General features: G+C 35.8%; 7 protein-coding genes across 9 annotated transcripts; 3 read left to right on the top strand and 4 right to left on the bottom strand.

Moving 5' to 3' along the window:
- The first annotated feature begins 5,453 nt into the window (after positions 1-5,453).
- On the top strand, positions 5,454-7,932 carry LOC146158995 (uncharacterized). Its single transcript, XM_083384818.1, has 5 exons — positions 5,454-5,472; positions 6,080-6,108; positions 6,483-6,625; positions 7,442-7,620; positions 7,880-7,932. The coding sequence occupies exons 1-5, from the start codon at positions 5,454-5,456 to the stop codon at positions 7,930-7,932; spliced, it is 423 nt and encodes a 140-aa protein (XP_083240944.1).
- Positions 7,933-8,058: 126 nt separating this feature from the next.
- LOC146158996 (sialate:O-sulfotransferase 2-like) lies at positions 8,059-11,486 on the top strand. Its single transcript, XM_083385503.1, has 3 exons — positions 8,059-8,325; positions 9,656-9,894; positions 11,253-11,486. Exons 1-3 carry the CDS (start codon positions 8,315-8,317, stop codon positions 11,456-11,458), a joined length of 456 nt encoding a protein of 151 aa, XP_083241629.1. The 5' UTR covers positions 8,059-8,314; the 3' UTR covers positions 11,459-11,486.
- Positions 11,487-20,276: 8,790 nt separating this feature from the next.
- Positions 20,277-23,288, top strand: LOC146158997 (uncharacterized). Its single transcript, XM_083386127.1, has 5 exons — positions 20,277-20,645; positions 20,988-21,120; positions 22,003-22,307; positions 22,531-22,669; positions 23,006-23,288. The coding sequence occupies exons 1-5, from the start codon at positions 20,480-20,482 to the stop codon at positions 23,163-23,165; spliced, it is 903 nt and encodes a 300-aa protein (XP_083242253.1). The 5' UTR covers positions 20,277-20,479; the 3' UTR covers positions 23,166-23,288.
- A 971-nt stretch (positions 23,289-24,259) lies between these two features.
- LOC146158998 (death-associated protein kinase 2-like) lies at positions 24,260-34,929 on the bottom strand. 3 transcript variants are annotated; one of them, XM_083386123.1, is made up of 10 exons: positions 34,716-34,929; positions 33,965-34,067; positions 32,709-32,827; positions 31,616-31,754; positions 30,599-30,728; positions 30,115-30,190; positions 29,724-29,876; positions 29,042-29,087; positions 26,017-26,587; positions 24,260-24,710 (listed from the first exon to the last, which is right to left on the bottom strand). In XM_083386123.1, exons 1-10 carry the CDS (start codon positions 34,775-34,777, stop codon positions 24,634-24,636), a joined length of 1,476 nt encoding a protein of 491 aa, XP_083242249.1. In that variant the 5' UTR covers positions 34,778-34,929; the 3' UTR covers positions 24,260-24,633. The 3 variants fall into 3 exon arrangements, with proteins under 3 accessions (XP_083242249.1, XP_083242252.1, XP_083242250.1); XM_083386126.1 differs by having other exon boundaries at positions 25,975-26,587; XM_083386124.1 differs by having other exon boundaries at positions 25,961-26,587.
- Positions 34,930-39,035: 4,106 nt separating this feature from the next.
- On the bottom strand, positions 39,036-44,047 carry LOC146158999 (solute carrier family 22 member 16-like). Its single transcript, XM_083384820.1, has 5 exons — positions 43,958-44,047; positions 43,793-43,893; positions 43,390-43,604; positions 41,450-41,632; positions 39,036-39,184 (listed from the first exon to the last, which is right to left on the bottom strand). Exons 1-5 carry the CDS (start codon positions 44,045-44,047, stop codon positions 39,036-39,038), a joined length of 738 nt encoding a protein of 245 aa, XP_083240946.1.
- A 7,968-nt stretch (positions 44,048-52,015) lies between these two features.
- On the bottom strand, positions 52,016-92,245 carry LOC146159000 (oxidation resistance protein 1-like). Its single transcript, XM_083383378.1, has 16 exons — positions 91,244-92,245; positions 90,770-90,877; positions 90,226-90,348; positions 89,816-89,875; positions 88,696-88,801; positions 88,022-88,137; positions 84,890-85,062; positions 83,949-84,163; positions 82,252-82,321; positions 63,663-63,827; positions 62,559-62,683; positions 59,861-59,964; positions 55,305-55,433; positions 54,152-54,313; positions 53,630-53,799; positions 52,016-53,241 (listed from the first exon to the last, which is right to left on the bottom strand). The coding sequence occupies exons 1-16, from the start codon at positions 91,334-91,336 to the stop codon at positions 53,100-53,102; spliced, it is 2,061 nt and encodes a 686-aa protein (XP_083239504.1). The 5' UTR covers positions 91,337-92,245; the 3' UTR covers positions 52,016-53,099.
- A 6,291-nt stretch (positions 92,246-98,536) lies between these two features.
- LOC146159001 (store-operated calcium entry regulator STIMATE-like) lies at positions 98,537-103,666 on the bottom strand. The gene is made up of 5 exons (XM_083384482.1): positions 103,426-103,666; positions 103,225-103,332; positions 101,991-102,131; positions 100,786-100,914; positions 98,537-99,198 (listed from the first exon to the last, which is right to left on the bottom strand). Exons 1-5 carry the CDS (start codon positions 103,507-103,509, stop codon positions 98,752-98,754), a joined length of 909 nt encoding a protein of 302 aa, XP_083240608.1. The 5' UTR covers positions 103,510-103,666; the 3' UTR covers positions 98,537-98,751.
- Between the last annotated feature and the right edge of the window lie 40,513 nt (positions 103,667-144,179).

The raw sequence follows: 144,179 nt of genomic DNA on the forward strand, positions 1-144,179 counted from the left end.
ATTTGTGTATAGAAAAATTAAACGACAAAAAATGTACCAACACGTACAAAAATAAGTGCAAAAAGTAGAGATAGCAACTAGGTTTGATATGCGGTCTTTCACAGGAGTGTGACGTGTTATGCATAGCGTTAAACTTTCAAACAAAAAACTGGGTTTATTCATGAAATGCAAATATAGTAATCCTTAATGATGTCAAAATTTAACTGACATCATGCTGTTATATATAGTGTCCCTCAAGTGTTCTGGCTTCTTTTTCAGATAAAGTTGAACCACAAGTTTTGAGCACACTTATTTATATGTAACCATTGCCTATACAATAAATGTTAACAATTGTTTACATCATTTTGACATATACCAGGGAGTTGGGCAAACTGCGGCACGCTTCCAGTCAAATCTTAAAACTCCCAAAGGCTTGTAAAGGCTACAAGTCCAAGAGGCAAGAGTACCGTTTATGAACGCACGTAACACTAGACATAGGTCCGAAGAGTTAGTTAACGAAAAAAAGACTTATATTCATAAATATTGTGCGTGCTATTTTGCTTTTACCGGTATTATTATTGTGGTAAATATTGCCGTTTTGTTAAATTACAATTCTGTTATTATTGCTGAACTTGCATTATTTACCGTTTTTGTATTGAAATAATTTTGAGGCCCTTTGGGTACCTGTATTTTCTGCAAATGGCTCTTTCATTGAATACATTTGCCACCCCCCCTGACATATACAGTAAAAAGTCATATGTAAATGGATGTATAAATCAGGAAGTCGAACCGAACCCTAACCGGAACTTTATGAATACGTCCTACTAAAATTCCCCCATGCTCCATGCCCCACGCCCCACACCCCATGTCCCACGTCAGGGATGGCCAACCAATCAGATACCAAAAGCCGTATTTTTTGTTACTTGGTTAATCTCTAAGAGCCACACCTTATGCTCATAGGCGGATTATAACCATTAGGCTAATAAGTCTATAGACTTAAGGCCTGGAAATATTCGGCCCTCAGTTAGTTTTATTTCATTCAATAGTTGGAATTCAATACAGTTGCTGCATGATTGGGGATCATGCGGGTGGAATCTAAGCTTTTGGAAACGTCATAAAATAAATAAAAACTTGAAAGCACCTATTTTTGTATGCAAAAAAGCGCGAAAAACAATGCGTTTATTTGATCGAAAATGGTAAAACCATTTAAGAGCTGTTTTGTTTTTTGCATAGCCTCCATAGGTCAGTGTTCCCCAAAGTGAGCAGTACCGCCCCTTTGGACGTTAAAGAGTTACAGGGGGGCGTTGCTATGTTGGTCTTAAATCACGCTACAGCGTTTTACTTCACAAAACTCGTTAGCCTACAAATATTATTATAGAATGTACTGTTTAAGCTTGTATATCGTGGTTGTCTACTAGAAACAAACAGAGTGCGTTGTCTCCTCCTTAATGTACTTTGTTAACTTTCATGAGCCACACATAACAAATTGACAACAACTTAGTTGTACTGTGCAGTGACCACTGGACCTACATAAAAGCAGCATGTGACTCGTGACCCATGCTTTTCTAAGCCTGTAGCTCTGCACAATATCGCCTTACGAACCCGTAAAATTGCTTGCTGCAGCTTATTATACGGTCACAATCCATTGTTATTATGTAACATAATGCATTGTTTTATAATCTGGGAAGAACTTGGTAAATATAATTAAATGAAGTTACTCCCCCGTAAAAGTGAACTATTTGATAAAAAAAACATTTTAAGAAACTAAACTAAGACAAACTAAGCACACAACTCTAAAATAAGCATGTTTCTTAGAAATAAGCACATTTGTGTTTTGTAAGACACTTCCCCCCAAAATAAGCACAAATCTTAGAAATAAACTCGGTATGGCAACCCTGCAACAGATTTCTGCGAAAAAGGTTTGGCGACGTGGCACATTGTTGCATTATCATTGAATTGACAATCGTATTTGGGACATTTGTGTATTAATTGCCAGGTTAGTTAGAGCAGTGGTTATCAACCTTTTTAGCTTACCGTCCGGTAAAATTTCAAAACAAGTAAATAATTGAAAACTTTAAAACAAATAATTGAAACTTAAGTTTGATGAGCGATTTGCTGTTGTCTTTTTGATATTATACGTGTTATACGTGGTTCTATTAAGTTTATCACATAAAACTGGTGTTAAAGTTTAAGACTGAAACGAGTTGTAGCCTATTTTTAAACAGTTCGCGTGCATCATGTTGGACACTCCTGATTTAAACGCTAAGAAATAGAAAGGCAGGTTTAATCATTGCCAAAAAACAATTGGTAGACCGAAAATTCGCAGACAGTGTGCATAAATTTTTGGCAAATGGTATTTTGTCTGGGTGAATGCTGAGCTCGCCTGTATGTTGATTTAGTTGCACTTAGATTTAGATCAGCTAAGACAGGAATACATTTACGATTTTCTGTAAACTCGGTTTAAATATACAAATGTTTTTTGTGCAATGTGCAAAAAAATGTGTTTTTTTTTAAATGTGCGCATATTTTTTATTTAAAAAGTGCGCACATTTTGAGGTAAGGAGGTAAGGCGGGCACAATCCCCGAGGTAAGGCGGGCACAATTTCATGAATCTTCTTCAAACTGTTTTTCCTTTTACTCTTCATCCTTTAAGTCTGACTCTTCTCCGCTACTCTGCTACTCTGCTACTCTACTTGTTGTTTCCCTTAGTCCCTACATTACGGAACGACCCTACAGGGAAAAAATCGTAAAATAATTTAGTGTTGACGTATAAGCCAGTGTTTCTTAACCTTTTTTATTTGGTGGGCACCTGGAGACGTATGAAAACGTGGCGGCGCACTTTACGAGCAAAGCGAGCGCGAAATTTTTGAGGTGTACCGATATTTCACTTAAATTTCCTGCATTTTTTATTAGATGGCTTTTATAGTTGCATATCTATGAAGGGACTTCAATCCTTGGAGACTAAAAACGTTATTTTGTCCATTAAGGTCTTATTACGATTAATTTTGGACTTATTCCGACATGTTTGTTTCTTTCGCTCGCGGCGCACCTATAGCAGCCTTCGATGACGTACCGGTTGAGAAAAGCTGGCATAAGCGCTTTACGCTTATTTCCGTATCAAGCGGTATCAATATCTCATAAGCAGGCATTGTTCTGGTATATTGTAGTAGTGAAGTGGGTTTGCATTCCAATAAGCTCTGAAAATAATAGTTAGAAGAGGAGCTTTTTAGGGGGGTGGTTGGTAAGACTTGAACAAAGGATTTTTGCACAGTGTTTACAAAAAAACCATAACATAAAATGTACCTTTTCATAGTAACAGTGAGTTATGTTCATGAAACAGGTTTGTTTAATACCGAACCGTAATTATATCTGTTATCATTTTTTGCGGCTAAAGTATTAAATGTTTGTCCCAAGAAATAGCATACTGTTCATATGTGGGTATTGACCACAATAAGAGAATATTTAGTGCGACAACGGTAAAACAATACTTACATTACCTACAATAATTTAGTTCCGTAACGTACTCGATCTGACTCCAGAAGGGAACAGTGAGACTGCTGCTTTTGTCATAAATGAAAATCACTTATACAACATATTACAGCTGGCGATAATTAGTTTTCGTGGCATTACGTTTTAAGCACAACACACAGAACAGGAAATTTCGGACAATTGGCGAAACGCTTCCAGTAATCTGCTGACAGTTTTGTATAACAAGCACAGGCAGGCGTTGGTTAACGTCACACCGGCCAGACCGTTTTAATTGAATGGCCGGGGTTTCATCCCGGTAACAATATGAAGCAAGATGCTACACGTGCTACTAAAATATAGCAATGATACCAATCACAAAGATAAAGTATAAACATAGTCATATATAACTTTATTAGTAAACAAAAATTAACAAATATTAACGTTGGAAGGTACATGGGTTTAGAAAAATATCTACACAAGCCGATCAAGAAAAAGTGAAGCAAGCAAAAGTTCAGTTTAAAAAATTACTTATTAGTTATAACAAAACGACATTTTTGACAATGTTAATCAATTTACGAAATTTAGCCTCTTTGTTCTGGTCGCGCCAGTGTATTTGTTAACCATCCCTCCATGCTTTAATATTTTAATTTATCACTTTATAAAAAAGGGGTCGGTTAACTATCCCTCCATGCTTTAATATTTCAATTTACCACTTTATAAAAAAGTGGGGTTGGTTAACTGTCCCTCCATGCTTTAATATTTCAATTTACCACTTTATAAAAAAGTGGGGTTGGTTAACTATCCAACCAGGTATAACAAATAAAATTCTTTTTTGTTCTCATTATACCTAAAATAGACAAATTTACGAAAAATGGCGTAGAAATTCAAAATCAGTTTGATTTTTGTTGTTTTTGCAACATATAAAAGAACTTAAGTGCTATAATATGATGAACCAAGCCATCAAACAAAATTCTTGGTGAACTCGTTTATCACCCAAAAATAGTTAATTAGTATTTTAAATGTGGTAACAATCGCTCATCTATAGCTAAGATTTCATTCCTGTTGTCAGTTATTGGTCAAAGGTGCTTTTTTCGGCATTCCGTGTTTGTTTTATTGGTCGCGCTTCGTCCAATAGGGTTTTCGCTTTGTCGATTTATGCCTTAAGTGGCACTGTAAAACAAGGTACTACACTTACGTGACGCGTGAACACGACTTAGACTTCAATTGTGATCCGTTGGTTCCCGGTTATCCGCATTGCAATTATGTTTAGAAGCTTTGCAACTAGCGATTAAGCAGAACTGTTTGCTCGAGCTGTTTTTTTTACTTTTTACATTTTGGATTTGTTTTGGGAGCGCAGGGAAAATTATAGTTATGCAATATCTACTCTAAGCCTATTTTTTTACAAAGGTATCCTTTATTTTTATTTAAATTATCAACTCAACGGTTTCCATAAACATTCTATGGTAAAAGTTTGTTAAACTAATAACATTATAAAATAATGTATAGTTCTATTTTACTAACTATACCATCCTTCGAATAATACTGGCATGCTTCTTCCAAAGAATACCTTTTCATTTTCATAGTTGCCGACGGTCGTCTGTATTTCATTTACTTTGGTCACAACAGACTGTCGTATAAAAGTGACCACTAATTGGATGATCAAAAAAAGTCGTGAACCCATTTACTGGCGTCAAGTTAAAAGGTATCACTTCCAACTTCCAAGTATTTTTTGTAGTTTAACAGTCAGCGAAAATATGGGATCAAAAAAAAGTCTATTTTTTGTTTTAACAGAGATAATACGTGCGGAAACGGGTTCTAAAATACCGCCCGAGACGGTTTATGATCTTTATACCAATACTTAACACAATTGGAATTTGTTTATCAGTCGACAATGAGGTCTTCTATCTTTGCATCATTCATCCTAGTCGTTTTGGCAGGTGTAACCTTCATCATCTATTCGAACAGCAGATGTCGCTACTTGTTGTTGGATGTACAACCTCAAAAGAATGCAATCGCGTTTTCTAGGTGAGAAACCTAATCTCTATGCAGTTTTTGAAACTTTCATTGTCAAACAACCATTTCTAACATCGGTTTTAAAGTATCAGATGTTACACAGCTATATGCATACACAGTTGGTAAGGTATCGATTTAAAAATCTCTTGCTGATGCCGTGGTTAGTTAAACTACTTTGTCGATCATTCTAAAAATCAGTTTATCCATTGTCCTACATCTTGAGTACTAGCATGCATTACTTGTGTGCACAAAGAGGTGTTATATTTATATATAATCCAAAATAAGTGATCAAAATATTCGCATAGACCGCGACAAAATTGTACTCCACAGACGCAAAACACAATGAAATACTGTATATAAATTGAAGCGAACTGAAACATGTTGAACATGAAGTCGAACTATTTGATTCATCCGGTTAAACTTTGGTTCGGGTTAGATCGAATTAAAAACTTGAATTACGGTTTGGCTTGTTTGCCTTTCACGTTTTTGTTAGTTACCTACGATATTGTTGAATTTAGCGATTGTATGGCGTGTACAGTTCATTTTTCTGTAGAGTAAAAATAATTTGGAGAGGATAGAGCATTGCTTAAATAATCGTACAATTTTTGTTTTGTTGCAGGAACTATTCCCAGCACACGTTTTGTGAAGGTAAGAGTTGATTTGTTTTCCTGAAAAAACATCTTTAAAAAAAGCAGCTTTAAAAAAATACTTTTTTTTAAATCAAGTTGGTGTTTAAAATGTTAAGCCGTACAGCTAATTTATGAAGCGGTAAAATAACCATTACCACCTTATCTTGGCCAATGGCCAGTTTGTCTAAACCTCGTTCTACTTTGTGGATAAAATGTATACACACAAGTGCATTATTTGTCACAAAACTAAAAAAAATATATATATATATATATTTTTTTTTTTGGAAAACATTTGTTTTATGCAAATCTGTAGAAACCTTATTTTTTGCCACAAAAGTTGTTGGCGATGTATCCATGTAGCGTAACCAATCTGTGACCTTTATGTTTTGTCAGGATTCTTGTTTAACGTGTTTTTTTACAGCGATTGACGTCGGATGTTTCAAGAAAATTGATGTTGAAAAGCTACCGGCACATGAAAGTGACTTTTCCAACAAATCCATGAGCCCGAACATGTGCATAAAGTCCTGCTATTTCAAGTAAATATAACATTAAGTTTGGTAAGCCCGTATGATTGAAGTCCCAGTCCAGTAGACCAAATACCTCAACTATCAGTACAAGTCATGGCTGACCCATATCAAGATCTTTCTAACTTCAGTAACATGGCTATATAGTCCATGTCAAGCAGTTAGTTTTGCAAATTTATGTTTAAAACTGTGTAAAAATAAGACCTTTTCCACTCCGAGCATAAATTTACTTACTAATCATTAAAACAAATGCAAGCAACTATTTATTGAGAAAATATCCTATCTAAACATTAAAGTAAATAACCTATATGTACAGTATACATAAAATAGCCTATTAGCATACGCTTTTGATCAAAACTAAATTTTAAGTTTTGTATTGAAAACATTATAACATTAAAGTCTTCTACAAATTATCATTGCTTTCATTTTATGTATTATGTCGCAATGTCATGTAATTGCGTACACGTCTGTGTTCACCGCCAAAATTGTGATCGTTTCGGGGTACAAAAACGTTACTTAGAATTAAACTACTTGCCATATGATTTTCTAAGGCCAAACGGGTAAATCAATGTCCGCTAACTTAACGAAAAGCCATATACACGGCAAGTGTTTTAAAGCGTTTTGGACGAATAAAATGTTTCCTTATATTTCTAAAAATATAGCCAATAAACGTATGTAATTTCTGCAAAAAATTAGCAGTTAGTATAAAGTTAGTGGAAGTCTTTTAAAACGACCTAATTGTCACCAATGCTAAGCTTTAAGATACAACTTTACAAGGCATCAAGAATTTCAACTCCTTTTTTCTCTCTTTTTTTGTGAATCGTTTAGACAAAGAAAGTATGCTTTTCTGACCAACGGCAGCAGGTGCTTGTGCGCCGCTTTGGTCTCCGTCGTGGCCTCGATTCGTCAGCCCGGAACCTGTGACGTCACGTGTTCGTCGGGGGAGGAAAACTGCGGCGGCCAAGACAGCGTTCGGGCCTTCTTCGTCAAAGGCCTGTGCACCCGTTGTACGTCTTATTAAAATAAAAAATATATAGAACTTTTATCTCGGCAGACTTCGAAGTATTTTGAGAATTCGCATAAAAGTATTTGTCTAAAAAACAAGTCACGAATACCGATGAAAAGCGCAAAAATATATACAATAAAAAGTTACTAGTATATAGCGAAGTTTATTGCGATGGATTCACCCTCTTTGCTTTATTTCATTTACCTATTTTTGGGGGGTTTATCGAACTGGATTCTTTAACCTCTAAATCTGCCTCACAGGCTCCAATGATCTCACTTTGAGGAAGGCCTTCTATAGCCTTCTAAAATGCTAGATTTGGCATACCACGGTTACCTTTTAAATAATGATCATATATACATAACTGAATTCCTTTCGCTAAATTGAAATAGAGTATCAAACTTCTGACAATACTATAACTTAGCATCCGGTATCGGATCCAATACAACGATATCCGTATGGTTAACTACCCTTCATGCCTAGCTGTAAACTGGTAAACCACTTTTGCAGCGCCGTTCGACGACGCTTTTGTCGCGACGCGGCTTCTCGGCTGCTTCCTTTACGACCGGCGGCTGAACAACTTTCCCAGCTACGACGCCGATACGCCGAACCTCTGCTTGCGAGCGTGCGAAGAAGACCGTCGGCCGCTCGCCATTTTCCGCTCGAGCAAGGGCGGCCAACTCTGCATTTGCGGCGCGATGAACCCTCGGTAAGACGAACGTCAGCCAAGGTCTATACAAGGGGTGCCGAACAATTGGTGTACCTTGCTTTGTTAACCGCAAACAATCACACCTTACACATGGACAATAGATTCCACTTTTGTCTTAACTTACATACCTTTGCTTAACGAGTTTTTTCATGTTAGACACCAACAACACGGAGTATATAGGCTACAAAAATGCGATTTGGTATTAATACTGGAATAAATGCCATCACGCAGTCGAAGCATATCAAATCTTTTGGACTGACTCTGCAAAATGTAAAATATCTTAGTCAAAAACGGAAAAATCGGTAACTTTAGCAAATCAAATCAACAATGAACAATCCAAAGTGGTTCTCAACCTTTCATGGCTTACGGCACCCCTCAGAAATAATAAAAAGATTGCGGCACCCCTACAAGATTTTTTCCTAGGCACATCACCAGAATGTTACAATAAATGGAACTGGAACAACACACGTCAACTCTACAAAACCTAAGAAGTTATAATTGGATTTATTTCACTACAATCTTAGACAAAAAATTTTTGTAAAGAGTTGAGCAATAATCAGATTCTTAAAATTACTCAAGTATTTGCGGCACCCTTGAGCATTAGAAACGGCACACAAGTGTACGGCGGCACTTCGGTTGAGGAACACTGATCTAAAAGATATAGACGCCAAGTTCTAGAAACGCTTGCTTTAACTAAATGCAAATAATTTTTTAATGCAGGACTACGAGCGCTCCAAGACCAAAATAAGGACGACTGAAAAAATAGTAGTGCTTTTAGCAAGCAATCCCTCGAAATTTAGAATAATATGAACTGCTTTGCATTTACAACTATTGCTTTGTTTATAGTTAGAAAATACGAACTTAAATCATACATAAGGACATTACGTAGAAATAAAGACGGTATGGCAGGCCTGCCCATATGCAGTGTTGTGATGACTTAGTGCACCTAGTGACTTGACTTAAGTTTTTGGCCAAAGACATAAGGGTTTTCATTTATCATTAATTTACGAAATTGAGCTATTTATTCCAAGTTTTGCAGTTGAAAAAAATAGATTGTTACCTATTGTTTTTTGTTATTTTTTGGTTGGCCTATTGATCATATTCGGGCGAGTCTACCAATTTTAATGGTTTATCGTTTTATTTTAAAATTATAGATTTGTCTTGGAGATGGCTTACTTTAATAATGGCTTGACCACCATAGGACTTGACGTAAGCAACGGATAACTTGGACTTGTAGTTGACTTGTCATTCTTTAAAAAGGCTTGACTTGGACTTAAGTTATTTCGCACACAACTTTAACTGACAATATTGCGGTTTCCCTAATTTGCAGATTTAATCTCACGCACAAGCTAAAGAGTTGTAGTTGGAACGATGCCTTTCACGTTTACCGAACCACGGCGGAAGACAAGCGCTGCGGCAACATACGTTTGCTTCAGCCGAGGGATCGCAATCGAACCATGCTTAACAGCTATCCGGGATCCGGTAACACATGGATTCGATACCTGATCGAAAAGGCCTCTGGAGTCTATACTGGCAGCGTATATGACGATGTGACACTTTTCGGCTCGGGTATGTATGTTTTGTTGTGAACAAAGGAATATATTTTGTGACAAATACTGTCGACATGTTATTTGTTTGCTGTTTTGGTCTTACTTAATACGATGTCCCGGTTGAAAATTATGAACGTCAGCAGTAAATAAATTCCATTTAAAAAGATAATTCGTCTGTTGTTATGTCCACCTCGTGAAGTACATCTTTGATACTGATCTTCAAAAGTTATTAAAAATGTAAAGTTTTGCTTCATACTCCTGAAGCGTATTGGGTTTGTAGGGAGCTATAAGAGGGCTGCTGACCCTGTAGACGAGGGCCGACGGCTGCCTAAGTCTCTTACAAATTCTTAATCCGACTCCAAAGGAGCAGGCCGCTAGAATACCTGTCCTTAACTTCTTGTACTCTAAGCAAAGACAATCCACTCAGTAGATAATTGCTCGTTGAGTATATTCACAAATCTCAGGAATACAGCGATAAACAGAGCGGTGATTCAAGCCGCTATTAGTAAGACGAGTATAGTAGAATGAATGCGAAACGATCAAAGCGCACGATTCGGCGTTAGGTCACGCGTTAGTGAACAACGGTCACGTGTTTAGTGACGTAAAAGTAGGCTAACTGCTACACTCCTGTTACGTCTCCAGTAGATCATCACGAAGTGAATAGGAGTTGCTTATATTTGGTTCCAAACATAACACTAACTCGCTGCTCAGCAAAAAATGTACAAAAGTACACACGAAAGCCTATTACCCCTTCCTCCTAGTGGCAAATTCCTGTTTGAGCCAAATATAAAAACCACTGAGTGTAAAGCATGTTGTTTTTAGGGTTGAACGCGCTTCTTACCTCAAGTTGCAGTAGTTGAAGGGTGGCCACATGGCCCTTAGCTTTAAGTTTTTTCATATTTCGAAGCCATTAGCGATTATTATCCCAAATTATAATTTGATTTTCGAGGCCACAAATGGCAAATGCAATGGTAGGCATAAAGGGTAAAAGTTTGCAGACCTATTTTTCGACTTCGTTTATTTAGCTAAATGACTTTGAGTTCAATTTGAAGAATTGTCTGAAACGTTTTCTCACTCCCTTAGATTTGTTCGCGTCAAATAGTTTTCCCGCTTCATGCTTATATTTTAGGGAAAAAAAGATTATTGGGTTTATGTAAAGTTAAACACTTGCAGATAATTTTTTGTTGTAATTCGTAACGTGATTGGATTGACTGGAATGACAATAATTCAGACTGGAACTTGACTTGGGTATGTGTATAAATCGAATTGACTTGGCCCCAATGTATCTTTGCAAATAACTTGACTTAGACTAAAGTAAATCGAAAGTGTGTGGTTTCCTAACATTATCGCAAACTTTAATGCCACAACTTCTTTCAGGTTACCTCGGCCAACTCATGTCAGTGGGGGAGCAAAGAACGGATTTCATAAAAGATCATTTGGTCAGAAAACTGCAGCAGAGCCAAAGCATTCTGGTGCTTCGCAACCCTTACCGGGCCTTTATTGCTTTCGCGAATTGGGAAGTGAAAGGGCACACTGGCATCGCAACCAAGCAAGAACTATTAGAAAGTATGGATCAGGTTTAGCGTTTTGCGTTAAACAAAATACGGTAGTATCTTATATTTACGAAGTATTTATCACAAAAACCGTTTATTAGTTAGAGCCTTGGTAAGTTTTCCAGGGGGTGTGTTGGAGTTTTAGCGTAAATCTGTCTACGGCGAAAGGTTGAGATCGTTGAAAAGTTGGAATACTTTCTGACAGTTAACCTGTTTTATATTCAGGCGTGATTTTTACAGCCGTTTCAGTTGGTTAACTAACAAAACTGAAAACTCATGAGACCAACTTCTGTCCAACTTGTAACACCCCTGCTCAGCGGTAACACCCCTGCACACCTTTTTAAACGCTACTTACAAAAATGAGAACAAGATATATGAAAAAACATCGCATAAAAATCAAGCATTTTTGACTTATATATTGGCTGATGGAGTATTAAAAAACAACGATGAATTTGGCTGTCATGTTGCCGAACCAAGTAATTGACTTAACAAAAGTTTTTAAATCCTTTACATTGTCTTCGGTTTTTGTTTTTAAATGACCTTTTCAAGTTAGATATATGTTAAATCTTGGTTCTTAACTTCAAAGCACATCTTTTCTCTAAAATTTTGAGCATGTGTTATGTCAAAGTTTTGATTTTGCATTTCCTAACTTTTAATTTCCATGCAAACAACGTATTTAGAACATTTACTTGACGTATACCATGACATTGTATCTGAAAAGCCTCGTTTACATTACTGACAATATCGCCTGACACATCTGCTTGAAATCTCCACGTTTCGTTGCAGGGTTCTCCCGTCAACCACCCAAGGTTCGCATAAATGAATGGAAGAGCATGCCGGTTACGCTAATAGCACAGGGCAAGCCGCTGCTGGTCATTTACTTTGAAGACGTTGTTGCTGATCCGATCGAGAGTGTGCGGAAAATGGTGACGTTCGCCGCCAAGGCCAACCCAGAACTTCTGCCAGCCGATTTAGACGAAAGGCTTGCTTGTCTCAGCCAGGAGACGACCGGACTTCAGAAAAGAGCTTCGCACAAGGTGATCCAGAACCTATACTCAAAAGAGTCGGTTTCGTTGATAAACAAAGCCGTGGTCGAACTACGAGCTATATTAGCGAAGGCCGGCGTCGAAAAACCTCTTCCGCCTTATGAGCTGGACCCGGATTACGCTGTTGTTCGAACATGAGGAGGCGAAACGCTGCTGCTTTAGCACGATTTATGACCGATTTCAGCCTTTCTCATCCTTTTCTGTGAAGACCAAATTACAAGCGTAAGTATAACAGACAAGATAACCAAATCGAAGCGACATACCTCAATCAAGCAGCGAGCCAGCTTTGGGTTGGCAAACACTGTTTTATTATATTAATACCTGGAATGATGTCATGCTTGTTTATGTCACACCCACAGTAACCTTGTCATACCACAGGCATAAAGCAAACGTCTTGTCCTGTGTGTTAATTATTTTTTATGTTTTATTTTTGTTAGCGAGCAGTCATGTAAAAAAAAGTTTTGTTTGCGGTATGTCTCGATTCTATTACCACTCATCACCGGACGTTTAGACAAACTGCGATGGTTTTATAGCTGGTTTTAAAACTCTAATTTTTGGCCTTTGCTTAAGAACAAATAAAATGCAAAATGAGCGTATTAAATGCAATAAAAGTAGCCCTGATCCATACCAACTTTAACAATAACCCTAATCCTAAATCTATGTGACGTTCAAAACATTCCATGTGTGCTACGAAAAACAACTGTTTTAATGACAAAATAGAAACAACCTATTTCTTATATTTTTTTCTCAAAAAAGGAAGATTTTAACTGAGCTTGATTTTTTATTAAATATGTTGTTTTCTCCTTATTTAATTATCATTGCGTCTCACTCACCTAAGTTTTCTTACCTCGTTTGACTTCGCTGCAGCTGATCCTTTCACCTACGATCTATTTCTTATCTTTACACCATTCGTATCATTAGTTACGTTTTACAATTGTACATATTGATGCTGTTAAATCGAGAAATGTTTGAAAATTAAGGGAGTTTGAAAGACAGGTTTGAGTAAAGCAAGAATAATCATTAAATTATGGCTACTTTCGTCTGAGCCCCCTTTTAGATATCGGTTGCTAATGATTTTACACTATTTGGTGTTAAATTTGTGTTTGCCGTATGCAAATTGCCAAAAAAGAAATCGCCAACGTAATATAATTGAAGATGCTTCTTGTAGCGATTAGGCAACCATAGGCCGTCTATGGGAACTAATATTTATATATAGCAAAACCACTCAAGCACGGCTTGGATTACACAGGCTTATTCTCGCTGTGAGCGTGTCATATGAAGCACGATTGTGCGAAAGCTTGTCAAGAATCAAACCAATTGGTCGTTATATGGTGTCACCTTGGTCCTTGATTACCATATTTTGGATTAGACAAATACAGCCATTTACGAGGAATAGATTTAGTTGCATATCGAAGGCTTGCGAGTTGGAGCAATTTAATAGACCAAGTTGGAAATCATAAAACGGCGCATTCCCTTGTCCGTCTGTGCGGTAATGTGCACGCCAACTTAGTAGGGGTAGTATATTACATTGGCTTGACATTTGCTAACGCCAAAACATGAAAATGACCAGTTACATAAATGTAATAGGCATAATGTATTCAATCTAAGACTCTAAGTCAGTGGTTCTCAACCTGTGGTACGCATACCACTAGCGGTACGCGAAGTCATTTTGGATGATACGCTGTACGCAGTATGTTTTTAAGTAAAATTACAGTTTTACAAAAAGGATAAGCATTTTTTTTATTGTAATAAACTATACATTTATCGTAATGATTGTATAGTTTAATACTTTATGCTTCTTAAACTTTTCGGAACATCTACTCGAGGTGGTACGCAGTGAAAAAAAGGTTGAGAACCACTGCTCTAAGTGGATAATTTTTTCCAAGTCCAACAAAGTTTCAGTCTATTTAAAAGTTTAAAATATTAAACAAATACCATCGCAGTCGATGACTCTTTTGGTGCTATAAACCGAATTTTGGGCATGGATAAATATATGGTGCTCACAAAAATGGAAGTAAAAAAGGTAACTTGGTAGAACATCTAATCGTGGTATGTGTGTTCGGTTTAAGAACAGCTATAAGATGATACATATCTACGAAAGCATCTTACATAATCAACCACTCGGCATTAATTAGCTACAATTTTCTCTAGTTTCAGATTTTGTTAGGGCAAATAGTTTTCTGGTATATAGCGGGCAGTGACATTAGCATCAAATAAAGATTACGGGAATATTTAAATTGCTGTGGCAAGGTTAAACTTTCAAAAGCGTATACGACCGAGAGAGGTCGGGGTTTAAATTTATTGATTTTATAGTAGTAATGAAAGTTTTAACTAAAAAGTAGCCATATGGTACATTTAAATCTCTCTTCTGTTTTTTTTTTGAACACTAAACATAAAAAAAGTGTAAACAACCTAAAATAAAAGCTGGCAAATAGGAGAAATTTGATTAATGAAAGAAAAATATGTAAAATTTAAACATTTCAGTTAAAACATTAACTTAAGTTTAAGTCAAGTATTTTCGAATAAATAACAATTCAAGTCCCAGTCCATGTCATCAGTTGCACAAGTCAAGTTCCAGTCAAGTCATAATTAGAGCAAGTCAACTTAAAGTCACGTCCTTATCGTAAAAGTAAAACGTCAAACAAATGGAAGTATAAAACTTTTGTGTGCAAAAATTTGGATAAGTAGCTCAATTTTATTGAAAAAAGACTTAAAACACTACATTTGAACCCAAGTCATTTGTCCGAAAGACTTAAGTCAAGAAAAGTCATTTAAGTCAAGTTACTGACTTGAGTTATTACAACATCGAAAAATGCTAATTGAGCGAGGAAACAACACGCGGTCGTTCGGGGTGACCGAACAGCGGAATGCCTTGCATCCTTTTGTCATCTTTCCTTTTGTAAAGGTTGTCCACGTTGATGCCGTGCAAGATCCTGCAAAGCTGGCACCATCCGCTCTTGCACTCTGCGTTCGGCATTTCGCCTTTAGCCATCGTCACCCAATCCATGTAGACGATTTGAATGTGAAACTATTCCTTATTTTGTTGAAGGTCGATCAGTTTTTTTCGACATGACAACCATTGCTTGTGCTCGGTATCTCGATAACTGCAATAGCACTGTTTTTTGCAAAAGTTTGGAAAACGGCATTTCAGACCTCAACATACCATCAGCTTGTGTGGATCTTAACGTAGAGTTAGTGAAAGTCGTTTGGTAATGGTTGGTCACTAAATGCTTTAGACTGTAGCATTTACAGTAATTTTATCATTTCGGCCAATATTTTTGTTATGCCATTATCTCGACTTAGGCCTAGCGTGAATTGCTAGGTATTTGGTTTAAAAAATTTCTGGAAATATTATAAAAAGTCTGAAGTTATGCTCCAACATACATCTAAAGATACTTTTCAAATTAGTTCGCCGCGATAAAATAATAATTTGCCTGTTGGTTTTTATGGGTTATCACGTAAGCCAGTGGTTCCCAACCTTTTTGTTGTCGCGACCCCTTTTCCAGTTTTCGAAACTTACGCGACCCTTCAAATTTGAATTGATACATTGACTGAAGTAAATTAGAGTCACATTTGAATTGGTAAAACGATCACATTTCTCAACCGAGTGTTGTAAATTTGGTTAAACTATACGGATTAACGAAAAAAGTATACTAGCTTATAAAGGTACGATTTAAGCCTGCAATCGCCGCATTAAGATTTTTATTCGATAACACTATTTGACTAAACTTTAGTTTAATCGTTAATGTGATGTAATAATCGTTATTGTGATGTAATAAATATGGTTCTTGTCACAACGGTTAATAGTTTTTGCTTGTGATTTCTGTCTTTAATGAGTCTGAAGATAAACATCGTACAATATAAACAATTGCAACTTGAATTATAGGTTTAAGTTTTCACTTAAAGTTCTTTAGTAAACTTAAGTGTGTACTGTTCCAAAAAAGGTTGACAAGCACTGCCGTAGGCTACCTATGATTGATACCGGGAACTCAATAGCAAGCCTACATTGTTAAAATAATATTCTCGCACTTTCTTCCTGGCAGCTCACTGTTTGAACATTCACTATCATTACAAGTTAATTTTTTAAGCTAATTAATTCGCATTCTAGCACTAGTGATTTGTATTTTTGATCGTCGTCTTCGCGACCCCCAGAGAACATGCAAACCCCCACCCGGGGGTCGCGACCTCCAGGTTGAAAACCACTGACGTAAGCAATATAACAAAAAAAAACTAATTTTTTTCTGTAAAAAATAAAAAAAAAGTTACTTTTGCTTATTTCAAAACTTTATCCTAAAATCTTTGTAAAAGCAAATAAACATAACTAGCTACTAACATAACGTGTACCATTTTTAAATGAGCTGACAAAGCTGTCTGACAAACATCCTTACTTCCTTGTCACCAACGCACTTAAAATTCTCCTGTAACAGCCGAAAACCAATTTTTTGCAGAAATTGTGAAACAAAATGTTGCTACTCATCGGTTTGTAACACTCCGGATTTCTCGAGAATCCACAAAAAAAAACGTGGAGCGGAGCTGAACGAACTGCTTCACAGTGGGTTGGCTTATGTGCGATTTCTATTGGAACTGCATTCAAGTTGTATTTTTGGTCATAAATTAAGGCCCAGTGGTGTCCAGTGTATGTTTTGCTCCGCGTTTAATATAAACCATGTATGTATGTAAATGTCAAGAACACCTTTTCGCTTTGAGATTGTTTCTGGTAAAATAAAAAATTAAACGACTCACCCAGGATTATCGTGTTGTCGTCAGGAAAAGATAACGTCTAACTCTAATACAAGGTAATACGTACATTCGACAAAACAGAAAAATATCGCTTTTTACGCAAAGAATTACACAACGACGCAATATAATTTCATTAAGTCCGCAAAGTGTTTACGAGATAAAACTATACCAACGCGTTATGTGCATTGTAAGATGGAATTTGAAATACACGACAAAAAATGTAAAATCAAGTCGTCAGTATTAAAAGATACATGAATCTAAGGGGCAAACTCATTAACATTGAAATAATTTTTAAATTAGCTGAAGTGGAACATTAATTGTTATCACTGACCTCGCCTAATTAACAAATTATTCCCTAAAAGCATTTACAATGATATACAGTAGGCCTCTATTAAAGAATTACAAAATAACATGTAACATTATGAAACAGCCTTTTCCTTATACCGATCATGTTGCTTATTATAACTCAGAAGGAAACCATTCTCATTTTATGTTTATTTTAACGAAATAGCAAATAACAATAATAAAGTGGGCTAAAGGCTACAGGCCAAAGTGCTTTAAAAGTGTGGAAAAGCCACGTTGAAAATGCAAAAGTGCATTAAATAATCCTATATCTATACAGCCAGCGTACGCTAATAATCTGACCAAGGTCGGGTTGTATGTCAGCAGGGCTGCGGAGTCGGACTCGGGACTCGGGACTCGGGACTCAAGTATGACCACGTAAAACTACTCTGGAGTACCGAGTCTGACGTGCGCATGCGCAGTATGAAATTTCGAAACTGATTGTGCCGCAATGTGTAAATTATAAAGGTGGAATAGCACATGGTCGAATATTTTCCAACAATGTATTGTGAGTGAATAAATTTTACGACACCTTTAAACTTGTATGAGTGTTTTGTGTATTTCAATTTCAATAACTATTGATTTTCGGCTGTTCACACGAATTGTTGGTGTGCTTAGTGAACGTATATGCCACCCACTATTACAAACTAAAACATTCAAACGCTGTTTTAATATTTGGGTTAGTCTGATAAAAGCTCTCAAGGCATGAAAGCCTCCTGGTTTACATATGTCTAATAAAGATAACCAAGAAAGACTTCATGTATGAGATACAAGACTTTAGGCCAAAATATTAAAACTGAGTGAACTGGCAGATTTTGTGATTGGGCAATATACCTGCGAATTCGGTCTTGTATCTCACACATGTCTTGCTTCTGTAGAGGCCACACACCGGTAATTTTGATAAAAAAAGAATGTTTTCGCGTCAGGTTCAATGTTTGGGAACTTTTGGAACGGTTATGTTTACGTTAGAAATGTCGTATCAAAATTTAATGGCTTGCAACAGATTTGAATTTTTGCATAGTTTTAGTTTGCCTAGCGTCAAGAAATAAAAAAGATTAAACGATCTGCTTTTATTACTATTTAACACTTCTGTTCCTCGAGAGACTGTCAAGTATACGGCGAAACTTTTTATAATTTCGTAAATGAGAGTATTTGTATTAATAGGCATACACCCAGCTTTTTAGACTCAAATAAACACTATTCAATACAAATTATAATATTGAGACATTTACATACAGTTTGTTGTGTTAAGGGTGATTGTAAATTTACTATATTGTTGTTCTGTTAAAAGAGTGCCGCAAAATATTTAAGATTTTTTTAGTGTGCCACGGGCCAAAAAGTTTGGGAATCACTGCTTTAAACCATACATAGCAAGAAAAAAATCTCATCAATTGGTAAAATGTCGCACCGCCCAATAGGTTTCATGTTGCATATTACAATTAAGGTAGGTTGACATTAAGAATGAATGGATTACGAGTAACATTTGTATCAATCGCCCAAAAAGGGTCATTATATAATGTGCAGTATTTTCGATATTTTCACATTTGCCTTTTACACTATTTTTTAATAAATGGACCAACTGAAATCCAAAATTCACTATGAACAATAGAACACAATTCTTATCATTGTAAACTCCTCAGCACATTTAGAGTATTAACTAGCACTTTTTGGTGGTAAGCGTGTACAAAGGAAGTCGATACAGTCTCAACGGTCAAACGTCTTTACCAAGATGATGTCGATTTACTCGATCTGTGGTGATTTAATATATGTCATCAAACAGGTAGAGAAACGTATTTATCAAGATGGGATCCGGTATAGCTTATTCACATCCGTATTATATTCGGGATATAACTAATATGATTTTACTCGTTTGGTAATTTTTTGAACCGTGATGTTCAGGTGCGCTCTTCTTGTATCTCTGCCAGCATTGCTAAACTGTATTATGACCTTGTGGTGGGACATATTGTTTTAATAGTACTATGTTGTATTCCAGGTGTGATTAGCAATAGGTTTTATCATTTGTTACAGTCGCCAGGTTTAACAATGGATTACATCGCATAATCAAACATTTTTTGTTTAGGCTTTTAGAAATAAACGTGAAAACCACACTTATAACTGCGAACGACAGCTCACCGTCGGAGATGCAGTAGGCTAATTCGCATTGCAACTACACAGCCTAAAGGCCGACCTTGGCAATATAGTAAAAGGTTAAACTTTGGCATGGGGAGAAGTTCAAGATAAGAATTGGCACGTCGGCATGGTCGAGTTGGACACCCCTGTGATAAAGTAATTCGCAATTATAGTTTTATATAAAATTTCTTGAAAACAGCAATTTTGGAATAAAACTAAAAGATAACAAAAAGATATCGTTTGATTTTTGTGTTTCAAACGTTTTGTTTTTGACTTGTTTCCGTTGTAATCATTATTTTTTTCTCAATTTTTATTTTCTAAACTACATGTAAAAATATTTGCAATAAACCAGTCGTTTTCTTATAACCGGACTGACAAGAGCTGTAGATACCATAACAAGATGAAAAGGAAAAGTACAGAAAATAAAACTTCAACACGGAATTTTACAAGTAGCGCGATTTGAAAGTTCAATTTGCATCGTGATGTGCAAGCGTCACGCGCATTGAGGTAATTTTGCGTAATCAGAGAAAAGAACGAGACGCATAAAACGTGTCACGCTGAAAAGTTATTATTGTTGCAGCAGTAAGAGTCAATAGCAGAGTCAATAGCAAGAGTTTAAATCATGCATTACGGAGTCCGCAGATTTTTTAGGATATTTCTCAACACTGTTGACTAAATCGTTGTTGATTCACAGTTCATTGTTTGTTGCATTCCAGAATCTATAGACAACTCATCACTTTGTTTGACATACTGGAAAGATTAAACTTGAAAACCTAAAAAATAAAGTTGAACAATGAAGGTTTGGTTGAGTTTTTTCTGCTTGTTCTCATTGCTCGCCTGCGCAATGGCTGTTATTTGCAATTTGGGCAAAAAAAACTACCTTAGGCAGAGTGTTGTACTTTTTTGGTGCCCAGACTCATGCTTGAGAGCCGACTACATGATGCACAGCACAATGCTCGGTAAGGCTTTGACTTACCGTATGTAGATGGCGCTATTTTGCTGTTCTTTCGCAGTGTTATAAGTGCAAAGAGGGAACTTTTGCTACTAAAGCGTTAAAATGTTTACATCTTATAACTCTAAAAAAAATTAAGTGGGATAGTCTCGAGCCTTGTTAAGACAAGCCTATTTCTTCCTTTAGGGGAAATAAATCCTGTTTCTTATGTTCACAATCAAGCTACCTTATTTCGTTACAAATTACGTTCCAACTTAGTTTGCTTTCAATGTTATAAAATTAGGAAAAATCCATTACAAACTTCGACCTGAAACAATTATAATACCAATCGTGTCAATGTTTATTTCAGGTAAATCTACATATTTTCGACAATCCGATTTTAGGTGCGGCAGTCGTAGTTCATGCATTGATAAGGTGGCCGCATGCAGCAAAATCATCAACAACATCGTAAGTTTGTCATCATTCATCAGAACGACAGCAAGGTAAGCTGTTTACAAAAAACTAGATGTTGCTTCCCTAGCCCCCGCTGAAAACATTAGACAACAAAACAACTATTACAATTACCTTCAGAAAAAGGTCACATCTCCAAATATAGAAAGAATTTAAAAAAATAAATACGTTATTTTTTTTAAGAGACTGGACACTGGCCTACGAAATTTGATAACAATGGAGACTCTGAAACCATGTGTTACGTAGCTTAGTGCATTGACATAAAATGACCCTGACGCCCAGTTTGAACATCAAACAATGGTGGCTAATTTCCCCTGGTCAGATAAGATGAAAATTTTTTGGATTATATATCGACCCTATATGACACAACTAAGTTGAGAAACATTTAAACGTTTTAGATATTTCACTTTTTTGCTTAAAAAAGGGATACTATGATGAAAAATATCTTTTGTAAGCAAATCAGATGCCGATGAAATCACTTTTGAAAGCAATAATGACTCGTTTGTCATTGATTCTAGCTAGTCCATTTGTAGACAGGGTCATCTATGGTAAAATCCGGGGCAAAGTTTTCTTTGGCATGTTGTTGTTATTCAATAATGATTTCTATGCAATCAAATTCTTCCATAGGTCGATTTGTAAGTCTCTTAATACAACTCTTAGTGTAAGATTACTACGATCAATGAAATTACTCTTTCCTATTACCTAAAGTTGGTTTATGTTATTTCAGTTCCGTTTGTTGTGTCATTACAGTACCGTTACACACTGAACGAAAATCCTGGAAGGACTATCGTAATCTATATATTAATTCCGGGTGGGGTGCCGTAAGCCATAAAGTTTCGGCACCACTACAGTATAAAATCGGAGCGAAAACGCTCAACCGCTTTTCTCTTTGCTAAACGCTCAACCGCTTTCAGTGACTGTATTGCGACCTGTTGCTCAACAAACGGTTGTAATTTACCCGAGGGAGAATACACGGTCAGCAGCAACCCATCAAGAACCACCGTCCATTATTGGCTTATAAATCCGCCCACCGTCCAGTCCACCACCCAGTCCACCTCCAGCACCAGCATAGCAGTAACCAGCAACGAAACGCCGGTAATAGGCCGACTCTCGAGATGCCACAAAGGCACGCTAAGCGTCCACCAGCAGTCGTTTACGACCATTCCTTGCACGACCGCTTGCCTGACCAACGAGGTCAACGTCACCGGGAAAGTTGAAGGTAATCATTCGCATGGCTGCGGACGACATTTAAAACAGTGGTTAAAGTTAGACGACACGGTTCGAAAAATATTTTTTATCGTTCTAGTGAGAAAATTATTCTGTTTTCACCCCTGGTTTAAAACAACCCGATCAAATCAAGTTCGTTTTGTAAATTAAAGATGTTGCTCAATTATTGGTATTTTTGCGATTCGAATGTGAAACGTTTCCTTATTTTGTTTAAGGGCGGTCAGTGGTTTTCGACATGACAACATTTGCCTGTGCTCGGTCTCTCGATTACTGCAATAGCACTCTTTCTTGCAAAACTTTGGAAAACGGCATTTCAGACCTCAACATACCATCAGCTTCGGACCTTAATGTAAAGTAAGTGAAAGGGCTTTATGCTGTAGTATCTACAGTAATGTTGGTAATCCGGCCAATATTTTTTTATTCCTGTCTCGACTTAGGCCTAACGCGAAAGGAAAACTTGTAAAAGTCTAAAGTTATGCTTCAAACATAGCCTACATCTAAAGATAGGCTACTTTTCAAATTAATTTGCCGCGATAAAACAATAATTTGCCGGTTGGTATTTATGGGTTATTACCTGAGCAATATAACAAACTAAAACTAAATTTTTCACATAAAAAAATAAATATTTTTGTTCAAAACTTTAGCACTCACTCATACACGCCGAATATAACAGCCCAATTTTTTCTACAGAAATTGCGAAACAAAATGTTGCCTCTCATCGGATTGTAACACTCGGGATCTGTCGAGAACTTACAATATGGAGAGCGGAGCTGAACGAAGTGCTTCACAGTGGGTTGGCTTATGTGCGATTTCTATTCTAACTGCATTCAAGTTGTATTTTCAGTCATAAATTAAGGTCGAATGGACTGTCAAGTGTATATTTTGCTCCACGTTTATATAAACCATGTATGTATGTAAATGTCAAGAACACCTTTTCGCTTTGAGATTGTTTCTGGTAAAATAAAATGTTATACTATACTTACTTACGTGTATCGTGTTTTCTCCAGGAAAAGAGATCGTTAATGCAATACAAGTTAATAGGCCTACATGTTTTAGGTGCAAACGGAAATTGTCGCTTTTAACACAAAAAAATCCACAACCCAATATAATTTCATTAAATCGGCAAAGTGCTTTTGATAAAACACTATACCAACGGGCTGTGTGAAAAGCAAAATGCGTTTTAAATTAAAACACACAAAAAAATTGAAATATATTCTCTTCCATTTGATTCAAAAAAATTTGGATGTCGTATGCTTGCTGTGTGTTTAAAGGTTCTCTATTTCAAATAGTTGAACTATATTCTAAAATTTTACGTCACTACTTAAAAAAACGTCGGGGCGTTTTTATCTTAAGGGTATGATTATAATAATATATACGATATCTTTTGATTAAAAAAAATGGTTTGGTTTACTATGTCAGCTGCTTGTTTAAAAAGGTTTTTTTTACTTCAAAAAGTTCAACAATTTTCTGACGTCTTTTCACTAATTAAAAAAACAGCACGCTAGGGAATGAAAAACGTTGCGGCGTTTCAGTGTTCTAATGAATTTAGTCATTTGGGAAAAATATCTTATCTGAAGTCTTTTGGGGAAATACTTCCACTGAAGTCTGTCGGGCAAATGACTTTGGTTAAAATAAGGTGCTTTCATTACGCATATTTTAAATACGGTTATGTATCTTTGTTTTATAATTTGTTTAGTTGTTGCCTGTTTTGTTATATTTTAGTTGCGGTATGGATCGTAATCGAGCTAGTTCACCAATTTAAGTAGTTTAAATTAACGTTTACTTTTATGGAATGGAGTTGACTTGCATTGTAACTTGACTGGGACTTGACTCGCGGCCTATTGAAAAAGACTTGACTTGAAGTTATTTTACTCATGACTTGACTGAGTATTAGTTATTTTAAGGTTGTAGACGTCCACTTCGGAAATTTAGAGAAAAAAGAAGAAAGATCAGACACGGGTTTATTTTAGTTGGAAGAAGACGGTGAAAGTCGCACAGCGGCGAACAAAAAAACAAAACAAGATTTTGAAGGCAGCAGGAAAAGGGGGCCGAGTCGTAGAAAAAATACAAAACAACACGTTGTCAGGGGGGGAGAAAGTACAAAAATGGTGGGGCGGGGGGCAAGCGTTGAGCCTTCACAGTTGTCGATGACGGAGCCGTTAAAAAAGTGAGATTCCAACAAACGAAAGAGCGAGAAATCCTCAGAAGTTTTTTTGGCAAAATTTTGTCGTACAGCACTCTTCCGTGTGCTATGAGGAGAGGGCATTTCGCGCGGGCGAATCGCACAAAAATGAAAGGGGGTGTGTTGATGTGCGTTTTTAAAAGTCTCCGTTAAACAGGTTGTGGAAGCGAGCCTTGCTTTGCTGAAACCTTTTCTGGAGCATGTCCATTCGACCTGCAGAATAAAGGACATTGAATATTTAAAATATACAAATAACGTATTTTCTACAACTAAAAAGAAAACCTGCGGTCTAGACTAAATTTTGGGTATTGAAAAAAAAACTTGTTCCTCTTTAGTCTAATTAGAAATATATGTTTTTCATATTTTGCCAATTAGGCAACCATTCAGTGTCAATCAACCATCTACTACCGAATTTCTTTTGCGAATTACATACTGTTTCAGATGACGAAATTTTTACTAAGCAAAATATAACTAACTTAATATAGACTGAAACCAAATTAATACCAACTTAAACCAGACCCGCCTTACAGTTCAAACTAAAAATATACTCAGGGGGTAGTTAAGCTATTTCTTCTAGAGTGCCAGACCTGTGTCTGTTTTTGCATCGTTACCTTCATGGCGTGTGAAGCACCAATCAAAATATAGTGTGGGTACTTACAATTACAATTACACATTGAGCAAGGGGTAAACAAACTAAAAAGGTTGATAAAATAACTTAAAGTTAAATGGAAGAAAAAAATGTTATAACGCAGGACATGAGGTATTTCCTTGACAATTGACATGCATATCGACCCTTGAGACAAGATATGTGCACAAATCTCTATTGAACCATTCACTAATGAATGCATCTGTGAATTGCCTTCGGGAGGGCTTGCCGAAACTAACGTGCCCAATACAAAGGTATCCTTGTTGGCAAAAAAATAAGACCCATTAGTCTGTAAAACATTCATATTAAGGCTGATGCATTTCCACACAACCGGGTATTTTGCTATGTCACAAAAATGTTATTACTAAAGCACGGTTTTGTTTATCAAAAATAAATTGTAACCTTTTTTACAGGTTCACCTGTTGTTAAGGGTATATAATCTATGTCCTAGCGACATCCGACACAACCCGACACAGCAAACTCAAAATTAAGCGGAAAAATCAAATAAACAAACAAATCTAGATGGGGGTAGAGAGTCGCAAGAAACTTGTACGATGAGGTCAAATTATTTTTCGGTTCCCCCTCAATTAGAGACCCTTATGGAGGCAGACTTCTAAACCCCTAAAATCGCATTAAAATACCACTTTCGCCATGCCTAAAAAATTGAAATCTCTTTGATTTCTCCGTTTTTTCTAAGTCTTTGGACCAAAATGTGTCTTAAACATACCAAAGCAAAGCAAAGCAAAAGAGAACAGCGACAAACGCAAGACATGTCGCGAAAAGAAATTTTCATCCCATTAATCAATTTAAAATATACCGTTTATTTCCTGCCTTAAAACACGGGCCAACAACAATAGAAACTCGGCCACCGACCGTCGCCGAACATGGAGCTCATCTGTCGGCGGGCGCGCGACCTTCCCTCGCTGAACAGGTTGAAGCTATTCTCGATCTCGGAGATGCGACGTGACATTCGCTGCCGAAGGTTGGCCACCGACTCGTCCGACATAAGCGATACGCTCTCGCCCAACACTCTAAGGTCGCGTTCCAAGGCACCGCGCTCCTGCCGCAAGTCCTTGATGAGGTCGCGCGACTTGGTCAGGTCGCTCTCGTTGTCCTGGTTACGGCCGCCTAGCAACGACTTGGGAGGGACCCATTGTTCCTCGGTTGAAGATCTGGAAGATCCGGCGCTCCCTGTTTCCACGTGGACCACAGGGATGGGGATGCTGCCTCCCTTCGCCACTCCGATCTTCACGATGCGTTCCTCGGGAGGCGCCGCTATTACGTCATCATCCTCCTGCTGCCCGTCAGCGCTCGTGACGTCATCTGCGTCGTTGTCCGGTTTGATGACGTCACTCAGCGGCGCGATGTCGTTGTCGTTGGGGTCGAGCTGCGGCGGGCAGAGAGGCTCGCGCGTTGTCCATGCTGGGATGTAGTTGGACGCTCCCTGGATTGGAAATCGTTACGTCATCGATATGAATAGTATTACGTCATGAAATCAACAATAGCAATGGTTGTATGACGTATGCTTTGAACGGTTATTTTCGCACTAAAAATGCTTCGATTTTCGTAGCAGGCTTTTAAACGCAGCTGTTACTGAATTCTGAAGAACTTACCAAGGTTGTTTACAACAAAAATAACTTAATTTTAATTCAAAGAAAATAAATGACAAAATATTGTTGCTAGATTGGTAATATAAGTATAATAATGCTTGTAAATAACAAGTAACAAGACGAGATTCGACTGCGATAAGGTAGTTGCATTAAATACGAAAGGGCAAGAACATTCTTAAGCAGGCCTGTCCAGCTCAAATACTATGAGACTCGAATCAATGAAAATTTTTAATGGGCCGCAGATCAACGTTTATGCAGCCGTTGTATTTAGGCTGGCAACATTTGTAATTTGATAAGATCGCCTATATTTGTTAATGTTTAAGAGATTTGGAAACAAGTTGACAAAGGTTTTACAATAGAGTGCCAATATACGAACGGCACAGGCCAAGTGCTTTGATTCCAAATTATTGATTAGGAGTTGTTTTTATAAAATACAACTGTTTTTATGAAAATATTTTTATAAAAACAACTCTTTTTAAAGAAAAATCCTTGAAACAAGTTCAAGCGAAAAAAATGGAAAGCAATCACTTCGCGGGCCACAAAGGTTAAACGGGCTGCACGCATATTTCGTAACGGAAATTCAGCTTTAGTATTTGAATTTGCTGCTCTCGTGTTGTGTTTTAACGTAATTGACGCGTCATATTGGTAAACGATATGCGTTTCCGTGACAGTTAACCACTACACACATGTGTACAAATGCTCGTCTTGGACAAAACTGTAATATTTCTTTGTAAATTAAACAAAACGCGTCATTCACACAACAATATATAATACAGGAGCCTTATATAAAATAGGTAAGTCGGTCATTGGGTGTGTGCACAGTATTGTCCATTTGGCGCGATTTTTGTTTCGGTTTTGAAATAAATTTGCGCTAGAATTAAATTCGATGAAACCAAATTCGGTTGCTCTCTTGGGATGAACACAGTAGTTAAAGTCGCATGAGTCATCGACTGGCAATTCTTTACTATCAATTGACCTTAAACGTTTACTTTTGCCTAAATGTGCAAAAAATTATAAATAATAATTTTGTAGTAGTTTCCTCGAGAAAAAAGAACAATCTTAGTATAGTTGCGCAATCATAGGCCCCTTATAGACACCAGAGAACCCACAGTGATGTAAATATTGGCAATGTTTATAGGTACATATGTGTTCATACAGTGTCAACGTTCAAACGTCTGTGATGTCCAAGTGCACTCTTCCAGTATATCTGCCAGTACTGGTATACTATATTATGATTTTAGTGGTGGGACTCATTTTTAAAGAATTTCATTGTTATGTCTAGTGTAATTAACAACAGGTTTTATCACTTGTTATAGTCGCCAGAGTCTTTATAGTCGCAATCAAACATTTTATACAGAACAAGTTTATACATATAAAATCAATTTTAAACCTAAAGCTATCACACATTTCAACGAAACAATGCCTTTCTGGTGACCCTGGAAACTATGACGTCACATACAGTAAAAAAATTCGAATGCCCGGAAAAAGTGTGACGTCACCAAAGTGGAAGTGCTGGCAGGGTGGGACGAATGCCACGCAAAGGGGTTTCCCCGTAGTTCTATGGTTAACGACATTTCCTATTTTGTGACAAATATCCGGCTAATTGTTCGGACGAAAGCGTTGAATGACTAGCTCCTTAAAACGGTAAAGGATGCTTCGGCTAGCAATGCTTTGTCGAATTAATTTAAGCAGAATATTTTTTTAAAGGAAGTGCAACTTTTCCGTTTTAAAAGGTTACACATTTGTTTTTATGCCTTAGCATTTTTCAACAGATATGACATAATAAAAATGTTTTGTTATAATTATAAAGCATTAAATAATTGTCCTTGCAGTTGAAAATTTACACAAAACTACCTTAGTTTAATGGCTTTAAAATTCCATTACCAATATGAATTAAAAAAAAGTTTTAACCCTAAAAAGGGGCAGAGATTTATCAAACCAGCAATTAAACGTTAACTCAGAGCTTTTCAAATTTAGGCCGAAACCTTACTTTGCGTCAGTAAGTTGTTGATATTAACATTACTTCGCAATGGACCTTGTTTACTTTATTAGTTAAGTCATATAGAATTGGTGCAATTGTAACTCGTCGGACAAATCATTGAACTGATGTTTACTACGTGTGACACACAGTATGACTTATCTTTACGTAGTGACAATCAAATTTGCTGCAGACAATTGCGTGGGCAATAATACGTCACAATTGCAATAGCAGATCGTAACAAGTGGGTTTTCAGCAACCGCTTATGACAAAACAGTAGGAAAAAAAACTTTACAGTGATGTCACTAACCTTTATCCATGGATGGCCAAGGCAATCTTTGATGGTGAACCGTTTTCTGTTCAACAAAAAACGCATTATGAAAAAAAATAATTTTAAAATATTACTAGTAAGTGATTTTGGTTTGGTTACTTATAACAACTAAATAAAATCTTTGGTTATATTAAGGCCATGTAAGGTAAAGCACAATTTTTTCTAAAGCACAAAAACCTGAATGAGCAAACCTAACACTATTTTTAAACTTTTTAATTAATGGACAATTGGTATCAATGGTGTTAATAAATGAATTAGGATGTAACATTATTAGAACTTTAAACAGGGGTAATCCTTTAGCATAGAGTATAAAGTAATGATCACCAAACTGTTATATTGTTTAATTGTTCAAGTGCAAATAAGTGAGTATACCAAGTTGGCTATAAAAGTTTTCACAATCCAGGTTAAATATTTGCTAAACCTATCCTTGTACAATTAAAGTATCCTGTAATTATTATTTGAAGATCACTTATTGGGAGTTTAATTAAGAACATGTAACACCACGGAGTGAAAAAATAAGCAAAATGCCTTAAAGAGACTATAATTATAATATGCAATTTAAAATAAATGACTTCCAATTACAATAAACACTTAAACATACAAAATAATAATTTTAATGGTGAAATTCTATTGGGGTAAACTATTCAAATCCTTTATTTACCTTTGGTCTTTGACTAGCAGATTCCTAATGAAATCTTTTGCAAGGTCACTTGTTTCTATGAAATACTCCTCGTCAAATTCGTAATCAACTTTTGTAATGTTCTCGAATGTTTCAGATTTGTCATCTCCAAGAAATGGGGAACAACCGCTTAATCTAAAAAAATAATAGCAAAATGACGAGAACTACAGTTATCAAAAACCCTTGATAACGTTCATATAAGTAGAGATAAATCCTTAAAATGACAGATGGACAATGACAATAGTACTATCCCGGGGTAATAAGTTTTAGAACCAAGAGAAAGCATTTGCAGAAAAAAAAATGACTTAGTGACAGCTTTTAATAAACAAACAAAACGACAAATCTACTTTGTAGGTTGCAAAAACATACTTACAATATAAAAGTAATAACTCCGACACTCCAACAATCCGCCGGCAAACCGATGGGTTCATAGGCAATTATCTCTGGAGCTAGACAAAAATAAAAATTCGCCAATTAAAACAGTTTCACATGATGGCTGTTTTATTATCAACAACTTTAAATGAAAGCAACTGGTTATTTCCTTAAAAACAAACAAGATTTTGGTATATAGAAATCGCTCTATTGGGTAAACGAAGTATATACCGATGTTTCAACAGCAGATACCTGCTTGTCACATCAGGGTTAATAATTACAATGAAAATGCGCTAGCCAGCTTCTATATTAAAAAAAAAAATTAAAATATAGACTATAGATTAAAATTAATGAATATAGATGTGGCAGATGTATGGGATAAGCTGTGACAAAAAAAAAAAAGTTGCCTGGTGAACGTAATTCTAAGGTTCTAGTATGTTCTATAGGGGCATATTGCGCCAAATTCTTTTAAACTTTAGACATACCAACAAACTCTGGCGTTCCGTGCATATTCTTGTACTCCATCCCTGGGGCAATGTGCTGCGCCAGACCAAAGTCAATCAGCTTAATGCTGTGAGGGTTGCTGTCACGGTTCAATAGCATGATGTTCTCGGGCTGAAAATACACATTGATTAAATAGAGTGCATTTTAATAATGATTCTGAACCTGGGTGAGGTTTGCATAGCTTTGGGCTGTAAGTTTGTAACCATAAATTATTCCCTTGATATAGGTTTGCACTTAACCAGTGTTAAATGTGTTTACACAGATTTCTAGTTTAAAACTAGATAGCCTCATTTAATTTCTGGAGTGTTACAAATACGCTTTTAAGGGGTAAGGTAACTCACTCATAATCCTAGCCTTAATGACAAAATAGTTAATTTGTTTTCAGAGACTGTTTAAGTCCACCAAATATGTTTTTTATATTTAAAAACATGCATGACAAAATAGTATAAGACAAAAAATACCATTAGACTTACAATGGAATATAAGGCAAAACAATTCAGAGTGAGAGAAAAAAGAACATTACCTTATGTCACTCAGTGCGACTTTAACTCCAGGTCACAAATATATATATAGATTTAATTTGATTACAGCACAAGCAGGGTGACATTAAAGCATTGTATTGGGAGTTCTACAAGTCAAAACCAAAAGGTATTTTAAACAATGCACAACTTTGGCAATCAGTAAAAAGCCCCTGTTTTTTTTTTCAAATTAAATTTATTTTATTTATTTTTATGAAAACTCTAAATCAAGCTCTGGTTTGTGAATCAAATTTTATCAGTTTATTTCAATGCTGCATTTTTCTAATTTACGATTTTACCAAAAGGTTTAATGGACTAGTTTAATACCATTTTGGGGTGGACGTTTCTTTGTTTAGCTGCACAGAAATTTAATGAACACAGTATAAACATCTATAAACATCTTTCTTTTACATTTATTGTCTGCGGGAGAGTCCTTACTTCCTAAAGTGTTCCAGTATAAACACGAAGAAAATCACAAACCTTGAGATCAAAGTGAGCAATGTTTCGCTCGTGCAGATATTCCATCCCGTTTAAAATTTGTGTCATAAATAAGATGGCTTCTGGCTCTGATAAACATTCCTTCTCAGAAAGAAAATCGAACAATTCACCACCAGCTACCCTGTAATTTGTACAATAAAATCTTATTTTAGGTTTTAATATTTTATATTGAATTGCATGAGCAAATTGAAATAAAAAACTGACAAACTCACAAAAATTGTGAATTATCCTGCAAATAACTGCAGTAAATATGCATAATCCACTTTCCTGTTAGTAAGACAGTTTATTTAAATGATAGTATATTATTCCGTTTGAAAAATATATATTCCACTTTTAGTTTTGTTAAGCACATAATGTTAATACACCTCATACTTACAGCTATGAGCTATCATGAATAAACAAAACCTTCATTCCTGCAGTCAAATACAGAAACTTTTTTCGATATATGTATCTTACAAATACTCAGCTTATTTTGTAACTTGAAGAGTTAGCTAAAGGCATATTTATGACGTATATACTAAAGCAATATAGCTGGTAATGTGTTTTTTTGTGTGATTTTATAAACTCCCTACCGGTAATAAGTACGACCCCCCAATCTGTTAAATGTAAGTTGTTGTTGTTGAACAAAATTAGCTATATATATACTTGTTTAAATACCATGATTAAGTTGTGACTTGTGAACATATTTTTTTTCAAAATGTGTCTAAATAAAACTATTATAGATTATTAAAACTAGTAATGCAACTTTTTAATTTTATCTTGTAGGCAAGTTTCAACCGGCTAATTCCCCTAAACACGGTATATATAGAACTTATACAACTAAACAGCAATCATTGCAATTCCACACTTTGTAACAAAACTATAAGTATAAACCAATGCTGTATCAGACCAATCGTAGTTGGTTTAGTATGAAAAGGACTAGTAAAATGCGGTTATCTATTTTTATAGCGATATTCGCCTGGAAGACAAAAAAGTTATGGAATGATTAAAATGCTTGTGGGCTTGTGCTCAACAATGTTACTTCACCCGTCTCACAATCAAACAATGAAACAAACTAATTTAAAAAAATGCTTACATTTCAAGAATAAGAACAACTTCACTGTTGCTTTCGAAAACTTCATAAAGTGAGATAATATGTCGGTGAGAAATGTTACTGAGGATGTCCACTTCCCGTTGTATGTCTTCCTTTGTAACCTGCAACAGACAGAACAGAAATCCCTCCGATTCACGACATGTTGGCAACAAACAATCCATCACTATTAGTTTCATGCAAAATGCTGCTCCATGCACAAACTGTACTATCTAAATTAGGGGTCAACAAAATTCATGAAGTTGCACATAACTACAACAATTGTTAATTGAGGGCTGGATAACTGTATATATCACAGATCGTGGACCGAATACAAACATTTGTGTTGACTTTATTTGACTTGAATATTATTCAATGGAAAAACTACTAATTAAAATATAATATAGTAAGCTTTAAGAAATTGTCAGTGAGTTTAAAATGTCATTAAAATTTAGGTTAGTTTTGTATATTCAATACTTCTGTTTGCAAACTACATGAATAACCTTGTTTTGGGAAATATTCTGTGGACCAAACAAATTTAATTGGAGGGCCAGATTTGAACCTTGGGCCGTAGATTTGTGACCCCTGATTTAACTTCATAGAATACAAAATATAACTAAATAACAGTGTGCAGACTTACATCAATGTTATTAGATTAAACAAAATGGGACTCAAAAATTGTTTTTTTGTGAAAACCTGGTTCTTAAAATATGTTCTGGTTGTGTAACACTTAGTGTTTTTTAAAAAATCACTGAATCAAACACTGAATTTTTATCTGTATTAAACTTTCATCATAACGCATATAATTTAATTTAACTGTACCAAAACCTGCTACAGCATAAGGTGTAGAAATGCTGTATTCACTTGGATACATTAATGTAAACCTCACATAAGAATGCTGCTTGCATTTAACAGTTAAAAAACACGGAACAAACCACTCAGACAAGCATTTCTTAACAGTGATGCTTTGCAGCCCTGGAATGACATTAGGCAATTTTCTGAAGTGTACAAGCATTATATATACTGTTTAGTTATTAGCATGTTTAACTAAAACAGGTTGTTATCATATTGACATTTCTTGTGATGTTTGGCGGCACTTTTTCAAATTCATGAGTAGGTGGGCCACACTTTTTAATATTACATGAGAGGTCAGCACTGGTTTGAAGGTGCTTGGAAACCACCGAGATAGTTGCACCTGCGTTTCTAGTTAAAAACTACTGGTGTACACTATACAGACAAGCCTAAAATACAGATAAACTTACCCCGCGCCGGCTTGCTTTGGCACGCTTCTTTTTGATAAACTTTGCAGCAAACACTTTGTCGGAGGATTTTTCTGAACATTTTCGAACCACAGCAAATTGTCCACTGCAAGTAGTTCAATTCAGTACATTTAACATAATGTTTGCAAAACATGTAAATGAGGTTCAGAAGAGCAACTTTCGCGTAAATCTAATTCTGTTGAACCAGCATCTTTATTTAAACTGTTTGCTGCTAAACCTTCAATTTATTTCATTTTTTTTTATAAATATTTGAGTTTACTTTGAAATACTTTTAAATTGAGGTTATAATTGACTGCTAGGGTACAATATATTAAGTTTATTGGAGTTAAAAAATAGATTAAAATGACCTTTGATTTCTTCTAATATTGTTCGCAAAGCACAACTTAACAGGTCTAGCTTATGTTATTCTTTAAGCGGAAAAACTATAAACTGATGTACAATATGTTCTGTTTTAATAAGGGTAAAATAGCAAAACAATTATTTTGCATTTTATATTGTGTGGTACCAATAGACAAGGTTTAGTGGTAATATTAATAAAATAAATGTCATATTGCTATGTTTAGTGTATAACCTAATGTGTTTTGAACAGAAACAACACCTTTAGCAGAAATAGTTTAAACGTCCTTTTCACGAAATAATTTGTAGTTAAACGTTTAGCTTTCATTTTTATGACAAACGTTACACGATATTTAAGTAATTTATTTTGTATCAGACTAACTATCATATCCATTACCTTCCGATTTCCTCCGTTATGTCGTAAAAATCTTCGACATTCTCTTGTCTGATTTGAACCATTTCAGTTTTTTTACGTTGAAATCACATAAAAGCTTAAATCCAAGCTACATCCGAGGCTAAATAAGCTTAACAGAACTTCCCAGACATAATAGCTAGCGAACTTTTGTGTAAATGACTTCTTCGCGGCCGTTACAATTCACCTCAAAAGGCGCCTGTTCAATTTAAGTCAAGCCAGTCATTCAAAGTTTCGGTCGTCGCTTCAAAATAATGACGTCAGCATTCTTTTCAGCTGTCGTTTGACGCATGACGTCATGTTTAGATATGGCTGTAGTCATCGGCCGAGGAAATCGTAGGAAGGTATTTCAATTGATGTCGCTTCGCAAACAACTTTCATTTGGAGCACTATATATAGCTAAATTACGCAAAATATTATAAGTATTAGCGGAATGTGATACTATTGACATATTGTTATACAGAGTAGGCTATTTTTGTTTTTATATGTTTAAAATATTTACGCCTGTGCAGTCTTAACACTAGATGTTTGATACTTAGTACATTACTTTATTTCAATTCCGACATTTGAAATAGCCTAAATCCACAACCGACCGATCCATGCAATACCAAATGACGTAGGCTACCTATAGTATTAAGCTAGGTATCGTTTTCCAACTTTAGACCCAATTTTTTTAGCTTTGAGAAGTTTCGTTGCGTTGGATTACTATAGCCTACTGCAATACTTTGTGGGGAAGTTGGATTACTATAGCCTACTGCAATACTTTGTGGGGAAGTTTTTCTTCTTTTTGTCGTATTTAAAACTATTGCTGAAATGTTCCTAAAAAATATACAGACCGGGCTGCGGAGTCGGACACGGCACTCACCCGAGTTACTAAATGAATTATGAAATTAAGTGGAGTTCTGAATATTCACAGTATTTAGTAACGTCAATTGGAGGAATACATGATGTAGAGTCTTATCCGCTCTCAACAAATCGTACATTTGGCCGGAGTCGGGTTTCATTTTAACAGACTCCTCAGACTTGGTGAATATCAGCTTACACATAGCCTAATATTGTTTTTGCAAGCATACCTATAGTTTAGAATTTAAACTTTTTAGGATCAAAACGTTAGGACTTCCACTACCGTACAGGTTTATTTCGGTTTTTGACAACAGATAAAGAAAACAATTTATTTTTTTCTGTCATAAAAAATAACTTATTGAACCACAAAATTGTTGTGCAACGAAAAAAAAGTTAAGACACACTGATAACCTACAAAGACTATAACAAAACCACCTCGCACTTTAGGCTATTATCTATTTTTAAATCCAAAATATAGCCTACACCAGTGGTTCTAATTACCTTTCTGCCGCGCCCCCCTTTGGTGGTAATTTTCTCATGCCTTGCCCCCCTATGAAAAGCATTTCGACAATTTTCAATTAAATATTACTGAGACAACATGAAAGTAGTGAAGGGTATTATTAATTGTTGGTCGCGCGAAGCGCGAAAAAAATTGAGTTTTATTTGGTCGAATTGGCTAAACTGCTACTCGGGAGGCGTTTCGCATTGGGCACACAACAAATTGCGCGAGCTCGACACATTGATTTTGTCGAGCTGATTTTGAAAAACGTGTTGCGAGGGCATTGACTCCACAGTTGTAAGATTGTTTGATGTCGAGCGCAAAAAATGTCAAGCGCAAATATTAAACATTGCGTTATCGTGTTTCAAAAGATGTAACGACACACAATGCAACGGCAATATTGCAAAAACAATATAGTTTTGCGCAAAAAAATGTCGACTCCCCGAAAGGGCGATAACTTTTATCGTTTATCCATAAGTTAATTACATAGTGCGGTGATACTGCGATGTTGTCAAAAGGAGTTAGAAGATTGGCGTGCAGCGCGAAAATTTTTTGCAGTTTTAATGTTAAAGTTGGCAAAAAACAGAGTTTGTATGTAGAAATTATGCCTAACCCAAACGAAACCATTAAAATCACTGCAAAAACTTAAAAGATTGAAGTCGAGCTCGCGCCCCTTACAATTGCTATGCGCCCCCCAACGGTTCTAGTAACTTCAATATGCGGTCCGCAAAGTATTTTGTTGTTTTTGCGGCCCTTGTACCATTTTAGGTTGGCGACTCTTTTACTATTTTAAGTTGTGCAGGTTACTGTTGGTCTGAAACTATAGGATCACCCCTTAATCAGTGGTAACTTGAATACATTCGCGACACACAACTTATAATAAATACCGTACAAAAAATGTTAAGAAAATATTGTGCACTGTGAGTTAACTCATTGGGTACAGGCAAGCAATGGTGTATTGGTTGTTTCTCGCCTTGTTAACCTCTGGTCTTCAATAGCTCAGCTAATAGAGCGACGGCCCACTATAACCGGAGGTCTTGAGGTGGAATCTCAATGCAGGCTGTTTTTTAAGCCTGCCTTGCTTGCTTATATAATGCATGTAGTATATTAAATATAGTGTACTCGAAAACGTAAGCACTGGTTAGCCTATAATATTTGTAACAACAATAAAAAGCAATGACAAGCAATGTGCTAAGTACAATGAAATAAAAGAAAGAATATAAGAAAATGAAAATATAAACTAAAAGTATAAATATATGTTCAATTTTTAATCAGTAATATGTTATTTCCGAAATCTATAAAATCCGCCAGAGGTGTATCACGGCCGACACGATATAGATTATTATATTTCGTCACAATCCGACCTTGGCCTCCTGCAAGACGCAACGTTGCATCTAAGCCTGCAAATAAAAGATATTTAGTAAAAATAGTTTCGCGAATTATGCCGGAAACTGTTGCTCTGTCCACGACATAACGCAGGTTGTTTTGTTAAAACACCATATTTGTAGCCCGGCTGTCAAAACCGATTGTACGCACAACTTCATTAACGCGTTTAACAATTAGGAAATCAAGCAAATAGGACAGATTGACTATCTATCTAATTCTATACCAATGTCTTTAACGTTGATCAGCCCAGTACGAGTTAAATTGGCCCCGGCCGCAGTTACACACGTGTATTAAATTATTTACTTCATGTTTGGTACGGTAAACACAATGGTGAAATAAATGGTCAACAAGTGTCAAGAATATTTCTCTCGAAATTCTCGCTAGGGGGGAATGTTTCTATTAAACAGTGGGCAACATTGAGTAAAGCAACTAACAACACACTCTAATCCAGTGTTTTTTTACCCCGGAAAAACATTTCAAATATCTTAAATGCCAAGTTTAAAACAGCATAACGTTATGACATTTAAATAAACAACACTAATGAGTTAATCTGTAGTAAATAAAATTTTCAATATATAGGAATTCCAGTCATGCTTTGCAAACCAAAACAGCTTTTATAACTGAAAGGGTAAAATTTTCGAACATACTATATACGCTTAAGCAAATTGTGGCCTAATAACCGTGAATTTCATCAAATTTGCTTGTTTGGGCATAGCCAGTGTTTCTTTTAAGGTGTTTTGTTTTTTCTCCAGCGGTTTCCCAAATTTTGGACTTGCAACTTTTTGGTATTTAAATAAAACACTTGCGGTCTCTTAAAACTACTTAGCGGTCACTCAAACCAAACCTTAAAAAAAAACCTGGACATAGCAATGGAGAAATTTGGCATTGCACGGAATCGTGACATTTTTGTTCAAAATATCGAATATCGGCATCGAAATAAATTGTCAACGATCGAACATGCCTACGGTACTCGCGAGTAGCTATGAAACTATAGGTTTGAGAAATTTCGCTTCGAATTGGTTTTGAGGGGGGTGAGTCAGAAAAAAAATTCTCTGTGTAAACACAATATGACGAAGTGGCTGCTATAGTTTACAGCAGGGGTGTCCAACTCAAACATGCCGGGGTGCCAATTTTTATCTTATTATTTCTTTCCGTGGCAAAGTTTAGTATCTAATTTTTTCTGATATTAAATGCGTTTTTTTACAAATAATAAAAACGTTTATTTGTCCATGAAAAACATATCTTTATTTAATCAAGCAAATCATTCATGCAATGCGCATTACTGCATCTAAGTGTGTGTAGGTGAGCTGAATTTTGCTTCTTGTTTTTTCACACCAAACTATATAATTATGTGAATGCTAGCCTGCACTACAATATAATGTTATAGTATTAGAAATAATTGTTGTCGTAATTGCCACGATTGTTTTATATTGTGAATAAACGATGGCAATTGACCGTATAACAACTTTAGTATTTTTTAAAAATTGGCTGAATAACAAACTATGTATGTTTAGGGGCTCGAGTGCCACATTTGGCACGCGTGCCGCGTGTTGGATATCCCTAGTTCTCAGCCATATCTACCTGTATTTGTCAAGGGCGATCGCTTCCTCGAGGTTGTTGGGAAGAGGAGCGCTCGATGTCTCCGGGAGGAACAGAGCAAGAGCGGAGGAGGAAAACATAAGAGCGGACATCACGTAGAAGGGGATGGACAGGTTGACCATCTCACCTAATACGTTAAAGCAGGGGTCTCTCTACGGCTATAGCCTTAAGCCCACAATTTTTAAATTAGGGTTAAATTTTTTTTGATAGTGTTGCAGACCCAGTACCAGTACAGTTGATACCCAAAACAAATGACCGAGTCCAATCAATATGTGCATATAGCCTTAGGGCAGTGATTCTCAACCTTGTATGGCTTACGGCGCCCCTCAAAAATACCAAATAGATTTTTGGCCATCCGACTGGAGTTTTCGTTGAATATATTACTGAAATATCACTATAAAAGGAACTGGAACAACACAATCAATTTAAGACAAGTAGAAAATGTCATTTGATATAATTGTCTCTAATAAACAAATAGCTGTATCCACGGAAGCTAATTGAGTAAAAATAATATTCTTAAAAATTCTTAAATACCTATTGAAAAAAAAAAGTAGAAATGGTACACCCGGGCGCCGCGGCACCCCGGTTGAGAACCACTTCCTTAGGCCCTGGAAAAATTCGGCCCTCAATTTTTTCACGGTTAAATTTTTGTAAGGCTGATAGTGTTACAGGTCCAGTACCAGTACAGTACAGTTTTTGCTCAAAAATAAATGACTGAGTGGAATCAATATGTGCCTTGTGTGCGAGTTTTTGTGGCTTGGTTTGCAAAATTAGACCCTTCTCTAGTAAACTGCCGTAGACAGTAAACCTAATCTGGCCCTGTTTCCAACCATTTGATTAACCGAACCAAAATTAAACAAAATAAAATCTGCATTACCATATGTGACCCAAGTTTGATTTCCGATACGTAATACTGCTTTAAACTAACACATGGTGGATTATGCCTAAATTATCCAAAGTTCCAGATAATGTTGCACTAAATATGTGATAATGAAAATTACGTTGACCTTAATTCTGTCAAATTATGTGATACTGCATAAGAGCTACACTTAAATTGAAGGACTACACGAAACAACATAGTATGGTTTATGGTGGCTGGTAAATGTATTACAGTGATGAAAAAGTCTAAACGTCAATTCAGTTATAGGAAGTAATGCTAAGAGTAATCCTTTCAGAATGAACAAGTCCAGGGTCGTCAAATTCTAATTTGGTATTGTTTAGAGGGGACGTAACAGCAGAATACTCTAGCAAATCTAACAATTCAGGTCAGACATTAAAAACATTCCAGAGAACTGCGTCGACTCATATGTACCAAAAAAAATGTTCGAGAACACTACGTTAAAGCAAGAATGAACTAACGTTGCAAGGGTGAAATGGATGGGTTTAACAGTCCGGATGTCTGATGCTACCTATGCGTATTATGCTTTCTAGGAAAAAAGTACTGCCCTCCAAATCAATCCAATTGAAATTGAAACTGTCACAAAATACCCGAATAATAATATAAAAAACGTATTGGAATGTAGTGTTTTTAGGCTGTTAAAAAGGTATTAGAAAACTTGGATATTACTATTGGAGAACACTTGATTATAAACTAAAGCTATTGGAGAACTATTGTTCCAATTAATTGTTACTTTCAACATTGTTACCAATTTTTTCTAATGGGTAGATCGACTCGATGACCGTAAGGTCTTTTCGCTGTCCTTGTGTTCTTTTTGATGCTCTTTGTTTTAATATTTGCAAGATGAACAAAAATAAATTGAATCTGAATCTGAGTTTTGGGGAAACACTTTAAGATCCACAAAGAAAAATTTAAACTTAATACAGAAAAAAACATTCAAACTGAAAAATGTTGCGTTAGTACAGAAACTATGGCCATATCCGCTCAAACCAACTTGAAATGCAAAAAAAAAAAATATATATATATATATTTTCTGCTTTGCAATAGTTAATTATCAAAATGCTAAAGAATTTGCTTCTGGAAATTGATTGAATTGCAAGACTTTTGCCAGCAACTTAGTTTTGATGAAATAATAGCATAAATGTACCAGGCTGTATAGTTCAACAGCATGAACGAACTTTATAAGGGCGGTCAATCTAGATGCAGACATTTCACCCGCAGGTATATAAAGGGTGGGCCAAAAGTAGGCTTACAGTTATTCCACAGCGTTGGCTTGTAAGAAAAGGTAGCATTGAATGGCCGCAACGCTCACCTGACCTGGCACCAATGGATTTATTTTTGAGGGTTGTTGTAAAGAACAAGGTAAATGAGAAGAAACCCAAAACAATACATTTACTTTTAGACCCAATAACTGTAAGCCTACTTTGGCCAACTCTGTACATTATACAAGTCTGTACAATGCACAACCCTGTTTTACATGTGGTTAGACCAAACCTGAGAATATAAGAAAGGGGGAGGCGGCCCCTGCAAACCGACCAGACATCGACGCCAGACCGATGCTTGTGGTGCGTAACAGGGTGGGAAAGAGCTCGCCTGTGTAAAGAATCACGATGCCCATGGAACTCGTGACGAAAAACTTGCCAATCATCGCGCTCGTGATTCCAGCGGTGACGTTCACTGCGTGAAACCGTTTCGATAACAGTGGAGGAGCTATGTGTCAAAAAAGCCTTCTGACATGCAAACGATAGGTAGACGTGAGATTTTTGGCACAGATGTTCATTTTGACGCTTTATTTTGATTTTTGCTCAAACCCAACTTGATTTCGGTCTACTCCCCTCCCGTATGACCCTCTAAACCCTTAAATTTTAGCTTGGTCTCAAACAAACGAGAATGAAAATATATTTCTAAGACTATATTTGCTTTAATTTTATGACGTATATTTCTAAATTTATGGCTACTTTTACGTTTTGATGACGTCATCGCTAGAATAGGAATTTTCGTCTTATTAATTAAAGTCATTGAGAAAAAGAAGCTCATAGTTAATCATAGTACACCGAAACCGAATCCGTCGATCAATGATGTTTTTAAGCAAGGCGCGCTAAAAAAACAAGTAGCCTGCCGCAAGGTTCAACGACCTCCGGCCATACCGGGACCGCTTTTAACCCAGTTGGAAGAGCGATGTGTAGCCCAGTCTGTGTAGATCAGTTGGTAGAGCATGGTCCCGGTATGACCGGGGGTCGCGAGTTCGAACCTCACTGTCTAGTTGTTTTTCCAGCCTGCCCTGCTTGCATCATTGATCGACAGATTCGGTGAGACTGATTCGATGGCTTTCGATGTACTAATGATGCGTAAGCCGTAATCGTTCATCAAAAAGCAGCTTCAGAAGAGCTAGATCACAAGGTCATACCATAAAATATATATACGGTTTGCCAACTTTGTATTATCGCGAAAAATCTGTAGGACAAACATACCGCCCATGGTTCGTATCTTTTCTAAAACCGTTAAATGCGATACGCTGGCAATTATGTGATCCAGCATAAGAGTTACACTTAAATTGAAAGACTACACGAAACAACATAGTATGGCTTATGATGGCTGATAAATGTATTACAGTGATAAAAAAGTCTAAACGCCAATTCAGTTATAGGAAATAATGCTAAGAGTAATCCTGTCAGAATGAATAAGTCGAGGGTTTTCAAAATCGTACGCATTAAAAAACATGGCTTTAAAGTTACATGATGATTTGGTATTGTTTTAGGGGGGACTTCTTACACGAAGTGTCTTTTCAACCGGGTGTGTTGTACACCCCAGGGTTTACCAGAATGGTTAAAAGGTGTACCACATCGAAGGGCTGTTCTGGAGGGTACAAGATACCGCATTACAATAAGCCTACGATCAGCTATCGAAATAAATAAATAAATAAATAGGTTGATGACCAGACTGAATGCAGTGCACAATACATGGTACAACATCTATTTTGATGTACATAGCTTGTAAGATACAATATTCTATTTGTGACATCAGAACCAAATAGTTTTTTGAAAATCAATATTGTGAGGTACTATAACTAGTTCTTCATAACGGTTAATAAATAGTTCTTTTTGCAGTACAAATGGGTGTTTGTTTCTATAAGTTCAACGCATTGCGTGGACTGGGGTGTACAAGTTCCTGAGTAAACGTGAAAGTTTGCACTATTCCAAAAAAGGTTGACGAGCACTGAGCTAGGGCACTCTATAGAGCACTCTATAATTAGCCCAAAATCGACGTCCGTGGCATACAGGTTGACAGCGTATTATGTATAAATAGGTTTATGTTTGTTAAGCTTGGGCTTCAGTCGTTCATTGGATACAAATAGTATTTTTGATTGTATGCTGAAAGGGGCAAACACATCTAACAAAACCACCAAGAGTAGTTAAAAAAATTGAAGAGCAAACCGTTTCTTAGCAAAGGAGTCATCAGACACATCACTCCACCAAGAAAAAAACACATGGTGGCTGCGTTACGTCGTCCCATTTTGTGCAAAAGGGGAAGCATAAAGATATATGAAAGAAGATCAACAATTCCAGCAAAAAATGCATTCAAGTAGACACTTCCACCAAGATTTGAAGCATTAAGATTGAAAGTGTAAAAACTAAGCATTGATATGTTCCTAAAAACAAAGCAAATGTCTGCTGCAGTTTCTACTTTTCAACATTTAAACTAATCTATATATAAACATATATTCGTATATCATAATACCCCGAAAATGCCCCACGGGCCACTACGGGGTGGATGAACCCTCCGGTACGAACCAATGCCTCATTAAATATGTACTTTTTTTGTCAAAAAATAACTTACCAAAGAAAGCAGACAATTAATAAACGTTGCCTTAAAACTTTGTTTCTGATCAACAAACTTGTAGAAAGTTTACTTTGCTTGGCAACATTGTTATTCATTTGCTAAAAAAAGAGAAATTACATTTGTAGAAAGTAGAATTAGTTTTATTCTATAGAAGTGTCTTACCTCTGGAAATATTTCGTCCAATTCAGTATTATTATTTATTTTTTCGTTGTTGTGCTTTGTCTCCTGCAGCCATTTGGAAGATTCTGGCATTAGCCTATCAAAATGTAATCATGTTATTGTGCATTAAGAATAATAAATCAAACACTTTACACCATAACAATAGGCTTTAGATATTGCGATTACAAGTATTGTAATCCAACATACAGTTTGCAAAAAATATTTTAACAAACACTGGCAAATTTATAGCAGTGCCCATAACAGGTGATATGTATGTCATTTACGTAAAAAAGATGTCACACTTACCAAAGCAAAGGAACCGATATCAGCTTCATTAAACCTGGAATACGAACCAACCATCTCCAATCTCTCACAAAGTATGAGCATAACGGCATTAAAAGATAACCGCAACAGAAAATGACATTTAATGCAGCTGCACCTGTAGCATGCTGGTGTTCAGACAAGGTCTCCTGCACTAAACATGATGAATTTGGAGTTTCTTTATTGTTTTTTATTACTTTTTATTGTAAAGCCCTCGCTTAGATGTCAAAATTAAGTTTTACCTATTTTACAAGCATATAGCCAATGCCATGTTACAGTAGAAATCATAATCCAAATGTTGACAACAAATGTGTCAGTAGAAAAAAATCTTTGCCAATATTTCAAAAAATTTAATAAGCAATTAGAAGTGATATCAATATCAACCTTGTAGCGTTGGGAGTTGCCACCAAACAGCATGTTGACCTATCTAACTTCTAAACATAAAAAAGCTGTTTTGGTATACTATTTTATTGTTAAATAATTATGTACACGGATATATGAAGACAAACCAAGGACGTTTTGGTAAACTGCTTTCTCACATTGAATGTTCACTATGGACGTCCCTAATCTGCTGTTTAAACATAAGGATTTGAAAGAGCAATACCTATTGTGAACACCAAAATAAAGGCACTGATGTGCACTACTCCAGAGATGAAGATCATAATAATAAACAAGATGTAATTGGTTGCAAATGAAAGTATCAAAAGAGAAATGCCGCACAACGTCACCGCAACTCGTAAAACCAACTGCCTTCCAAATCTTAAAAATAAAAATGGAAGTTTTGACTTTAATAAATATATTTATAATCTCAAAAAACGTTATGTATAGTTCTCTATTAGTAATTGAGTGATGAAGAGATTTGTAAAAAATAGGCCAAATCGTTTGTTAATTTAAAGTATATTCACATCAAAAAGTATTTTTCAGCCCAAAAAAAAAAAGTAAATAAACATAAGTTGAAACCACAGTCATTAACATAGAAAATTTAATCATAAAATATATTAAATTGGATTATCTATTTTATCTCAAGAATGTGTTATAAATGACATGAACAAACAACCACACAGCAACCTATTTACAAAGCTAAAAAGCTTTGTTATTTAACCTATTGGAATGAATTTGTTGATCCAGGCTGACCATATGGGTATAAACATTAAAAACTGGTTGAATCATTGGTGAAAAATAGATTTGCGAGTTTTATTTTAACTGGGCAAAAGCTGATTGGAAATCGTCAACCGTTGTTCATTTAGCACTAGTATGGGCAATTTTTTTTAAATGAGGCACACAAAAAACAGTTGGTGGCTAAAAATTAGAGATTCATGATTATAGATGAATTGGAAAAGTTTGTGTGACCATGCAACAATCATTTTATGAGTTTTTAACATTAAAAAAAGACTAACCTGTCAGAAAGCATGCCACCAACTAAACTTCCGAACATCATCCCAATCATGAGAATGCATTGTGCGGTTGGTCTTTTCCATGATGAATCACAAACCAAATTGAACTTAGCATTAAAAAAAGTTGAAGAGTTTGAAACAGGAATAAAATAGTCTTTTTTTATCATAAACAGTAGTGCAAACGCAATACTGCAACACACAATAAAAAGAATAAAGCAGCAATATTCAAAGCAAAATTTTCTATGAATCTATGGTATTAAGATCAATGACATAATAAACCAAAATAATGCAATAATATCTGTGATAAACTTTGAAAATCGTCAGACTTTTTGAATAAGATAAAAATGGCCTAAAAACACTAAAACAAATGAAGAACAGAATATGTGAAGATTGGGCACTCCATTCTGGGATCAATGTTTGGGCTCGTTGTTTTGGCAAAAGATTATTTACCCTGGTTTAAAGTTGTAGATGAAAGGTGGGTGACGTGAAAAGTTATAATTTTGGTCAAGGATGGAAAAGTTAGGGGTGACGTTTGAGGTTAGATAAGAGGTTTTTTTAATCTAGTTTATGGCTATTTAGGTTTTATTCTTTAAAGCTTAGGTTTTTTTCCAACATTTAACATTTTTCTGATTGTGTTTTGTTATGATGTTGATATTATTCCAATTTCGGTAATATTACTGGAATCTATATGGTCTCATGCATCTGCAAAATTAGCGATTCATCAAATCACTAATAAACCAGAACAAATGTTTTTACGCTGTGGAAGGATTCTAGACCAGCGCCGAATGAAATGTTTAAACAATAAAAATTCACAAAAAATAGGAAAAGGCTATCTAAACGTAATATGTAGGCCTTCTATTTTTCAAATTTATATTCTTACACAAATAAATTTGTTCAAAGTGTTTTGAACTCTTTTACGATTACATTAAGCTAACCTTAGCATATTTATGCTCACAAAACCTACGTTTGCGTACCGGTAGTACAAAAAATACAGGGAACGCTGTCTGCAATGCTGAATTCAAAATAGGGAAATTACCCAACCGTGAGTTTATCTGTGCGACATAAAATGGCGATCAAACAAAATAAAGGGCTGTAAGTTTAATCTAAATAGGGTAATCAATTGACACTATAGCCTATAAATACAAATTGTATTGTATTCTCGACAAGCTCGTGCACAACTGTTCATTTCTACTTTGACCTGATGAAGCACGGTTGTGCGAAAGCTTGTTGAGAATACAATATAATTTGTCTTATATAGTGACACCCGGCACCTCATTACCCTATTTAGAATTAGACAATTTGGCTATTTACAAAAGTTTAATCTAGTTTGCGATATATTCACAACTTACTACAAAATATTACTATTTAACAAGACTTACGCTGGTAACAACAGTTTCTCCAGGAGTCGTGTCGTATATCCAAGTATTACAAAAACTGGTGGTGTTTTCTATTGAAAGATCCTCACTCATTGGTCGCGCAGTGCACCGGTAGTCTTTTTCGCCGAAAATGGTTTTGTTCCAAACTGGGGGTACCTAAGGAGCTCTTTTTTATTCAACAGCTGGGTAGTTAATTTAAAAAGTTTTAAATTTATCAGATTTTACATAACGTGAATGGTTTAAAATCGATTTGCTTTGTGCTGCCATTCATTTAATCCACAATTTATACGGTACCGTTCATGTTACATTTTTACATTAAAGGCTGGCATTTTTGCCCACTTAAATTAACATTTACGGAAGAAATAGTTTAAATAAAAATTGTAAAACAGCGTAGCCTACATACAATATCTCTATATATAGACTCTTTCAGGTTTGTCCGACCGCGGGTATGTTCGCCGTTTAAGAAACTTAACAGAAGAAGGAAAATGGTTTACTGCCATTTAAAGCATAACTATTTGTATATTTCAATATAACGACTTTTTAAGATTTATTACTTTATGAAATGAAATGGCGTTATGAAGTTGTTTTAAAAATTCGTTGAAGCCTACATAGACTATATGCAGTAGGCTGATGCATTTATTTGCAATTGTTTAAACGTGAGAAGCAGCCTAATAAGCACTTTTATAGGCTCCTGCCTGTTTTCTTCTTACCGATGCGTTGTTTTGTGCGCAGACGTGGTCCGGGATAAGATACAAATATACCGGCAAATAGGAATAATACCCACTTGACACCAAAGACATTGAGATCAGGAAAAAAGCCTTGGCGGAACTGCCAAAATACCTGTTGGCATCAGTCATTTAATAATTTATTTCTGCCAGTTAAGTATTTACACTTAGTTTCTATACCAATCTAATTTCAGTTTGGGGCGACTAAGACAGAAACATTGATAAAAGATCTTACAAGATTCGATTAGTAGTTTCGACATATGTAACATAGGCCTAAAGCATTTCCCAGTGTTGTAAACAAGTCGTTTGGAAATGACGTATGTCTAAGTCAAGTCATATGTAAAGTTACTCAAGTTCAGCTCTTATTTTGAAATAAATAACAAATAAAGTCCCAGAAAACTCATAATTAGAGCAATTCAATTCTATCTTAAGTCCTTGTCATAAAAATTACAGGTTAAGCGAATTAAAATAGTAAAATCGTCCTATTATGAGCAATATAGGCCTAACTAAAAATACGAATGAACCAAACACACAGCAATCAAATTTTTAATATGCAAAAAAATTATTTAAAAAAATATGCTTATTGAAAACACTTAATTTCAACCCAAGTCATTTGTCTAAAAGACTTAAGTCAAGTCGAGTCATTTCAAACAGTATTTTAAGTCAAGTCATTGACGTAAATCATTACAACACTGCCAGTTCCAACATCACTTGAGCCGTTAAGCGACAACCAGCGCTCATTGTTTCAAAGATTTTCAAAAGCCAGAAAATAACAACAATTCTTCTTTCTGAGTTCACGGTAAACTAATTTTGAAGCATTTGATTAGGTTTATAAAATTTCACTCCAAGGGTAACGCACGATTTTTACCATAATGGTTGATTTAATTTAACTGTATCGTAAACTATGCCATTGGTTTAACAGTTTACACAATTTTTCAACAATGTAAGTTTCCTCTTTCTGACAAATAGTTGGTTGTCACTTAACCAACTCAGACAAGCGGAAAGTACTTTGGCCCTTCCAATGTTGTGTGTAGGTGCACTGAACTAACGTTCAGATATTTTTCTAGTCGGTAAAGGGTTACACTTACACATAATCCGGAATTACTCAGGGAAAATGGAGACTATAAGAAACGTAAATGTTTGAATGTCTAACTTTAAATGTGAAACAGAAAATCTAGTTTAAAAACCTTAATTTGTGATGCTGAACTAACTTTATAAACTATATACAATTTACATGTGACTATTTCTTTTTGTCGCTCTAAACCCGGCCGGTATACTGTAGCAATCTAACGCCCTAATAAAAATATTTTTCTCAGAACATCTGCGCACTGTAAACTGTAATAACAAAAAAAAACATTTCACTTCCGCACGTCATATCGCATTTCTGTGCAGGGGTTCGCAATAAAAACGACTAGGCCTGTACCAGTGGTTCTCAACCCCCTTTTTTCGAAGCTTTCAAATGGTCGCGGACCCCTTACATTTTTCTGGTGGAATATCTGCGTTTATAGTTCTTTTTAATAATTCAGTATATCTGCCTATAGTGTACCTTATGCTGAATAAATTAACAGACATCACCAAATTACTTTATAACACGTTTGTTTTAATGTGATTTCTGCTGCTGCATCTCCAAGGCAGTCTTTAAATGCGTGGTTGTGTTTTCGATAATGCTAGTATAGATAAACGCATGTCATCTAGAATAGATAAACGCATCCAGTACATGGAAACTGTAATAATCCTGCCATTCATTTAACAATCTATTTGTATTACATTCCTATAGAACTGTTACGTCACACTCAATGCGATTTGTTACGTCACAATGCGATTTACAACATTTTTACAGTGTGATTTTAGGACTTACCAAAATTGTGAAGCATGTTTCCAGCGTTAATTATTGTACTAAAGGTATATTTAGAATATTTTGCGGACCGGTGCCGTTCCGCGAGGAGTTTGTTACCGGTCCTTAGCAGGTTTGTCAGATTAAAATTTTGATTCAACCCGAATGATTAAAAACCCGGAAAAAAGTCACACACAATTAAATGTACTTTTATATTCAAAACACGTTAACTTTCGTTTAAATATACTCCATGGTTCGATCATTGGTATAATAAAAAATCGCAATTAGTATAAGCACTCGTGAGGTTCAAAACAACTATACTGTGCTGTGACCATACAAGTTATATAGCACGTTCACAACATCCTAAAACGCATGATTTTATTGCAAAATTTTACTCATCGTACTTACAATATATCAAAAAATGGACTAAAATATCATCTTTTTTATGTTCAAGCATGCTCACCTTACAGTTCAATAGAATAAATTCACGCAAACAATGTTTATAAACCGTGTCCCATAATAAAAATGATTTATTATTTTGATATTTAGGCAGGAAAAGTTTCGAAAAAACGTATGCATTTTAATTAGTTTTAGCAAGTATTAGCCTCGATAGTTTTAGGCTTAATTTTCAAAGACATTTCAAAATGCGCGCACATTTTTGCATATTTTCGCGTGCACATTTTTTCGCACACTGTGCAAAACAATGCCGCCACGTCCCCTGTTGGCGGGCTGGGTGAATGCCGCTCGCGGGTTTCATTAAGTTTAATAGTTCGTGGATGGGAGCATCTCTTTGCGGCAAAACAAGTTAAAGCCTGCATAAATTTTCTTTATATTTTGTTTTTTTAAGACCGGTCCGCAATAAAATTTCAGTTTTAAACCGGTCCGTAGTGCAAAAAAGGTTGCCGACCCCTGGTCTATAGGAAAGTATAACTTAGAGATTACCATAAACAAATTAACTGATATTCACACCACGACGTCACCACGTGTTCAATTGAACCGCTAGTGCGCAATGCCAGGTTCAGATCTCAAGTATAGATGGCACTCAACAGTTTCATATTATCTATATATATAGCCTATATATATATATATGATAAGTTATGATTAAAACTACATGAAAAACCAAACATCTCTTCAGACTACCAAAGAACGGTTGCATTAAATAAATAAAAGGATATCATTTTATGAGAATATTTTTTCATTAGGTGCCCGATCCGTGTATATAGGAATATCCGAAAATGTGCCGCAATACCATGTATCTCGTGCCATAAATGCTATTTGGCATTGCGAATTATTAACAATACCTTTGAAATTAAAGAGATTACCTCTTTAAACCATATAAACGGAATTTGTTTTTACACGATCGATTAGGATCGATTTAAGCTGTATTTTGGAGCACAAGTAGCCCACGTTTGATAACAGCAGGTTTTTTTAGGAAATAATTGTTCTATGTCGTCACATTACATGACGTAACATCCTGGATGCATCCCTGATGTCGGTGGTTTCCTTGCCGAACTGATACCAAATAAAATTGTGCAGCATTAACCGCGCGATCCAACAAAGAAACAATAATATAGCCTACATAAAACAAATATAAAATTAAAAATATCAGATAAATAGCTTTCGAACCCAAATTTCGGCCTTGTATCCTGAAAATATAATTACCGTTACACGCATCAGTTTTATGATTTTGTTCCTTTGTAATCAGTTCTATGCATTTGATTATAGTATGAGGACACTTTGTATCAGACCGCGCTGCTTTTTGCTAGTTAAAAACCTGTTCGCTCTGCAGCACGTGGTCACGATCACCAAAAACTATATTTTTGCATGTTTTAAGCAATTGTAAAACTTTATTGCGCTCTAAGGGATTCTGGATTAGGTTTTTAACATGTCTTGGCCTATTTTGATAATTTTGTTGTAGCCCTACCTAATGCATCGTGCGTATCGTTGCACCAAAAGCGTTTGTTCGCTTTGCTCGAATCGATTACAACTTTATAATATAAGTTTTGTTATAAAAGTAAAATCTCTCCAACATGTGTCTCCAACTTTAACAAATCAACGAAATGTGTAGGGTTTTTAAGATTATTTTTGTGACGTCACGTTATGACGTAACTTTGTGACCTCATCTCTGAACAAAAAATATATGCGACGCAAACACAAATCAAATCGCGCCTTGCTGCCCTTACTAAAACTTTTCCCAAAATCACCGAACCTTTTTTGAGTTAAATTAACAAAGTTGGTAAGTTCTAGAGTGGAACTAAGAAAATAAATATTGTTCCAGTTTGTAGAATTTAGTTTTGTATATATGCCCAATGATTTTCTGTACTCACTATTGTAGTATAAGATAACAGTTTCAAGTAAATATTTTTACTTACAAACAAATCACCAATAAGTTGTTGAAAATTAAAGGCGTAACGTAACGTCCATTGTTTCAAAATTTTGCAATACGATTATCAAATGACGGAATTAGGCTGGAAAGGCGTTAAGGTAATTATAATCAGGGCTGCGGAGTAGGTAAAAATAACCCGAGTCAGACTACGGCCAAAAAACTGAACTTTTTTTTTGTGACGTCATCTCTGAAAAGTATAACGTGTCCTGGTAAATACCAATTTTCATTGTACCGAGTGTTCAAAAGTTTCAGTAGTGTGTATAGTTAAACGTAGCTTTACCGAATCAAAATATACGGTTTTCGAAAAATTCTTTATTTTACCACCAACGAAAAAAACGTAAAATATGATAACAATAATAATAATAATATTTAACATCTTTTGGCAACTTCACAGGAAACTTAATTTACCCACTGATTTCGAGTGGGTGCACTACTATCGGGTCACCGGGATGGAATACACGGACACAAGTTTGCCATAACTCTACGGATGATTGCACATTTACCGGGAAGCAACGAGAGCACAGGGGTATTCCCTCGGGACAGAATCAGGACCTCCTCTTTTAAGCACACACAGTGGCACATTGTGACGTCATAATACGGGGAGGGACGCAGGACGTTCGAAGGTAAACAAAACTTGAAGTACAGGAGCAACAGTAAAAAATAGCAGTTGCGCATGCGTTTTACTACCTGCACGTTTTCGATACAGTTTTTTGACACAAACAGTCGGTTCAGTGTTGGTCAAGCGTCATTTTTTAGGGTATACACTGAAACAAATACACGTTTCTTATTTAAAAATGACACGGCGAGTTGTTGAAACTTCTCAATATTTGGTATCATACGTTTTCTGCGTCCATTATGCTTCTGGCATACGAAAGCAACAATAAATTATATTAGAAATCAAATCGTAAAAATCTACCAAGCAAATAAGTAAACAGGGCCCACGAGCACACAAAAGGTATTTGTCCAGAATGTGATATTGGCGTGCATTTCCGATTTTGACCTTGGCCGGTCGCGTTTGTCCTGGACCTTGACATAAGGTCACGCTCCTTTCCACGTGGTGTAGCGCGCGTGGCGGCTTTCTGCAAGCTGACAGGCCTCGCTATAGGGATCTAATTGTTCTGGAAGGTCCACACTTCCACTCCTTGGATGAAGAAGTCTTGTGTGGATGAGAGCAGCGTGTTGTTGAAGGTCAAACACGGGTGACTGCTGCCGTGACAGAGGTCACCGTCCAACCAGAGCCCAGACAAGCCACTAATACAAAGGAAAAAATGAAAGTTAAAAACTGATTGCCAGGGTCACAAATGTTTAAAGCCTGTTAAACTTTTTTCGGTTTTAAAGCGCAATATTTTACAACCAGTTACTGAAAATAATAACTAGGGCGATTATTTTTTTACTAACTAAGGCGATTGTTTTTTGTATTCAAACTAAACACTTGTTGACCGAAATAACAACACAGGAGTTTGTTCTTAACAACAACAAAAAAAAAAACTGTCGAACTGTAATTGTTTTAATGAACTAATACTTGACTACACTATGCAGTTTGCACGGATCTGTAATGTAGCTTGATTATGAATTGCAAAGCTAGAAAGGTCGAGTAAATCGATAAATCGATATCATATTTGACTGTCAAACTACTTACTCTCCCCCTCCAATGGTCAGTGAGTCCGTGTGTCCCTTGAGAAAGAACATGTTCTCGCCTGTCCAGCCGAACACCTGCAGCGTCGGTTCGAGGGTGAACAGAAACGACTCTCCCGTGCCCAGAAAGTGCTCGCTCACCTGAGGCGCGCATGACGTCACAGCACCGAATTTCTGGCAAAAAAATATAAAGCGGGATAAGTTTTGATGATGAGAACAGCGGAGGGTCCTAATATTTTTGCCTCGATAAAACGGTGTTTTTCGATTTTGGGACCGAACATTTGCATGGTAAAAAGTGTTGAAATAACATAAGACAAAGAATTGGCTTAAGTGCACGGTTTTCAATTTTTTTATTTTAAAATTGAGTTATTTATCTGTTTTTTTTTACCTTTAACATTTTTCACACTGGCAATGGCATGAGGTATTGCCGAAATTTTGTAAATAACGAAATCTCGATATCATAAAATTTGGCTTCATAATTGTTACTGAAAAAGCGTCATACCACTGAAAAAACTAAAGCACTTACATATCCCTCTGTGTCTTGCACGACGATAAGGACAGGGGAGTCAGAGTCGGAGAGTCTTGCAGTCCGTCGGTACAAAGTGCGAAGGCTCATGCCATGCTCAAAGGTGCTGTACAGTAGCTTCCACGGACAGCCAACACACCGGGCTGGAAGGTTCTTGCACAACTGAATACAATACAAGAGTTCAATTTTGGCCAATATTTTTTTCGGTGACAATTTTACAACGTTTTTTTCAAGACCGAAAAAAATCTCAAATTTTCGGACTTTAGATGTTGTGTTTTGGTTTAATTTTCTTGGCTGATTGATTTAAGTAGAGCTTGGTTTGCTGTGTTCAGCATCATGCAGAGTTAGTATGCGAAATATGGGTTGTTTAATAAACTAGGTAGATAAAATAATTGTTATTTGCATTATATGTTCAACTAATACAAGTTAATGCTGTATCGTGGATATCTAAAAAAAATCGGTTATCCAAAACATAATATTAAAAATATAAAAAAATTGGGTATTTATATTTGGGTTTGAGTATTTTTTGCTAACCAAGATGTAGATGAAGAATAACAAAGTTTTTAGCCTAATTTGAAAATTATAGTGTTTAATGACAAACATCCCTACAACTTGAAACAACATCTATCCCAGTTAACCAAATAAGTATAGGACCTAGTCCAACTCACACAACCCAATTAATTCCTATGTGATAAATACCCCCGGTCAGTTGTTATGAACATTCTTTTTAACTACAATAGTGCTACATTTTTTAATCTAAGGAAGACAAACTAGTAGTGCGTCAATAACCTCAAGCAATTTCAGATGCTTAGTACAGTGTTTTTTTTTGTGGCACACTAAAATAAATCTTAAACATTTTAAGGCACACTTTTTACAGAACGACAATACAGTAGCAACTGCCCTTAAACACACAACAAACAAGATGTATACATTTTACTAGTATCAATTTTGTTTTAAATAAGTGCCCATGTACCGAATGCTCAAGTGTATGCCTATTTGTAATACAATAACTAATTTTCCAAAATTAAAAGAAGTTTCATGGCACACTTAACAATCTTTCTAGGCACACAGTTAAAAAATCACTGGTTTAAAAAATAAAAATGAAATAATTAATGGCGATTTATTAAGCATGATAAAAAACGCATTTACATACCGATAGGATTGTTGCATCGTTTAGCAGGTTACTAGAGTCTAAGACTTCAGGCATCAACGAGGTGTCGTCGTTAGCAAGTTCTAGCGCTCCCAGCGTTGAGCGTCGTTTGGCTTCCTCGATGCTCAGAATCTAGAAAAAAATGATAAAAATTAATTTCAGAACAAAGGTCAAGCATAATATTAGGATCAACAAGACAGTATCTGAGGTTAAAATTGATAAAAAAATATATAATTTATGGTCATATTATGAACAAATTCATATTGTTATATAGAAAGGTTTTTTGCAATTATTGAGTTATTTGGTGCACTAGTTGTCTATGATGCAACCAAATTACTTCCATTTTATTAATGATAAATGGCAATTAGGAAGGAAGTGTGCACGCATATGTCCCAGTGTTGGCTGAGTCGTCATTTTTGGGCACGTGGCACTTTTGCTTAACATGTGTTACTTGCTCTAAAGTCTACATTTGTATGTAAACTGTAAAAATTCATTTCAGACAAACAAACATAAATAGATAAAAAGTTACTAAATTTTAGTTGTTATCCTAAATCCTTGAATGCGGTCATAGGGTTGCCACACAATTTTATTTCAACAATTCAAAGATCAAAATTTATAAGTTGCGAAGACCTAAAATTGGATTGCTCAATGTTTTTTAAATATGATTCAAAAACAAAACATTATAATAGCCATTGTTTTTTAATGCTACTTTCTAAACTCATAAAGTCAAAATTTAAGCTGGACATAAAATAAATTTAAATATTTTGTGGCAAGCCTGTTTGAATTAATAATCTTCATTGAAGCACTAGGCGCAATGGTATGCCATGAACACTGAACAGTTGCCTGGTACCCTTTTTTTAATTTATTTATTTGTTTAACCTCTGGCGTTTCCTATCTAGAATAAATTACTTGGAAGTTAGGGCAATTGTGGGGTCCACGTAAAAGAGCTTGGAAACAATTAAGACAAATAATGTTATTGTCTAATAAAATCCGTAACAAGAAGTTTAGAAGTCTACAGGAGCATCCTGAATAAAAAAAAATTAAAACCCATTTGACTTAAAATAAAAAAAAATTAGTTACTTTTTTAGGTTTAATTTTCGAGGGTAAAGTTTGAATTTGTGGCGGTTCTTGATAATTTGTTGGCGGACTTATCAGCCTGACACTTTCCACTCTATCGATTCTCAAACTCAAATCGTTTTCCTGCTTGACTTTCGGGCGCAACTTTCGTCGGTAGAAAGAAACGGCAGCTTTAGTATATCTTTGAGATGTTGCGATGAGAAAAAATGCAAGAGCTTTTAGTCGCTTTCTACTCTTGCTGTGTAAAAGTAGCCCAAAAGCGATAAGGAACGGCACAACATGCCACAAATTCCCACGCTGCCCGTGATTCGACAGAAACATTTCTTTGCTTTCAATTGCTGAATAATTTCTCATTTAAATTGTTTAAAAGGCATTATTTCTGAAAAAGCAATGGTGTGATAAACACGGAACACAAAACTTTATGTTAATAATTTATCTAAAAAGTATTTGCCATAACAGTAAATATCAAAAAGTTCAAATGACTGTAACATAATGTTTTGAACTGTGGCAAATTGGTATTTATTTAAAAAAAAAAAAAATGCTGTTGGAAGTGCTTTGTAAAATTACTTAAATTATAATTCCTTACTGCGGCGCTGGTCTAAAATCCTACCACAACGCACATTATTTGGGTTAGGGTGCGGGTTAGCATTTGGGTTAAGGTGGGTCAAGTGTTATTATTAAATAATGAATATAATAATACTTGGCCCTCTCTAACCCGAACCCTAACCCAAATATTGTGCGTTGGTTTAATAGTTATGGTAGAATTCTAGACCAGCGCCCTTACTGTGCTGTCAAGCAACTTACATAAAACTTAAAAACTGCTATAATTGAATTATCACAAAAAGAGTACAAGACAAGAAATCACGTCTGCAACAGAACTATGGCTAAAATTACAAAATCGAACCTAGCAACATATGTACAAAATATCTCAAATATGCAATGACTTCTGAATTGCCATACTGTCAACCTAATTACAAAATAAGCGAATCTAACACTACAAAAAATTAGGAAATCTAAGCAAGTAATGTCAGCACAGTTTCAAATGCAGAAACACAGCAGCAACTGGACTGAACATTTTTTAGCTGTTTAACTAACTGACTGACAAGCACAAGGATTAGAAAATTCAGGCACTTTTCAAATATATTTAAGCTCTTTGCTAACTGTTCTGCCGTTCAGTCGTTTTGAGTATTCCAGATCGATCGCTTATTGTACAACAATCAAGCAACGCGTGTACAAAGGGCCCTGTGTGACATCACAAGTGCAACAGCTGAAATGATCGCCCCGAGCACGGGATGAGTACCACGTGACCGGCGGTCATGTGACGCTTGCGCGACAGAGCGGAGCGCAGAGTTAGAAAATATTCGAAAAAATGGCGACTACCGTTTTAATCGGGTACGATAGAAGTTTTTTGGTAGGTGAAGATTGAAATAATTCAAAAAGAAATCTTTTTAAATCAAAAACGTGGCTAAATTGCACATTTCCCATCTAAAACCTTTACATTTTAAAATGTTTTAATTGTTTTGAATTGAAACCGTTAACGTAACCATGCCTAATGTTTTGTGTTTGATATCACGTTTGATTAACCAGGAAACGACTTTATTGTGCTTCCTGCAAGTCGCATACTTTTCGTAAACTTCATTTGTCAAACTGTGATTAAATCAGTTCAACAAAACTTTTTAACGCGTAAGGTTTTTTTCACGTCAGAGAAGTAGTTGAAACGAGATGAATGACGCTGTGATCTTTTGCACTTTAATGTATATAATATTTTATAATAAGGCAAAATCATGATGCATTGAAGCGAACGTTTCTAAAACTATGGGTCGCGACCTAAAAATGGGTCGCTAACTTAAGTTGTTAACATGGTCAGGTTTGGGGATGCCTGATGCTTGACATTTTTTTCCGGTACCGATACTCGATAATCTAGACAAAACGTATCGAGATCCGATCCCTAAGACGTCATTACTATGCCCAAACTAACAAAATAGATTAAATTAAAACGTTTAAAGATAACCTTTCCCAAGGTATTGGGCCGAAATTCGCTTTGGTGTTAAGAATTGAAGTTCAGTTTGTTAACCTATTATTTTTTTTTTAAGAAAGGCATGGCTAAAATACCAACATTAATTTAATATGGGATCGGCATCGATGCCACCCTAGTATCGGACGACGGGAACACACAATAAGACCTAAAAAGCAACAATGCATAAAGCCCAAAAAACTATAAAACCATAGTATTAAGACAAACGACATAATAAAGCCAAATACGCAGTAATATCCAGTACAGCATACGATCAAAATCGTCTGACTAAGACCTAAATCTGTCGGGATAAGGCCTAAATTCATCAGAATTAGTCCTAAATTCATCGAAATAAGGCCTAAATTCAACGGAATAAGGCCTAAATTCTTTGGAATAAGTTCTAAATTCATCGGAATAAGGCCTAAATTCAACGGAAAAAGGCCTAAATTCATCGGAAGAAGGCCTAAATGGCCAGAATAACGCCCGAACCTGTAGGTAGAGGGTATGGGACGATCGGGGGCCATCGGTCTGGCATCGGCCGTTTTGGTGACTACGTTTGGACGCCCTAGTCTGACCGGCGTCGTCAGCGCTGTTTCGGCACCGGATTTTTTGTCCTGTTTGGGGTTATTGGTGGGTAATGGGTGGGGTTAGAAAATGGGTTAGTGTTGAAACTTTTAGGGGAGTTAGTGATGTACTTAGGGGTGGGGTTTGGGGTTAGTTAAAGTGTTGTTTAGGCCTGATTTTGACCTTTTAGGTCTTATTCCGACGGATTTAGGACTTATTACGATTTAGACGGTACTAATACCATAGGTATTAACCCTATTTTGGTCTTATTCCGAATTGTGTTTTATTCTGACGTTGGTGTTGTTCTTATCTTGGTCGTATGGCTGGAGTCCCGGACGACTACCGATAGTACCACTTGGTATCGGATATCGGCTACCGTCCGTTATTATCTATAAGATAGTTAGTTTTATCGAGATCGGTTCACTGCAGGATTTCTTCAAAATTTGATAAAACTGCTTTTAAAAGTGAAACGAGCTTATACAAGCAAACAAATAGGATCGGGGAATGCGGGTTTTGGAGAGTGTCAGGACACTTTGAATCGTTATTTTTATGGTTTATTAATATTTTACACGTAAACTAATAAGGGGTTGTCACACAGTTTGATGAAAAAAATCAGACATTAAAACGGCTTTAAAAAAAAAAATTAAAGCATTTCGAAGACCTAACTCAAACTTCATTTTCGAAGACCTTACTCGACTTCTTTTTAATATCATTCGAAAACAAAACAGCATAAATGCATGGTCAACATATTAAAAAAGAGTTACCTCCCATTCCGACATTAAAATGTCTTTTTAAAAAAAAAATATTTTGAAAGACCTAAAATTGGATTACTTAACTTATTTTGAATATCATTCGAAAACAAAACAGCATAAATGAATGGTCAACATATTAAAAAAATAGTTACCTCCCATTCCTTTTCGATGCGGGCGTCGCTGAAGAAATCATCGACGAATTCTAGCGAGGCGTTGGTAGAGCTTCTCTCTCTGCTCTCATCGCCCACCGCCGCTTCTGACGACAACATTACAGGTTAGACGAGCTACGTTTTATTTACATGGCGACGGTACCTGTAACGCAACTGGTCGATTCATACAATCTAATAGCAAAGAGTGTGGACTATATTTTCTGTATAAAAATTTCGCGATTTGTCCACTTGGGCATGGGTTCTTTAACTTTTTTTTACCATGAACCCCTAATTTTATTTTTGCGTTGCGTGAACGACGGTAGGCACATTTTTATTTTATTTTTTAAATGACGTCATAAAATGATGTCACAATCGAATAGACTCCAGACATGCGCTGATGATTCAAGTAAAACGGATTTTAAATACATTCAGTGCTAAAACGTTTTATTATTTAATTAAATTATTTTCTCTAAAAAAACAAAATTATTACTTTATTAGTTCACGCACACCCAAGTGACCCCAGTTTAAGAAGCCCTGATTCAGGGCCATTTTAAAATAGGCAAGTCTTTCGTTTCGGCTGCATTTTATATTTTTTTACATCTGTTCATCTCGATATGACCGTTCGAGATCGATATGACCCGTTCGAAAATTACATCACTTTTCGAATAGCTGCGCGATTTTTTATCGATTTGAAAGATTTACATTACCAATAAGTCAGTTTCTTTCCTTTTTTAACCAGTATAACTGTTTACGTCTAAAGGTTAAAAGTTACACGAGAATTAGGTAAAATATCACTCTTCGCTTCGATGTAGCTCTTACAACTTTTGCCAAAAAATCCTGATTTTGGGCAATTTAGAACTTCACAATACAACAAGATACAGAAATGCATTTGTTTATTGTCTATCAACAAATTTACAAATCTCCCCTCAACATTTTTGATTTACAAATCTTCCCTACTTTGTTTTATAATCCTATCTCTAAACAACAAATTTAAAATTTCTGCTCATACGCAGGTAGAGTGCAGCACGAACTGTCTGCGCTGCCAACGCATTTACTAAGATAATATGCACTGAAGAAGATTACTCATATCTTGCTCATATGCGCTAGCAACAACAACACTACACCTATATGTCTAAGTGAATGTGTTTCAAATCGAAACAAGAATTTGGTTTACTGGGACCTCGAATAGAGTGTTAAATACAAACATTCAGGTAAAAGGGCAAATACACGGCTGGGTAATTCATTAACGTCGTTGCCAAACCGAAACGAAATGAGATGACCCACGCATTTCGCATTGCCATATGTTCCTGAAAAAAAGGCAATATTTAACGAAAACATGATTTACGTAAAGAAACATCTAGAAACCTTTGTTGAAACATCACGTAAAATGTCCACTAAAATTTAAGCCGGAAAATGTGTGGTCTCCTTGGCGATTAAACAGAATTCAAATTTAGTATCACTTCCTATTCAGGAAATAACAATATTTGCGATGTTTAATAGCCCTAACCCTTTTATAAATTGCGAATCATTTAAAAGGTTAGGGATGTGCGAATTTGCTAACAAAATCTAAGCTTTACCATTTCTCAAGATTCCAATTTCGGTTAAAATAATCCACTTCATTTTGCCAAAGCCCCTTTTCTACGCTACTTTTCCGATTTTGACTTGCGGCAATATACGTTTTTTCTGGCACAATTCAGGACACTTTTCTAAACAGTTCTACTGTGTAACTGCGCTGTCTGTTCATAATGTAATCAATCGCGACTTATGCGGAATGTGCGAACATGTATTGTGACGTCATATTGTAGCACGTGTGTCACGTGATTCACATGACGGCCTGCCCTCTCACGGTATAATAGAGGGAGAAAATAGCAGGCGTGAGATTACGAAAATTGGTTAATAATCCACTTTTATGTGAGATTCAAGAAAGGTTTCTCGATTTGTTTCGTAATTTCTTTGTCGATTTCAAAACCTGCTATCATGTGTGCAAAATTCGTTCTTGGCTAGAATCAATAAAGATGTTAAGTGATTGCAATTGTTTAAGTCAATGACTTGATATGACTTGAGTAAAATAAAGTAAAATGTTTTTCTGCGGCAAACGACTTTCGACATAAGTTGGGTAGGTTAGGAATTGGACTGAAAATTAACATATTTTCTAGAAAAATTACCTCACTGGGTCTTTTAACATTTAGAAATAACTTTTTGGTTAAAATTAGTCTTAAGTTACATGATTATGATATTTAGAATAGTCTCAAAGAGTGTCCTTACTATGCTCAACAGTGTAGTTAACATCTTTTTATAAGGATACCGCTAAAAAGTAGTTTTAAAGCCTATTGGTAACCGGTTTGTTTATTTTTGCATGTTTTGTTTATTCAACTAAAACAAACAGCAGATATTGCTGTAGGCCCGAACACCAAACAAATCTCCAGGAAAGCAAAATACAACTTCTAAACTACGTGCCGCTTTGCACACGAAACACTTCACATGCGTGCGTTGTCACCACAAAGCGGTTTGTGACGTCACAAGCGACAAGCCGCATCTTTCAACTTAATCGAAACGAGCGAACCCACAAAATTCTAGCAGAACAAATAAATACAACCTCAAACTACGTGCCGCCTAGCACACAAACAACGCTTCACATGCCTGTAATGTCACCACAAAGCGGTTTGTGACGTCACAGGCGGGTCCGCATCGTTCAACTTACTCGAAAGGAGCGAGCCGTCCACTGCTGCCATCTGGTTGGTGACGACGAATCCGTTTTGCTCGGCAAAATCCAACGTGTGCTGATCGGGTGTCCATTGCATAAAGAAGGCTAGGAGATGATCAGACCTGGCGAAAAAATAAGCTTTTTCATTCTAAACCGCGGGCTAGAAATGTAGGCCACCAAAATAAATAGTCAGTTTTGGGTAATGTTTTGGCGACTAAGCAAGATGCTTTGGAAACTTGCATGAGTGCTGTTTGCACAAAACTCAGTGTTAATTTTGAACATTTTATATAATGGTCGATTTCTTAAAATGTGATTTAGCGCACTTATTTTTAAACGGTTTACCGTTTGACAGTAACAAATTAGCGAATATTTGCGAATATTTAAGTATAGGGTGAAATTGTTAAACTAGCTCACGCCATTAGCTATTTTAGGTGCAAGATTAATTGTTCCGCATCAATTGACGCAAAGATTTTTGACTTTAAAGCATATTTATCAAAAGTGCAGATTTTTCGACCGTCTGTTACAACACGGTCAACTAAATAAGACCACTTTTAACAGGGTTGAGCATTATTGGTTTATTATTTTGATCTACTTCAGCCTATGCATGAAGTCACAGAGCGGCGAATATTTAAAAATCGCCAGTCTGACCAAAGTCCAGACTATCTTTTATGAAGTGGATGAAATTTTACATCTTACATATGTCGATTATTGCGAGCAGTTCTCCTACTGCGTCTCTGCTGTTTATCATGATAAGAAAGGGCGTTCCAATGCACTACAAAGGCTAAATCAAACACAAACACATTACGACTTTAGTAGGGAGCATTCTATGTATCAATATGACGTAAAGAGTCATATGCAAAGTAGGAGGGGCCATTTGAACGACAGTTTAGACCGCTTGAGAGGCTCACAGGGGCAGTTAAACTTTTGTAAATCTATTTGGTAAAGAACATATGACAGGAACTCTCCTAAAACCTTAAAAACAACGAGGGTATAACGAGAGACCCTACTAGTTAAATAGTTTAATTTATTTATATTATAACAGAGAATTCATTAACAATATAGCCAGCGCAGGTTAAACTTTGGCCAGACTTAAAGTCTTACTTCGATTTTGGGATCTTGAACCAGCTCTCGTTTAGCTTGTCCTCCGACTTGCTTTGCTCTTCGGCCTTAGCGTCCTTCTCGTCGCTATGATCGGCGATCTCCTGGTTTTTCGAAAAAGTTCGCATCATGGGTAGTTTGGAACGCACGCAGAAAAACATGCTACTCCTGAAAAATACAAGGTTGGGCCATGGACATGGGGAAAATAATTGTAGCATAGTCCAATCACACGTAAACATGAATATTAACAGAAGTCTGTGACACAAACAGCTGGTTGGTTACTTTGAAGCAGTGGTTTGCAAACTTTTTTTTTGCTTGCGGCCCACTTTCTATAAAACAAGGATTTTACAACTTATAAATCGCCCTTAATACAAGCCAAGGCACTGGATGGTGCTATCAGCTTCAAAAAAGATAGTGTGTATTCAAGTCTCACATGCTTGGCTGCATTCCTATTTTGTGATACAAATAAGTTATTAAGTAACGATCGAAAATTTAAGAATCTCTTAAAGAACACTAATCTTCCGCGGCACACAGTTTGAGAATCACTGGTTTAGAAGCAGCAGAGGTTTAAAAAAAAAACCTGAATCATTTCTACTAAGTTGTTTGCAGAGGTTCAGTTGGACGAGGCACCCAGGTGCAAAAAAATAAAAAAATGCTAACGAGTGATCAGGTTAACTGGCGTGTTGTGTCCCCGCTAATTAACGGTGGAAAATTACTCGGCACCGTACAGCAACCTTGGGCAGATACCCCGAGGCTAGAAAAGGCGACTCTAGCTAAAAGCATTGACGCGCATGTGGCAAGTAAACGCACACTTGATAGACAAACAAGGATCTTTTTATCAGATAAGGCTTAACCCACAACTGCGCAAAACGGGAATAGCGCACCAGATCCCCCGCAAAAGTTGTTTACAACAGAAACTGGCTTGAATTGTTATGGGTCCTATCTTGACTTTAAGGTTTCCGGCAAACACACGGCAATTTAAGTATGGCTCATAGATCAGGCTACATTGTCTGACTTGGATCACAACTGTGGCTAACAAATCGCCCTCCAGGGAACGCTTTTTTTATTAAACGAACATAGTAAGAATATCAAAGCCCATATAGAAGTGGGTATCATTTTGAACACTCCGTATACCTCTTTAGTCATGTTCAACATCTGATGTCAAAATTTTTTCTCAATTTGTACGTTTTGTTTGTCCTCTAGCTAAGTGACCTTTTCACAGCCCTGTCTCGCAACTAAAAGGCAAAACGACCCGGATAAAACAAATAGTTACAAAACGTGGGCTAAGAAAACTCATTCGGCCGGCTATGCACGTGGTTAGTCGTTAAATGAGCAAAGGTCCAGCGCCGCAAATAGGACTGACGGCCAGCGAGTGAATGAGCCGGTATATAAGCAGACTGGAGGGGCAGCGCGATTGCGAAATCTGCACTGTGGGTCAATCGCGAGCACAGCAGCTTCAGCGAGCCTACGCTAAAAGGAAAGGGTTCGTCGAGCTGCAATTGCTCTGACGATCTCTATAGACGGCTGCACAATCATATGCGCTGCATGCGGCGCTTTTTGAACGAGTAAATTTCGGCCCCAAAATAACCCGGGGTCTATCGATTTTCTGTTCTTTAACGCTAATGAGCGCCAACGGATCCTTAAGCTACACAGCGCTGTAATTTGGCCAGCTTGTGCGTATTTTTTAATTATGTGGGAAAACTTCGCTGTAAAATTATACGGTTTTCACAAATTTCGGAATTAAAGCGCACGATGTGTCTATAGTTATTGAGTATCATGGGAGTCCATACAAGCTCTGTGGGGAGGAAAAGCAACGAATATTTGCGTAATAATCCATATATAGGAGTATCGAAATCTATGCTTGTAGTGTAGAAATGGCCAATGTTAAGCGTTGAAAAACCGTACCTCGGGTTTACGTACAACATATGCAGTGACCAATGACTTTATATAATCCAGGTGCGAACTTGACTATCAAAGCGAAACTTTGAGTTTAAAAGTTTTTGCAAAAGAGGAGACTGATGTTGTATGACTCGACGATGCAATAGATCACTCAAAACTGCCAAGGTTGTAAGCTTAACGACACATATATTCAAATGAATTAACTAAATATACCTGCGGCAAAACGAAAGTGTTAGCATTTGTATTGCACCTTTTACAATAGATCTTGCACTTTCAGTTTTCCTAACAGTCAAAAACTACGAAACTTGGTCGATAGCTGGTTCATCTGAGAGTTCGCGAAAGTGCAATTTTGCCTTTTATGCGGTCGTATATTACCAGCACCGCTTGTACATAAGTGCAGTTTGCTGCCATAAAAACAAAACCAACTGCAACACCAAAGGTCGTAAAAAATAGCTGATCTCAGCCGTTTATATGACGAGAGGGCGCATGTCTCGCCTTTCAAACCATACAATCGCCATTTTTATTTGATTTTAATGAGGTGCATTGCGAAACGAGCTCTGCTCGACGTCACGAATGCATAGTGTTGCGTAACAATGGGCGTGTGTTAGGCAATGTGAGGCAAATGCGGCCAAATCGTTTCCTGCATATGATCTGCTAGGGAGTTTCTCGTCAGTAAAGTTCAGACACGTATGCATGATTTTGCTTCCGGTGACCTAAGAAATCTAAGGCGGCCCAAGAGCCAAATACAGTACAAACGGCGCACTGGCGTAGTCAACTTTTGGGAGAATTAATGTTTTCTAGAGCCTACTATTGAATTATAAATACCGATTGCTAATCTAAATCCTGTATTGATACTTAAAATAGGCCGAGAAATGTGAAACGAAAACGTTACTCAATCCACAGTAAAGAGCGATTTAGAGGCGAAAAAGAAAGTGTGTTATAAGTGATACAGGCAACTGTATTTCAAACTATTTTTAAGTGTATTTTGAAAATTATTTTTACGACCCGGCTTAATTTTACCTGGAAACTTTTGCGGTGAACCAATGAACGTTGTTAATATATGCAGCATTTTTTAAGCGTTAAGCTTTAGTTACCGCGGCATCTCATATGGAGGTTCACATTTTTAGGCCGAAAAAGCAGTGGGTTTTCCGTTCGGGATAATTGATTTTTTGACCACGTTGGAAACACGTGATCGACAAACTTGTTGGCTGTTTTCGTACGGCTAAATATATCTAGGTTGTGGTTCAAAACAGCACGCCAAATTGATTTTTCTCGGCTGAAGGCGACCCTTTATGGGAATTAGCGCAAAACTGTTTTTTTTTACGTTACAGTCAAAACGGGATCGCTATATTGGGTTTAATATCGTTTATAGAAGTCCAAAAAACATGAATTACGAAAAGTTGTAAGAAGTCCAAAAATATAAAACCTAGAAAAATTTTAAAGCCAGAACATTCTTCATTTGTTTTTAAGTGTTTTGACCTTCATTAATACTTATATTAGTACTCCGTATTAACTGCAATGTGTACCATCCGCACAAGCGGAAACAAATTTTGCCAAGTAGTAAGTGTTAACATGAACGCACTACCGCTTAAGCTTCAATTAGTGAACCACTCAAGTACGGTTTTCAGAAAAAGGGTCACATTGAATCGCTGTACTCCGAAAATCTACTTTCATTTGATAAAAGACTGTAACCGATACGACCCTTGCATATAGTACAAATACCTGTAGTGATATACCCATGCTAGGACTTTAGAGGCTACGGGATCAACATATAGCTATCTGGTAAGGAAGTTTTGGCACAAGTATCGTATTGTTATCTTATACTAGCCAAGGCCTTATTATTGGCCAGATTAAAGCAAAGCCGTTAACTGATTACTAAACGATAAGAAAATCAGCGAAACTGCATTCTTGTTTGAAAAGACTCCTTCAGCGCACCAATCCTGGGAAAAATCCCTGTAAAAAAAACCTCCAGCGAACATTAGATGACATAACAACGCAACAAGTCAAATACGCGTAAAAACACGAGAGAAAAATGGGATTCGTCTGCAATCCGCGTGTAATGGTGGCGCACAGACTCCCTATGTAGACCAAAGCAAAGAACGCTCGAAATTTTACCGTGTAATATCTCCGGAAGTGAAAACGATATCGATCAAAAATGCTCACACATTATTTGAAGCAAACCAACCTAGCCAGCAATCATGCTATCATAAAAAAATACTATTAAAATATATATTTTTCATATTTATGAATATTAATATTCAGTCTTATTTGTCCTTGAAAGCCCAGCGTGCAAAACGTAACTTACATAGGGTAAAACCTACAGGTCTATCAGTATACTCGTCAAAAAACACTATTTGGATGTCTGCCTAGTAGGGAAGCGTCGCCATAGAAACTGCACTATACCAAAAAAAATCGCGATTCAAGCGTTTGCTATTGCTTTGCATGCGGCAATCGTATTGCTGCAAAAACCTCTCTGCACCTGACTTGGCTGGGCGACGATCCGCGGCACAGGCAAACTCCAGCTCACTCGCGCTCATATATACGACGGCGCACTTCGCCGAGTCCAACTTTTCACGTCAAAACAACACTGAATCACGTACACACTGCTATGGGCGTCCCTTTTTCGAGGCAAACTGTTTACGGCGTTCGGGTGTGTTTTTGTGCCCCGGGGCCTCGCGTCTACACCACAGCCCTTAGGTTTGATGCGATATCGCCGAAACGAGGATTCAACGCAAAGCACACTCGCGTTGCGCGAGAAACGCGTGCGCAGTGGCACACACACACACGTGCGGGTGCGAAAGTCATGCGGCGGGGGCGTGCGCTTTTTCTCACCGTCGAACAGCGAACAAACAAACAACGCCGAGATTTTTTGCAAACGCAACGAAAAAGTTATCGACGCTGGGTTCAGGCGGGTTGCGCATCGATTACAAATTCAGTATGTCGCGGTTTCTGATAACACACACCGATGTGTTATCGACTCTTTAACAAATCTATCCAATGCTGCAACAACTCTTAGGACGTTTCCATTGCCGACAGGATGAAATAAATTGCGGCAATAGCAAATTTCTTTCACCTTTTCTAGGGGCGTATCAGAAAAAAGAAAAGTGATTTAAATAGATTTTGCCAAAAAAATAAATGAGGAACATAGGTTTTTAAACTGTTTAAAAATCTTACCTGAAGAAGAAGCTATGCAAATTCAAAGCAGGGCAATTCAATATTACTTGTTTATTATTTTCGTTGGCGGCTCCGAGCCAAATATACACGACGTTTTTAGCGTGTTATTTATTTCAAAAAGTGGTTTAAAAACAGGATTTAACATCTAGATGCAGCATTAGCGTTAAAGCGACCATTTTTGTTATTTATTTATTTAATTATTTTTTGTGAAAAAATCACCAACACAAACACGTTGTTTTAGCAGTTTTGCTAAGATAGGGTGATTAAACGATTTAGATTTGCCAAAAAGTCGGCAGCGGCATTCTACTAACAGCTGTTTAGCAATATTGCGTTAGCAGGGCAGGGATGCGACTCGTCACCACGTTATCACGCTTCCAGTTGTAACAACTGCCAAACTGGGGAAGAGAGAAAGCCAAAGAGAAAAAGGGAGAGAGAGAAAACCAAAGAGAAAGAAGGGAGGGAGGTATCAGATTGAAATTTGGACTTTGGACCCGCGTATGGAGAAAAGCCTTTCGCCGAAAAATCGCCGGCAACCTAAATGACCCTCTCTTCTCTGTTTGGCCACGTTGACAAATCGCCGGCGAGGTAAACAAATAAGACCTCGACGTAAGTCGAGAGACCCTCGCTTTCTGGCCAGGTAAGGACACTGGTTCGCCTTGCCTCTAACCCGATAACTGTTTGGCGAGAAAAAAATCCGGATTTACATTATAAACACATTTTTAGACTGCCCGTTGGCGAAATTAGGCCGGTTTAGCATTAGACAGCACTCTTTATTCTTAACCTTTGCAAAAAATAGGATAAAACGCTCGTAAAAACGCGCATAGTGTTTTGGCCAGAAAAAAAAACGGCTCTCGTAATATGACCACATTTTAGGACTACTCGTTGGTGAGATCAGGCCGGTTTACATTTACGTTACCTCTTTTAACCCTTTATTCCTAACCTTAAACGGTCCGAATAAAGGTACCGGCCCATTTTTCAGGCTATGTAAAGTGAGGAAATCGCGAGCACTTGGTAAGCGTTAATGGACGCCGTTAGCAAACCGCTTTAACCTCTGCAACACTGGCAATTGCCGCAAAAGCGGCTGCTGCTGCAATCTGCAACCTATGGTAGTTTCAATATGGCCTATTCCTATGCTAGCTTGGCCAAATTGAAAATATGCTTCCAAAGGCCTGCATAGCGAAATCAGTCGTCCTGTTAAATATTTTTATATAAGCCGACTGGATTCAAGTAGCCTTTGAGGAGTCATCATGTTCATGTGTACTATATTATTTGTGCCGTCTCGTTGATCAGTACGAACCCGGAAGGGTTTGATCACCGACTATACCAGGGATGGCGAACCTTTTCATCGCGTGGGTAACAAGCACGACATTAATCCTTACAAAATGCTCAAGTGGGTCATAATTTTCTGCAAAACTTGGCTGCTGCGTCGTTTGAACACTGAGTGTTATTGTCTGGGTTGGTAATTTAAAGTTTTTGGGCGATTTACAAATTCGGATTTCCACGAATATTAGGAACCTCAATAGCTGATAAATACTGCAGCATTTTTATGGGCAGGAGTGCAGCAGAAAGCTTGTCAGCATGGTGACAGGGTATTCACAATTTTTAGTCTGCAAACTCTTAGTTTCTAGCCACCCTTTACGTTTCACAGCGATAAACAAAATTGCTTTTAGTTGTCTGCTATTCTGCACGCATTTGTTGAAATGCAGTTAATGTAGGCCTAGATTGGGCAGCCCTGATTTAAATGGAATATATTATCCTATTTAACGAAGAATTATTTTTTACATTTATCTTTCCTGAAAATGATTGATAACATTTCGGTTTAGAGAGAAAAGTGGGCCATAAAAAAATCTGTGGTCGCGGGTCAGTGGTTCGCCATCCCTGGACTATACATTGTGCTTATATGAATTTTTCAGTAGGTCATGCCTTTTTTAAATCCCAAATATTTTGAGCAAATCTCTCGAGCAATTATTGCGAAAGGATCAATAAAATGCCGAATAAACAAATCACTAGAAATACCGACCCTGAAACTAACCGCGGTAACCTGGGAATTCAGCAATTTCCAACAAGGCTCGGTGTTGGTCTTATTTATCTAACAAAAATTAGTAATGAGGGAGAAAACATTACGTCGGTTTCCACTTTCGCTGTAGCGATATGAAGTATTTCATATCACTTATATCGGACAATACTGACAATTTTTAGCGTAAAGCTGTTTTACGAGACCAACGGTTTTCGAGCATCGTAAATCTGTTTTATTTAAAGACTGGATCCATAGAGACCAGTGTAGCAATAAATCAACCAACGTCTGTTTGCTACTTGCTAAACAAGAAAAACGACACAGCAGCGCTAAGTGATTGATGATACAGCTAACGTAACCACTAACAACTTCACAAATCCATGAAAAAATTGGTGATTTATTTTAGAAATTTCGAGATTTTAGTGTAACATCCGACAATCCCAACAAACTTTAGACAAATTATCTGGTGCACAACGGTATATTGTGTCAAACAAAAATGTACTTAATTTAGCGTTAGTGTGATTGCAGATTAACTGTGTACGGATAAAAAACTGCATCAGATAGGAAACAGATCGCGGTCTGGCAAATGTCTACACTTACAATTTCCACAGTGCCTCAACCTTAGCTAAGTTGTCCTACATCTGTGTCCCACATCTGTCTAATAAAACTCTTTAAGGCGCAGCACAGGAAAAGAACGGAAGCCGCCGAAGTAAATTGGCTGGGGTGTGTTTGTTGAGCAAACCGTGATTGTCGGAACGCCATTGGTGCGATGTGACGGTTTCTGGTGAATATCAGGTTACCCGGCCGGGCGATTTTTCGCACGTAAACAAAACATAGGAGTTAATCCTGTTGACCAACTATACCGCCATCGCTAATGGAAAGGGTTGCCGCCTGTTTAATGAGTAAAAGAGGTTTGAAAAGAGTATGAGTCGAACATAAAAATTTTAAACGGCCGTTACTGCAGTCTAATTGTTTTTTAAGCTCAAAATTTCTAATCGCGTAAATTATATACAAATAAACAAACAATTCAGCGTTCAACATGGCAAAACTTGAAAGTTTAAACTGCACAGTGCACACAGTTCTAAACCTAGGATTGACCATTTTTCTCATTGCGTTTAAAAATTTACATGTCAGTCATCAAATTCACCCCAGAAACACGTTAAAATGCCCACGAGTGGTTATTTAACCAACGGTTTTCCGCTGCCATAGTTCAACACAACACGAGATACACTGATTTTATAATACTGCTGTCCGCAACAGCGAATTTATTGGAAGGGAACTAAAACAAATTAAAGACAGATAAAAGTTATAATCTGCATTTAGCATATCAACCATTAACGCATGCCAGCATGGACACGGCCGCCAAAACATGCTTAATTAAATACGTGTTAACGGCCTCACAATTATTTATCGACGGATGCGGCCGCACGGCCGCAGGTTGAACACCGTTGGCCTAAACCTTGGATTAACAATTGAAAAAAAAATTAAAATGACATTTCAGTTGTAAGATTTATCACAGAAATACGGTAAAATTCCCACATAGCGGTTATTATAAAAGATTTACCCACTGTTTAAAAATCGCTGCCTTATAGTTTAAATACATGCGAAAAAAAGATAAACGCAAAATACACTAATTTCATAACGGTGCTGTCCGCAAAACTACCAAACTCACATCTACTTTATAGGACTAAACCTTGGATTAACAATTTTAATCATGCTTCAAAACTTAAAATGTCATTTCAGTTGCGAAATGTGCCCCAGAAAAAATCTTTACAATGCCCAAAATTATGGTGGTTATTTACTTTTACCCACAGTAAAAATCTCTGCTTTAGTTAAAAAACGCGAAAAAAACAAAAAAAAAATATAAACGCCAAATATACTAATTTCATAATGGTGCTGTCTGCAAAACTCTCCAACTTACTAACAACAACATCGCTCATTTAATTTATAGGATGCCTGAAATGACTCGAACTCATATGCGCGATTGCGTCGACACCGCCCTGATTCGGCACCCCAAAAGTGACGAAACAATCACAAAGTTGCGCGCGGCCGCGTGAGGAGCGCTTCGGGCAACAACCACGCGCCTGTTGTGACGTCATAATGCAGCATCGCCCCTCTCGTGACGTAGACGGGTGGCACTTCTAGCAAAGTAGTGGCACGTGAAAAAACATCACAACTTACTATGCTGATAATTAGTTGGCGGCAGAGGGGTAACATTTTCGGAGGGGGCGCAACTTTACGAAAAAAGTAAACTTTTCAGAGGAGACAAAATTTTTCAGAAGACTTTGACCTGATGAGGCACGATTGTGCAAAAGCTTGTCGAGAATTCAATGCAAATTGTCTATATGCAGTGCCACCTGATTCATCTATTTAGAATAAGACAAATACGACCATTTACAAAGATTAGTATTATTCTGGGGATTGCGTCCGGTTTTGCACAAATATGAAAAGTTATGTTTTTTTTTTAAATTCATGAGTACGTTTTTTTCTACACATATGACTGTATTTAAATAGTCTTTAATAAAAGGATAACAAAATTTATATATTTGTTGAAAAAACGAATTGCAGTTCAAGAAGTTTTCTTCTTCGATTCGGGCGAGAGCAAACCATTAATTATGATCTTCCATGAAGTAAATGATGATGAATGAAGGGCAAAAACCATGAAAATAAAATATTTTTAAAAACATCGATGGATTGTGATTATTGGACTGTGGATGAAACTGTCTTCCAATCTGGTTATTGAGTTTGTTCTTACCGCATTTTACGGCCAATGAAGTATTCTCTTTATTGACTTTCAACATGTCTAACTATTTAAACGTTTGTAATATCTCTTTATTCATTTTCAACATGTCTAACTATTTAAACGTTTGTAATATCTCTTTATTCATTTTCAACATGGTCCAACTCTAACATGTTGAACGTTTGTAATACCCCTTTTATCTTTTTCAACATGGTTTCACTCGTTTAAAATTCAAGAACCTCATCTCCTGAAGAATAGAAGCTTAAAAAAGGTGACAGGAAAATTTGATTTCAAGTAGAATTATTCAAAACATCTACTAATATTTCGGAAAAAATCAAACAAAATTGGTAAGCAAGCTTTTGCTATCCATAGGCGAAATGACTGGTCGTTCGTTAATTAATTATGCATTGGATCGGTGCAGTAACATTATAGCGTTGCGCCCGGTGAATTTATTATAAGCTTGTATCAGGTATCATTTCCTATCCTACTTATGCGAATGTGCTAAACCAGAACGCAGAACACCAGTTGTAATTTCGCAAAACAAGGGTGTTAGAACTCCACATTTAACTATTAAACGAAACACTTGCTGGGTTGAGGTAGTGCATTTTAACCACTCAATTTTTACATATAAGCCATGCTTAAAAAAGGACACGAAAATCGGTGTTGGGCCGTTTGATTTGGGAAAATCCTTTCTAAAGTAATAATATAACTATCTTAACAATAAACGTGTTATTATCCTTGAGATGAGATGACTACCTAACTGTTGGAGTACAGACATTTAAATAAATTGCTAATTAATGTTCCAATCGCTAGGCTTTTTTGACTACAGGTTGGTTGTTTTTCTGTCCTGCTTTGCTTGCATCACTCGTCAGATTCGATTAGTCTGCGATGGCTTTCGGTGTACTATGATACAAAAGCCGTTACGGAATGTAATAAAGTGACTTCAAAAGAGCTAGATCACAGTTACACGTATGTGAATGTATCTTCCATTGAATGATATGGTACTGTGGATGCACTTCAATGTGAACTTGCTTGAACCAGTAGAATATAACAAGCATTGGCGCCATGAGGCTGTGTAGCTCAGTTGGTAGAGCGACGGTCCCAGAATGGCCGGAGATCGTGAGTTTGAACCTCACTGCAGCTCGTTGTTTTTTCTAGCCTGCCCTGCTGACAGAATTGATCGACAGATTCGGTGTAAGCTGGATATGTTATGCAATACATATCCGTAACGAAACAATTGAATCAACTTTAGCCAAACATAATTAAGCGTCTCAAGTCTACGCACGTTTTGTTAACACCCGGGAAGAAACAAACTAAAAACGCAAGGTGCTTAAGTAGAATGATTTGCTCGTCAGATTTAATGGTGAACGTGATGCAGCCCGCTTTGCGATATGTCTGGTTCAAACCCCTGTGAACCACAAGCGTTTTGCGGGCTCAGCATTTCAATAAAAACAACTACTTTGAACGCCTCAAGCGTCACGTACAACTTTCGCACAAAAATATTGTTTCCAGATCGTCGATCAAAGTTCGACGTCTTATTCCAGACTTTGCGCTTTCACTTCCAACATGAGTAATCACAAACTAAGTTTACTGACGTCATATTTAGCGAACTGTGACCGCTATGACGTCACGTTAAGCGAACTATGACCGAGCCGACGGCGAATCAAGTAAACTATGCTCACTGACCGCTGATAAATAAGCTTACGTAATCACTAGACTGGCTAAGTGACAAGGAAATGCTGTCTTTACAATTTAGATCATTGATTTCTAGGTGCTATATCTTTTTTCGGGGCACTAAGAAAATAAAAGAAACCTTTTAGAATGTTGCTTATGCCACTACATGGCAAACCAAAGTGTAAATGTCTAAACATTATCGAATAGTCAATCGAGAGAGTAAAGTCAAGTCTACAGTGTTTGCCAACATGCTGATTTTCAAGAACAAGTATTCTAGAAATATTGATGTTCCAGTGTGGTATTGCAGCATAACATTAGAACTAAAATATAGCAGCTCACTCTACCACAAACTAAAGTCATTTTTAACCTTACAACACACGGTATGGCAGGTAAATGTCACAGCATTATTAATCTATTAGCCAATCTATATAGGATGCATTAAGTTTCTAATGTTAATTTACACGCCTATATTTATTTGTTTCCCGGATAAGTGATTACTAGGGCCATTTTTATTTTAACCTAAAAACAAATTTTTTTTAACTTTATTTTAACCCAACGAAATTGCTTGTTTCTAGAGGCCACAGTTCTTCCTTGAAATGATGCCAGTTACCCAAACATAATATTTTGTCGAGTTCAGACCCAAACGTAACATTTTGTCGCAAAGTCAAGGTGTTTTATGGATTATATAAAGTGCGTCGGTTTTTTTGGCGATAGATTTAGCTTGCTTAGGCATTTTTGTATTACAAAATGTCAGTAGGCTATTCCTAAAATCCAAACTGTTCATCTGCGAAAACACCACGTTTATGAAGATGAAGTGTTTTATAAGAATTATTTAAATACGTAACAATAAATAAAAAATTGGCAATTTGCGATAAAAGTTAGTGCTGATCCAAGTGGGAATTGTGACATTTTTCCTGCTTTTATGGGTTAATATAGTTTAGTTGTATCGCAGTTCCTGATTTACAATGCTTCCATGACGATTTTAACAAAAATGACTCTCAAGAAACACAGAAACTTAATTTGAAAAATTTTGACTTTATTGAAAATTTTGACTTTATTTTGACCTATAAACTTTTTTTAAACAGTCCCCTAGGTGATAAAAACAACTTTATTCTTTGATTCGTGGACAAACGAGGTCCTTAAAAAATTTTAACTTTATTGACTTTTGCGGGCCCTAGTGATTACATTTACATAAATTAATTTCGTTGTACCATGCTTTCCACAATTGGTATGCCGCAGTTAACCCAAAAGGTATTTTATCTTGATTGGGATGTGCATTCTGTGTTTCTATTGTTAATTTATGTAAAATACCAATAGACGAAAAATCTAGATTAAAAAAAAGTTTGCGTTTTTAAAATAAGTAGGCTTGGGAGACGATTTTACAAACATGTAGAAGTTATTAATCTAGAACTTCTTAAAATCAGTCGCGTCTATTTCGCATAAAAAAACACAACGAACTAGACAGGGTGTGCGGTTTTTGTATATTTTGCTAGGGGGGTATAGCGCGGTTCTACTATATTATACCAGGGGGGTATAGCGCAGTTCCACTTTACTTTACCAGGGTGTTATTCCTTAGTTGTTCTATATTCTTTCAACGGGTCTTATTTGTCAGCAGTGTCCATATACTCCCAATGTTGTGCTTCCAGTTTCGGTGCTTTAGCAGGCAAAAGCGGATGTGGCCCGAAGTTGCGTGTTATAGGTTGGACATGGTGCACTTTTACAAGATTGATTGCCAGTGGTCTTAATATAAATTTGGCTGCGAAGCAAACCTATAACTTGTCTTTAAATTGAAAAATATTTGACAATTTTTTCTTGCACCCCTATACGCCTCTAATTGGGGACAAAAATCAATAGTGTGATGTGTTCGATTTAGTTCTTTACAGCTATCTACTCTAATCTAGCGGCAGAAAACCTTCAATACAGAATTTGTTCATATCGCTTGCCTTATTCTGGCCGCGAAGCGGCTGGCTCCCTGCTGTGCTTTTTTTGTCCAGCGCGTGCAACATCCATTGTGCAAAGTGTCTCGTCTTAGTGAATTAACTTATTGCTCTTACAAAACAACATATTTTACCGCCGCAAGTCTAAATAAAAAATCTGCCAGGCAGTGTACACCACTTTGTTTGCAATTTTTTTTCCATTAAAAAATCACTTCAATTTCTATATTTTTGGTTAATTATTTTCCCCCATGGGTTAATTATTTTGAGTTGAAGGTCAAAATTTTGCTGTGAAGCAACCTATAATTTGTCTTTATAATTGAAAACTATTTAACAATGTTTTCTTTAGTTTTTTAGACACCTCTAAACACAAAAACGGCCGAATTTTAATTTTGCCCCCCTAAAATACTCCCCTATTTTCAAAAGGTAAAATGTTTATTTTAACATCAGCTTTAAATGGGTCTCTAACATTTGTGAAATTTTCAGATTTTTATGTCATTTCCTTCTAATGTAAATATATCATTGAAATTTCCTAAAGTGTTGTGCATTTTATCCCCCCGGATAAACAGTTCAGGTCTAATGTTTAAAATTTTGTTACTTAGCATTGTATATGTTATGTATCCATCATCCACAAATATATCAGATTTTTTTTACATTTTTTCACCTCTGAAAAGTGCCGAAAACCAAAATTAACAAAAAATGACAGTTTTACCCCCCTAAAAAACACCCCTTACAACCTAGGCAATTTTTTTTTATATTAGAAACAACTTTGGGAGGTTATTTAACAGTTGTGAAAATTTCATGTTCCAACTATGTTTTTTTCCTTGTCAACAGTGAGCCATAAAAATTGACTGAAAAAAAAAAAAAAAAAAAAATAATAATTCGGACAAAAACAACATGTGTCCAAAAAAAAAATTTTTTTTTCGGGCCACATAATTAAGCCTGACAAAGTGATTGTAGATTAGGTTTGTATTTCAGTAAGTGGCGATTTAAAAATAATCAGAACTATAGAAGTGTCAATTACATCGAAATGGCAATGGATCTTTATCGCCACTAAGCGGAAAATCGTCGACACATAAGCCTGTGTTCTGAAATGAATATTAAAGTGAAGCTTTACAGGAATTTTAACATGTACCACCCTCATTTAAATGTACCTTAAAGCAAAATAAAGAAATTTTTCTCCAATCCGTGGTTAAACTAATACTTGTGCGCCACGTTTATTAAGAAAATCGTTTTTTGACCAGCAGCATGCACGCAGGTCAGCTAACAATCAATACGGTTCTAATTTTGGCGTCAAACGAAATGTAAGAGAGGCGTTTTTTGCAGTTACCAGAGGAGCGACGTGAATCGATAGCGATTAAAGTGCCCGAGCGCGCAAATAGGTTTGACAGCAGCAAACGGCGATTTGCCCCGTTCGCTTTAAGCCTTTACGTTTAAAAAGAAGCCTCCTGCGCCAAATTGGGTTGAATAAATTCACGTTAGAAAACTCACAGGCTGAAGCTGATTTTTTAAACAGGTGACTTCCAAACTTTATTAGTTAGACCCAAATTTGTGTGTGTGCGTGTGTGTAATCAGCTAGTTTTGAATTTAGTCAATTCTGGGCAAACAGAAAATTGTGAAATGGCGTATTGCTTTACTGTCTTTTTTAGAAATGACGTTACAAAGTTAACTCGCGCACAAAACGTCCAAGGTTCTATATCAAGGGTTCTTAAACTGGGGACCCCTTGGGGGTCCGTGAACTAGTTTTAGGGGGTCAACGACTAATTCAAATATTAGTGTATATTTTAGAAGTAAATCAATTTATCAAAGGGAACAATTTAATTAAAAATAGAACGGTTTTACACTGACTGTAATAAGACTCCATTTTAGGGGTCCGTGGTAAAAAAAGTTTAAGAACCCTTGTTCTATATGAAATGCAGTCTAATCATGCGAAGCGCGAAAAAAATGGACTTATTAGGTTAAAATTGCCCAAACTTACGATTTAGCAAGATACCTGACGCATTACGCTCATAACTGCGTCATTTTTCTTTAAACTAACACTAGCACTTTGTTGAGTTTATCGCTTATATCTAAATAAATTTACTGATAAACACCTAGTAAAAACGTATAGATGTTAAAAATGTTTGTATTTACATAGCAAATGCAGCAAAAAACTATAGTTTATTGGGAGCATGGCCTGATACCCCCAGCCCCTCCCACCCAGTATCGATCCCTGTTCACTTTCAATTATATTTTGTTATCAACTAAACCTGACTTACAATTTCATACGTGATTTATTAACAGGAGTAAACACCACCACAGTCTGCTCATGATGCAACTATTTAGTTCAAAAAGATAAAGACAAATATTGCGTATGACGCAGTTATTCTATTCAGCCAACGTTGGAATAAAACAAACTTTAATGGAAGGGTTATTTTCGGCAGATTTCAATCGTCCATGCACGACCCATTTTACTCGCGACCCGTACTTTGAGAACCGCTGTTTTAAACTAATAAGGTTTAACAAATTGACCTGACATTTAAAGCCTAGAAACGGTTGATTTAAGCGCTTGACTTTTTAAAAGGCATTGAAGTTTATTACGGCTATTTTTTCCGTTGGCTTAAAACAAAACCTTTAACCCAGAGTAGTTTTGTGTCAATAAAAAATATGACCTGGCTCGTCTGGCTAAATGTACAGGTTAACCAGCCAAAGCTGAAAATAAAGAAAAATACGTCATCAGTTGAATCCATCAGTCGTAAGTTGCAACATAACTACACTCTTACAAATGAAAAAGCACTGAGGCCGCGTTTTCGTACAAGGAGGTATGTTTATGGTTATTAAACTGCGGTCACAGAAATTGGCATTGCGTTCTACACGTTTTCTGCATAATAGCTTAGTATTATATATGCAGTTATGCACAGTGCACACCTTCAACAAGAAAATACAACAATTAAAAAACCAAAACTTGAAGTTTCGGAAACCCTGGTTTAAAGGTTAATTTATAATCTTTATAATGTTACAAAGCTGTTTTATCGTTTTGGATTGCTTTAATATCAAAATATTTTGCAATTGTGGCACATGATGCCGTTGTGTGTTGTTAAGTCACGACAAAAACGTAACAAGTGTGACAAACAGCGATCAAAAAGTTTGAAATTGTCGGAGACAATGGTTTCTACACAGCGAAAACATGACCAATCAAGCACTTGAGTTTGATGTCAGCCTGGCAAATAAAAACTCGCGCTGTCGATCAATGTTAAACCCATAACTCGCGGCTCAAACGACCCTGGAACCAAGTTTGAGCCTTGACAAAAACGACAGCGGCAAGTCAACCCGGGAGAAAAGGAAATGTCAATTTTGACCAATAACTGAGATGCAATTTGGTATATTTGCAGTCGCAGGTGCATTCTAGGTAAGACTGCATTCCGTTAAAAACTCTCCCCCAGACAGATAACTAGATTAAGGCAAATGAAGTGGAGCCATCTAAATAAATAAGGCTAAACATCGAAACATACATTTTTTATGATTAATTTATCTAAGCAGGGCCTTTGTAATTTTCGAAATATATATATATATATATATGTTATTATGAATTTAGATAGCAGGTCTGTTTTGATTTTTGTAATTTTTTGTATAATATTGCGAACGTGAATGAATAGAAAATTGCTAGTACTTGCGTATACAGATTAATTTCCCAAAACTGCAAAGGGCATTGTTTGGCTTGGGTTGCCACACATTCGCGTTTCTGTTTAAGCAGCAGGATATTGTGGGCCACTATGCAAACGGTTTCGAACGAAAGGGTGCGGTACAGAAAAAGAAAGAGGTTTGACAATGAGGATTTTTACCGAAGGGCTGAAATTTCCTGTTAGTCGTTGACAGTCGCTACACTCGCAAGTCAACATTGCTGTATAAATCAGGTCTGCGGAGTCGATTAAAAACAAGTTCGACGCTGGCTAAATGTCGAGTCCTGAGTTCGGTTCCGACTATACACCTATATTTAACCCATTTAAGAAACTAAAATAAGGTGGATATTCAGTAATTCACTCATATGGGTGTCATATAATTTATTTCCCCACAATAAGTAGTTGGCAAATATTTTACCACATGCTATTCCATCTTTACAATATATATTTTTCGGCCTCATCGTTTTCGAAATTTTGTATAGCACGTAAAGTCGGGTAGTTTTACGTATAGTCTTACTAAGTGCCAAATCCCGAGTCCGAACTCCTGGTTTAAACCGAAAAAAAAAATGACAAAGTTAATTAGCCCAACGAACTTTAATAAAAGCTAAATAATAATCGAACAAACAATTAGCTTTTAACAATTTACAAAAGTGACAATTCCACTTCTTGGTGAAACAAGACGACGTAGGACAAAATACCCAATGACAACGACTTGGGGACGTATCGTAAGGTTACGATTAATAACAAATCGTAAACACATTGCTTTATATACCAAGTTTATTAAAATCTGGGAGCCCTATTTGAAGGGTTATAAAGTCATAATTTCTGTCTTCTCTCGTATTTACTCGTTTGGCCTTTTCGTTTTTGGTGGCTGAATAAGCTGGTTGTCGCCTTATTGGTGACCCCGCAAGTTTGTTTGCTAAAGAAAGCATGAGCATAGAATCGCAACACGCAGTCGCTCTTAAGTTGCCGGCATTCTGGACGGCTCAGCCGAAAGTATGGTTCCAGCAAACCGAGGCGCAGTTCGCCTTACGAAAGATTCTATGGACATCACGTACTATCACGTGGTCTCCGCTTTGGACCAAGATACTGCTGGCCGATTAATAGACATTTTTGAAAATCCACAGGACGACAACAAATACACAAGTCTGAAGGAGAGTTTACTCCGAATGTTCGCTCTAACGAAGTCGCAAAGAGGGCAGCGTCTTCTTTAGATGCCACCTTTAGGGGAGTAATTTGTTTTTCGTACAAATGTAAAATCAACCCTAGTAAATTCCTAGATGCAGTGTAGGCAGATCCTGTAGACACTAAACTATGATCGAGCTGGTTGCGGTTCGAGTGTTCACAAAATATTGGAAGCCACGTTCCATGTATCCACGGTTCAAACATTATGACATGATCACGGGACCATTCTGCAGCTAAGGACATGCGGGAAAACGCATGAACTGGGTTGAACCTATTTAACAACAAGTCAAAACAACGAGGAGAGTTCACTTACTTGGCGCTCGCCATTGGACTTGAACCGGGGTTGTCCGCGTCGCTTCCAATACGAGTCCCTGGGATCATTCCTTTGAAAAAAAAATACTATTTTGTTCGATGTTATTGGATCGGAGCCGTTGGTTAAATGCTACGTACATGGTTGCCACTAATATGCAGCAACATCCACAACGGAAAAGGATCTAAAATCGTCTGAATAAGGCATAAACCTGTCGGAATACGTGCTATATTCATCGCAATAAGGCCTAAATGTCAACACAACGAAAGTGAAACTGTAGGGAGGGGATATGGGGCGATCGGGGGCATCGGTCTGACATCGGTCGTTTTGATGTCGACGTTTGAGAGCCCTAGTTTGAACGGCGCCGTTGACGTGCCGCTGTTTTGGCATAAGATTGTTTAACCCCTCTTTCGATTTAGACGTTATTGGGATTAGTACGTATTACTCCTATCGCGAATCACTGAAAAATAAATTAAATCAGGTAAAAAAAAAATTTTTAGCCAAGGAACACTCAACAAACCGATACGAGCTGGATTCTTTTTTTAAACGTTGCGAATGAAAAGTTTTACTTTCAACACCGTTTGTTTACATATACTGGGAATGAACTCGCTGCACAATGGTTTACGGTTGTGGTGCGACGTAGAACAAATATTAAAATTCGTCTCTATCCGGATGAAATTTCAACACAAAATTGCGGCGCTGGGATAAACTGGGTTACTCAAGCGTAAACGCTGATTATAGAAAGGCGATTCTAAAGCCATGAATTTTAATGAATCAATCAATACACAGAAACCATCGTTGGGAGGTTACTTCTCTCAGATTCATTAATATTCAATGGTATTTTAAGTATTAAAACTATAGATTTTTTTAATTGCTAAAAATGGCTCAAAACAAAATTAGATCGAGTATATCTCCAAGCTTTCCAAGCTACCCGAGTGACACAAAGTGTTATAAATATTACACTGTTTTGAGAGTAGGGAAAATTCTTTCATGCTGACCATTGAACAAACTTTTTACTCCCAATATTAGCTAACTTATTTTTTTATGGTCAGCAACAAACAAGTTATATAACTGAAAAAACTTAAAAATAAACCTCCAATATTAGCCAACTTAATGGTTATATCAGGGGTGTCCAACTCAAACATGCCGACGCGCCAATTTTTATCTTATAACTTCTTCCTGTGCCAAGGTTTAGAAACTAATTTTTTTTCTAATATTAAAAGCGCTTTTATACTAAAAAAACAACAGTATAGTGTTATAATATCATAAGCAATTGTTTGTTGTTGTAATTGCTGGGATTGTTTTGTATTGTGAATAAAAAATGACAAATGGCTGTATAACAAATTTAGCTTTTTTGACAATTGGCTGTATTTTTTGGGTCTTGCGTGCCATTTTTTTATTAGGCCGCGTGCCACATTTGGCATGCGTGCCTCATGTTGGACACCCCTGGGTTATATGGTATGTAATAAAAAAATTCTCAAACTTCTCAGTAGGCTATATAACTAAAGAAAAACTTTTCGCACCCAATATTGGTTCATTTAATTTTTCATGTTCTGCAACAAAAGTTTTCAGCAAGTAACATTACCCAAAATATAACCTAACTTAACTTGTTTTACGGTCTGCAACAAAAATTTTCTATAAAAGTTGATAAATTATCAAAAAGTAATATAGCTGAAAAGACTTCCCACCCCCAATATTACCTCCGACAGTTTTAGCAATGCTATATAGCAGGGGAAACTCTCGCATGAGGTGGCTCTCCGCGTCCTCCACTTTGCTGTCATCTTGTGGAGAGTTGTCGGTAAGCGAGGTGGGTTCACTTGTTACGACCTCGCCAAAATCGATAAGGTTGTCGGTGGGTGGGGTGACGGGGTCCTCAGACTGGGGTTTGGGGCTCGGTGAAGAACAGCCGTCCGTTCTGTTAGGTAATAAGTAAAGCAATTATTTTTTGACCTAAAAAACAATAAATTTTGACCTAAAGAATCTATAATTTTGACAAATTTTTTTGACGCTATAACAACTATAAAAATGCCAAAGAAAAACAAGACACTGATTAATTTGGAAAAATGTTGTGTCAACAGTTGAAATTCAAGGTAAAAATAATTCTTTAAGATTAACATAGAGTTTCTGTTTTTCCTTTTGTGACACACCTGGCAACCTTCAATGGCGTTGGCCAGTGCTGGTGTAAACCCATATTTTCATGGCTAAATTTGATACAACCATTCATAAAGAATGGTCTTGATACCAGTCAATTAAAATATTATTTATATAGAAGATATCAGTATTGTAATGACTTAAGTCAATGACATGACTTAGTGCACTTAAGTCTTTTAAATGACTTAAATGAGTTGACTTAAAAGTCTTTTAAGCAAATCAATTAACTTGACTAAAGTCCTTTGAATATAGGCTTTTTTCTGACAAAATTGTATTATATATTCTTATTTTTTCTGCAAAACAATCCTCTTGTTACGTTGCGTTTTTGTTATTTCTTAGTTGAGGCATTGCTTGTAATTGAGTTAGTTTAACAATTTTGGTAGTTTAACACATTTTTTTTTATAACAATGACTTGACTTGGAATTGACTTCACCAAATATGGTTAAATTTGAGTTTAGTCTGAGCAGTTTTCACAAGACAAAAAACTTACATGTACATTGGTAGCTCGCCCTTATCGCTGAACATAGTTGCGCTTACAATGGACGACATGTTGCACATGATGCCGAACTTGTCGCAGCCGTACTGTATGGCAAGTGGGTCCAGTGGACTTGGGTCAAACATCACAGATGTGGGGGTGATCAGTAGGACCCCCTCCACCGTCTCCTGTTGGAAAAAACAAGAGTTTATGTCAAATCCAGGATTAATTTGGACAGGGTTTCTAAACCGTGGCCCATCCCTCCAGGGGGCGATGGGCATTCTACCGTTTATGTTAGGTAATTGGAACCGATATAGTTTATTCATTTTATTGCGGAAAGTTTGGATTACCGTCGCCTATATCGTTGTGGCAAAACAATTACTGTGCTGCTTCAAATGCCAAAATGCCAGGTACAGAGATTGCCTTAAAGGATGTTTAGCTACAGGGACAACTTTAGGACAATATTCAGCGAGGTTATGCACAGCGTAATTTTTTTTTGGTCAAAAAGAGTACACATCAGTGATAGTAATTACTTTGTATTCTTTGCAACATAACTGCATTATTAACATATCACATTTGTAACGAACTAAAACACAATATGGTTTTCATTGCACTCACTATACGGGCAAAAAATAAGTTTTGGAAACAACCTTGTGTTTCTATTATGTTTTATGTTTTTTTTCATGTAGTTATACACAGGTGTAGCCTTTAACCTCAGTTCATATCCAATGTTATTCCAGAGTGACAACAAAAGTATGGTAAACTGAATATGTATTATAAGAGGATATCTCATCCCCTTACACATAAATGACAACACTGAGAACAAGTGAGAGCAAACATTTTTAGACTTTTTTTGTAAAAATGGCAGTAGAACCAGTGGGTTAGTCCAGTTTTCTATATGGCTTTTTACTTTAACTTTTAATTGCTATCAAATATTTGCATTGTTTTGTTTATTTTTCTAGAGACTGACGAGTGACGATGCCTTATTTTATGGTGAAATGTGTTTTATTATAAATGACTAGAACTTAGAAATGAACTTTGATCAAGACAGGAAAGTCTAATAAATATTTGCTATACCAATATTTTCGGTACTTTCTGCAAAATAAAAGCCTGTTGTGAATAATTTGTCTATGCAACAAAACGCTTCAAGGTGGCTCTACCGCCAATCCCTATCTAAAACCCAACTTATTGCCACTATTAAAAATTAATATTCGTGGCCACGATTTTATATTCTAGTGTGATTCAGTGCACAAATGACTTGGCAGCACTTAAATCATTAACTGCCAGACTGAACAAGAAGCCCCATTAGTTATTCATGACAGTATACTTGATTAGCCATTTTGAGATGATGTCAATTAACTTGATAAAATGAGTCAACCAAGCTCTGTAGAAGTGCACAATAATTTTACCTCAAAAACAATCATTCTGCTGCAACAAAAGAGTAAAATAGCAAATAGACATATAAACTGTTTTACATACAAATTTAAGCAGAAAAAAATGTGATAAGTTAATTTTGTTTAGAAGTATATATTAGCATCATAACAATGTACAAACATTTATTTAGAAACAAATTGGCGTGTGTCCGGTCTTGAAGCTAAACTGAATTAGAGCCATTCTAATGAAATACAAACATCACCATCTATTGATTTTTTGGAAAGAACCCATTTCATTTATGAACTCTACAATTAAAATTCTATGGTAGCTATTGTAGGTTTATGTTCCATAATTTACTAATAAAGGGTACGTATACTTAGGTAAAGCCCAATATGACAGAGTGCATTGTGTAACTACCCCAGTACCATGTTATTACTGATAATTAATGAATGTATCCAATGAACAGCATGAATCAGCTTCAATTTAAAATATAAAATACAAATACATATTTGTTTTTACAAAAAACATCAGTGTGTGTATTTTGTTCTTGATGTGCTAAAATTTGGCCCAACATTAGATTTGGTTAAATGCCTGTAGAAAGCCATTTCCCCAATTTTGTGAAAAACTTCCTATTCAGTTACAGGAAAAAGAAGGTGATTTGTTGAAGTATTGTTTCCTGAGCCAAAGACTCTAAGGCCAAAACAAATGTATTTCCAAAGCCTTGTGAACTTGCATTGTAACAATACCCTAGAGCAGTGCTTCTTAACCTTTGGGCAACCGGTTGAACCTCTATGTTATTCTGCAAGCTTTGTCAAACACCAGATTTTCGCTCAGTATTCGTTTTTTCCTCTTAGCAGGTGGAACTGGGTATAGTTAAATTATAAACTTGCATTTGTACAGGTTAAATTGGCCAGATTTTAAGTTTAAAAGGTTACATGACACCTTGGTTCGATAAACGCAAAGGGTTAAAAGATTATACCCTGGTTAAAACCACTGGCCTAGAGGTACAAAAGGATATTACTGCTGTTGTGCTAGCCAAAAATGGTACATAAAAGCAAGGCAATGCTCAAATATCCAGCCTGCTATGACATTAAACACTCCACATACAAAATGAGCTGTGTGCTTAGCAGTATACTAGTTTGGAAGGGCTAGCTCACAAGGTACTACTGGTTGATGTGTATGCATGCACAGTGTTTTTTTAAGGTGTTTCGGGAGACCGAAACGGTCCCCCAAATTTCTCCAGCGGTTTCCCAAATTTTGGACTTCTTTTTGGTATCTAAATGAAACACTTGCGATCTCTTAAAACTACTTAGCTGTCACCCAAACCAAACCTTAAAAAAACCCTGTGCATGCAGATGCAAAAATAGAACTTACTTCACTGGGCAACGTAATGACCTATCCATCTTTAGGTGCAAACAAACTATTCAGCCGGCATTTTGACAACAGACTCTAGCTGACCTCATGGGATGAAGTAACTAATTTAAGAACACGCCGTTGTATTGCTGCAAAGGTGGATGTAAACTGGCCTCATTTCTTTACTTTACAAGATTTGTGCTCTGTCTTTTGCAAAATAAACCCTAGATATAAAAGCCATTTCAACTTGAAAATAAATAAAAAACGTTCAAAATGCTACCAACTTCTGTATGGGCTTTGATGTTCTTACTACATCTTACTACAACATTTCACCATTATGCTCCAAAATCCTATACATTAGTGTAGTTTTCAACTTCAAACATTTTTTTACCTTTAAAACTAATACAAACTTCGAATCACCTGTGCCGGTGTTATGTAAAACACATCCATTTTAATAAAGTTCTCCTCAAATCTTTCGGAAGAGTCGCTTGAAATTATCCGATCTCTTGTGGAGGAAGACCTTTGGCGCTCAGGTCCTAAATTGTTACATCATAAGTTGACCAACAAATAAAGTGACAAACTTATAAATGAGAGTCTCAAGACATTGAGAAATTGTCACTGAACTTAATATAAATATTGTTGTTTTATTGAAGTCCACTTATAAGAGGCACTTCATCATGGGGTGGCATAAATCCGTATAATCCAGATTTAAACTTAATTTAATTATATTGGATATATATTTAAGCTTTCTTTAAAGCCATTTCTAGTTGGAATCAGACCAAATGAGTTCATTCTATTTCTCATATTCTTCGTTTGCAAATAGAATCCTAATTTGCATGACTTAAACTATTTATGAATATATCTATCTTTGCAAATAGCCGTATTTGTCTAATCCTAAATACGGTGATCAGGTGGTCCTATATAAAGACAAATTGTTTTGAATGATGGACAACCTTTCGCACAACTGTGCTTCATCACGTCAAAGTAGAAATGCAAACAGTTCAAAATGCACAAACTATAAGCACAAGCGCGAGTGAATCTATTGACCTAATTTATGAATATATAATATCTATCAACATAGTTTTAACACAAACCTGGGGAGGGAAGTTTCTGTGGGGGAGTCGTCACTGGAGGTTTCTTTTTTGCTTCCTCTTTTAGTGATGTTAAGTCAATGACTTTTTCAAAGCTGTAGCTGTTTCCCTAAAAAGTACCAAGTAGATAATATCAAAGCTATTCAATTTGTGTTGCACAGCATATTGAATGTTCCACAATGTATTTAAAGGTTTTGTAAGCCATGTAATTTAAAAGAACTTTGAAGCAAAACAGTGGTATGTATCTATATAACAAAAAAACTTAAATCTAACAGACATATATATTTTAAAAAAACAATAAACTTAAGGAATAGTTTTATGTCATTACTTGTTTATTTGGAATTCTCAAAAAGCTAAAAAAACACTTTCACGTCTAGATTTCAAATTAAAATGTAAATAGTTTTACTTCTTTAAAAGATCATTCAAGTTGAACTTTAGAAGGAGAACTGTTATAGACAGATAGTTTTCACATTTAGAAAAAATAAATTTTAAATAGCCAAGAAAGTTTGTAAATTCTGATTTGTGAAATATATTTCTGAAATCTTGTGTAGTTTTTAGTTTCATTATTGTCGGCAATAAATATTTCCAGTAATTGAAGTACCCAATAACTCCACATATGTCTAGTTATTCAAGTATGACTGAACAGGTTTCACAAAACCTGCTTTTAAATAAATGCCAAGCAGCACTTTTTTCTGTATTTTTCTACTATTTATATAAATATATAGACAAAAACATATTCTTAACCTACACCAAAAAGGATTACTCGTATAAATATTTCAACAATTTTATCTAGGCTAAAAAACAATAACAAATTTAGCTACATAATGCATAACCACTTAAATTGCAATATGAGAAATATGCAACATTTTTGCTTAAATAGAAAAATTGTTGCACAAAATTATCACAACCAGAGTTGACAACTATTGCAGCGAACTGACACACGACCTACGACTAGTCCTTACAAGTTAAGTCAGTTTGAACATTGGACCACTATTAACTTTATACAATAATAATCATTTTCTCTGTTTAATTATGATTAACCGAAATAGAAACATGAAGTTAAAAATAGTGGGCAACATAATAAGCATTTTAAAAATACAATTAATTAAAATATCAGAAGAACCTGTGAGTTGCTGCGTTGAACAGGTGAAGTCAAAAATGGATCCATGATGAAATTCTCAATCTATACAAGATATGCAATTGTCTTAAATGAACCACAGACTTTCTGTGTATTAATATAGACACAGGTTTAAACTTTTTAGGCACATTTTTTTACACCAAAATTGACTAAAGGCAAGGTTGTCTATAAAAAGGCTATATATTATGTCCTTCTTTACTTACCGGTTTAACAACTAAATTTAAACAATTCTATAAGTTGGGTATATATATTTCCATTATTTTAGAAATGTGGTATTTTAAGATATATACAAAATATTTACTTCGAAAATAATAAATACTGCAGCTATTATATGTATATGTATCTACAGATATATTTACATATATATTCCAGGAATTATCAAACAGGAAAAATACCGGTGGTTTTTCTGCTGATGAAACAGATAGGGGGGCAAGGAAGGCAAACTGGTCGTCAAACGACGAGGTTGGTTCAACACAAGATGAAGGTATGTCTTCAACTGACTTGGGCACATTTAAAACCTTAATAGGAAACAGGTTTAATCAAGGTTGTGTACATCTATAAAGGTTTGCAAATGGACGATTTACACATCTCCTTGTTTCATATCCTAATCCCTGAGAAATACTTAATACAAAATATGAACAACCTTATTGTAAAACACAAGGCCACAGTCTTAAAATTTACAAATTGTAAAAAATGAATAACGAAAGTAAAACTTTGTTTTTAGGAATTAGCCTTTTTAATCAAAAATGGATGCTACAAAGTTGAAAAAATAAACTTAATAAATAAACATTGAAAATGCTGAAGACAATCAGTGATATCTTCTATTATTAGTAGGATTTGTTTTGTCTATATATTGTAACAGTACTGCACAAGGTTAAAAATTAGCACTTGTGCCCTGGCCATGCCAATATTTTTTTAAATACATTAATGTTGACAAACCTGTCCAGGAAAAATAAGGTTTGAAGCAAGCTTGTTTAGCTTCATAATTTTGGATGTTGTTGTGTTGTACTGGACTGCAATACTACGCAGACTGTCGCGGTTTTTCACCTGTGACAAAGACTGGGTTAGCACTTCACAGTTTACTACAAAGCTACAGTGGATATCCTTGTTTGACAACACTTCTGTTTTAAGCTAGTAACCAATTCAGGTTATCGACAAAAGTTCATGCAAAACTAAACAGCACTAAGTGATAAACAAATAACAGCACGGAAAGATGAGACAGCATTAATTACCGAAAATACAACTATGAACACACATCATTGATATGTATGGCATTAATATGAGTAATATTCTTTTTGAATTTTAAAAGGCCTACTTTTTTGCACTTAATGCTTATTTGTGCATTGTACGAACTAAATCAAAAATATTTATTATTTACAAGTTGCTAATATAAACATTTATTTATGTATTTACCTGATACTGGATGGTTGTACTTTGTTCCATTTTTTCCTGGTGCGGAACAGAGTTGGCGTCAGATTGGAAAGCTGTTTTGTGCAGAACACTCATTTTTCCGAGGGTTACGTAATTGTTAATAAGTTTTAGGCATTGTTCGGATTACTATACATATACAAACCGTCAAAACTATAGCTACACTATAGTAAGATAAAAACATCAAGTTATAAGATATATAAATATACAAAACACGTCTCATATATATATTGTGAAAATATTTTTTTGATTAGCGTCATGTTTCACTATGCATAGTATTGTCTTTGTAAATTCTAAAGGCTGTTTTCAATTATTTTCTACCAAATCTGTAGTTAAGTTACATGATTACTAGCCAGACAGTTATGGATTTTGGAATCCCAAAATACTATATAACTTTATTAGGGCAATTCATTTACACTTAGTAAATGTACTAAGACCAAAACGAATTCAAAAGTGACATTACAGAGTGTTCCAGATGCTGGCCAAACAGACAAGTGCCATACTACTAGTGTATGTAATTCTGAAAAATTACTACTCGTTGTTTACTTCTTTTCTATAACTAGTCATGAACAAGATGAATGCATCTAGAAAGTAAATGACAATCTTTGTTCAAAATTGCTATCAAAATCAAATCAAATGAAATATGATTAAGAACAGTTTGGGCAGTTATACATCCTTGTGCTTGTACATATATATTCCAGTTGCTAGACAAACAAAATAACTCAAAACATGCCATCTGGTTATGCATTAGACTTGGATTAATTATTAAGCAACAAATATTGTAAACTTAAATCAATATTAAAGTTATTGAATCATTGCACGTTATTTTCAAAATTAAATTATGCTGAGTTTGTTTTGAAAGTTTTGTACAAAAAGGTTGAGAATTGTTGCATAACATATCGACAAAAACATGTTTACATGCCATGTGATCACGAAATACACTGAGGACGTCATGTGAAAAGGAAGTCGGTTACCCTTCAATTAAACTGATGTCTAAACAACTTCACTATATTATGCATATCAATTACGTCAATGCAATGGTAATGGTACAAGCAAACTTTAGTCATTTTGAATCATGAACTAAATTCACTGCATACATTTCTAAAATTTAACCATAAAACGACAAGATAGATTTAGAAATCATAGTTGAACCTAAAATTGTTACAAAAATGTTTTTCAATGGGAAATGTAACATGACAAAATTTGATAAAGATGATGACAACTGTTATCGAGTATCTATAGCCTGTGGTGAATAGGCAATAAATGGATTTTGTGTCACAATGCATTATTTCACAGGAGCATATAAATGATGCATGCAGTCTGCCACCATGTCAAAAATGTAAGTAAATTGACAGAAAAATTTAAATTAGGTATAATCCATGTACATGGTTTTTTAGGAATGCTAAACATACTAAACCACATTTCTCCATAACATTAAGCTATATTTTGTTCCTAAAAATATTTGCCATCAAATAAAATTTGCTTCAAACAAAATATAGGCGATTTACATTTATGCTAAAAAAATTATCCGATGAAAATTACAAATAAACAAACTAATGAAAAACCAAATTTAGCCATCTTGCATATAAACACACCATCTTTTTATGCAAAGCATAATGTATATTCTTCAAAGCGCTGCAGCAAATGCTCATGCAATGAGTCACACATCCCAAAGTACTATGAACAGTTACATACATATAAACAAAATTACAAATTTTGTGGCACTGTGCACTGGCCTAAAAGGTTTTATACAATACATTATGTAACTGATTAAACACGTTTATTGTGTCATGCACGATTACCTACCGTTTTAGGATGTCAAGCTACAGCAATCATACATGACACTGCCTGATTTTGTAATGTTGGTAAATAGTAACATAAGATTACTTCTTACCAAATTTTCTTAATAACAATATCGTATTGATCAAATTGTATTGATTATACATGAAGCACTTTGCAATTATTACAATCAATATAAAAGCCTGCAAAGTAACTTAAACTCAGTTTAAGGGCTAAGCACACAATTTCTCCCTTTGCATTTTGAATGGTAACATTATAAACTTAGTAAAAGAGGTTAGGGTCACCACACGTTGTCTAGAAGGTAGTTAATACCTTTTTGGCTCAAAATATTGTAGTTTTACAATAAAAAATAGCATTTCTGGTCTATTGTTGCAAAATTTTGGCTTCAATTTTTGGTGGTCTATATTTGGTAAAATTCACACCTAATCTGGGGAATGGTTGAACTGTGATGAATTCTGAATGTCAGGTGTGCAAAATTCATGATTGTACCCTTACACACCTAAAAATTAAGGGCTACACACACAAGGCCTTGGTGATGGAAGAGCCATGAAATGCAGGTTGGGAAGCCAATTGATATATTTGACACACCCAGTATTTTTATTTTTTTCAACTAAATTTATGTCACCGTGCCTTTACAAACCTCAGTTAAGTATTAGGATTTACAGAGTAATAACAATTCAGAAAACAAGGTTTGTTACACAATTTTTGTGTTACACAATTTATCTTGCGACACACTAAAAAATAGTATTTTGCAGCACACTTTTAACAGAACAACCATAGTGATTTTACTATCGCCCTTAACACACAGCAAACTCTATGTAAAGGTCTTAATATTTTTAATTTGTAATGATTAGTGCATATTTAAGTCTAAAATGCTTGTGTGTAGGCTATTAGTAATACAAATACCTTATTTTTCAAAATTACAAAAAGACACACAGTTTAGGAATCTTCGAACAACACTTTTAAATCGCATAATATATCACAATAAGCTGGAAATGACATAAATTTAAAGACGATTGAAATATGTTTTAAAAAATGGGATTTTTAAAAGACATATCTATGTGTGTCAATATGGCATTGGCAATTCAAAGATTTGTGGTAAACCTGAAAACTAAAAATAAACAGGTCTGTTTTTAGCACTGGTCTACGAAATCCTACACATTTTTGTCTGGGAGTTTATATTGCTAACAATATTTGGGTTAGGGTGAGAGTTAGCATTTGCGTTTGGGTGGGTCAAGTAATATTATCATATTTATTCTTACAGATGTAATTTCAACTTTGCCAACTCGTTTCGTTAGTGTTAATATAAATAGGGTAGGATTCTAGACCATCGCCCGGTTTTGTTGCATTCGTAAAACCTACAACAACGTCAGGCAAAACAATGTTTGTAAGCAAGATCCAATATCACAATTATGCATAACAGTTACTATCAAGTATATTTGATCAACTAATTTGTTATATAATAGCTTGTTTTCCACAACACAACGTAACATTTACGTCTCACGACTGTGATAGCATCTCGCGCCTACTGCATAAATGAATAACATCCTGTCAGAAACGGTTAATTGCCCTGAGCTACGTCTTGGCGTAATGTTTTAATTACACGAAAAGCCATAAAATGGATTAGGCTTTAAACTAAAACCGAAGTAAAGCGAAAATGAACTTGTTTTAACGCTGCAAGAAGCTTACAACGTAACACGCATTTAACACGTCGAACAAATTTTAGTTCGTGGAAATAGAAACATGTAAAACGAAAAACCTATAAAAATATTTGTTATTGTTTATGTTAGCGCCACCTTGCGATAAGTTTTAATAACACATTCTGCCTGTAGATGACGCTATGTCATGTAAAAATTAGGAAAATTAACATGGCTTGAAGCAAAAATGGCACCACTTGGCTGATTAAAATAATCACAAATAAAGGACGGTGCTTTATATCCAGTACATTTAGTTCTATTTATGACGCTGGTCTAGAATTCTACCACTTATTTTTAATTAACAAAACAAGTTGTCAAAAATGAAATTGAAAAGAACAAATGAGTAGGGTATAGGACAAGAATGACCAACCGTTTAGATGAATAGGCCGCATTGCCGCAATTTCAAAATTCGATTGGCCTCAAATCCTATTCATCTAAAGGGGTGACGTCATTATGTCATATGGCGACGTCACAAAACAACTTAACTTATAAACACGGGTCCGCTCTTCGAAAGTGAACACGCGCCGCGCGTAAATATGCAAGTAAATCCCGGCCTTATCGCGCGAAGCACGAAACATTTGGTTAACATGCCGTATCATGCCACGGTACACACATTTGTGTTTATATATTTACTTAAAACGATCCGCAAAAACTTACATTTAGAAAAACACAAATCTTGCCCAATAATAATGGGTGCACAAGTGTTCGATGGTTGTTGAAATGCGACATTAGACTCAATAATAGTCTCTGGAAAATTATAAGATTAAGCCTACATCAAATACTGCGCGTTTATACGTTTTGATATTCAAACAATTGTTTTAAATAAAGGCTACTGAAAGTTAGAATAACTGATGGTGGGCCGCACGTAGGCTACTAAATAAGGATGTAAATACTAAATAAGGATGTAAATCTTTCACGGCTATTGAGGGGTAACCAAAAGTTACGCGTCTCCTTAAGTTCATGTGGTATTTGAGTTTTTAAGATGTTGAGTATTAGTTCTCGCGTGCTTACTGCTTTGCCTGTTTTAAATGGTTAATAAATGTAAACATTTTTCAGGCTTAGGGCGAAACTGGTCCGATTTCTAATTATGTCTTTGCCCATTGGACAATCTTGTAGGTAACAAAAAGCCCGTCGTCTCAGGAAAGTTCGCTAATATCTAAGGGATCATTTTTTCCCCACGTTATCATTAAACGTATTTATTCTTGTTACTGTTGCGTATGTGTGCGCGAGATTTTTTTTATCCTTTTACCGTACCCCTAAAATAAAACTACAGGACCCTGCAAAGATCATATTCCTGTTTGTTAAGTCGTTAAAGCAGACTTTTAAAAACCTAATTAATTGAGAAGTCATTACACGCTAAACGGTACTGTTAGTATGCAACAGTCAATGATTTGACTTGAGTCACTGTTTTCAAATACTTGACTTAAGTCTTTTGAACAATGACTTGTGCTGAAATGGCGTTTTATCATTAGGCATTTTTTAATAAGAAATTGGGTTATCTATCTTCAGTTTTGCATATAACTTATTCAAAATGACATGACTTTGACTCAAGGTTTTTGCAAATGATCTGACTGGGAATTCAGTCTTCCATAGGACTTTATAACAGAGGCTCTTATAGTCTCTGCCTGGTGTGCCACTCCTTTACTAAATGAAAGGGTGAAAAGTATATTTTGTCTGATAATTAGGATGGCCATGCTTAATATTTTTTTTAGTTCCCAAATTTTATAGTTTCCTGTTCAGTTATTGGGTCATGGTTGGTTTGGGGCTTGTTTGTTGACATTCACGTAGCACTTGAATTCGAATTATATTTTTGTAATGCTTACGATTGAAATACAATTGAATACGGAATAGCGTTTTCATTTCCAATTTTTCGTGATTTTGTGACGCTATAGTGTTTAGTGAGACTCCAGCAATATAAGACCGAAATAAAAACAACACCAACGTCAGAATAAAACAAAATTTGGAAAAAGGCCAAAATAGGACTAATGCCCAATGGTATTAATACCTTCTAAATCGAAAAAGTCCTAAACCCGTCGGAATAAGATCTAAAAGGTCAGAATCAGGCCTAAGCAACATTTTAACTTACCACAACCCCTAAGTCACTATAACTCCCCTAATAATTTCGAAAACAGGATGAAAAATATGGTGCTAAAATCATTAGCGATATCTCTACCAACAATGTAACACTTGGAAAACTAGTAACAGCACTCGGCTTGACACTTAATAAAGACGGATCACAAGCCGGTACTTGCGTTTATTTCGTTTCCCCCACCAACACATGAAGTTGCGAGCATAGAAAAGAAGGCTTCACTTAAATTCGTACCTGGGGAGTAAAAAAAGGCGGACAGGGGAAAACAAATCGTAAAAAAATATAGCAGTATTCACTTGAAAAGACATTAAAAGCCACACGATTTTAAAGGATATCCAATTGTTTTGTACAGATGTTGGAATTTTATATACCGACAATAAAAACACATAGAACAAAAAGCTATTTACTTCTATACGGAAAACTATAAAGGTGTGTTTACCATTAACAAAATTTCTGATATCTGCCAAGTTCGCCAAAAAACAAAAATATATTGATTTGGTTGAATTTTGGTCTTTTCTAAAGATTGGACTTAATAAAATCGATTTAATTGTAAAATACATTTATTTTGTTGTTTAATAATGTCAAACATCCTAAATTAAGTCGTGTTCATTTCACTTCAACAATATGCTTCGAAAACATAAAAAACTAGGCACAAACCTACAAATAAGCCACATAACATACTATTGCACTTTTACACATTTAAGGATACAGACAACACCGAATGGAACAGTTACATTGCAGAAGGCATAAATACATCGTTGGCTATAATTAAGCAAAATAAACGTCCATCAGAGTAAACAGATAAAAAAGCTACGTGAAAACAACCACTAAAACTAAAAGGTTTTTGGAAGCATTCAAAAGTTAGGAGACAGTTTGTTAAACCGCGAGAAAAACGAGCTACATTTAAAGCATATTTTAAAACTCATTAAAATTCAACTCCAACTTGTTTCGTAATTTACAAAGGTAAACAGCTTTTGGCAAACAATATGTTACTTTAAGGCAAAGTTAGACTTTGTCAATCTGTTTAAAAATAATCTTTGGCAACAACCCCTCCCTTCACGTAAAAATTGTTGCGATTCAATTTCAAAATAACTTTAAGTACAATATTACCCTACTCAACTTCGGTGTAGAGATATTAAGAATACGAAAATAAACTTTTGCAAACCAAAAATAGATAAGGAACAGTTCGTACAGTAACAAAAATTAGCTTCATTGACACAAACAATTACGATTTTGGGATAAAATAACGAAGATCTTTTCAACTACATTGACATTACCTTTAAGAAAAGATAAAGTAGATAACGAGAAATATCTTGTTGATCATCCTTAAACATAAAGAGTCAGATAATAATAAAATTAGGAAGCCCCTCTTTCAACAATTTAGCTTGCTAGCTGTACAAAGATATCAAAGGCACAACTTTAAGAGGTAATGTGTCGTTATGGAGCACAGCACAAAGTCATTTCATCGGATTTATAATGGTGGCTCTATTCCTCCGATTTTATAACGCTTAATTGGATAGAAGGGTTCACCAACACACAGTGCTCCTTAGAGGTTTAAATTTAAGTTCAGCCAGTAAAACCTGAGCTCTATATTTTTTGCATTGTAGCCAGAATCCCTGTGTGCAAAATTAAACATGAAACTATTCAAAATTTTCTTAAGGTTTTTTGAAAAAATTACCAGGACTTGGCAGTGGAATTTTGGAAAATTGGCTGATAATAGAAACCGAGTGTTTAAACACTTTCTTAGATTAGACATATTCCAGGGGCCACCTGCTCAAAGGCTCTCGCTTCAGGCCGTTTCCCATCTAAACATTCGGACACGAAGCCAGCCTAAAGATCTAGTGGAAAATGCGGTGGCCTAAACCTACTCTAAAAAACTAGATTAAAATGCAGCCGAGAAAACGACTTTACAATTCGTCTTCAGTGCTGTTTTCGCCCGTCTTCAGAATAACTTCCTCGCGATTCTTCTCCGAGGGCGCGGAGGTGGCGAAGTTGTGCAGGAGGAGGACCTCTTCATCCGAGTCCCGGTTCTCCGACGAAGAGACGGCGGCATCGTTGGTCGACGACTTGATCTTGAAATAAGTGATCTCGCCGTCGTCCGATTTCCGTGGCGATTCGCCCGCTTTCTTTCGACGACTTTGAGACGTTGGAGTCAAGAGGAGATTGTGTTTGAGGGCAGAAGAGGGCTTGCGCATCAGGAAGTTGTCGACCACCCAGAACATGAAGGCGTTGACGACGAAGGGAACGAGCAGCATGACGACCAGCACCTCGACCTGGGGACTCTTGATCCAGCTAAGCATGATATGACGCACTTGGAGCCAAAATGGAGGGATCACCATGAGGCCCACCAGCACCTGGGAGGTTTGGAAGACTTAAAAAACAGCGCTGCTTTACGAGAATAAATTGTTTTTATTTGGAAACACTATGCAAGGATCTGTAACGTAGCTTAATAATAAATTGCAAAGCCAAAAAAGGTGGAGTAGATCAATTATAATCAATTCAAAATGATGATGTCGATCTACTCGACCTTTTTGGCTTTGCAATTTATTATCAAGCTAAATTGTTTTATATTCTCTAACACAGTGCTTCTCAACCAGTGGGTCGCGAAGCTATTTTCAAGCATTTCTAAATGTTATAGTATTTTATTAGATCGGTAAAATTATTGCATTAATTATCAGTACGTAACAATGAGATGTGTTGCGCGGCATTAACTATATTTCATTACGTACGCCAACGCCAGTAGTAAAAATGCAGATTTTTAGTGACTTTATTTGTTTTGACATATACCTTTGTGGGTCGCACAATAAAACTTGTATTAAAAGTGGGGAGCGAACTGAAACTGGCTTGGAAAGCACTGCTCTAACAGGTATGTGGTTGTTAGAACTGATACTTGATATTGGATATTAAAAGATCGTGATTTTTGAAGAGGGTAACTTTTTCAGATAGAAGGGAATTACTATAAGCACTCCATAAAGTTGCTTCGGCTTTGAAATTAAATTTAAATGACTTTGCTTAGTAAACTATCTACCTTCTAACAAATTTGTATCTTAAATGGTAAAAAAGCTTGTATTACTTTAACCTGGTGCTCGGTATTTACTCTGATTTAGTGTTATTTAATCATAAGTCCCATTTTACTTTATCATATTGCAGGTGTTCATCATTTTGTGTCTGTGTGTGCCTTGATCAAATCGTAAGTGAGCTTGCAAAATAAAAATAGGCCTGCAGGCAAGCACGCAAGACTTCCATGCACACCGTACATTGGCTATCTGCTAATATCAGGCTTTTTACAAATTCCCTTTGTGATTTGTTAAAGTCAATGATAAACAGTGTACTGCGGCTTTTATCTTTAAACAATAACATATAAAAACACAATAGGCTTTAAAACAACTTGAATCTATATTTATCTGATAGACCCAAAACGCCCCCTTGTAACTCGCTAACGCCCACAAGGGGACGGTACCGTCCACGTTGGAAACCTCTGCTTTAAAACAACTTGAATACAAAATCTATGTTTATCTGATAGACTTTAAAACATATAACTTTGTGAACTTAAAAATGCACTGTAGGACATTGCTGACCCTTTTCAGTTAGGCACTAAGCTCAGTCTAGCACATTCAATAAGATTAAAAGTTTAATCTAATCCTAGAAGTCAGCATAATGGACACCCACTTTGAACAATTACAGATATGAATCTGTCAACATTACCAAGTTACAAAACTGTAATAGAATCCTTAAATGGTGGCCACGTCACATTGTTACCTTGCTGAGTTAACAAAAATAATTCCACTTCCAAAAACACCAAAGAAAAGAAAACAAGGAAAACACAATACGGCTTGCGTAAAAGTATTTAAAATATGACTAAAAATAAGAAAAAAATTTGACTCAGTTAAGTAAAAAATAAATTGCTTTAAAACGGTAATTTTTGGTTAAAATGAACAAACCTTTTCAATGAGCATCACAATGAGGTAGAGGGCACACTGGCCAAGCCAGGCATTGCATCTAGGTGGGTATCCATATTCGCCAAAGTACAAACTGCTGCATTTCTGCCGTCGAACCACATATTGGGTAAACTGTGAAACAAAATTCATTAAGAGTTTACAAAAAGGCACGCAGTGGCATGATTAAAATGTGAATTTAACCATAAGTTTTTACAAAAAATGACATGCTTTGCTTAAAGCTACGCCAATAGTTACTTTGAATTTTGCAAATTGGAACCTATTAAATAATATTTTTTGCCAATAAAAAGAAGTGATACCATACTTAAAGAGAAAACATCATATGTACAAGTACAACAGCCTAATTGCTCGTTGTTGTTATTCATTTTACTGATTAAATGTGAATCCAATCCCCAACCATTACTTTGTACAAAAATGAGACATTTGCTTACCTATGCGGATCTGCCAACTAATTACTCTGCCATTTTTGACAATGAAACGTGAAAAAATACTTTAGAAAACATCATCATATTATGCACATGAACAACAACCTAATTGCTCAATGTTGTTGTTCAATTAGTTGCAAAATAATTATAACCAAAAGGCTTCCTGTGTTATAGTGTCGCCACCTGACTGATGCAACCTTGCCTTATTGTTTTATGTATATACATAAGCATCAAAGTTCTTCAGTAACAAAAACGGGCAATTTGGTTGGATACTTAAATTAAGTTTAAGTATGTTTTGTACTTATTACATATTCTTTATGAAATAAAAATATACAGAATAACCGCCAACAAATGGCCATGGTTGTTTTATTGGGAAAATCAATTAAGTAACGTTTTGAAAGGCAGTTAATTAAAAACAAATTTATAGCCCCTTTATAGGGCAAACATGCTTTCATAAGTTGTGGCATTGTTGTATGCATACTTGTTTTAGGTCTGACTATGTTTTGTATTTATTACATTTTCTTATGAAATAAAAATTGACAGAATAACAGCCAAGAAATTGCTATAGTTTATTTATGGGGAATTTAGTAACATTTTAAGAGGCAGCTAGTTAAAAAAAAGTATAGACCATTGACCGTACAAAAAAGCTTTCATAATCCATGGCACCACTGCATGCATATGCAATTATGTATAGAACATACTTATTTTGACTGAGTAAAATTATTAATCAATCCAAAATGCACTTTTTATGCACAAAATTTCCACCTTGAGTCCGACATAGATGATAAAAAGGCCAATGGTTGAATCGAGCAGAAAACTTATGAGGTACCAAGTGCACGGATCATCCACAGTTACGGCATCAGCAAGAAACACATTGGCAAAGTGGATGAACATCGTTCCAAAACCCTGTGGGAAATAAACAAATAACACTTGTTGATATATATAAAATTAGGTTTCAAGCTGAGTTTAAACTTTAAGTCTTTGTCTATAATGTAGACCAGCGGTCTCGGCCCCAGTATAATTAAAGTAAAATCAGCATTTATATCGGACCACAGTTTGTTTTTAGATAAGTATTTTTTGGAACCAAATAACCCTAAGTGATTGACTGTGCTTATATTATAGACAAGTTTAACGTTTTAAATATACTCATTGTGCTCGTAAAAAATACTTGCAAAGATAAAAATTGATATAAAACAGTGATTTTCTTTCAAATTGATGAAAACAATGATTAAACAAAATAGGTCAGCTTTATAATACATGCATGGATTGGGTGCAGTGTCCTTAGCAAATGTGTTCTACTATTTTGCCAATTTGTCAAGTATTTGTGAAACAGTATGACAATAAGATTGTTCTAAAAGTTGCTGACAAAATGTTTTTGGCCCTTTTTTGGTTATGTCATTTTGGCTATGTCTTATTAAATATGTCAGATATCCTAAAAGTGGTATCAAAGAAATTCAACAAACGAAATGTATGTCATTTAGCACAAACTCAAGTTGATAAATGTAGTAGAATTTTTCTGATTGTTAACTTGACACTTTTGCTTTTAGTTTTTTTTTTTAATGTGCAAACTGTAATAAAAAAAAACATTGATTTATCACTTTCTAAAGTCAAGTCCTAACAAGCAGCTATGTTTAACTTATAAAATATAGATTTAAAAAAAATATAGTTTTTTTACACATATCCTAATTACTCCATCTAACAATATTACTTGCAACACTAACCTTATGCAAAAAATATGTTGACAATCGACATGTGCCATGAAAATCATTATACTGTTACATAAAATAAGTAGCCTACAGCGTTTTGTCATAAAAGCACAACGCCTATATGTACAAATTATATTTGAATTTAATCATTAAATATTGTAATCAACTCTTTTATAACTGCAGTCTGGAATCAATACAACATTATGATAAATAGGCATGTACATTTACACCCTAATTTAAACAAAATGCCCATTTTGTACCTAAAATCAATACTATTGAAAATAGCATTCAACCTGTTTTGATGTATCATAGAACCAAATCTTCCAAGTTCTACGTTCACTTTTCGGCTCCCTCCATCGTTTGATAAACAAAGTACTAAACGCTACAGCACCCAGTATGCCCTGAACACAACAGTAAGTAAACCAAACCTTTATTAGACAGCAAAACATATTTTTTAAACTTGTACAGTTACGCACACTCCATAATAAACTTACTTGGACAAATATCCCGAAACTGCCAACTAGTTCTCCTCGTTGACAATGTACGTTTGTCGTTGAAATCACATCAGAGTTATTCATTTCATCAGAATGTTTGAGATACTTTAAATTACATAAACTTTCAAGTAACAAGAGAAGGTTAGTTTGTGTAGAGTGTTGTCTGAAACATATGCTTTTAAAGAGGTGGTATGCATATATTTAATAATTTCAATCAGCCCTATGTTAGGTGTAATGATTGTTAATTTTCAATGGGATGATTTTTAACAAGAAATCAGTCTGGATTTTATGGAATGTCCTGTCGAGATATTCGCTTTGCTGCATGGAATTTCAAGGAGTGCAATCAAGGCTAAATGCACACCCAAGGTAACCCAATCATCCTTTTGCTAGAATTTAGGTGTGCACACTAATTGCTTTAAAAACATCTCAGGTGTGCACCTAGCACAGAATGCATATTGGATGCCAAGTGTATTCATAATTCGTATTGTAAGTTCCAAGCTGGGCAGCCTATGTTGAATGTTATAAAGTAGAGACATTTACAATTAGTTTTGTTTAGAAACTTAATCCCTATTCACATATAACCCTAATCCCTATTCACATCTAACAATGCTGTCAATTCAGCTAGTTAATCATCTCTGATTTCAACTTTGCAAAATGAAATATTGTCAAAATGAAAATAAAGCTGTGAGCCAACTTATGTGTTACAGTAATATAGTTTGTATAGTGGTTGATCGTACATTTTCCATTTTATATCAGTCAAGGCTTAGGTACACGGTTTTAACACACAAACCCTTTTACTGTTACTTCCCAAATAAAACTGAAGGTTGCAAACTTGCTGAGCTTGTGTCGTGCAGATAGAAATTTTTGCCAAATAAAAAGTGCAGATGGAAATTGTAAAGGCTAAAAAGCATTGGTCTATTCATTTGTTCGTTTAACCTTTTGTAGTAATTTGAAAAAAATATATAAAATATAAATAGGGAACATAATAACATATTGTGTTCTTGTAACAACTGTATTATATGCTAATACTGCTATGTGTATTTAATGTAATGATGCACACTTTTCATCCAGAACATTTATTAGAGGTAACCATGAAGGTCTAACAGATTAGGGCGCTGGTCTAGAATCCTACCTCAGCAATCAAACAATTATTAAATCTACACACAATATTTGGGTTAGCGTCTGGGTTTGGGTGGGTCGTGCATTATTATTTAAATAATACTTGACCCACCCACACTCAAGCACCAACTAACCTACACCACAACCCTATTAATGTGCGTTGTGGTAGGATTCTAGACCAGCACCCAGATTTAACTTAAGAAAATGTAACCAAAAACATTTCGTGGCTAGTTTCAATGGCTCCATAAACTAAAATTAGGGTTTTGTATCAATATTAGGGGCCAGGCTTAAGTGCGATGAAGTGACGTTTTCGCCAATGCCATTGTGAACCGAACGTTAGTTTGTATTTTTTAAGAAACAGAGTTTTTGTTTTAAATAACAAATATACATCTGTTTTGTCTTGAATTAAATTTTATGAATGACTGAAAGATTTTTATGACAAAACATTACATCTATTTGTATGTTTAAAACAACAGATAAGTAAATGTAAAATAAATAACAGGCGTAGTATATATCAAACTAGATTTTTTCATTAAACACAGTGTTTCTATTGAGGACAGCGACTGAAGTGACAAGAAGGATTAGGAACATAAAAAATGAATTTATTTAATTTTAAGTTAAAAAAATTATTCGAATGCCGTTTTGACGCCTTACACCACACAGTATGTTCGGTTGAGAAATTCGCCCGTATGTGCGACATTATGCGAACGCCCGTATATGCGACCTAGCCAAATATGAGCTATTTACTACAGCACTTGATGAGTGTGACGTTACGATGAAGACATGATATGACGTCATAACTGTCAGGCAACACAAACATTTTATAATGGCCAACTAAAATTTATTCGAACGCCGTTTTGACGCCTTAAACCACACAGTATGTTCAGTAGAGAAATTCGCCCGTATATGCGACATTATGCGAACGCCCGTATATGCGACATCTCCGCCCGTATATGCGACCAACAACCGCCCGTATATGCGACCTAAACGCCCGTATATGCGACCTCGGCTACCAACCCCTCTCAAACATTACGGCTAAAATACAAAAAAAATATTATATGTTTCCACTTGGTGGCACATATAGCAGTAACATAGACCAGTATTCTATCGTAGAGCACCAAGTGCTTTATGATTCTATGCATAGACCCCTTAATAGCACAATATAGTTAAAAGGTACCTTAGCGCTTTAAAGCTAAACTTTTCATTTCTTCAAAGTATACCTAATATTTTGCAACCGTACCCAATATTTTATTTATTTTGATGTTCATATAAACTTCGAAAGTCGCCATGTTTTGTCAGCGGAAGAGCCAAATTTGGCAATTTTTGACTTAGTAACAACACTGATCTCTATGGTTTTTCAAACTGAGGGCGACACCAACCCTTTGCAAACTATGTCATTGTGATAAACTTTTTCTGATTGAGTTTTCTGAAGTTAACGTTTAAGCATTGTTTGGTTCATTAAAACACTTGAATCATGAAGCTTAACATACGAAACAACAGAAAACGATTCAACAATATTTTTATGGCTGTATGAATAAGCCGTGTTAAAATTTCAAAGCTTCGGACTCGACTTTTTTTGTTGTAGTTTCGTCGATAAAACTCTAGCATTATCTTTTGCAAAATATTTTGACGAAGCCTACCATCGTCTTGATTTTAAAGGTATTGGATAAAGAAATGAGCATATCGCAAAGATCAACTCCCATTTGCCCTGCTGTAGGTTAAAATTAAGTAAGGACAAGTAAGATTTTTTTTTGTATTCCACCTTAAAACTGTTCCAACAATGTGACCTTTAAAAAAAAAGTTTAAAGCAATACAGGTCTACAGGTTGCAAAGTTTAAAGCAATACAGGCCTTAGACAATGCACTAATTGTACTTTGACAAACTTCCGGCGTAGATAAGTTGAAAAATTCACAAAAGACAACAAAAAGTGTGAGATAGAATTAATCACACTTGACCCACCCTTACCCAAACGCTAACCCCAACCCTAACCCAAATAATGTGCATTAATGTAATATTAGGGAAAAAGCCAAACTCGTGTAGGCATCATAAGATAATTGATCGTCCAGGGTATATCGGATTGTTACGTCACGAATTGCTATATCAGATCCTAAAGCAGGGGTCGGCAACCTACGGCCCGCGGGCCGGATCGGCCCGCCAATGTAATTCATCCGGCCCGCCGCCTCTTGGACAAACTGGACACGAGTCCATTTCTAATACTTTTTGACTATTTTAACTACATAAATGCGAAAATTTTCGCACTTGGCGCGAATGTTCTTTCTCCGTCCGTTTTTATTTGCGTTCTAATGCTGGTTTGAAACTAGATCAGCGCTTCTTTACCGTTGCACCGTGGAAGGCTGCCAAGTGAGTCGCGGACAATCGGAAAATGTATTCAAAAATATTGGATTGTTTTAACTATTATTTTTGTGAAAATGTAATAAAATCTCGCAAGAAATTTAAAAGAAAAGTTATACCAAAAAAGAAATTGCGCTCGCTTCGCTCGTTAGGTGTTCCCGGATTAAAATGGTTAACAAACACTCAAATAGATTTACTGTTAAATTATCGCGTTTTATATTCAAAGTAGTTTTATTACAATTTTGCATTAGTAGTTGGGATGACGACGTGTGGACTCGAATTTCAAACCAAGCAAACGCTCTTTTCGCGCTTTTTGCCAACATTGTACCTCCCTAAATGTAATTAAGCACGTTTTCAAAGTGCAAAAATTTCCGCGGCCCGCCTAAGTTACAGTTGTTTTAAAATTGTGATAACACGAAATCTCAGTTAACATATGTTGTGCGGCCCGCAGAGACCTTTCTGAGTTTGGTTTTGGCCCGCGACTGGAAAAAGGTTGCCGACCCCTGTCCTAAAGCGTTGATGTAATATTTAAATCATTATGGGTTAGGGTGCTGGTTAGCGTTTGGGTTATGGTGGGTCAAGTATTAGTAAAATAATCTTCTCATGCAGTTAAGTCAAATTAGTGCATTTGTGACGACAGTGGCCATTTTTAGATGTTTAATTAATCGTTTTAAGTAATTAACGAATAACAAAAACATGCGCCCCTTATTATTCCTTGTCTATTTATCAAAATTGTCATAATGCATCCTTACCAAAAAATCCTGTTGTATATTTATCAAAATTGTAATAATATATCTATTTATCAAAGAGCTTTATGTGTCTAAACTCGAAAATGTAATGTTGACGAATTGTTACTGTGTGCGTTTTTAGTGAAAACTTCCGGTTATTGCCAGTGCCTTGCGAAACAGTTCGGCCACTTGTTCACAGATGACGAATAGCAAAATTGACACACATCCTTCCTTATATTGTCCTCGAATGTGCGACCTCAATCGCCGTTTTGAGACCGGGCACAGTAGCCATATCTCAAAACAATGATTCGAAATTGTGTTTACAGTTAGAGAAGCTGTTTTCGTGTACTAATATGGACAGATTCTAACTTCCTTGTAGGAGATATCTTGAGAAAGAAAGGCGATAAAGCCAACACCCGTGTGACGTAATTACTATTAAATAATATAACAATTTGCCGTGTCATTGCTGCGTCATAATCTTTTTCTCGCACAGAAAATTTCTCTTCTGAAGTTTGTGTATAAAACGGATTGCTCACTAAATAAAAATGTCCAGTTATCCGGATCAATTTACAAGTTGTTCTGCTGTTGAACCAATCCAATCCAGTCTTGTCTAGTCAATACAGTGAGTGGTTGTGCTTGCCCATAATAGCCAACACAAACTGTGTGGAATTGTAATCAGACAACAGCAATACTTATTGAAGTAATAGTGAGGTTGAGGCAAATTAGTTTAATGAGACTTGCAATTAAAAACGCATGCCTCACATTGTCCAAGACCTCAAAGTCTTAAAGTCCGGCTTTTTAAAGCTTTAGATGGTTCCCTAAGTGGTCCTCTTAAGGGGGCGCTGGCTACTAAATGGGCGATTGGGGGGCGCTAATAACAAATTGGGTAGTAACAAGAACAGTGACAAAGTGAACATTTGCACTGTTCGTATAATAGCTATATGCTTCGATTTACTTATTTTATTTTCCTGTTTTCGGTTGCATAGTCTATAATGTTTTTGGTTAATCAAAACAATTATTACATTTGTTTGTCTTATTATTCTTATTGTTACGTCATAGACTAATTAGAAAACTATTGTCACTATTGTGTCCAAAATAATCTTTCATTTCTTCTCGCATGTTGCAGGTGCAAAAGGGTATTTAGGCCTCGAGGAAGTTACTGTGATTGTGAATAGCACTATATTCTTACATTTTAGTTAGTGAGCCGGTACCTAGGTATAGTTATTAAAGTCTTAAATAATGAGTTCAACCAAACGAAAATGCAGGCAATACAATTCAAGTTATCTCCGGTATGGGTTTATTCCAGCCCCGAATTCCGGATCAGAGCCGATGTGTTTGCTGTGTTTGAAAGTGTTTTCTAGTGAAGCGATGAAGCCGTCCAGACTTTCCGAGCATTTAGCGAAAATTTACCCAGATAAATTAGGCAAGAGTGCAACATTTTTTCAAATGCTCTGGGACAATTTCAAAAAACAGAAAACTGTTAGCTCAATAATTTCAAACCTTTCCAATACAAGTAATGATGGATTACGTGCGTCTTACAATTTGTCTTTGATGATTGCAAGAAAAGGCAAGCCGCATACGATCGGCGAAGAATTGATCTTGCCGTCAGTGAAGGAAGTTTTGGACACCGTTTTGCACCACAAGGCTTTTTCTACAGTTATTAAATCTGTTCCCCTGAGTAACAATACGTAAATGAGATGGCTACCGATATAGAAGACAGCATATGCAACATCATCAGGAATACAGAATTTAGTTTACAACTGGATGAGTCAACTTTGCCAGGAAACGAGTCTCTTTTACTGGGGTCTGTTCGTTTTTTAAATGACGGAGTTCTACATGAAGAGTTGGCAATCGCTTTAACACTGGATTCAGATACCTGTGGTGAGACAGTATTTCAGAAAGTGACGTGCCCCATCTATGATGGGCCGTTACCGCCGCTTCATAGCATTTCTAAAAGCAGCGAATCCCAACGTGCTTACAATTCATTGTGTGATTCATCGGCAGCATTTGGTGGCCAAGAATATCAGTGATCGTCTTAACCTATCACTGAAGTCTGTCATCAAAGCAGTAAATAAAATTAAAGCTCATGCGCTTAACACACGCTTGTTTAAGCAGCTGTGTAAAGAGAAGGACGAGGCCTTTGAGCCCTTACTTCTAAACACGGAAAGAAGATGGCTCTCCAAGGGAAATTGCCTTGCACGATTTTACACACTGATAGATATTGTTGTGGAATTCTTAGAAAGCTGTGACCCTGGCCTTGCCAAATAAATTATTGCTATAAAAAATGATATCGCATACTTGTCAGATATATTTTCCAAATTTAACGAATTGAACATATCCCTTCAGGGCAACGAGGTAAATCAAATCAAGGTAAAATCAGCAGTGTGTGGATTCAAAAATAAGCTTGTGTTGTATGGTCGAAATTTAGCTAGACGCGAATTCTTCCAGTTTTGCAGCTTGCAACAACTTGCTACCAGCGACAAAGGTATTTCTAATGTTGATGTTGAGACATACAGCAAGCATATCCAGGAATTGCATGAAGACATGGAAGTTCGGTTTCAGGATATATTACATTTGGAAAGTCCTGACTGGATAATCGACCCGTTCATTGATATTTCCGAGCAAGGGATTCTTGCAGAGGAATTAATAACCTTGCAAAATGATTTTGAACTCAAACCAAAATGCCGTGTCTCGTATCAATCATTTTGGCTGCAAAGCGAAATTAAAGAGAAACATCCTCACGTGTGGGATCGGGTAAAAAAAAAATTATTGCATTTCCCAGCTCATACTTAGTGGAGCGTGCGTTCAGTGCCGTCACAGTGCTTCTGGATAACAAAAGAAACCGCCTAGACATAGTGAGACGGGGAGATTTACGACTGTTTCTAACGAAAATGGAACCGGATATCAAGAAGCTTATGCAATTACACCAAGCTCATCCTTCACACTAGACTAGAGACTAGAATTAATAAACATTAACTTGTATCAACGAAACATTCACACATACGTGTTTAAATAACTGAGATCTAGCCCTTCGAAGCTGCTTTTTGACCAACGACTACGGCTTACGTATAATAAGTACACCGAAAGACATCGCAGAATCACTGAATCTGTTGATCTATGATGCAAGCAGAGCAGACTACAAAAACAACTAGCCTGCAGTGAGGTTCGAACTCTCGACCTCCGGTCAAGCCGGGACCGTCGCTCTACCAACTGAGCTATGCAGGCTCAGAGAGGAGCGAGTCGAGAAACAACCATGCGCCAATACTTGCTTAATCTGTTAGTACAACCAACCTCATAGAAGGGGATCCACAGTACCATATCATTTATTAAATGAAACATTCACACATATGTGTGTTAATAACTGAGATCTAGATTCGATACGGAAGTCGTAATCGTTGGTCATAAAGCAACTTCCGAGGGGCTAGATCACAGATGTTATTAAACACATATGTTTGCGTGTGCCTTTCATTGATTGATACGGACTGATGATCCCCCAGTGTGAAGTTGCTTGTACTAACAAAATGTGCAAGTATTGGCGCATGGTTGTTTCTCGACTCGCTCCTCTCTGAGCCTGCAAAGCTCAGTTGGTAGAGCGACGGTCCCGGCTTGACCGGAGGTCGTGAGTTCGAACCTCACTGCAGGACAGTTGTTTTTCTGGCTTGCTCTGCTTGCATCATAGATCGACAGATTCGGCGAGTCTGCGATGGCTTTTCGGTGTACTTGTTGACAATATTGCGAATTTCAAAACATGCGTTAACATTAAACGGATGTACGTATGAGCCGGCGAGCCCTGACTCAGTGAAAAATGGTGTTTAGAAAGCTTAGTTTACAAAATCTTGCTAGATCGGCAATTGATGTTTTTTTTACAGTATTTTTCCATGATGAAACATTTTACAGTGAAGCAGCGATACAAGAAATTCTCTGTGATAAATAACAATGTGATGACGTGTCGCTATAAACGCTTTGGTTTTGCAAGGTTTATCTTGTTTATTTGTATTGAATTTAATAAAATGCAACTATTTTCTTATTTTATCGTTTTCGTTGCATTGGGTCCGATATTGGGGCAAACCTTAATCTTAAAGAACTATTAAAAACTGCGTATTTTGGTAATTGTACAGCACTAGCATGGTAATCTAACTATATATTTCAATTTCTTTACTAGTATTTTAATTGGTGCTCCCCAATGCTGGTTACTGTATTTGAGTGGTTTAGGTCTTATTCGATTTATATCTTTGTTATAATCTTTAGCTACATTAGTCGTATTTCGATATTTATGAAAATGGTGTTTTATTTCGACGGCAATGGTGTTATAATTCCAAAGTTTGATATGCCTTTCAGGTTAGTTTTCTCAAAACAATCTGAAATTTTAATGTTTATGTATACACTTTATATATTATTTTCAACAATAGAAGATGACTCTATCCGTGACAACAAGACAGACGTAAAAGGCAACAGTAGTGAGAACCGCCGGATGCAACGTTTCTGATCCTGGTCGTTTCGATCTGTAAAAAAACGGACATTTTTAAAACGCGCAGCAGCTGAAAACTTTACACCTTTTGGCATGCCGTTATCCCACGTCAGTTGGCGTTTCAAGACGACATAGAGTGTTAAGTCGTGTCCAAATTTTATATTTACTGTTAAATTTTTATATCAATGGCTTGCCTTGCAGTAGACTTGCTCTAATAATGATTTGACCTGGTATTTTTTAATACCCGAGTTAGAAATAGTTTACAAATGAGTTAGCTGAGACTTTAGTCAATTAAAAATGAATTGTTTACATAAGTGCTTCTTACTTTTTTAGTTTTGTTCACCCCTAGCATCTATCTCCAGATTTCATTCACTCTTGTCTCATGATATGACAAAACTATCTCGTCTATATATAACAGCACAAAATGACTTAGATTGTTTCGATTTTTGTTAAGATCAGCTCAAGCTCAGTTTTAGCATTGCAAATCTACAATTTCTCGAGTCCAGAAATATAAAGCAACAAAAGCACAAAACAAAGTCACCAAATTGTTGTTCTTATAATACACTCAGTGCAAACTAACTTCACTGTTACAATAAGCAAAAAAGCACCAACAAACAACAGTTCAGTAGTCGATTTACTTCAAAACGTTGTTTACTAGTGACTATAGGATGCTCCTGAACTTTTGTTCACCCTTATTTATCTTTTTTGGTTGGTTCACCCCTGCAAAAGTTTATTCACCCTGGGGCGAACCATTCACCACTTTAAGAAACCCTGGTTTACATCACTGTTTAACTGACTAAGCTCAACTGATTTCCAATTAAAATCGCTGCCTTATCTATGTCGCAGAGCATAAACGTTTCAACAACTTAAGGGTCGGCTAGAGTTTGTCAAATCTACAATCGACAATTTTGACTTGTTTTGACCAATGAAATTGCTATTTAATAATGTTGCAGTTCATTACCACAACATCTTGACATTTTATTCAAAAAAACATGTATTCATAAATTACATTTGTTTAGGTACTCATAAATGGAAGAGGACAATTCAAGAAAGTCAGTGCGTTAGAGGTAAGCTTTTTCCGGTTTTAGCTTAAGTCGGTTAAAGCATCAAGACGAAAACATAATATTTATGCTATATTATGCATAGTTTTTCCATTGTAAAAACATACGTTTTTAAAATCGTTTAGAGCAGCTGCTATAATCACGGGCCCTTTTAGCACTTTTGCAACCAAGATATTTTCATTACACATAATCATATCAATAGTTAGGTTTTATCTTTAGGAAGTGAACACAATATAAAACTTTCAGAGCAATTGTCGAACTTGTCGTTTTGAATTATTGCGGCCGTCGTTTTGAAATTATTATTTGATGGGCATTATACCAATTCGATTTTTGTAGTTTACCTATTATTGAGACATGATGAAAATTTTCGGATATTGTTGACTCAATAAAAAACTACGGAATCTTAACCGCCCGATGCTTAAATATGGATTGTTTCCCAACCCAAGTATACTTAAGCTATCTCTCCAATTAACTGTGCTGAACATATCTCAGACCGGTTGCCCAAACAAGAGAAACTCAACTTTTTGCAAATCTTACAATCATAAAAATTATTTTGCACGTGTTAAACTAAACATTTTCGATGTTAACATAATATGTAGTGGTGCTCCACTCTCTAAAAATTCCCTAGTTAAGAAGACGATGATGATTTAATCCTTTAAATAAAAAAATGATGATAAGCTTACTATAAGTCAGCCTATCAAAATGGGCATAGACTTTGTTATCATAGCTTTAGTGTTGTAAGTGTTTATGTTTGAAACAGCAAGCTAAATTTGATGATATAATGTAGACCAACGAAAGAAAGTGAAGTTTTAATGCGAGAAAAAAGTGATTAAATTATTATATACCACCAATAAAATGTTGTGTCTAAACGTCATAAAATACTATATTATGTTTTACAGATTCACAATTCGAAGCAGTTGAATCAGTTCGACATTTCCAGAAACCTTGGATTCATGACAAATTATTGTTGTTATTTAAACCTTCCTCTTTGTTGTCCTGGTTAAATCAGCTTTTATTGTTGAAAATATTGTTAAAGGAATTTTTAAGTGAAACACAAAATTAATTCGGATTTATGTTAGAACTTATCAAAATTTTTTTTTTCTTGAACGCAAATAGAATTATTAAACACCGTACATGAAAAGATTAATACGAGAAAAACCATAAAAGTTAATTATATAAACATTTTGAGTATCTTGTTGGATGAAAGCAATTATATTAGTTTTGACACCCCTGATCAGTACCAACAAATTTTTTTTTTGTCTATTTTAAAGAAAACCTGAGACACGACATGCCCCGTAAAACTTCGCCCAACGTTCTGTGTAAAAATACAATAAACGCCACCTTATAAACAAAGGTGTACAAAAGCGAGTGCTTTGTTTGCCTGAGATTGACAATACTGTGGAGACCGCTATAACTTTCGTCAATTAATCTTATTTAGAAATTGATTCTAGTATACGTGTTTGGTATTAGCAGATATCCAAACACTTAGTGTCACTTCCAAATTTTGACATTAATGTGAGATGGCTAACGCACTCTCGTTTTAATTATTAACCCTGATGAGGTCAGCTGGTATCTGCTGCCGAAACGTCGGTTTATACTTGGATTACACCAGAAGAGCGATTTCTATCTATTGATATGTTGCCTGGTGGAGCTAACTCTAAGGTTATGCTTTACTTCAGTACAGTTGCTAAACAATTTCACATAGCACATTGCTGTATACCAGGAGTTTTTTTAGCGACATAAACCCAGTGGTGGGATTCATACAGTTTGCATTGGTTCTACAGAACCGTCTTACGAAATTTTATAAGATCAGCGAACCGGTTAACATTACTGGTTACTGTCCATAGATTTTCTTATCTGACGCACTGATATATGTGATCCAAGTGGCTCACGTGTTTTTTTCGAAATGTGCCATGGTCATGCTCGCACGTAACAATTATATACATTGTGTTAATTTTTATAATTGTTCTTTTATGATTTTTTTTGTCTGAAAATTGAATGTTGCGTCATAGGAGTTTATGAGACGACTGCTGCTTATTAGTGTGGCTGTTAGCAATGATGGGATACCGTAGGTGATGCCATTTTTGCCGTATATATATAATTTTTTTTATTTATTATTTATCTGCATATATGCTGAAGGCTTACCCCTTATAAACGGTTAATCGATAAAACACGTAATTTATAATTGAAAGATATAACTTTGGTCTATCGGCATTTAAATTGAAGACTTAATACACTTTCAACTACTAAGTGCGTGCTGTAGTTTCAGAGAACAACAGAGTTTATCAAACCATGGAATCAAACAATTCCGCGAAAAGATCAAGGTGAGCATACGCAGGCAGCCGCGCACATTATACCAGCTTTGCTGCGTTTATTATAATAACATAAATAAAACCTATAAAGTATCTTTATCAAGTGGTTTTGGCCAATCATATACAGGTTTTTGAAAAAAATCGGCGATATTTTAGACAGTTCGTGACAAAGTTACTTTAATTTAGCTAAGGTAAAATATTTAACGAATTAATTTATTGACCAAAATGAATAACGAAACGAGTATTAGACTTATTACGTTCGAAAGAGACAAGAAAGCTTGCAGTACACGAGATAGCAATTAATTCGTATGTTGCAAGTGCCTACCACATGTATTCTCTGCAGCATAGCATCGTGATACATCTTTTGTTTTTTCACGAAATGCTAATCAGTTATCATGACAGCAAAATATTTCAAAATAATGAAGCCAGTAAAGATTTTACCATCAAACCATTTAATTTCCGTTTACTCACCGATATCGTGCACTGCATCCATTAGCCTACAAATGGCGTGTAACGAAATGTATGCCAGTTGTTATAAATATCCGTCAGGTTTCTTGCAAGTCACTTGGAAACTATGTGCTTTGCAATTTGATTGATAAGTTTGATATCACCTAAAGTCGCTTCATAACAATAGTTAAAATTTTATCTTTTATTCAGCGGACACGGTTAAACGTGACGCCACTAATTAAGTGACGTGCACAAATATGCAACGCAAGTTTAGCAGTTATAGTTGTAAGGCGACGCAAGCTTCACCCATTCGATGGAAACAAACTGACATGGGATTTACGGCTTGTTTATGCTCATAAGATTTTTCAAAGCGGTCTTGAACATATTGGTAGGTTTAACAAGGTTCAACGTTGGTGCTGCGGTTTGGCCACCTCTCATAAGTATCAACAAAACATTTTTTATCTATTTTAAAGAAGCCGGATAAAACATTCCTTGTGAAACTTTTTACAACGTTTTGTGTTAAACTATAATAAACCCAAGTGAAACCTCTTGAAAGCCATCCCTAGAACGAAGTTGTAACATAAAACTAGTGTTTTTTTAGATGGGCTTGACAATTCTGTGTGGAGCAGTATCAGATACAACTTTCGTCAACATTATTAATCTTTGCGAAAATGATTCTCGCACGTTCTGGTATTAGCAGAGTAATTACATTAATAAAAATAGTGCCACTTCCAACGTCGACACGATTTTAAGAGCTTGATGCTTTGCATTTGAAACGTTGTGCTTTTATTGCTTGTACAAGTAATCCTTTTTCAAAATAAAATGATAATTAAAAAAAAACACTGCAATTTAATAAAAAGGGCTGTGCTGTCATTTTGTTAAATTTGACCAAGAACCATTTTGGAATGTCGCGTTAAAATGAAAAACAAAATATCATGATGACATAACAATCATATTTGCTAGTGTTAGCTGATGTCAAACCACTAATAGTTAAAAGATAGGCTATATAACGGAAAAATTAGGCTTAATAATTTCGTTTATTGGCGTATAGTAATACCTCAACGTCGTCCTGAAATTTTATCGTTATATCTCCTGCTGAGTATACCTGATATAATAGGGCGAAAAAACGTGCTAAGCCATCCTTGGTTTTGAAAAAAATAAAATATCCGTAAATATCCCATTTGATTCACTTTAGTTTTTGCAATACCTATAGAGAGGTGTGCCGGTGGCTCCCCAATGAACCCTCCGTGGCCCCCCAGGTGGACCGAGGGCAACGTTTGAGAAACCCTGGAACCAATAAAACCATTACAAAGAGTTAGATCAGCAAGGTCCAACAGCAGGCCCGCGAGTCCTGCTATTTTGGCCCGCGAACTTTTAGTCAGCTTTGCTTCAATCTAGCAATATCACTTCAGTTTTTTTTCTTTATTATTGTAATTGACAAAAAACTTCATAAATGGTCCTTTTTGATTTCATAACTACCCTAGCTGAACAAAGGTGTAAATTTCATAAAGTTATTATATATGCCATAGACCAGCGGTTCTTACTCGGTTGGGCGTGCAAGCATTTCTTAGGGCAGTGATGTCCAACCTGCGGCCCGCGGGCCACATTGCGGCCCGTCTGAAATTTTTGTGCGGCCCGTTAGTCATTTTCACTCCCAAGTTGTATTTTAGACGTTCAATATTAGCCTAATTAAAATGTATCAGTCAGATTTTAGGGGCGCACTAATAGTATTGTATGGGTACAAATATATATATATAGTTCTAAAGGCCCGGTATAACTCTAAAGAGCAATACTTTATCTTCAAACGTATTAGGTTCTGTGGCCCAGTAAATTATTTCAAGTGTCAATGCGGCCCACTATAATAAAATGCTGGACATCCCTGTCTTAGGGGGACGCGAGCTCCAAGTTAATATTTAAATATTTTTGCAATGATTCTAATGGTTTTCGTTTGGGTTTTACAGCCCAAAGTCTCTTAGAGTGCCATTGCATGTTTTCATATCATCGAATGTTTTACGGCCCTATTTAATTACAATTTCTCTAACTTATAGATAAACGATAAAAGTCATCCCCCGTTCAAACTATTTTTTATCCATATTTTATATATGACAAAAGGCTAGCAACAGGGGTACGAACTTTTTTTTGCGTAAATCTATAATGTTTTTGCAATATGGCCGTTGTATTGTGTGTCGTCACATCTTTTAAAACAAGATAATGTACTGTTTTAAAATCAATGTGTCGCGATTTATTGTGTGCCCAATGCGAAAATCTTCCTGAATTTACTAAAGTTTAGCGTCAATTCAACCACTTAAACTTATTTTTTGGCGCTTCGCACGGCCGACAAAAACTTTACTATTTTCAAGTTGTCTTAGTGATATTGAATTGAAAATGCCGAATTTCTTTTCGTTGGGTGGTGAAAGGGTTAGGAAAATTACTAAAGGGGGGCGAGCCTGAAAAAAAAAATTAAGAACCACTGCCACATTGGCAATGTATAATTTGCCAGCAATAAGCCTAATAATCGCTGTTTACATTGGCCCGCAAGATGAAAAAAAAAATGTTTTTGGCCCGCAAGCAAAATAAGTTGGACCACGCTGAGTTAGATGGTGGAGTAAAACTCACCTCCCCTAATAATTGGTGGTTCGCGCCCGTGTAAGAACCACTATTTAAACCGAGTCGGATAACTTTACAAACGGTTTCAAGGGATCGCCAAAAGTTTTATTATTTTATTTTTATTTATTTTGTATTTGTTATTTGGTCGGTGGAGTTTTGTTTTTGGAGTCGATGGCAACTTTTGTAACATATAGACATGGTAAAATCATTATTGGCATATAATAATACCTAAATGTCGTCCTTGATATGTATGTCGTTATACCTTTCTGGGTGCCCGATACAAAACGTGTCATGCTTGCTTTGGAAAATAACTGAAATATCTCTAAGTGTCGCGTTGTCAATTTACTTGTTACAAAGGTCGACTTATCAAATGACGGAAGCTGCGTGCACAACATTAAGAAAATTAAAACATCTTTTGTCACGCAATCAACCCAGAATGCAGTTAAAAAGGTGGCAGGTTTTTTTAGGAATCCATTGTGAGTTTAAGATTTGTTTCGATACGTCGGTTTGTACAATTGTAGTATAATGATGTCTTCCAGATTTTCGTGTTTTAACCAAATGTTAGAACTCTACAGATATATTTGTAGATCAAATTACTAAATTCTTAAGACTTGAATTCGTTTCTTTTGCCCTTATTATTATTTACAGATTCCTTAAAACAGATAGTTGAAAAACAAGTCAATGTGAATAAACTGATAATAGTTGCTTTGGTCTGCGTTGCGTTGCTGCTTCTGGTAGAACCGCGGAATTCAAGTAAGAATTCTAAATTGAGAGACTGTCAACATGTTTTCTTATTTTTTTTTAATAATAAAACCTCAGTAAATCTTGAAAAACAGTAACTTCCTACATTTCGCAGTGCCCGAAATAGCTGATTGCTAGGTTTAAATAACACAGTTGTGTTATTGTAAAGATGCACTTTTTCGGTTGGTTTTAAAATATTTGTCTGTAAAGTACATTAAGATTGGAATTTTGAAACCTATTTCGGTCATTGGTCATTTTCGCCTTCATTGGTTGTAATCACCTTTTTACTAACAAAATTAGATTCTAAATGTAAAATAAAATAAAATGCCCAAACGAATTACAGTGGAAAGCTGGCCTGTCCGGCCACCTTTTGTTGAATTTATTTTTGAAATAATATAATCAAAATCAAATACCAAGTGAATCGACAAAATCGTAATGGTGAATTTTTGATCATCAGTTAATGTGACGGAGAACAACGTTTGTATATAAACGTCTTTATTAAGATGATGTCAATTTACATGACCAGTTTGGCTATGCGATTTATTAACAAGCTACATTAACGCTCCATGCATAGTGTACGTAAGTATTTCTAGACTTGTCTAACAATACATAAAATAATAATTTATTTGTTTAGGTTTGTTGAACATGGCGGAAATTCTGACAGACCCAAGTACGGATTAAGAGAGGTAAGCTTTAGCTGTGAGTTACCCACACTCTGGTTGAGCAGCAAGATGGCAAGATGTGATTAAGCAATGTGAATACACGAATGAGTGACATCTGCAAAATGTTTATTTAATCCATTTATAATAGCATTACGTTTATGCCAACTTTGACTTATGGACCACATGCTGGCCAAGTTGAACATTTACAAATTTATGGTGAAGCGCATAAACTTGTTAAACAAACTCTTTCAGGAGGTCGTCAAAAATTAAATTACTTATAAAGAAGAAGAAGATTTTCTCGTTTTGCCATAGAATCACTGGGGTAAGAAAAACAATTTGTTACCAGCATTAACCAAATAAAAATAGTGGGCTTATTTGAAAAAGAAAATGTGACTAAGTGTCGATATTTTTTGTTAAAGCCATAAAAAATACTGAACAACAATATTGAAACCCAAATATTTTTGTGTTTTTTAAAACGATCTAACCAACACCTATAATTTTTAGATTCATCGCTTTCAAGCTATGGATCAAGCATCACATTATGCAAAACATTGCATGCATTTCAATATAAAAAAAAATTACACCAATTCTTGAGTTTTGAAACATTATGTCAGTCAGATTATAATAAAAAAAAGTGAAAATATAAAATTCTTAAAAAAATAGAACACAACAGTTCCTAGGAAACTTTTCGTTCGCTTAAATAAACATAACATAACTTTGCTTTTTTTATTCTGGCTATTCAAAAAAGTTTGATGTTTTGTGAAAAAAAAAAATTAAAAAAAATCTATTTTTGTATAAAACAAAGCATGACATTTAGTACCCGGAATGCTATATTTCCTGGCCCAAATTGCCCAAATTGGGGCCACAACATTATTTGCAAGATGTTTGCAGTTAATATTCAAAACTATTCAAATATGACGTCACAATGTTAGGTAAAAATAGAAAGGTGATATGGGCATTATAACGTCAAATGAACGTCATAAACGTCACGCTCGTAACTTGTCTCAAATTAATGAAAAGATTTTAACAAGTCAATTGAACCGAACCGATGCAGTATATTGACGAAATAATTATTTTATCATTAACGTTCATTACGGTAATTTTGCAAATTCTGAGGTGTGGCCGCAACTGAAAGCTTAACCCCACAATCGCAAAACATTATTTGGTAATATTATTATACAATTCATAACTATGATCGCAAAGGTTTAGAAAGGATTTTATGTTTCTGAAAAAGATTTCATAGGAAAGACAAAATATGTTAAAAACAACAATTATGTAACTGATAGCAACTTCATATGCATATAGAAGCCACGTTTAAAAGACTCACGAAACACGCGTTAACAAGGCCTTGTTTGTTTAATTCTGCTGCACAAAACAGTGGTCATGATCAATGTTTTTATGGTTTAGCTCTAGTGACCAATAAGTATTTTGAGTGACCTCTATGGTTTTCATCAAATACAGATTTAATGCTCTTTCATTGTTCTTGCGCGAACGACACAACAAAGATTTTACTTAGTTTGACACCGACCGTTGCCAAAATGTAAAATGTTTTTTTATTGTTGAATCGTATTTTCAAATGCTCGATTTTTACAATTAGCAACTGAAACACAACAAAACTGGTGGCATTCGTTTGACTGTTTTATACATGCGAACATTTTTATACCGACATTTCTAATTGCTTGCGATTTTATTACATAATATACCTAATAGTTTTATATCTTGAAAGTAGTGGTGAGTTCTATGGGCCAAGTCGAAAAAGAAGTTAAAAATATACCTTATAAAAAATAACCACTAACGACCAAAATAAAGAAGACCATAAAGGATTTCGTTTAAGAAAATTATCTTTTAGCCCTCTGAATTTTCTTCTTAAACTTTTCCGCCATAACTTATATTTTAATTTTAAGTAAATAAGTAAATTACAAGTTGAGCGAACAGGTTCACCGTTTAGGCCACTTGCAGGTCATTCATGCCGTATTTAACTTATAGGTGCATGCGATTGATTAATCGGTTAAATATGTCATGTTGGATTTAATGTCATGCATTAGGATTCTAGAATTTTCTTTTTTTTTTCGTTCTTTACCTTTTTTTTCGTTCTTTACCCTCAGGCCATGTCACCGAACAACAATCGCCTTCAACTTGTCCGTGTGGGCGTTATGAGGTTAAAGTGTTGTTTATCGTCCAATATTTAAAGTTTGTGTAAAAAAATTTTTAACGTCATAATAAAATAGTAAATCGATTTCAATATGCAACATTGTAAGCTGTATACATTTTCACGTTTTGCGATATGTTAACCTTATTATTTTATATGTTAAGTTGCCTATTTGCCAAAAAAAGCAATAATTATTGAAAAAAACACGATATTTGATAGCTAATGTTTGTTTTTTATAAAAGAAGTTTGACCGGAATTGTGGTTATTTGCCTTGACTCTACTGTTGTAATGTGAATTTGTGGTTTTGTTGTGCCCCACAATAGTCTGCCATTATGGGTTCGAAAATATTGTTGATGAAATACATCACTAATTAAACATAAATCATAAAGACCAACAATAAAATTCATCAAGTAAACTTGAAGTGAATTATTCAAATCCATCAAATTTGTCACTGGCCCCTGGGTGTTTAAATCTGCGGACATCGAGCGCCATGTTTTGTTGTTACAGTTTGCTTTCAGTCTATGTTTAAAAACAAATCGGTGCTCCAACAGGTAAGCGTATAGCTCATGCCCAAGCAGGTTGAGAGCGAAGGGGCCTTTAAAAATGCGCTTCAGGTGCAAAGTTTGAAGTAGTTATCTTGTAATTTTGCAGAAACGCATCAAAATTTTATTTCTAAATTTTAATTCTTCAGAGAAAAACCCTTCAGATATTTTTAATACGTTGGCGTAATCGAAAAAAGGGTAAGAATCAACGGTATGCATTCAATGACAGATGCACTCACATATGTGTGTCAACGACCGTGATCTAGCACTTCTTAATCTGCTTTATGACCAACGATTACGACTTACGTACCATTAGTACACCGAAAGCCATCGCAGACTTTGTCGATCATCTTTCATGAAATAACTATATGGTACTGTAGATCCACTTCATTGTGAAGTTGCTTGTACTAACAGAATGCAGCAAGCATTAACCTATAGTTGTTTCTCGAATCGCTCTACGATGAGCTACTTAGCTCAGCTGGTGGAGCGACGGTCCCGGTATGACCGGAGGAGGTCGTGGGTTCGAACCTCACCACGAGGTAGTTGTTTTTCTAGCATACCCTGCTTGCATCATTTCTCGGCAGATTCGATGAGTCTGCGATGGCCTTCGGTGTAATATCGATGGTATATAATGTTTATGGTATCTATGTACGTTTCAAGATTCGTGATTACGTGATTGATCAATTGGTCGACCTAGTTCTGCCTTTATGTGTTTTTTCTACAGAAAACGTAGAAGTCGTAATATGTACGTTTCAAGATTCGTGATTACGTGATTGATCAATTGGTCGACCTAGTTCTGCCTTTATGTGTTTTTTCTACAGAAAACGTAGAAGTCGTAATTATTTATCGCTATATTTATTAAACCCCAAAGTTCTGTTAGTTATTTGATTGTTGATATAAATTTTTCTGAACTTTAAGTGTGGAAGTACTTAATTTCTGTTTTTTTTTGCCGTGCATGATTAGTTGTCATGGTTGAAGTTATGCTGTGAATCTAATCAAACAACGACATTCCTCAACAAAAACTAAAAGCAACATCAAATGAATAGACCAACTGTTTTAGCCTCGTTACTAAATGTAAAATTCACGTGAAACGAAGTTTGCCCTCGGCTCCGTGGTTTTCGTTGCGAGAAAGAATAGGTTTTGCCTTCTACAGTTAGATTCGCATAAATATAAGTGTTATACACTTCTTCAAGCCTCTATATTTTCAAATAAACATTATAGTTAAACGTTAAGGCTGAAAGAACTTCAGAACATTTTTATTTATTAAAAATGTATAAAAAGTGTTGGCAGTCAACTCATAATAAATATGCTTCCAGGGAAGATAGATAAAAGGTTGCTCTGCAATGTAGGCCTACAATTAATTATAGAAACTAGAGTTTATAAAAATTGGGTATACAGTGTCGTCATCACGAAATCAATATGTTGCTAGGCCTGCTTTTTTTAATTGACGTCACAAAAATATGCCATGAAACATTTTGTTCTAAAAACACCAGTTATTTGCTAGCCAATTCGTGCGCAGCTATGCATTAGAAATCCAGACGAAATCTCTTCATACCGTTTTTAGTTTGCTGCAGGCGATCAATCAATAGGTTAACATACTTCCTGCCTGGTTTAAGGTATAGTGCCTTCGGTATCTAAAATATTCTGTTTTTGTCGTTCGATACCCGCAGGCCATGTCACTTCAGCTTGTCCATCAGAGCATTAAGAGGTTAGACTCAGTCCAATTTTGTAACGCCGCGGTTCTATCAGTTAAGAAGTACATGTCACTGTTTTTGTAGGTAGTGGTTTATTTTGTTTTTACAAATGCTTAGTCGCGCTCTCGACAAAGCAAGAATATGCCTGGACAGAGCTCAAAGCTATATCAGACAGTTAAACCGAATTTAATCCGCGTTAATACTTCAGCCCAAATTCGCGTGAAACAAAATGTTTTCGTTAATATTTGGATTTTTTTGCGAATCTGTGTAAGACCAAGCTTTACTTCTGAGAAGTCGGTTTGTATGAAAGAAAGGTTTCGAAAACTTTTTTAAAGTTACAACCATTATTTCATTACTAACGCTTAGGAACTGATAACAACAAATCGCTCGCGTTAGATTATTTATTTCATGCAGGTTCCTTGTAATAAATCATTGAACTAAAATGAACAAACTGATATTTGTCGCTATGGTCTGTGTTGCTTTGTTGCTTCTTGGTGATCCAGCAGAATCCAGGTGAGACATACGGATTAGATGGTTAACTGACAATCCCTTATTTATCTTGCAATATTTTGAATATTGTGTAAAAAAAGTTTTAATGTCACAATAAAATATTAAATCGATTTCAATATTCCACTTTGTAAGTTGTATACATTTTCACATTGTGTGCTATGTCAACGTTATAATTATTTGATGCGTCGGTAAATTGATTGGTAATTATTGTTTTACGAAGAAAAATTGTACGTTATCGACAACTAAAGAGCGGAAGTTCGTCAAATGAACAACTTACCCCCTTTAATTTTTTTTGGCCTATATGCTCTGAGTGATGGATTTTGTTATTATGTTTCGTGTTGACAGAATTATCATCAGCGTACATCAGTTACTTAGCAAAGATGGCAACCTTAATTCTTTTTTGTTTAGGTACGCCAAGAGTGACAGAGAATTTATCAAGAAGGCCGGTAATATAGAGGTAAGATTGACAACATAAAGTCGATTAGATCAGCAAGACGACGTCATCATGTTTCTATTTATTTAATTTGTATTAACTCATGTCTGTAAAAATGTTTATTTACATAACATACTTTATAGTAACTAATAAAATTGGAGATCCATTAGGGATTTTGCGACATCAATATATTTCCAGGGCTAGAGTTTCAAATTAGCATATAGTATGTTATATCTTGAAGGATGTTGACAAGAATATTTCACTGCTAAGATTGCTACATGTCAGATTGCATATTAAAATATTTAGAACTGTGTTTTCGTATTTTTCACGAGTTGCACGATGTTCTAATTATGATTTGTAGATTCGTCATCAAAGAAGTTTGAACCAGAATTATGCTGGTGACATCACGTACTTCTGCTGCCAGTGGAAAGTGTGGTGGTGTTGCACCGTATAAATGTCAGCCTTTATGGGGTTGGACATCTTGTTAACCAAATACATCACTAATTAAAGATAAATCATGAAGCCTAACAATAAAAATTCATCAAGAAACGTGTCGTGAATAAATGAAATACAACCAGAATTAAATAAAAAAGTGTGTTTCATTTAGACATAACACATAAGGCTATATTGTGTAAATAACAATCAGACCTTTTAAAACATATGTATTTATGAACGCATCAATTTGACACTTTTTAATTGGAAAATTTTTTTAAATGACTTTCATAGAATAGTGTTTATTGACTTTTGCGGCAAACCTATATAGACCTCTCAAACGTAAAGGATTTTAAAATTCCTAAAGATTTGTTATTTAATTGCTTATATAGACATTGTTTTACGGTTGTCCTACAATTGTCCCTTTTAAACTACTCGAATGATACTTACAGAAATTAATCTTTTATCGAAAATACAGAATTTTATATTACAATAACATCAAATCCTGTAAAAACATAGCGCAATTTCTTACGCTAATAAAAAACATAAAACGATCTTAATTACTGTAACCAATTATAATTAGTAAAATAAGTTGTCGACCATATTGAAAACCAGTCCAATCATATATTCAGTCCAATGTTAGAAAAATAATGAGAATAACATTTGCGATATGGCCATGCCCCCCCCCCCCCCCCCCAACCAAAAAAATATGTACATTTTTTTTACTTAATAGGCAGCTTATTTTCGCGGTTCCCTAGGTAGTATGGCCTATTTTCGCCAAAATAAAACATATTTTTAAGTTTTGTAGTGGTGTACGAGCTTATGGCGCCATATAATGAATATTTCAAAAAAATTGTAAAATTCGTTTCGCGCACTCGCGCAAAGCGGCGTTTTTCAGATTTGCAGAGACGGCTTAAGTGACCGCGTACGCTGACCTCGACTATATAATAACTAACTTAAATCCAAGTACAATTAAAAGCTTTTGTGTTGTTAGTGCAAATCTGTATAAGAACCAGCCTGCCAATATACTTCATCCGGCCCGCCGCCCCAAATTAGACACGAGTCCATTTTAAATACTTTTTGACTATTTTAAGTGTGTAAATGCGAAAAATTTTCGCGCTTCGCGCTAATGATCTTTATACATCCAGTGTGTTTACGCTTTGATGCCCTTTTTGAACTAGATCAGCGCTTCTTTACTGTTGCGCCGTGGAAAGCTGTCAAGTGCTCGCGGACAAACGGAAAACGTATTCAAACATAATCGACAAATATTTTTTAACCATTTTTTTTAAATGTAACAAAAACAAGAAATTTAAAAGAAATACCGGTATACCAAAAAAATCGCGCTCGTTTCGCTCGCCAGGTTTGCCCCAAATTGTTAACAAACACTAAAATAGATTAACTATAAAATTTATCGCGTTTTTTAAGTAGTTTTATTACACTTTTTAATAGTAGTAGGGGGATGACGACGTGTGGACTCGAATTTTAAACCAAGTATACGCTTTTTTAGCGAATTTGCGCCAAGACTTTACTCTGCCTCCTTAAAAGTAATTATAAACACGTTTTAAAAGTGCAAAAAAATCCGACGCCCACCTGATTCACAATTGTTATAAAGTTGTAATAACACAAAATCTCATGTTGTGCGGCCCGCCGGGACCTTTCTGAGTTTGGTTTTGGCCCGCGACTACTACACAAAGGTTGCCGACCCTTGTGTAAGGATTTGAATATAGAGTTTTGCTTATTTCAGCAACCTTATTTGGCAAAAACCAACTTCAGTAACTTATAAATTGAGAGAAGTGTCATGAAAGAACCACAGCTGACCGCAGCAGACAACGCTATGGTGTTATTGCGACGTGGCCTCGGCGCTTTTTCGGTTGCATGTGAGGTTGCTCTCGCCTTTTCGGGAAAAAGCAAGATGTGTAGACAATAGACATGGTAGCGTCTTTCAGCGATATTCTTCATACTTGGTCAAACTAGGAAACCGGCCCACTGTCGAGGCTAACCTTATTACTTTTTCGTGCTTTCAAAAGGTCTGTTTTTCGCGTTATTTTGCAGGAGTTAGTTTATTCGGCCATCCGATGTTATTTTACCTGAATGATGACGTCACGCAATGGTATACTTTTGTGACGTCATATCTGAAAAAATTGTGACGTCATATCTGAAAAAATGCATGGCCCTCCCCAAACTGAAATCCTAGATCCGCGCCTGGAGGGGGAGGAGGGAGGGGGCAATATTATACACATAATCTAACTTTAGTACCTATTAGCCTATATTAATATGTACATATTTATATCATTAGAAGGTTTTGTACAATTCTATGTAAAAAGCTTTTGTATTTACAGTTTTATTTACGCTCTATCAGCTTATGCCACAGAATTATTGTCTATGTCAGTGATTCCCAAACGTGCCGCGGGACATTAGTGTGCCTCGAGAGACTGCCAAGTGTGCCGCGAAAATTTTTGTAATTTCGGAAAATAGAGTATTTGTTTTACCAATAGGCATACGCGCAAGCATTTTAGACTTGAATACGCACTACTTATTACAAATTAATCCCATTGAGACACTTACATATAGTTTATCGTGTGTTAAGGGCTATTGTCAAATGTGCCGAGAAATATTTCACAAATCATTAGTGTGCCGCGAGCCAAAAAAGTTTGGGAAACACTGGTCTATATGTCTACCCGCACCAAAGTGTAAAGTGCTTACTGGCTTGCATTTTCTCTGTGCCGTCAGCCAAGGGATTGGTGTATTTAAGACCGCGATCCTCTTGTTAACTATAATTCTTCTTTGTTATCGACTTGTGCTGTCTACAGCTTTGATATTTGCAAGTGTCGCCGAACTAGTTTGAACTGGTTGTTCGCTTATCAGCTAATACAATTATAAATCACCAGAAGTGTTGTGGTTGGCTAACGAGTTATACGCACGCAACTTAAAATTGGAGTCAGGAGTTCAACAACTAAACCCGTGCCCCACAATTTACCCGTTTTTTTTACAATACGAAAAAAAACCTAAAAATAGGGTGCTGAAAAAATACCAACTGACAAAATATAAAACAACCGCAACCCGTTAAGGTAATTAGTTGCATTAAATTGTTTTCTGTTAGGTTAACATATGTCTACTGGCAGTTTTCAATAAGGGTCCCGGATTTAGGATTCTAAAAAATGGCAAGCCCGTCCATAAGAAACTTGGCAAAACTTCATAAGTAATACATACTACACTTATAAACAATAATAATAACAATCGCATTTTAAAATTCCAGAGGGGGGGAGAGTTCTCAACAAAACCATTGCAAATAGTTGGTCCGGTTTTCTAAAGCCCTATACCTATAACTTTTATCTTATATATTTTTATTTTTAACCTGGTCGCGTAGTTTGTTGCCCTGGGTTTTATGATTATGTTCCTATTATTTTTAAATTCTACCACCTGGTTTACGTGCACGCGATTTATCAATATAAAAAAAACACCTGGAAAAAAACTATTTGGAAAAAGTAGTTTTTAGGTTGTTGCTTAAATAAATCTCTTGCGAGGTCACTAAAGTGTTTTTTATTCACTTGAAAGAATCTCTGCGTATTTTTACAACGTCCTTCGAGTCGAATTACTTAAGACTTTATAATACATTTTTGCCTTGATGCTGTGAATTAGAAAGAGATAACGAGTTTGGTAAATTAATTTCATTGTCATTTTATTAGATTGTGGTCAGCTAAAATATTTTATACGCAAATTTAGCCGGTTACTCCAAAATTAGCCGCCTATATGGTAATAAACCTACATTTTATGAATATAAATAATACCTTCCATCCATTAAGTAACTGTATTGTCACAGTAAAACATCATATGTGCATTTAGTTACTGACTATTTTGACATGTAGAACATAACAAATAAGAGGTATTTTATGTAAAGTACTCTGTATCGACGATGCATTTTAAGCGTTCACACCAAACGTCAAAACGATATATTTACATCCCTTTAATCTAGTGGTGCTCAACCTTTTTGTACCCTTGGCCACCGTTTGATGCTTTCAAATGGTCGCGGACTCCTGACATATTTCTGGTGCAAAATCTGCGTTTAGTTATTTTTAGTAATTAAGAATGTCTGCCTAGTGCGCCTTGTGTTGAGTAAATAAACACACATCAACAAATTACGTTATGACACGTTTATTTTAAGGTGATTTCTGCTGCTGCATCGCCGAAGTAAGTCTAAAATGCGTATGCTCTCAAATAAAGTTTCGCCAACTTGAACGGAACGCAAAAATATTTTGATTTTTTAGTTTAATTTTTTACAATTACAATACATAGGCCTAATTTAAAATGAGGTTAAGAATCAATCGTATATATATATAAATATATCTTATTTATACTCATATATATGGAATCAATAGTATGTGCCTATATATAAAATGGAAAAAATCACGATTTGTGTTTGCTTGATTGATCAATCTGTCAATCTTTTCCTGCCGTGTTTTATCTTTTTGCGAAAAGAAGTTTTCTGTTTTGTACCAATTACCCTAAGGCCAAGTCAGCAAAATAATAATCCTGAACAGCTTTGTTGATGTGGTTTATATACGGAAAACATACTGGTCGTAATTAGTAATTGCTATATTTATCAAACCGCAAAGATTGTGTTATATAGTTATTGGGTCGTTGATACAATTTTTCTGAACGTTGAGTGTGCAAATACTTAATTTCTGTTGTTTGCCGTGCGTGAATAATTGTCATAGTCGTAGAGTGCTATCTAATCGAACATTGCTCAACAAAAACTAAAAGCAACATGAAATGAATAAACCAAATGTTTGTAGCGTCGTGTAAAATTAAATGTAAAATTCGCGTGAAATGAAGTTTGTCCTCCATGGTTTTCGTAGCGAGAAAAAAATAGATTTTTGCCTTCTACAGTTCGATTTGCATAAACAAAAGTGTTATAATGTCCTTCCAGCCTTTACGTTAGCACTATATCTTTAATTCGAACATATGAAGTTATATCACTTGCTTATCTTGTATCAGATTCCTTTGCATTGAACAACTGTAGAAAAAATGAACAAACTGATATTGGTTGCGATGATCTGAGTTGCTATGTTAATTCTCATTGAAACAGCAGAGTCAAGAAAGTCCAGTATTATGGAGGTAAGACTATTCTCTTAATTAAAACAGGAAGACGGCATTGTAAACGTGAAGTATACTTTTACGTCACCTCTTGAAATATGTTGATTTACTTTTAAACCTTAATAGCGCCTGGTCTAAATAAAAGTGGACATCCGGTATTGATATTAGTTTCACCTGTTGTTTGCTACAGATATGCAGATGAAATCCATGAACAAAAATTCGTATAAAAAACGTTGACAAATAAGCATAACTACCTCGGGATTCTGTCCCGAGCCAAGTCTGTTGCATTTTTTGTTTTGTTGCGTAAGTCTCGTGATAACCAACTAGGTTTAGGTAACATGGGGAGTTAACTATAATCATCCAAATATTATTAGTGCTATCATTTGACGATTGCAATAAAAAACGAAAAAAAGCTTTGACTACAGTATATTGGTCATTTTAGCAAGCCATAATTTACGTCCTCGGAACTTGATACATAAGCTGCTCAAGTGTTGTGTTATATAAACTAAAAATGAAAGGAGCAACAAACAGGTTGATCTAATAAAAGCGTTGGGACCCCAACAATTTTAACTGGTGCTGATTTACTAATGTGATTTAACTGATGTTTTTACAATTTTACAGCCCAATATCCCGTATTTTTTTGCCGACGGCCCTTAGATCGGACAAGTCCATATTGATATACTACCCAAATGGTGACTGAAATACGTTTTTAGCAACCCTAGGGCTAAAGTCATGGGCGGGCAAAGCGATGGTCTGTTTGTTTCTAGGTGATAGATCAACCTGTCAACCTACTCCTGCCGCTTTTTATCATTTTGCGATCGGATTTAACAAGTTTTCTCTTTTGTGCCAATTTACCCGTAGGCTAGGTCACCAACAAACTTGACGATGTGAGCCTTTATAGGCCAGTCTGGTATGCAGCCTAAGCCCTATACGGCCACGTTTACGAAGTCTGTTCCAAAACTATGCACAAACATTTAAAACCTGTTTAGCACTGTGTGACGTTTTTGAGTCATGTGGCTTTTTTGACTTTCTTTTTTATAACGTCGGTAGTTAAAATGAATTGTAAATATCAACCACATGCTGAAAAGGTTGTTCAAAATGTTCATAGATTTTTCGATAAAACTTTTTGCGAACTTAACTGAAGTGTATCCACCCCACTAGCATGGCATCTCATAAAACTTTTTAATTGTTCGTCATTTATAGTTTTTTGTGTTTCTCAACTGTCTATAATAAATCAAACTTTTTGAAAGAGACGTTACGTCATTGGGAAGTATAAGGTTTTAAGTATAAATCAATGACGAGTTGTTAAAAAAAATTGACAATAAAAAGGAAACTATTATAGAAACATTCCCTTTCAAACTAAATTCGACTTATTTCCGGCAAAAGATGCATTTATATAGATCGAACAAAAAGTGGCTTAATCGAATAGAAAAGTTGTCGAGAATTTACTATTTATAAGTAGAAAGCGTCCTGGCTCAAGAATGTCACATCATCGTAGCTGTTAAATTATCCTACCTTAAATATTTTATCCGACTGTTATGTAGGTTGCAGAAAAATTAAAACCTAAAAATAACAGGTCTATCAAATTATAGTTCAACTAAAAATTATATTCTATAAGGACTATACGGCAGACTTGGACAACTAGATTTATTTTAGCTTTTTAAACTTAGATTAAAACTACAATTAGAGCATTTCAGTTTTTTCCAAATTAGATTAGAATTAGAATTAGATCATTTTGAGTTTTGCACAATTGGACTCTCTTATGCATGTTTCGCTCGGTCTAGTGTTATGCCAAAAAAAAATCTTGGGAAAAATGTGATTTGAAAGGGTTTATGGCCTAAAAAGTTTGAGAACCATCCTGATTTAAATGGTTAAAAACTCAAAGTATAGAAAATAATGAAGCTTGCAATTTCCGTCAATCCAACCAGATTCCTAATGTAATCTTTCACGAAATAGTTTCTTACTGTTTACCCAACTGTCGAAACGGATGTAAGTAAGTTGATGCCTTATGTTGCAACTTTCAAACGATAGACTCTTTAGTTTATTCAGTGATTAAGCAAAAAATGTGTCGCCGGCTGCAGTAGTTGAATGCGGTTAGATTGATTGAGATTGACCTCTCGCGTTTTGTACCTCGAGCTTTGCTAAAATCATTGTATATTTACCTTCACTTCATTTTAAACTGATGGTGGCATCCGCATTTAGCGAAGTAAAAAAAATGTGAATAGTTTGAGAATTTGGGTTTCAGTTATATCACGCGAGGCCGTGCGACCTCTCGCGTTTTGATAACTAAAATTGATAGGCTTCACTTTTTCACAGATTTAGCATACTTTTTTGTTGAACTTTTGTCCAAAATTATTTTAAATCATCAACAAGCAATTTGTGATTCGCAACGTCACCCAACCTGAAATTCAAGCTGCAAAGATCTACAAAGCATCGGCCAATAAAATCAACTTTTCGATCTCGTGCGTCGCGTCATGCGACATGATTTTGGATTATGACGTAACGATGATATCCCTGCCGATATTTCCCCTCGGGCGAAATCTAAATTTGCAAGTTTGGCTTGATTGGCGAGATATTTAATGGCACTTGTGAAAGGTATTTGTGATTTGTTGTGCATTTCAGTTTCAGCGAATTTTGTTTTATGACGCGTTTGCTTTACCTCGTGCGTCAAGGTCACGTCAAGGATATTTTTATGTATAGCGAAGAAAGCAACCTTAAGAAAGAGTTCGAGTTTGATGCCTTTGTTAGGTATGTGAGCGAATACACAAACATTTAAGAAATTTCGATGCCACTTGTTAAGGCGAATTTCTAGTAAAAATTTAATGGTGAAATGTATGCATCGATTTTTTGGTTGTCTTATAGTCACCTAAACGAGAATTTTGGACAAAAGTTCAACAAAAAAATCTGACAAAAAAAGTCCAACAAAACTGATGAGTTTTGCATACTCAACGCAATAATACGGACTAACTCAAAATTAAATGAATAACAACTTTAGCCTTCTCGTATACAGGTGCAATGAGTTGGTCACATTCACGTCATGTTGTCTTAAGCTTTGCTGCAGGCGTTCGATCCATCGGTCAACGTACTTCCTGTCAGCTTTAATGTTGTGTTATCGGAATGGAATCTAGAATATTCTGTTTTTGTCGTTCTTTACCCGCAAGCCAAGTATATACTCTGACTCGGCAATTCATTTTATGCGTTCCTGCCGATCGTCGAAGCGATATACTGACATTGCTTTAATCGAATATTCGGCAAGAAACATATTCTAACGGACTCCAGCCTTAAGACCTACATAAGAACAACATCAACGTCGAAATAAAACATATTTCAGAATAAGACCAAAAGAGGATTCGACTACTACCTATAGTCGTAATAACGTCTAAGTCAGAATAAGTCTTAAATCCGTCGGTATAACACCTAAATTTGTACAAGGCCTATCCAACCTTTTACCCAACTCCAAACACCACCCCTAAGTACATCTCTAATTCTCCTAAAAATTTTAACCCTAACCCAATTTTTTACCCTTACTAATGAAAAAAAAATTCGGCGCCTGAACGGCGCTGTTTAAACTAGGACGCCCAAACGTCGAGACCAAAACGTTAAACCGACGGCCCCGATCGTCGCACACCCTCTATCTACAGTTTCAGGCGTTATTTTGGCCATTAGGCCTTATTCGCATGAATTTGAATTTTAACAAGTCTATGTCTTGTTAAGACGATTTATTACTTATTTTGTCGTGGATATTACTCTGTATTTGGCTTTACTATGTCGTTGGCTTTAATACTAGGGTATTACAGATTACTCCGCTTTAGATATTGATGTCTTGTACGTATTAGTGTGCGTTCCCATTTTAACATTAAAAAAAACGTGTTATATGCCTTTGAAGCGAAGCTCTGTCTTCACAAAACTAGTGTATAGATGTAAATGTGTCACTGGCCATTGTGTGTTTAAATCCAAAGACATCGTGCGCCATGTTTTTTTAATGCAATATGACATATTTGTATTTGTATGTCTTTGTAGAATTAAATCAAACTCAAAGCTGTATCATAATGGCTGATACCTTCTGTTATATCATACATTATTAAATACGCATGACTGGTGTACTGCAGATATTCTTTGACCATCTTACATGATATTTCACGGTGATTCCTTTTTGTAAATTTAAAAGGGTTTTCCACGAAATACTTATACTTATTTGATTGATTTGGCACGCACAAAAACTGTTTCTTTGGGACAAATACTTACTACATACCACATGGATTTTCCCATTTTAGATCTGAGGGAGTGCTCGGTTATATCCCGTTGTTCCAGTCACAATGTTGAAAACATCGGTACTTGAACAGCTAAATTGGTTCGTATCCAAACAAGCCGAGAGTTTAATGTTACAATGCGCTAAAAGTGCATGAATTTAAAGTTATCTCATCTTGTATTTTTGCAGTATGGTCTTTGGGTATACACCTTTTCTATTTCTTATGTACGTTTTCTATTTTACAACAGGTTTGAGCCGGGTTAACCAATACGCATGCTCCCAAATAAAATTTCGCCAACTTGGACGGAACGCAAAAATATTTTTTATTTTTTTACAATTACAATACACGGGCCTAATTGAAAATAAGTTTAAGAATCAATCATACATATCTACATATATCGTATTTGTATTCATACAAATGGAAATAATGGTAAGTGCATATATACAAAATGGGAAAAATCACGATTTGTGTTTACGCGTTAGCTCAATCTGTCAACCTCTTCCTGCCGTGTTTTATCTTTTTGCGAAAAGAAGTTTACTGTCTTGTGTCAATTGCCCTTAGGCCATGTCAGCGAAATAATAATCCCGAACAGCCTTGTTGGTGTGGTTTTTATACGGAAAACTTAGTGGTCGTATTTATCAGTTGCTGAATTTATGAAACTTTAAAGATCGCGTAGGTTATTGGGTCGTTGATACAATTTTTCTGAACGTAGAGTGTGCAAGTACTTAATTGCTGTTTGTTTGCCGTGCATGAATAATTGTCACAGTCGTAGAGTGCTGTAAATCTAATCGAACATTGCTCAACAAAAACTAAAAGCAACATGAAATGAATAAACCAAATGTTTGTAGCGTCGTGAAAAATTAAATGTAAAATTCACGTGAAACGGAGTTTGTCCAACATGGTTTTCATTGCGATAAAGAATAGGTTTTTGCCTTCTACAGTTCGATTTGCATAAACAAAAGTGTTATAATGTCCTTCCAGCCTTTACGTTAGCACTATATCTTTAATTCGAACATATGAAGTTATATCACTTGCTTATCTTGTAACAGATTCCTTTGCATTGAACAACTGTAGAAAAAATGAACAAACTGATATTGGTTGCGATGATCTGCGTTGCTATGTTGATTCTCATTGAAACAGCAGAGTCCAGAAAGTCCGGTATTATGGAGGTAAGACTGTTCTCTTAATTGAAACAACAAGACGGCATTTTAATGCCTATACGTGAAGTATACTTTTACGCTAAATCACGCGAAACGGGTAAAAATTGCTTATATAAATTTGGTTTAAACTGGCAAAACTTTCAATTTAAAATTAAGGATTGCTCGATATAATGTCATTGATTGTCTAATTTAACTGAACTAATTGCATATAAAAAGTATGTGGGGATAGTTTTTGTTTTGCTTGTTTTAGAAATGAACAAAAATTCGTATAAAAAACGTGGACAAATAAGCATAACTACCTCGGAATTCTGTCCCGAGCCCAGTCTGTTGCATTTTTTGGTCTAGACGACAACAAATATGTGTTTTACAGAATCATCCCCCAAGAGGCAAGTTCCAGTTTCACAGAAACTCTGCATTGATTTCAAACATATGCTGTGAAGTAGCAAATTTAGGATGTTGTATTCAGCGAGGTTAATTTTCATTGTTGGAAAGATTGTTGAAGGAATAAATAAACAATGAAAGACTAATTTGCAATTTTTTTGAGGAAATTATCATAAAAAGCTAGTCTAAGTCTCGTGATAACCAATTAGGTTTAGGTAACATGGGGAGTTAACTATAATCATCCAAATATTCTTAGTGCTATCATTTGACGGTTGCAATAAAAAACAAAAAAAAGCTTTGATTACAGTATATTGGTCATTTTAGCAAGCCATAATTTACGTCCTCGGAACTTGCAACATAAGCTGCTCAAGTGTTGTGTTATATAAACTAAAAATGTAAGGAGCAACAAACAGGTTGATCTAAGAAAAGCGATAGGACACCAACAATTTTAACTTGTGCTGATTTACTATTGTTATTTAACTGATGTTTTACTTTAGCAGCCCAGTATCCAGTATATTTTTGCACACGACCCTTAGGTCGGACAAGTCCATATTGATCTCCTGCCCAAATGGTGACTTAAATATGTTTTTAGCAAACTTAGGGCTAACGTCATGGGCGGGCAAGGCGATGGTCTGTTTGTTTCTACGTGTTCGATCAATCTGTCAACCTACTCCTGCCGCTTTTTATCATTTTGCGATCGGATTTAACAAGTTTTCTCTTTTGTGCCAATTTACCCGTAGGCTAGGTCACCAACAAACTTGACGATCTTGTGAGCCTTTATAGGCCAGTCTGTTATGCAGCCTAAGCCCTATACGGTCGTGTTTACGAAGTCTGTTCCACAACTATGCACAAACATTTAAAACCTGTTTAGCACTGTGTGACGTTTTTGAGTCATGTGGCTTTTTTGACTCTCTTTTTGAGAAAATTGGTAGTTAAAATTAATTGTAAATATCAACCACATGCTGAAAAGGTTGGTTATAGATTAAAAAAAAAATCTTTTTGCGAACTTAACTGAGATGTATCCACCCCACTAGTATGCCATCTCATAAAACTTTTTAACTGTTCTTCATTTATAGTTTCTTGTGTTTTTCAACTGTCTATAAGAAATCAAACTTTTTGAAAGAGACGTTATGTCATTAGTACTATAGAAACGTTCCTTTTCAAACAAAATTAGGCTTTAAACTACTTTAAGGAAACGCGATAACTTTATTAGTTCATGTAGTTCTGAACATTTTTAAGTCAGCGCAATTATTTTTTTTTTGGTGTAACGGCATTTCTTATAAATTTGCAAGCTTTTACATAGCCGAAAAAAAATATATATATCCAATATTGTTGACTACGTTTTCAGTTTGTCCGCGACGCACTTGTCAGCCTTTAACGGCGTAAGGGTGAATAAGCGCTGATCTAGTTCAAAAGACAAATCGTAGAAAGATCTTTCACTTACGGTGTTAAAGTAGCCAAAAAGTATTTCTACACACGAGATGGACTGGGGTGTATAGTTTGTCAAACAGGATGGATTACCTTGGCGGGCCGGATCCGGCTCACGGGCCGACCCCTGGTCTAGCGAATCAACACCTATTCTCAACCTAACCTATCGGACGAGTCTGATATTATCCAATAGTACCGGACATCTCTAGTCATGTTGTAACAATCAGTTTTGCTGGAATCATACAACCATCTTTTCATAGGTAAAAATATGTTACACAATTATTAAATTCTAAATGTATCTAACGATGTATTTATTTTTTTAAATGACGTCGAGAGTTTAAATTTACGGAATCTAATTTGAAAATGTTTACTGTAAGTTGTCTAGTTTTTAAAAAAATGATGCACAGCGAATATTAGAATATTTATTTTAAATCATAGACAATTGAATGGAAAACTGATGAATCATTGTAGTATGTTATCTTTTGCTTTGTATTTTGAGGTGCATAACACAATAATGGTTTGGCACATTCAACAAAACGAAAAAAACGGCCCAAATAAACCAAGTCTCTCCCTAAGTGCACCATCGGATTTTCCACGTTTTGGATGCTCTCAAATTAATTACATCAATAAAATGCCAAGCCATCCTGGCATTTGCAAGATGTGGGAAGTCCAACGACGTCGTGTTTGCCACGGAAATGAACTCATTAACTGTGGGCGTCATTGCGAGGTGTAGGCTTTGCCAAAGTCAAGTTTTTTTCATCTTGCTTTAAGGTTGCAAGGGATGCCAAAGATGCGTGAACTCCTATGGTGAGATCAATGACAGTGGTTCCCAAAACGTTTTTAAGGCGACCCATTTTGAAAAAAAAATTAATTTGGTATAATCTTGCGACCCAAGCAAATACAAGTTTGCGTTGCAAACAAACTGCACTGCAAAAGCAGCTACTTTTTTTAAAATAATATGTTTATTAATTTACTAATGAGATAGTTGTGCTCGCTTGCTCTCAGTGAGTTTTTGAAATCGAGGCGTTATTTTGCTTGATCATATAGAGTCACGCATGTCAACTTTAACTTCCAGCCGGTTTCGCTGTTTAGTTTTCATATTTTGTGAAAAAGATACAATATGCCTGAAAAACAAGCGACCCCTAAAAATAATCAGGCGACCCAACTTTGGGTCGCGACCCATGCGTTGGGAACCACTAGCGTATGAGACCCGAAGTAATATCACTTTGCTGGTACACTAATTAATGGAAACATGTTTATTTGACTATATTTTCAAAGCAAAGGTGAACATATTGATGAACATGGTGCATGTTTAACCAGCATAGTTGAGGCTGCAATTGCATTTTAATCATAACAAGTTCATTATACATATAATTTATTTGCTTACCACACGAACGTTAATAAACGTCACAAAATTTGCTTCCTTTTTAGCTTAAAGGCCCGTTTACACTAAAGCTGCACTGAGCTGAGCAAAGCGTAATTTGCATTTAAATTCTATTGTGGCGAGCGTTTCAAGCTTTGCTAAACTCAAGCCCCGTGCAGCAGCTGCAGCTAGCTTAAAAATACGCTTTGGAGCGATTTTCACGCTTTGCTAAACTCAAGCCCAGTGCAGCTATAGAAACACATTACGTTTGGAGCGATTTTTACGCCCAGCGCAGCTCACTGCAGCTGAAGTGAAAACAATTTCACGCCCAGTGCAGCTCAGTGCAGCTGTAGTGTAAACGGGCCTTAACACTTAAAGCCCGTTTACACTACAGCTGCACTGAGTGGAGCTGAGCTGCACTGGGCGTGAAATATTTTTCACTACAGCTAAAATTCGTAAAAATCGCGACAAAACGTAACGTTTTTCGAGAGCTGCACTGGGCTTGAGTTTAGCAAAGCGTGAAAATCGCTCCAAAGCGTATTTTTTCCAGCTGCACGGTGTTTGAGTTTAGCAAAGCGTAACTTTAAGCTAGCTGCAGCTGTTGCAGGGGGCTTGAGTTTAGCAAAGCGTAAAACGCTCGCCACAATAGAATTTAAATACAAATTACGCTTTGCTCAGCTCAGTGCAGCTGAAGTGTAAACGGGCCTTTAGGAACAACAATTTTTTCGTAACTGAGAAATAACGATGTCACTGCTCAGTCAAATATTTTTCAATGCAATCTTTCAAATAAGACTGCCTTTGTAATTTGGCAAAAAATCAAACCATGTCACAGGTATTTTCGACTTGTCTAAATAGGTTAAAATCAGCAAGACCAACAAAACGCGACGTAAATGAAAGCCGCTGTTTTGACATTTTATTGGTTTGGCCCAGAACTGTTTGGCGATGTCGCGTGTCATAGAAACATAATATGACGAAACTTATCTGTTTCAGCGAGAAACGTGACGTAATTTCTATGTTGATGACGTAACAATGTAACTGTTTTCCCTTCTTGTTTCGCAAAACGTTGCTAGCGAAAAGCTATTATGTTTATTGTTTATTTGGTAATTATTATAAACTGAAACTAAAATATCCCTACAGTGCATGATTATATCCAAGTTAATCCTAGATCCCTAACAAGTTGGTACGACATTGCTTGTGTCCTTGTCGCTAAAATAAAGCAAATGCCATATAATTAGGATCATTATTTGTTAGGAACATTTATATTTCTGTTAATGAAAGGATATAAACACTCGTCTGTCATAGCCCTCTATGACGTTATAATTGAATTTTGTTAAGATGATTTTTCGTACTGTTTAACAGAGAACCATCACTGTTCGAATATCGTGCAGTGTGGACTCTGTGTGACAACTATAATAAGGCAGTGTAGGCACAAGAGGACGGGACAGGTTCTACCTATAGGAAACACCGATCATCGGTTGACGTAAATCCAGGTTATGGGTCGCGTGAATGCATCCACGGACGAACTACAACATCGACACAACATGAACATATCATCGTGATATAACAATCGGTTTAGCTGGAATTGTCAATCAAGCCTTTTACGGGCAAAACTATGTTACATAGGGATATTATTATAGATTAATCGCACGATTTGAGAAAACTCACAAAAAATGGATTTGAAAGTTTAGTTTTACGCAACTTTGTTTGGCAATTTTTTTGGCTTAATTTTTCCAAAATAGTTGCTGGGTTTCGGAAATTTGTTTTAAACTATACCTTTTGTAAGTAGTGGATCGACATAAACATCATTGAATGACATATCAAGCACACGAATTAAAGAGCTTTAAATTTTTTGTACAACCTTGTTTTTCAATTTATGGCGTAGATAAAATAAATTGTTGGCAATTACAACGATATAAATAGGAACTGTATGCGAAGTAGACTAAACCTAAAGTAAAAAAAAAAGAAAAAAATTATCCGAAAAAAAGAAAAAAATTATACAAGTAAATTACGCAAATGAGCACAAGCAAATATATTTTAGACTTTCTATCGTGATAAAAGTCAGTCGTTTTTAAGTTCTCCAGCGAAATTTATTTGGCCACAAAACAAGGCATCATCAGTTCCTTAATTCGACTGAATGGCACAATGACTTGATGTTTAAATTCGCCCTTTGACATAGCGTTACATCTATTCACGGCATGCGCCATAATAACTCGGACGTGTGTTCAAGACATGCGTGCATTTGCAATAAAGGTAACGACGGTGGTGCACGAAAATAAAATTATTTTATTACCCACGAACGTCATTAAAAAATGCTGTATGCTTTTCAAAAGTCGTTTTTTTATAATAGGTTTTAATAAAATGCAAATGATTCCTTTTAATTGGCAGAAAATGAGTACACTTTATAACACGCACAAAAAAATCGCGTGCAACGAATTCAAGGCCGGCGTATAAAAGTGGCCACGTTCTGCGTCGATGTAAGATCAAGTCTTTCTTTGAGAGGTAAGTTTGTGTTTTAGAAATTTTACATCCAAAATCTTTACGTTAGACCTACGTTTTTAAGTTAAAGAAATATTTTGCTGTTACTTAAAAACGCTTGTTTTATACCATTTATTTCTCACAGAAGTCCTAGAATTAATTTAGAGTTGAAAAATGAACAAACTGATATTTGTAGCGATGATCTGCTTGGCGTTCCTGCTTCTCGCGGAACCAACAGAATCCAAGTAATAAATCTAAAATAGGTGGTTGTCTATACTTTCCTCTGTTTTACATAAAATCTGGTGTTGTAATACTAAATTCTAATCTCAAACTGTGTTGTTTTCTTAATTGTAAATTTTTATTCCTTAATAGCTTCTTAAGATATCCTTGCGAAAACTGACAAGTTATGGTATTTGTCTGTCGCCTTGACCTGTATTAAAGGCGTTTCTCAACTTTGGGTATTGTTGTACAAAGACTGGCGCGAACGTTTTTGATTTTAATGATTCACAGCAAGCTAAACAAAGTTCAGTTTACTCTAACAGCAAGCTAAAAAAAATCCGTGCTCTAGGCTGATGATTAGGTAAAATAAAATCAATTATTTATTACAAACAAATGCTTTTCTAAAATTGTTTGGAAAGTGTTTTTTTTTTCAAAATCGGATTTCAGCCAGTTACGGACGGAAGTAGATTAGATCTGCGCCTATGGATCATAATTGTGATTGCTTATTTTCTTTTCTGGATTATAGTATATTATTTATAGCTAAGTTTTAATAGTCATAAGCAAAACTCAAAACATTGCAGCTTTATGAATAATTTTCCTACACCCACTGCGTTGTCCAAGTTGCCGCCACGAAACACGTGACCGATGTTCACTTACGCGTGACCAACAACCATAAGAGCGGTTTCGGTGCTTGGAGGGATTCCACTTTATGCTGTTCGAGCCTTATAAAACGGCATGAGCCACCGTGCTAGTTAACGTGTGTGCTTAGATTTTTTAATATACCATACGACCAATATCAACTGATTGAAGTGGCTCTGTCCAGAGTTTAAGAAGTTAAGGACAGGCGTTTTAGCGGCCTGCTCCTTAGAGGTAGGTGTAACAAGGAACGTGTAAGAGGCCAGCAGTGCATCTATTTACTCGTATGAAAGCCCTTAAACGCTATACAGTTTTACACTTGCGAATATGCATGTTCGCCGCAAATTTATTTGATATACATTTAAGGTTCATCTTATAGAACAAGGATTTATGCATCACATTTGTTTAGGTATGCTTACAAGTACGGATATGGCAAGTACGGCAAGTACGGTAAAAAGCATTACGGGAAAAAACATAGAATTATAGAGGTAAGACTTCTAGCTCGGAGATGGATATGGTCGACTGAAGCAACAAGAAACTTTTTGAATATTGTTTATGGAAGACTAACACACAAAATGAAACGTTCTTATTCAATTATATAATCTTTATGATGGCAGCTTGTTTAAGTAATCTGGCCTTTCTTTGACAAGATTTTTGCAAAGTTAAACATTTCCAAATTTATGATGCACATAAACTTACGCAATTTTTTTTCAGCAAGTCATCCAGAATTCAAATACTTTGGAGGAAAAAGAGTTTGACAGTTTTTTACATTCCATAGAATAACTGCGGTAAGTTAAACATAGAGTCGGGCTTAGTTTTTATATAAAATTTATCAGTCGAAAATTTTTTTTGTGCCAGTGTCCGTGTTGAAATACACTTAATCAAAGTTATAGAAACCAATAATTTGTTTAAAATGTTTGTGACATTGCACATGTTTATTTTAGATTCATCATCAAGACGACGTGGATTAAATATCGCATTGTAAAAACATTCTGTTTAATAAAAGACATACATCAATGTAACTTATGCTGTCGTTATTTTTAAAACAGTTTCTCAGAATAAATGCAAAACAGTAAAAGACGGTGAAGAACCTGAACCTAGCCAAACCGTAACCTGAGGCTTTGTTAGGCCTGGGGTCTCGCAAAACCCAACTAGTTGTACTGAATAAACAGTCTACTAATTAGTCCAACGGTAAGGATGTTTAAAGAATTGTAGTCGCCAAGATGAGGCGTAACGACCAAGAGATAGAGTATAGCCGATGTTGCTTCGCCATACGAAATACATTGGTAATGGATTTAAATAAATATTTTGTGCTCTAATGTTCGTTTTGTTAACAATAAAAACAAAACAAAGCAGGATCATTATCAACAAGGCTGTATTTATGTTAAACTTTATATCAAAAACTATGTATTTTGTCTTAGACTCGTCTAATATTTTGGACAAACGGTACGAGCGTCTGATTGGTACTATGTAGGATGTTACATGAGCGAG

This window comes from Ascidiella aspersa, chromosome 3 (assembly GCF_963924565.1).
Source record: "Ascidiella aspersa chromosome 3, kaAscAspe10.2, whole genome shotgun sequence".
In the NCBI taxonomy this organism is placed as follows: domain Eukaryota; kingdom Metazoa; phylum Chordata; class Ascidiacea; order Phlebobranchia; family Ascidiidae; genus Ascidiella; species Ascidiella aspersa.

Excerpts from the sequence above, each read along its gene's own strand:
- LOC146158995 (XM_083384818.1), top strand. Across the intron at positions 6,109-6,482 it reads CCAGCACACGTTTTGTGAAG|GATTCTTGTTTAACGTGTTT; the intron begins GTAAGAGTTGAT and ends ATGTTTTGTCAG. Across the intron at positions 6,626-7,441 it reads ATAAAGTCCTGCTATTTCAA|ACAAAGAAAGTATGCTTTTC; the intron begins GTAAATATAACA and ends TGAATCGTTTAG.
- LOC146158996 (XM_083385503.1), top strand. Across the intron at positions 9,895-11,252 it reads TGTGACACTTTTCGGCTCGG|GTTACCTCGGCCAACTCATG; the intron begins GTATGTATGTTT and ends AACTTCTTTCAG.
- LOC146158997 (XM_083386127.1), top strand. The coding sequence starts at position 20,480 with ATGAAGGTTTGGTTGAGTTTTTTCTGCTTGTTCTCATTGCTCGCCTGC. Across the intron at positions 22,308-22,530 it reads CGTCACCGGGAAAGTTGAAG|GGCGGTCAGTGGTTTTCGAC; the intron begins GTAATCATTCGC and ends ATTTTGTTTAAG. Across the intron at positions 22,670-23,005 it reads GCTTCGGACCTTAATGTAAA|AAATTGCGAAACAAAATGTT; the intron begins GTAAGTGAAAGG and ends TTTTTTCTACAG.
- LOC146158998 (XM_083386123.1), bottom strand. The coding sequence starts at position 34,777 with ATGGTTCAAATCAGACAAGAGAATGTCGAAGATTTTTACGACATAACG. Across the intron at positions 30,729-31,615 it reads TTGCTCACTTTGATCTCAAG|CCCGAGAACATCATGCTATT; the intron begins GTTTGTGATTTT and ends GTGTATTTTCAG. Across the intron at positions 30,191-30,598 it reads CGGAACGCCAGAGTTTGTTG|CTCCAGAGATAATTGCCTAT; the intron begins GTATGTCTAAAG and ends ATTTTTGTCTAG.
- LOC146158999 (XM_083384820.1), bottom strand. The coding sequence starts at position 44,047 with ATGCCAGAATCTTCCAAATGGCTGCAGGAGACAAAGCACAACAACGAA. Across the intron at positions 43,894-43,957 it reads TGGACGAAATATTTCCAGAG|CAAATGAATAACAATGTTGC; the intron begins GTAAGACACTTC and ends CTCTTTTTTTAG. Across the intron at positions 41,633-43,389 it reads GACTCCTTTGCTAAGAAACG|TGAACGTCACCGCTGGAATC; the intron begins GTTTGCTCTTCA and ends GGTTTCACGCAG.
- LOC146159000 (XM_083383378.1), bottom strand. The coding sequence starts at position 91,336 with ATGAGTGTTCTGCACAAAACAGCTTTCCAATCTGACGCCAACTCTGTT. Across the intron at positions 90,878-91,243 it reads GTACAACCATCCAGTATCAG|GTGAAAAACCGCGACAGTCT; the intron begins GTAAATACATAA and ends TCTTTGTCACAG. Across the intron at positions 84,164-84,889 it reads GGCGAGCTACCAATGTACAT|AACGGACGGCTGTTCTTCAC; the intron begins GTAAGTTTTTTG and ends ATTACCTAACAG.
- LOC146159001 (XM_083384482.1), bottom strand. The coding sequence starts at position 103,509 with ATGAATAACTCTGATGTGATTTCAACGACAAACGTACATTGTCAACGA. Across the intron at positions 103,333-103,425 it reads GTTTCGGGATATTTGTCCAA|GGCATACTGGGTGCTGTAGC; the intron begins GTAAGTTTATTA and ends TGTTGTGTTCAG. Across the intron at positions 100,915-101,990 it reads TCATCTATGTCGGACTCAAG|TTTACCCAATATGTGGTTCG; the intron begins GTGGAAATTTTG and ends TTTGTTTCACAG.